Source organism: Microcaecilia unicolor, chromosome 12, assembly GCF_901765095.1.
Source record: "Microcaecilia unicolor chromosome 12, aMicUni1.1, whole genome shotgun sequence".
NCBI lineage: Eukaryota > Metazoa > Chordata > Amphibia > Gymnophiona > Siphonopidae > Microcaecilia > Microcaecilia unicolor.
In genome coordinates, this window is record NC_044042.1 from 9,492,293 (window position 1) to 9,614,115 (window position 121,823).

The 121,823-nt window shown below is 47.2% G+C and overlaps 2 protein-coding genes and 2 pseudogenes across 2 annotated transcripts; all 4 read left to right on the plus strand.

The window, feature by feature from the left end:
- The first annotated feature begins 1,747 nt into the window (after positions 1 to 1,747).
- Positions 1,748 to 36,024, plus strand: LOC115481513 (corticosteroid 11-beta-dehydrogenase isozyme 1-like). The gene is made up of 6 exons (XM_030220708.1): positions 1,748 to 1,936; positions 16,315 to 16,445; positions 26,215 to 26,326; positions 27,112 to 27,297; positions 29,163 to 29,306; positions 35,167 to 36,024. Exons 1-6 carry the CDS (start codon positions 1,846 to 1,848, stop codon positions 35,400 to 35,402), a joined length of 900 nt encoding a protein of 299 aa, XP_030076568.1. The 5' UTR covers positions 1,748 to 1,845; the 3' UTR covers positions 35,403 to 36,024.
- Positions 36,025 to 42,275: 6,251 nt separating this feature from the next.
- LOC115482070 (corticosteroid 11-beta-dehydrogenase isozyme 1-like) lies at positions 42,276 to 70,799 on the plus strand. The gene is made up of 6 exons (XM_030221633.1): positions 42,276 to 42,476; positions 44,043 to 44,173; positions 53,260 to 53,371; positions 54,024 to 54,209; positions 58,970 to 59,113; positions 70,576 to 70,799. Exons 1-6 carry the CDS (start codon positions 42,386 to 42,388, stop codon positions 70,797 to 70,799), a joined length of 888 nt encoding a protein of 295 aa, XP_030077493.1. The 5' UTR covers positions 42,276 to 42,385.
- Positions 70,800 to 79,499: 8,700 nt separating this feature from the next.
- Positions 79,500 to 103,434, plus strand: LOC115481515 (annotated as a pseudogene).
- Positions 103,435 to 109,765: 6,331 nt separating this feature from the next.
- LOC115482072 overlaps positions 109,766 to 121,823 on the plus strand; it is a 38,815-nt pseudogene continuing 26,757 nt past the window's right edge.

Sequence of the window (121,823 nt, forward strand, 5' to 3'; positions counted from 1 at the left end):
AAATTGAGTGCCTCGGTGTGGGACCTAGAGTAACTGATTGGGTAAAAAATTGGTTGAATGGTAGGAGACAGAGGGTGGTGGTAAATGGAGCTTGCTCTGAAGAAAAGGAGGTCGTCAGTGGAGTACCGCAGGGATCGGTCCTAGGGCCGGCTCTTTTTAATGTCTCTGTGAGCGATATTGCGGAAGGGCTGTCTGGTAAGGTTTGTCTCTTTGCGGATGACACTAAACTCTGCAACAGGGTGGAAACCCTAGAGGGTGTGAATGACATGAGGAAGGACTTAGCGAAGCTAGAGGAATGGACCGATATTTGGCAACTAAGGTTTAATCCAAAAAAATGCAGGGTCATGCATTTGGGTCGCAAAAATCCGAGGGAACAGTACAGTATAGGGGGGTAAAGTGCTTCAGTGTGCAAAGGAAGAGCGGGACGGGGCTGATTGTGTCTGATGACCTTAAAGCTTTCAAACAGGTAGAAAAAGCGATGGCCAAAGCCAGAAGGATGCTTGGGTGCATAAAGAGAGGCATGGTCAGCAGGAAAAAGGAGGTGATAGTGCCGTTGTATAAGTCTCTGGTGAGGCCTCATTTGGAGTACTGCGTGCAGTTCTGGAGACCGCACCTACGGAAAGATATAAACAGGATGGAGTCGGTCCAGAGAGCAGCTATGAAATTAGTAAGCAGTCTTGAATGCAAAAATTATAGGGACAGGCTTATGAACCTCAACATGTATACCCTGGAAGAGAGGAGGGAGAGAGGAGACATGATAGAAACGTTTAACTATCTCAAGGGCATTTATGTACAGGAAGAGAGCCTTTTTCAAATGAAGGAGAGCTCTGGAATGAGGGGGCATATGACAAAGTTAAGAGGGAATAGGCTTAGGAGTAACCTAAGGAAGTATTATTTCACAGAAAGGGTGGTGGAGGCGTGGAATGGCCTCCCGGTGGAGGTGGTGGTCGAGGACTGTTCCAGAATTTAAAAAGGCATGGGATAAGCATGTGGGATCGCTTAGGAACAGGAAGAATTAGGGGTTACAGAGGATGGGCAGACTGGATGGGTCATTTCGCCTTTATCTGCCGTCATGTTTCTATGTTTCTATTATTAATCAAATCCAAATAAATAGTCATTCTGAGTATCTGAATATTTCAATGTGTTGCCTATTAAGGGGATTACTTTGTAATGATATAGCATTACCCTTATGAAGTCCAGTTGATCATCTGAAACAATCCTATAAAAATGCATGTGATTGTAGAGTTTAATAACCAAAACCTTGGAGGGAGGAACAAGAGGAAACTGATACACTCTAAGGATCTGAAAATTAATTTGGGGAGTCATAAGGCCAAAAGTTTGTCAGTTCTGTCCCACTGGTCCTGACTTTTCACTTCCGCATATGAACTGAGGAGCTAAAGAGGCTGCTGCCCTCTAGTGGCCCATTTTATACTCACTGAAATGCAAATGTTTCACGTCTTTAGACCGTCTGCAGTAAGAAATGAAACAGATTTTTCCCATATATCTTCTTGTGTTGCAGGAAACATACTGGGGTGGGGATGACTCAAGAAATTTTGGGAGTCAGCCCTGTGAACATTTCGGCCTATGCAAGATGGGAACGTTCAAAAAAACTTTTTTACTGGCTTTAGTGTTCACATGCAGGCCAGACTATAATTTTTGTATCCTATCTTTGAGCTCACTGCCACACTAGTCTCAAAGGTTAATTTTGTTCAAATAAGAGCACGTGACACTTTCACTCACAACACAAGCTGCCAAGTTGTGGGCAGGCATGTCATTGGAACGTCTTGCTTCTGACCTGCAGCTTTCGGATCAAATCTCCTGCAGTTTCTTCCTCCCTTTGACACTATGGCCCTGTTATCCCGAAAACTGCTCATTCCCCTGCTGGGACTTGTTCTGGCCGTTTATTTCTACTCAGGTGGTGATGAGTTCAAACCAGGTATGTTTTCCAAATGGCCACCTGAAAGGCAAAGAGTCTCGAAGGGGGTCGGCTGCAGAGTTGGGCCCTAAACAGAGGGGGCAGTCTTGAGTTCCTAGGAAACAGCTTCGCTTTGTGCCCCTGACCCAGATTAAAGCAGACACATTTTAATTTCAGTTTTCTTGGGGTGGATGTAGACATAGGTTAGCAAGGAAATATCTACCTTTGTTTATTTATTTACTAGGATTTATTCACCACCATTTTGAAGAAATTCACTCAAGGCAGTGTGTGTACCGCAACATAGGCAACAGACAATTACAGCAGTAAAAATATTCAGATAACAATACACATTATGGCATAGAATGCTACTTAAGGACAAAGAGGAAGCAATTGAAACAACAGCTAAGGACAGTAATGTCAGGAAGTATTTTTTCACAGAGAGGGTGGTGGATATGTGGAATGTCCTCCCGTGGGAGATGGTGGAGATGAACACGGTAATGGAATTCAAACATGAGTGGGATAAACACAAAGGAATCCTGTTTTGGAGGAATGGATCCGCGGAATCTTAGCTGAGAGTAGGTGGCGACGCTAGTAATTGGGAAACAAAACTGGTGATGGGCAGACTTCTACGGTCTATGCCCTGATCATGACTGAATAGATAGGGATGGGCTGGAGTGTAAATTTTAGCTTCAGAACTTAGTACAAGAAGAGTGCTGGGCAGACTTCTATGGTCTGTGCCCTGAGAATGGCAAGGACAAATCAAACTCAGCTATATATATATAAAGTATCACATGCCATATAAAATGAGTTTACCTTGTTGGGCAGACTGGATGGACCGTACAGGTCTTTATCTGCCGCCATTTACTATGCTACTATATGTTACTACTAGACTTTGAGCCCGTAAAAACGGGCTATTATAGGAAGGGGGGGTTGAAAGGCCCGCCCCCACCGCCGAGTTCGCCGCTGCCCCTCCCCCTCCGAGTTCGCGCCCCCCCACCGAGCTGTCACCACCCACCTTCCACCCGGCCGGGCCCTTGCTCTGCTATTGAAACAGCGAGGGTCCGGGAACGCAGCACTGAGCTCTGCTGAGCTGCCGACGTCGGCCTTCGTTCTTCTTCTCTGCCTGTCCCGCCCTCGTGTGACGTAACGTCGTCGAGGGCGGGACAGAGGCAGAGAAGAAGAAGGAAGGGCGATGTCGGCAGCTCAGCAGAGCTCAGTGCTGCGTTCCCGGACCCTCGCTGTTTCAATAGTGGAGCGAGGGCCCGACCGGGTAAAAGGTGGGTGGCGGCGGCGACTCGGGTGGGGGGAGCGTTAGACGGCGGTGTCCCTCCCTCAGCAATGCGCAGTACAGACGCTCTGTGTTCCGCCCCCCGTCATCACGTATTGACGTGGGGGCGGGGCAGAGGTCTCTACTGCGCATTTGCGAGTGAGTACGGTCACTCGCCGTTTATATGTTTGATGTTACTCTTTGGGGTTCTACATGGAATGTTGCTACTAATTGGGATTCTGGAATCTTGTAACTCTTTAGGATTCCAGAATCTTCAGAACTTTTAGTACAAGAAGAGCGCTGGGCAGACTTCTACGGTTTGTGCCCTGAGAATGGCAAGGACAAATCAAACTCGGGTATAAAGTATCACATACCATGTAAAATGAGTTTATCTTGTTGGGCAGACTGGATGGACCGTACAGGTCTTTAGCTGCCGTCATTTACTATTCTACTATGTTACTATGAGATGACCAAGCAGGGCCGTGCCTAGGGTCTCCGGCGCCCCCCCCCCCCCCCGAAAACGATCGCTACACTACCCGCCCTCTTCTCCCCAGATCCTTTTATTTGTTTAAATTTACCTCTCCAGAGCGTGGCAGCGTAGCGTTAGTGAGGAGGCGGCGCTCCCCCGCCCCGACGTGTCTTCTTCCCTTCACTCAGTGTCCCGCCTTCTTTTTGTTGGATTATTTGTAGTAAATAATTAGCAGATTTTAGTACACACAGCTTCAGCTTTAGAAATGTTAATTTCTTTCTTCATCTCTCTCTCATTCACCCCAGAATAATTCGCTGCTGAGTCACTTTAAAGTTGAAGTAACAAAACATCTGTTTACTCACAGTTTGTAGTTAGATTATAATCAGACAGGCTTATATATACATATTACTATACATTTGTATTATCAGCTCCTTCCATGTGCTTAGATGGTAATGGATGCTCACACCACCATAGATCCTCTCAGGTTAGGAGAGATCATGAGCTCCATGTGCTCCATGTGCTGCATCTGCTGCATCTAACCCCCACAGGAAGTTGCATAGCTGTGTGACCTCTCTAAGTAATTCACATCAGAGGTCACAGAGTAATCACAGAGAAATAATAGGTGACAGGCAATGCATGTAAAATACAATTACATTCCAACAAACCCCTTCTCATGCATAACTGTCATGCAATTATTTATTCATACAAAGTCCAAGCTTTATACGCAGATTCACAAAATGTTCTCTGGGTAACGGTTTGGTCATGATGTCAGCTGTCATCTCACTGGTGTGACAATAGTGTAGACTGATGACCCCTTCTTTCGCCAACTCTCGCACGTTGTGGTATTTCGTTGCGATGTGCTTGGTGCGTGACTGAACCTTGTCATTCTGTGACAGTCGGATGCAGCTCTGATTATCTTCCATTATCTGGATTGGTCTCTTTTCAGCTATTCCGAAATCCAGCAAAAGTTTTTCAATCCACATCAGTTCTCTGCACGCTTCCGATACGGCCACATATTCAGCTTCTGTAGAAGACAAACTCACAATACTTTGTTTATGACTGGCCCATGAAATTTGTACATTTCCATACATAAACACATATCCACTTGTGGATTTATAATCAGAATGATCCCCTGCCCAATCTGAATCACAGTAACATATTAGTTTTGGATTACTATTGGCTGAAATCTTTAATTTACAATCAATGGTACCTTTTAAATACCTTACCATCCTTTTAACTGCAGTCCAATCTGATTTGGTAGGTGAGCTGACCCTTCTGCTCAAAATTCCTACTGCATTTGCTATATCAGCCCTGTATGTGGTAGCTAGATATAAAAGCTTACCTATGGCTGATCTATATTGGATGTTATCTGGTAAAGGTTCTCTTACTGTTTCATCCTTCAGAAAATCAGTGATCATGGGAGTGCTTACAACTTGGGCATCTTGCATACCTAAACTTTCAATAAGCTCATTTATTTTCTGCTTCTGGCTTAGAAGATAAGAACCATCATTTTGTTTCTCAATTTCTATACCAAGATAGTATGACACATTACCAAGTTCTTTTATCTCAACATTGAGGTTTAAACACTTTACAATGTCCTTGTACTCTTGCTCACTTTTGCTTGCAATGAGCAGATCATCAACAAAAGCTAAAATGTATGCATATTGTCCATTTCTGCACCTAGTGTACAAGCATTTATCTGCTTCACCTTGCTTAAATCCTAAATTTGTCAATATTTCATGCAATTTTTCATTCCAACATTTTGCACTTTGCTTTAATCCATAAAGACCTTTGTTTAATTTACACACTAGCTGTCTTTGTTTTGTATTTATGAAACCTGTTGGCTGTTCCATGTACAAGTCTTCAGTTATATCTCCGTGAAGGAAAGGGTATGATACATACCTGTAGCAGTTGTTCTCCGAGGACAGCAGGCTGATTGTTCTCACGACTGGGTTGACGTCCGCGGCAGCCCCCACCAACCGGAAAAAGCTTCGCGGGACGGTCGGCACGCAGGGCACGCCCACCGCGCATGCGCGGCCGTCTTCCCGCCCGTGCGCGACCGCTCCCGCCAGTTGAATGACAAGCAATAAAGTATAAACACAACTCCAAAGGGGAGGAGGGAGGGTAGGTGAGAACAATCAGCCTGCTGTCCTCGGAGAACAACTGCTACAGGTATGTATCATACCCTTTCTCCGAGGACAAGCAGGCTGCTTGTTCTCACGACTGGGGTATCCCTAGCTCTCAGGCTCACTCAAAACAAGAACCCAGGTCAATGGAACCTCGCAACGGCGAGGAAACAACAGAAATTGACCTACGAAGAACAACTAACTGAGAGTGCAGCCTGACCAGAATAAATTCGGGTCCTGGAGGGTGGAGTTGGATTACACCCCAAACAGATTCTGCAGCACCGACTGCCCGAACCGACTATCGCGTCGGGTATCCTGCTGGAGGCAGTAATGAGATGTGAATGTGTGGACAGATGACCACGTCGCAGCCTTGCAGATCTCTTCAATAGTGGCTGACTTCAAGTGGGCCACCGACGCTGCCATGGCTCTGACACTATGAGCCGTGACATGACCCTCAAGAGTCAGCCCAGCCTGGGCGTAAGTGAAGGAAATGCAATCTGCTAGCCAATTAGAGATGGTGCGTTTCCCGACAGCGACCCCTAGCCTGTTAGGGTCGAAAGAAATAAACAATTGGGCGGACTGTCTGTTGGGCTGTGTCCGCTCCAAGTAGAAGGCCAATGCTCTCTTGCAGTCCAATGTGTGCAACTGACGTTCAGCAGGGCGGGTATGCGGCCTGGGGAAGAATGTTGGCAAGACAATTGACTGGTTAAGATGGAACTCCGACACCACCTTCGGCAGGAACTTTGGGTGAGTGCGGAGCACTACTCTGTTGTGATGAAATTTAGTATATGGAGCATGAGCTACTAGGGCTTGAAGCTCACTGACCCTACGAGCTGAAGTAACTGCCACCAAGAAAATGACCTTCCAGGTCAAGTACTTCAGATGGCAGGTATTCAGTGGCTCAAAAGGAGGTTTCATCAGCTGGGTGAGGACGACGTTGAGATCCCATGACACAGTAGGAGGCTTGATAGGGGGCTTTGACAAAAGCAAGCCTCTCATGAATCGAACGACTAAAGGCTCTCCAGAGATGGCTTTACCTTCCACACGATAATGGTAAGCACTAATCGCACTAAGGTGATTCCTTACTGAGTTGGTCTTGAGGCCAGACTCTGATAAGTGCAGAAGGTATTCAAGCAGGTTCTGTGCAGGGCAAGAACGAGGTTCTAGGGCCATGCTCTCACACCACACGACAAACCTCCTCCACTTGAAAAAGTAACTCTTTTTAGTGGAATCCTTCCTAGAGGCAAGCAAGACCCGGGAGACACCCTCAGACAGACCCAACGCAGTGAAGTCTACGCCCTCAACATCCAGGCCGTGAGAGCCAGAGACTGAAGGTTGGGGTGCAGCAACGCTCCGTCGTTCTGCGAAATGAGAGTCGGAAAACACTCCAATCTCCACGGTTCTTCGGAGGACAACTCCAGAAGAAGAGGGAACCAGATCTGACGGGGCCAAAAGGGCGCTATCAGAATCATGGTGCCGCGGTCTTGCTTGAGCTTCAGTAAGGTCTTCCCCACCAAAGGTATGGGAGGATAAGCATACAGGAGGCCGGTCCCCCAATGGAGGAGAAAGGCATCCGACGCTAGCCTGCCGTGTGCCTGAAGTCTGGAACAGAACAGAGGCAGCTTGTGGTTGGTCTGAGAGGCGAAAAGGTCCACCGAGGGGGTGCCCCACGCTCGGAAGATCTTGCGTACCACTCTGGCATGGAGCGACCACTCGTGCGGTTGCATGACTCTGCTCAGTCTGTCGGCCAGACTGTTGTTTACGCCTGCCAGGTATGTGGCTTGGAGGAGCATGCCGAACCGACACGCCCAACGCCACATCCCGACGGCCTCCTGGCACAGGGGGCGAGATCCGGTGCCCCCCTGCTTGTTGACGTAATACATTGCAACCTGATTGTCTGTCCGAATTTGGATAATTTGACAGGACAGCCGATCTCTGAAAGCCTTCAGTGCGTTCCAGATCGCTCGGAGCTCCAGGAGGTTGATCTGCAGATCCTTTTCCTGGAGGGACCACAGACCCTGAGTGTGGAGCCCATCGACATGGGCTCCCCACCCCAGGCGAGATGCATCCGTCGTCAGCACTTTCGTGGGCTGCGGAATTTGGAATGGACGTCCCAGGGTCAAATTGGTCCGGATGGTCCACCAGAGCAGTGAAGTGCGACAACTGGTGGAGAGGCGGATGACATCTTCTAGATTCCCGGTGGCTTGGAACCACTGGGAAGCTAGGGTCCATTGAGCAGATCTCATGTGAAGACGAGCCATGGGAGTCACATGAACTGTGGAGGCCATATGACCCAGAAGTCTCAACATCTGCCGAGCTGTGATCTGCTGAGACGCTCTGGTCTGCGAAGCCAGGGCCAAGAGATTGGTGGCCCTCGCTTCGGGAAGGTAGGCCTGAGCTGTCTGGGAATTCAGCAGCGCTCCTATGAATTCCAGAGATTGAGTTGGCTGGAGATGGGACTTTGGGTAATTTATCACAAACCCCAGCAGCTCCAGAAGTTGAATAGTGCACTGCATGGACCGGAGGGCTCCTGCCTCCGAGGTGTTCTTGACCAGCCAATCGTCGAGATATGGGAACACGTGCACTCCCAGCTTGCGTAGGTAGGCCGCTACCACCACGAGGCACTTTGTAAACACTCGTGGGGCAGAGGCGAGCCCAAAGGGCAGCACACAATACTGAAAGTGCCGTGCGCCCAGGCGGAATCTGAGATACTGTCTGTGAGCTGGCAGTATCGGGATGTGAGTGTATGCGTCCTTTAAATCCAGGGAACATAGCCAATCGTTTTTCTGAATCATTGGCAGAAGGGTGCCCAAGGAAAGCATCCTGAACTTTTCTTTGACCAGGAATTTGTTCAGGCCTCTCAGGTCTAGGATGGGACGCATCCCCCCTGTTTTCTTTTCCACAAGGAAGTACCTGGAATAGAATCCCTGCCCTTCCTGCCCGGGTGGTACGGGCTCGACCGCATTGGCGCTGAGAAGGGCGGAGAGTTCCTCTGCAAGTACCTGCTTGTGATGGGAGCTGAAAGACTGAGCTCCTGGAGGACAATTTGGAGGCAGGGAGGCCAAATTCAGGGCGTATCCGCACCGCACTATTTGGAGAACCCACTGGTCGGAGGTTATGAGAGGCCACCTTTGGCGAAAAAATTTTAACCTCCCTCCGACCGGCAGATCGTCCGGTACGGACACTTGTAGGGCGGCTATGTTCCCGTGGATCCAGTCAAAAGCCCGTCCCCGGCTTTTGCTGTGGAGGCGCAGGGGGCTGCTTAGGCGCACGCTGTTGACGAGAACGAGCGCGCTGGGGCTGTCCCTGTGCCTGACGAGGCCTTCGGGCCGGCTGGTTGTACCTACGCTTTGCAAAAGAATAGGGTGCAGCCTGCCGTGCCCGGGAAAAACGCCCACCCGTGGGGGCGGGTGCTGAAGGCGCCCGGTGGGAGAGCTTGTCGAGAGCGGTTTCCCGCTGATGCAGTTGGTCCACCATCTGCTCGACCTTCTCACCGAAAATGTTATCCCCCCGGCAAGGGACGTCAGCCAGTCTCTGCTGGGTGCGGTTGTCCAGGTCAGAGGCACGCAGCCATGAGAGCCTGCGCATCACTATACCTTGGGCCGCAGCACGAGATGCCACGTCACAGGTGTCAAAAATCCCCCTGGACAGGAACTTTCTGCACGCCTTCAGCTGCCTGACCACCTCCTGATAAGGCCTGGACTGCTCCGGCGGGAGCTTATCGACCAGGTCCGCCAGCTGTTGCACATTGGTCCGCATGTGGATGCTCATATAGAGCAGGTAAGATTGGATGCGGGTCACGAGCATGGAGGACTGGTAGGCCTTCCTCCCAAATGAGTCCAGAGTGCGAGACTCCCGCCCCGGGGGCGCCGAGGCGGTATCCCTCGAACTCCGTGCCCTCTTGAGAGCAGAATCCACGACCGCTGAGTCATGGGGCAACTGGGGCCGCATGAGCTCTGGGTCAGAGTGGATCCTGTACTGGGACTCTGCTTTCTTGGGAATGGTGGGATTAGTTAATGGTCGCACCCAGTTCCGGAGCAGCGTCTCCTTCAGGACATTGTGCAGCGGTACCGTGGAGGACTCTCTAGGTGGTGATGGATAGTCGAGGACCTCGAGCATCTCGGCCCTCGGCTCTTCCACAGAGACCACGGGAAAGGGAATGCTTATAGACATATCCCGCACAAAGGAGGCAAAGGAGAGACTCTCAGGAGGTGAGAGCTTCCTCTCCGGTGACGGCGTGGGGTCCGAGGGAAGGCCCCTAGACTCCTCTGAGGAGAAATATCTCGGGTCCTCCTCTTCCCCCCACGAGTCCTCATCCTCGGTATCGGACATTAGCTCATGTAGCTGAGTCCGGTACCGGGCCCGGCTCGACGTCGAGGCACCGAGGCCTCGGTGTCGTCGAGCGGTGGACTCCCGCGCCGGCGGGGACGGAGCTCCCTCCATCGACGTCGACGGGGACTCCACCTGCGTGGCTGTCGAGACCGGCACCGCAAGCGGCGGCGGGTGTCGACTGCCCCGGCGCCGGGCTAGAGCTCGCCGGCGCCACAGTCATCGGCGCCGAGGGCGCAAGCACCCCCGGCGCCGGCACAGCCTGGCGCATCAGCCCTTCCAGGAGCCCCGGAAGGATGGCTCTGAGGCACTCGTCCAGGCCCGCTGCCGAGAAAGGCGGTGGGGCCGGTAAGGGTGTCGGTGCCAGAAGCTGCTGGGGGCCAGGAGACGGCACCGAGGTGCCGGAACCCCGACGCGTCGGTACCTCCACCACCGACGGAGATCTCTCCTCTCTGTGATGACGCTTCGGCGTCGACTCCTCTTCAGGCACCGAGGGCTCCCGGTGACGGCGCTTCTTGTCCTTCTTCCGGTGCACGTCACCGGTGCCGGAGGGCATGGAGGAGGAGGAGGTCGATCCCCCTCGGTCTCGAGGTACCGGGTCCGACAGGGTTCGGTCCCGTGGCTCACGAGTTGAGGGAGTGACCGGGGCCGACTGCCCACGCGGTCTCTCTACCCCACTCTCGCCGGCGGACCGGCGGGCCGACGGGACCTGTTCTCCTGGGGTCGCTGCCATCGGTGCCGATGTCTCGGGCATCGATACCGGTACCGAAGAACCGGCCTTCGATACCGATGCCGTCGAGGTCGACGTCGAGGGGCCGGCGCAAGTTCCAAAAAGACGGTCCCGCAGAACTTGCCTCGCAACCTGAGTCCGTTTCCGGAGACCGAGACACAAAGCACACGACTTGAGATTGTGCTCCGGCCCGAGGCACTGGAGGCACCAAGCGTGGGTGTCGGTCTGCGAGATCGGCCGGCCGCAGCGACCACACTTTTTAAATCCACTCGGGACCTTCGAGGACATCGACGGAAAAATCGCGTCGGCGAAGTCAAAGTCGGCAATGGTGGCTAAAATCACACCACGAAAATTGAAACCGACCGAGCGGCCACTAGGCCGCAACGAGGCGTCCCCGCTAGAAAGCGAGGGAAAAAGGAGGAGCGCGTGCTCCACACGCGCAAAATTCTTTTTTTTTTTTTTTTTTTGGATAACAAAACGAAACGAAAGAAGAAGAGGCCGAAAAGGCCAAGAGCGACGACCCGCGTAAACGCGGTCGAAAATTCCGGCGGCTGAAACGAGAGAGTTGCAAAAACACGACTCTCTCAGTCGCGGAAAAAAAGTAACTGGCGGGAGCGGTCGCGCACGGGCGGGAAGACGGCCGCGCATGCGCGGTGGGCGTGCCCTGCGTGCCGACCGTCCCGCGAAGCTTTTTCCGGTTGGTGGGGGCTGCCGCGGACGTCAACCCAGTCGTGAGAACAAGCAGCCTGCTTGTCCTCGGAGAACGCTGTTTTCACATCAATGTGGTTGACTTGCATGCCTTTTGAGACTGCAATGCTCAGAAGTGTTCTGATTGTCGTGTGTTTCACTACAGGTGCAAACACTTCATCAAAATCTTCTCCATATTTTTGAAGATATCCCTTTGCCACTAATCTGGCTTTATACCTTTCCACTTTTCCTTGTGCATTCCTTTTTAACTTGAATACCCATTTGCATCCTATAGCTTTCTTGCCAGGAGGTAATTTTGTAAGAATCCAAGTATTATTTTTATCCAATGCATCAATTTCTTCCTGTGCAGCTTTATGCCATTCAGCAGCTTCTTCTGCTGGCATTTTCTCAATCTCATCCCATGTTAAGGGCTCTTGAGCTTCTGCTGACTTTGTTAGGTAAGACAGTCTTAGGGGTGGAACACCTTTGTTTTCCCTGGATGAGCGTCTGACAACAGGTTGGTCTGACCTTTCCGCATCCTCAAAATCTGAGAGTCCTTCTCCAATTGATTCCCCTTCTCCAACTGTACTGTCTTCTTCAATGATCCTTTCTGTGTCTGCTTCCTCTGCCTGTTCCTCGTTAGATACAGGTGAGTTGCTTTCAGACATCTGCCTTGGTATGGCATTTATATACACTGGCATGTCTATTATGGTTCTAGTTTCATATTCTGGATGATAAGGCTCATCTGGGATAATCCAGCCTTTATCAACCCTTTTGTTTTCATCAAATATGTAACATGTCTTATGCCAACAATGCCAGTTTTCAGATTCAAAATTCTATATCCTTTGTGTCCTGGAGTATAGCCAACTAAAATGCCCCTTTCTGTTGTGGAATCCAGCTTATGCCTTCTTTGTTTTGGTACATGAGCATATGCTGTACTTCCAAATGTTCTTATGTGTGACAGGTTTGGCTTCCTACCATGCCATGTCTCATGTGGTGTGCGCTCAGCGCCTTTAGTTTGCATTCTGTTTTGTAGGTACACTGCTGTGAGAATGGCTTCCCCCCATAGTCTTTTAGGGAGATTGCTATCTGACAGCATACATCTGGTCATTTCCACAAGTGACCTAAATTTTCTCTCTGCAACAGAATTTTGCTCTGGTGTATAAGCTACTGTTGTGATATGTTGAATGCCTTCTTGTTCTAGAAATGTGCGCATGCTTTGTGAAGTGAACTCACCACCATTGTCGGTCTGAAGAACCTTTGGTTTTCTTTCAAATTTATTGCTCACCATGGCTACGTATTTCTTCAGCATGTCTGTGACTTGACTTTTCTCTTTCAGCAAATAGGCCACACAATATCTAGAGAAATCATCCAAGAATATTAGCACAAATCTGTTATTTCCCAATGATGGGATATTAAACGGTCCACATAAGTCACTGTGTATTAAGTCCAGCACTTTATTACTCCTATTTCCTGTGTATGCAGGAAATGAGGGTCTTACACCTTTTGAGTAACACAGTCTATGCATTTCTCCATTTTACCAGCATCTGCACTTATCTGAATGCCAGTGGCCAGTTGCTTACTGTAAAGATCCTGGATCACCTTAGAATCACGATGTCCCAGGCGGCGGTGCCAGATTTCCAGACTACATTTACCATCATTCTTCCTTACTTGCGCCATATGTGAGGCTTCACCTGAAATGTTCAGCTTATAAACATCATTATGCATAAAAGCTTCAGCATACACTTCATCATTTTTAGAGATTGTGCACTTACTGTTTTCAAAATGAATCACAAATCCCTTCTTATCTAATGTAGATACACTAAGCATATTGCAAACTGCTTGGGGAATATACAAGACATCACTTACAGGAATTTCTTTAACTTCATTAGACACTTTGCATTTTAAGAATCCAATACCTTTTGCTTGGATCTTAGCAGTCCCTGCGTTTGCAGTTTTAAGAATACCTTCCTCTGGACACATTTCCTGAAAGAAATTCTTACAATTGGTTAAATGGCATGTGCTCCCCGAATCCAAAATCCAAGTACTTTCATTTGAATTATTATTTACCATAGTCAAAGATTTTTCTGCCATTAGAAAGCCCTTGTGTTTATCTTTGTCCTTCATACATTTCCTGGTTTGAAAATTCTTTAGTTCCATTGGCTTAGGTGAGCTAGAGGGAGTGTTTTGTGTTTCCTTACACCATTTAGATACATGTCCCTCCTTTCCACATGAGTAGCAAATCAGCTTGCCCTTGGGTGGAGTTTTCCCATAGCTCCGCCTTCCTCTGTTCTTTGCCAAGAAATTTGTTTCATTTCTCTCTGACTTGCTTTGAGAACACATCTCCTCAGAATCATTTATTATGCATTCCTGCCTTAGTTTTGATGTTGCCTGTTCAAAAGATTGCCCTTCAATTGCCTCATTTACAGACCTAAAAACATCAAACTTCTTTGATAGTGAGGTAAAAAGAAATGCTCTTTTCAATGCATCACACATGGGAATTCCAGAAAGTTCTAGCTTTTGAAATGAAGACATAAGATGCATAATGTGATCATTACATTCACTTTTATCCCTTAATTTGGTTTCATTCAACTCTGCTAACCAAATTGGTTGCTGCTTTGCATATGTAGTTGCATACATAGTTCTCAGTTTATATAAAATGTCCTTTGGTGTATCTTTTCCCTCCACTAATATGGCTTGTTTCTCTGAGAGAGCTTCCAAAAGCATGCACTTCACATAATAGTTTGCATTGTCCCATTCAGCCATATTTTCAGCTGTTCTGTCTTGGTCTAAGCATATATTTAATCCTTTTGCTCGAAGGAGACATATGAATCTTAGTTCCCACTGCTGATAATTAAATTCAGTTAATCTAGGCACCTTGAGAGAATAGAACAATGGTGAATTTCTTCCCTCAGCCATTTTCTTAGCCTTCTGTCTGCTGTGTGGGGAGAGAGAGAGACAGACTGAATCTTTCCTTTAAAACTTAAGAGAAAAATGTGGCCTTTTTTTCTGCCTGGTAATATTTCTCTTCTTTTTCAATTCCTGGCCCTGGGCCCATAACCCTTTTGTTGGATTATTTGTAGTAAATAATTAGCAGATTTTAGTACACACAGCTTCAGCTTTAGAAATGTTAATTTCTTTCTTCATCTCTCTCTCATTCACCTCTGAATAATTCACTGCTGAGTCACTTTAAAGTTGAAGTAACAAAACATCTGTTTACTCACAGTTTGTAGTTAGATTATAATCAGACAGGCTTATATTTACATATTACTATACATTTGTCTTATCAGCTCCTTCCATGTGCTTAGATGGTAATGGATGCTCACACCACCATAGATCCTCTCAGGTTAGGAGAGATCATGAGCTCCATGTGCTCCATGTGCTGCATCTGCTGCATCTGCTGTGTCTGACCCCCACAGGAAGTTGCATAGCTGTGACCTCTCTAAGTAATTCACATCAGAGGTCACAGAGTAATCACAGAGAAATAATAGGTGACAGGCAATGCATGTAAAATACAATTACATTCCAACACTTTTGACGTCATTTCTGACGTCAGAAGAAGGTGGAACTGAGCGAAGGGAAGAGACTGACACGTCGGGGCGGGGGAGCGCCGCCTCCTCACTAACGCTACGCTGCCACGCGCCACAGAGGTAAATTTAAACAAAAAAATAAAGGACAAGGATCTGGGGAGAAGAGGGCGAGGTAAGCATGGTGCGGCGGGCGCCCCCCAGAGGATGGCGCCCTCCTGCCATGCTTACCTCGCTTACTGTGTCGGCACGGCCCTGTGACCAAGGACCAGTCAGTCAAGGAGGAATGTTACTAGTACACTTGAGGTGCACTACTATTTAAGGGAAACAGCCTTATTTTTCTTTGTTCCCTAAGATTGGTATATTGTGGGCTCCTGAGACAGTCATTGTCGCTGAAACACGGTCTGTATCGAGCCCCCACTATGGTTATGCTCTTTCCTCGTATGTTTTTATGTAAATTTGTTTCTTAAAGTTTTTAATCGACTTCTTTGGTCACACCTTGCCCTTGGTCGTCTCTACTGTCCGTTTGCTATAGAATGCTACTAACACAATGTCAATATAATACACATTAAAACGTGTTAATAGGAGAGAAGACAGTGTAACAGAAAATAAGGGAAATAACTTAAAATTGCACATAGCGTCAGAAAAGGTGCAGGAAATGATGTCAGCTAGGGTAAGAAAGGATAAACAAGTCCTGCTACAGTATGTACAAGCTGGCGTTAGTCCTTGTGTGTCTGACTAACTGGTCTATTAAAGGTTTGGGAGTAGAGCCCGGCTTTCATCTATCTTCGCAGACATATCGGAAATGGAAAATTCCTAGCCAGAGTATTTTCATTTCTAAAATAATCAGTATTCATGTAAGTTAATCATAAACTGAAGTTGGAAATAAGTTTCACAGTATGAAATTTTTAACCATTATAAAAAAAGTACCAAAATGGCTGTTTATCCCATGACATCTTAACTCTTCCTCTCCCTCTCTAATTTCCCCCAACTGTATTTACCATACATGTACCTCACCCTGTATTTGTTCATACTGGAATCGGCTAACACCGATTACGGTACTATGTAAGCCACATTGAGCCTGCAAAAAGGTGGGAAAATGTGTGATACAAACAAATAATAATAATAATGACATTCCACAGAACGTGTTAGGGTAAAGCCTAGACCAACCTGTTGGCCAGGGATGTCAGCTTTATGATTCAGATGGGCAATGTTGTGCCTGGCACCGTGAAACTCAGCTGTGCCTTTATCTTTTGTTCTTCAGAGCTGCTGAAAGGGAAGCGGACCATTGTCACTGGTGCCAGTACTGGAATTGGTGAGCAGATGGCATATCACCTGGCACAGATGGGTTCCCATGTTCTGATAACAGCACGGACAGAAGAGAAGCTTAAGAAGGTGTGTGGGAAGTTGGGGAGCAATCTTTTCCCCAGTTCCCAAAGGAGCCCTTTTTGTGGTCTTTTGGTTGAATTCTATGTGTGAATCAATACACAGTCCAGTGGCCGACTGACCATTCGGGCAACCGGGCAGTGCCTGAGGGCCCAGAGGCTCTAGGGAGCCCAGAAGCTCTACCTGGTTGGCCACTGCCACACACTACAGCCCCCATGGGGCCCCGGTGTTCTAATGGCCGCTGCTCTCCCTGATAGCACCATTGCGTTTACAAAATGGCTGCCAAGACTCCTGTGGTAGTCTCGTGAGTGGCGAGATTAAGGTGGCAAGTCTCAGTAGCCATTTTGTAAACACGGCACCATGCCGGGCAGTGTAGAGGCAGCGGGTGGGCAGGAAAGACAGGATTTATTTCCTGCCCCCGAAGAAGCCATAGCTGCTAGACCACCAGGGCCCTTCAAGGTGGGGGTGACAGCAGCAACACGGTGGGTGCGAGGCAGCATGGCGGGGGGGGGGGGGGGGGGGGAGGCAGCATCGTACTGGGAGACCCAGAGTAGTCTCAGTGCCTGGGGGCTCAGAGTACTCTCAGTTCACCCCTGACACAGTCATAATCAAGGGGGTGATATTTAAATTAATGTCTATATTCAGTGCCACTCCATGTGTAAACAAATTAAATTCTAATCCTAGTAAGAACCATTTTGGATGCACAATCATCACATTTTTTCAAACATGTATAGAAGATGAAGATGGACCTTCAGAAACAGTTGAAAAGTCAAACATACGCCATTTCTGAAGGTCCATCTTCATCTTTTATACATGTATGAAAAAAATGTGATGATTGTGCATTCAAAATGGTTCTTACTGGGATTAGAGTTTATTTCCATTACATATTCCCTGCAATGCTACAAATAGAGCCCTATTGATTAGAGTCCGAAGGCAGGTTTTAGAAAAGACGTAAAAAATGGAACTCAGACATCCAGGTTGGGACATGTCAATTTTCGTCAGTAATTTAGAAACGGATCTGTTGACAGGGAGTCTTTTCTAAGTTACATGCAGGAATGGCCACCCATGTGCTGGCTACACAGAGCAACAGCACTCATGTTGTCAACATCGAAAAGATCAACGGGGTGAACATGGGTCTGCCATTTTAGAAACATACATGTCTATGTTTCCCCAAGCTGTAACAGAGCCCAATATCCTTTGCCAGTACTGCTTCAAGGTAGGGGGGGGGAGGGGAGACAAAAAACACTAGTGGATTAAGGGGAGGCGACCTCCCTAATCCTTTCAGTAGAGCTCTGTGCAACATGAGCACCTTTGAAAACCTAGAAATCCTAGGGAGTGCATGTAAATCCCAACATTGAGGATTTACATGCACAATGGGACAGAACAAAGGTCCATCAGTTTCCAACAGTAGCCAATCCAGGTTACAAGAACCTGGCAGAAACCCAAAGAGTAGCAAGATTCTAGAATTCTAAAGAATAAGAAGATTCCATGCAGAATTTCAAAGTGTAGCAACATTCCATGTAGAACCCCAAAGAGTAGCAAGATTCCATTCAGAATCCCAAGTACATAAGTATTGCCACACTGGGACAGACCAAAGGTCCATCAAGTCCAGCATCCTGTTTCCAACAGTAGCCAATCCAGGTTACAAGAACCTGGCAAGATCCCAGAAAAGCTCAATACATTTTATGCTGCTTATCCCAGAAATAAGCAGTGGATTTACCCCAAGTCAATTGAATAATGGTCTATGGACTTTTTTTTAGGAAGCCATCCAAACCTGTTTTAACCGCCTTTACCATATTATCTGGCAACGAATTCCAGAGCTTAATTATACATTGAGTGAAGAAAGATTTTCTCCAATTCATTTTAAGTTTACTACTTTGTAGCTTCATCGCATGCCCCCTAGTCCTAGTATTTTTGGAAAGAGTAAACAGATGCTTCACATCTACCCATTCCACTCCTCTCATTATTTTATAGACCTGTATCATATCTCTCCTCAGCCGTCTTTTCTCCAAGCTGAAGAGCCCTAGCCGCTTTAGCCTTTCCTCATGGGGAAGTCGTCCCATCCCCTTTATCATTTTCGTCGCCCTTCTATGTACCTTTTCAAATTCCACTATCCAGCTTATTTTCGAAAGAGAAGGACGCCCATCTTTCGACACAAATCGGGAGATGGGCATCCTTCTCCCGCGGGCGCCCAAATCGGTATAATCGAAAGCCAATTTTGGGCGCCCCCAACTGCAGTCCATCGCGGGGATGAACAAAGTTCACGGGGGCGTGTCAGAGGCGTAGCAAAGGCGCGACTGGGGCGTGTTTATCGGCCGAGGAGAGATGGGCGTCCTCGGCTGATAATGGAAAAAAGAAGGGCGTCCCTGGTGAGAATTTGGTCCGCTTTATTTGGTCCCTTTTTTTTTTAGGTCCAAATCACAAAAAAAAAGTGCCCAAACTGACCAGATGACCACCGGAGGGAATTGGGGATGACCTCCCCTGACTCCCCCAGTGGTCACTAACCCCTCCCACCCTAAAAAAAATAATTTTAAAAACTTTTTTTGCCAGCCTCTATGCCACCCTCAAATGTCATACTCCGGTCCATCGCAGCAGTATGCAGGTCCCTGGAGTAGTTTTAGTGGGTGCAGTACACCTCAGGCAGGCGGACCCAGGCCCATCCCCCCCCCCACCTGTTACACTTGTGGAAAATGGGAGCCCTTCAAAACCCACTAGAAACCCACTGTACCCACATGTGGGTGCCCCCTTCACCCCTTAGGGCTATGGTAGTGGTGTATAGTTGTTGGGAACGGGTTTTTTTGGGGGGGTTGGGTGGCTGAGCACCAAAGGTAAGGGAGCTATGTATCTGGGAGCAATTTGTGAAGTCCACTGCAGTGCCCCCTAGGGTGCCCAGTTGGTGTCCTGGCATGTGCACTACGAATCCTGGCCCCTCCCACGACCAAATGCCTTGGAGTTGTTTGTATTTGAGATGAGCACCCTCGGTTTCCATTATTGGCAAAAACCGAGGGTGCCCATCTCTACAGCCGGCGATCTCAGAATTTGGGCGCCCCCAACCGTATTATCGAAATGAAAGATGGATGCCCATCTCGTTTCAAAAATACGGTCAGCCCTGCCCCTTCGCAGCGCTGTCCTCGGAGATGGGCGCCCTTAGAGATGGGCGTCCCCGATCGAAAATGCCCCTCTATATCTTTTTTCAGATGCAGTGACCAGAATTGAACACAATATTCGAGGTGCGGTTGCATTCCCTTTCTGAAATGGAGAATGCACATATATTCTAGTCCCACCCACAACATGTCCAGATCACACCCCCTTACAATATGCACATATTCACAATTTGGCTGTGTATATCTTGGCTGTCATTATATTTATCTCTATTAAAAGGCTCATAAATAATACTGCTCATTCATAACAGTTTACATATAGCACAACCATAAAAATTTTAACACAAAACAACAAAATTAAATGTATACACTATAAAAACCAACTGCATAATTTCAGGATAAAAATACCAATAATCCACTAATCTACTACACTGTATATCTTCATCTTTCTCTTTCTGAAATTGGGATTTAAATGTGTGTGTAATATATACATCTAAATGCTGCTTTATCTTATCCAAATCATGAATAAGGTCTTTCTAAAATAACCATCAGACTCAGGTCACTTAGCTGACTCTGCTGTATGGATAATTTTGACATTTCACCAGTTCTCTGCTGTATGGATATTATTCCAGATGTGAACCCTTGAGCCCAGGCCGAGGCCTAGTATAGGACTTTGAACAAGGCCTAGGGTAGACCAAACAGGCCCTACGCACCACCCCAGCCACCAAGCCCCGCACACTCACAACAGCCAACAGGCACCACCAGAAAGTGGGAGATAGAGCATTCAGGCGGGCCTCATGGCTGATCGGAAACCCACTCACGCAGGGACTAAGCAAGCGGACCTCACGGCCGACCGGGAACCAAGTCACACTCTGGGAAGGGAAAAAGAACAACAAGGGTTCCACATGGAACTAGGCCACAAGCAGCGCACACAGTGCAGAGTAGAGTCACAAAGGAAAGGGTATGCAAGGCTGTGTCACAGGCGAACAAGAATACAGGAAGCCCTAGAAAGAAACACTCTAGGTTTATATAACACAACACTCAAGGAAAAAGGAAACCAACTATAGGAATACGCTCTAGGCTGAACCATTCAGCACACAAGGGAACTAGGCTGTACCTACAGCAAACAACGATACAAGGAGCCCCCACAAGGGAACACAGTAGGCTGATTATACAGGGAGAACTACCTAAAGAATATGTACACCAAGCTGGCCCCACAACCCCCAAGGGAAAAAGGGAACTGCTAAAGGGGAAAAAACAGGGCAGAGCTACTCAGCAGACAAAGATAAAGGGGAGAGGAAGCAAACAGAGGAAGCTGCCTTGACACACACCGACCAGAAAAGGAACGCTGCTCCCCTTACACAGGATACAGCTACAGCAAACAAAGAGAACTAAAACAAACAAACAAGAGCAAAATACAAGGACAGGGGGAGGCAGAACCACAGGGAGCAGAGCAGAAGCTCAGCACAACAAAGGGAACACCGAGGAAGAGACAGTTAAACAAACAAACTGAAATGACTCAAGGCACAAGCTTACCCCAGGCAGCCCTACATTAGAGCAGGTGAAAGCAAACCAGTTGTGCGGAGTGAGGCAATCAGGCTCATGCTGGGAATACCCAGCACACACAAACACAAAATAAGCAAGCACGAGGAGAAAGGCTAAACTCCAATGTGAACACAAGCGCCCAAGCGCAGGCTGGCTTCAGCAAAGCAATCAGAGCAATCAACGCCAAAGCAATGATTGCAGGGGAAAGGCAGGCTTAAATGGATTAGGCTTCTGACGTCTGCTGGCTCAGCCCCTGACAAGCCAATCAGGAGTGATTCCCAAACATTCCCATGCCTATACAGCAGAATTATAACAATGGATAATTTTGACATTTCACCTATCCTCTGCCTCTTCACTGGCGGTGAAGTTAAATTCAAGACATAGTGCTGAAATGTAGACACCAGAATGGTGTGCTCTAAGCATGAATTCTATAATGGAAGTGCCACATGGAACTGCTGTAAAAAAAATACTAGCGTAATCTGGGTTTTTCTGCCTAACTTTAGGTGTGAGCGTTTATGCCAGCCAAGGGCCGGTCTAAATGCTGGCATCTAAGTACTGGGCAGTTATGCACACAAATGACAGTATTCTATAACACTGCGCATAATTGCTTGACATGCCTCTGAACTGCCTATGCCCCTCCCAGGTCCACACACACACTTTGGCGTTGCATGCCATAGAAATGAGGTGCAATGTTATATTAAAGGGATGTGGTAATGTGAACGAGGCTGGGCCTTGAGCCATACAGTGCCACACAGCGGTTGCAGGTGAAAGGAAATACAGGCCCCAATATTCAGACTGTGAGAGATAGCCAGGCTCTCCCGCGATCCGTGTTGAATCCAGATATTCAATGCCAGGTGACCAGCATTGAATATCTGGAGGGGGTGGGGGTTGGGGTGTGTTTTGGCTGGTTTGAAGATAACTGGTTATCTTTAAATCGGCCACAGATATACCAAGGTTTGACGCGGTCAAATATGGCCACCAAATCCTGTTTAAAAATTGGTGGATAGCCAGTTATATCGCGTGATATAAACCTGTTATCCGCCAGCTGCTAACCGCAGATATTCAGCGGAGAATAGCCAGATATCACCTGCTGAATATCGGCAGATGGCCAGTGAAGTGCTTTTTAACTGGTCGGCATCCGTTTTGAGTGGTTAAGTAGCGTTAAATATCAGGCGGACAGTTTATCATAAGTATGAGGTAGGGGTCCTGATCTATTCATAGGTAGGGAGAAGAAAATAAAAACAAAAATATTGTTTAAATGTAAAGGGAAAGGGACTTGATATCCTGCCTTTCAACTACATTCTAAGCAGTTTACATAGTATATACAGTTACTTATTTGTACCTGGGGCAATAGAGGTTTGTGCAGCGCTGCGTACGCCTTGTAGCGCTATAGAAATGCTAAATAGTAGTAGTAGTAGGTTTAAGTGAGTTGCCCAGATTCACAAGGAGCTGTAGTGGGAATTGAACGCAGTTCCCCAGGATCAAACCACTAACCACTAGGCTCCTCCTCCACTAGCAACATTCCATATAGAATCTCCAATAGTAGCAACATTCCATGTAGAATCTCAGATAGTAACATTTCATGTAGAATCTGAAATAGTAACAACAGAATCTCAAATAGTAGCAACATTCCACGTAGAATCTCAGATAGTAACATTTCATGTAGAATCTGAAATAGTAACAACAGAATCTCAAATAGTAGCAACATTCCATGTAGAATCTCAAATAGTAACATTTCATGTAGAATCTGAAATAGTAGCAACAGAATCTCCAATAGTAGCAACATTTCATGTAGAATCTCAGATAGGGAAGGGAAATGGGACTTGATATACTGCCTTTCTGTGGTTTTTGCAAATACATTCAAAGCGGTTTACATAGTAGATAAGATACTAATTTGTACCTGGAGAGCCCTGCAGAGTACGGCAAAGATCAGCCGAGAGGAGCGCGTCTGTGTGGGCCGCGCACGCCTGAGTCAGAAGACAGCACTAAAGCTGGCGGGGGTTAGGGTGGAAGGGGTCCGGTGGTGGTGGCAGGTGGGTGTTACGTCTGTGGCCGTGACCACCCTCAGACTTACCCTGTTTCTGGGAGTCAGTGGCTGTGCTGGCTTCTGCTTGTCTCTGTGTCTGTCTCTGTCTTAGTTTCTCTCTGGCTCTGTGTGCTGATTGCCCTACTGAACCTCACCTGTGTGGGCTATGCCTTTTCCAAGATGGCTGCCGCCAACTCCTCTATGCCAGTATCCAAGATGGCTCTCGCTGGGCTGACTTTTCTGTGTGTTAAGCCTCTGTTTGGATGCAAGGTGATTGCTGCAGCTGTGCCTCTGGTGTGGAAGGGCTTTATTAATCACTTAGAGACTACAGCCCTGGCCTTTGCATTTCATTTAGGGCCCTGGTATATAGAGTGCTCTGTACACTGTTTCAGTGTTTGCTCTGTGTGAGTTTCTATGTTTGACTAGATAGCTTAGGCACCGTGTGGCTTGTTAGCCTGTGTATAGCTTTGCTAGTGCTCTGTGTTTGTTTAGACTAGCCAGCTTAGGCACCATGTGGCTTGTTAGCCTGTGTATAGCTTTGCTAGTGCTCTGTGTTTGTTAGACTAGCCAGCTTAGGCACCGTGTGGCTTGTTAGCCTGTGTATAGCTTTGCTAGTGCTCTGTGTTTGTTTAGACTAGCCAGCTTAGGCACCGTGTGGCTTGTTAGCCTGTGTATAGCTTTGCTAGTGCTCTGTGTTTGTTTCCAGTGCATGACTTGTTAGCTTGGGCACAGCTTTGTTGTTAGCTGGTGTATAGCTTTCAAGTCTCCTGAGTGTGCTCTGTGTATGTTTCTTGTGTATGACTGGTTTGCCTGGGTATAGCGTTTCTATTAGCCTAGGTACAGTTTACTAGTCATTGTGTTTAAACCTGCCGACTGCCAGAACCCGGACAGTCCCTGCCTGTCGGCCTTGCCTGCGCCTAGGTGCCAGGGGGCACTCCTGGATCTTCATTCCTGCTGTTCCTGCTTGCAAGTTCCAGTTCCGGGTTTTCCTGTAAGTCCTACCGGCTGCCAGAACCTGAGGGCTCAACCCTCGGGGAAAGGTGGTCAAGCGTAGGTGAAGCCTAGGTCCAGTGTGCTCCAGTCCAGCGGGTTTCACTCCTGTATGTTCCAGTCCTGTGGGGCCCTCCAGTGTGTTCCAGTCCAGCAGGCTCCACTCCAGTGCGCACCTGTCTGGTGCGTTCCAGTTCCGTGTATTCCGGTGTAGAACTCCAGTCCGGGGTTCCGGTCCAGTTTTGTCTCATCTCTACCTTGGAGGTGATCTTGCCTGCCACTGCCGCTCCACGGTAGTGGCCTATGGGCTCACAAACCCAGTGCTCCCAGGGAAGAAGTATGCCAAGGTCCTCGAGCACACGACAGTGGGACTGCGCCGCCGGGCCCCCTTGGAGGCCCGGGCCCCGGGAATTTTGTCCCCCCTGTCCCCCCCCCCCTCTCGGCGGCCCTGGGTGGGACTTTGTGTTTTAAGGTGGCTCTGACACGGTTAGGGGATGCTATGAAGGAAGAAGGGATCTACAGACTCTCTCACAAGGGGCATAAGTCAATTACATGTGTAACTACAAATTATTGTCAGTTAGTGCTTGTTAACCCATTAGAGCCCAATGTTCCCATAATAAGCCATATGGGAACAAATTGATGGGAACATTGGGCACTAATGGGTTAAGGCTCATTATTGAAACTTATCTTCAAATAAGTGCCAATTTAGAAACTAATTAGCAAATTAGGTTATGAGTGTAACTGACCCTATTCTAAAACCATGTGCACCATCTCACGCCTAACTTTGGGTGCCATGCATAGAATTTGGGGGTATAAGGATGGCATTGAAACAGTGAGATCCATAGTTAGCTTCACATTATCCATATAAAGAGCAAATCTATAATCTGGGTCCCCACATTTTCTTATATAAATGTTTAGAATATTAGCATGAATGCATGTAATGCTACCAGATCACCTACAGTAGGTGCTATTCTGCAAATACCTGCTTCATTTAAATAGTATGTTTGCAGTGAGCCACCATGGGGCAGAGCACGGGTGGGACATAGATATGTCTCCCACTTACTCAGATACATGGGCATAGCTAGTCACCCTATTTTGGTTGGATTTGAGCTCTAAGTGGGTGGGCACAAAAGCCTTACCCCCCCCCCCCCCAATCTGGCATCTCTCATTCCACTCCACCCCAGATGACCAATCATCTCTCAATTCCACCCCTCCCCCCCCCCCGGCCACATTCCTCCTACCCTACCATTTCAAACCTTTAGTTCTTCACTGGCAGTGAGCAGTGACTCATACCCGCTGCTCGTGCCAGTCCAGAGCCTTCCCTCTGATCTGTCCTGCCTATGCAAAAACAGAAAGCTGCATCAGAGGGTGGACTTTGGGCTGTGTGAGTAGTCGATATGCGTCAATGTTTCCTGACAGCGAAGCGCTGAAAGGTTGAAAAGGTACGGAAGGAGGAAGGGGTGGAGTTGGAAGTCACTGGAATACCTGCGGGGGAAGGGAGAGAGAAACTCCAGGAGTCTTCAGCTGGCAGAGCTTGGAGATCCCTGCCAGACACATCAGAGACCTGTCACGGTTGGGTGAGCCTGTGCCCATCCAGGCCCACCCATGGCTACGTCACTGCTTAGATAACTCACATTTTGGCACACTACGGCTGCTGTAACTGGGGATACCTAAATATTAGGGGCATCAATATCGGAGTACAGTAGAATTCTAAAATGGAACTTGGGTGCCCAGGTTACATTATAGGTTATGCTGCTATGGCCCACCCCATCCAGTTACAGCATTGCCCCCATAGTGTCTGAAAATTGATGAATATCAGAGTTGCATGTTTACAGTTGGCTGGTAAATGTATTACTGAAAATTGACTCCAATAATTCTGCTAGGTCAGACTCATCCATCCCTGGTTGCTCCCCGTTTTGTGTTGTGTTCTAGTCAGATCTATGAGGAATCCACACACCCTCTCTCTCATGTCGTTGATCCAAGATCACTCATAAATTACTTTCTATGCTTGCATCAACGCTGGTGGATTTTTTGCAACATAAACACAAACAAATGTCAAATGAAGCGAAACTCACTCTTTCCTGGGTAAATGCTAAACTCGATTTTTCTTCTTCAGGTCGTGGCAAAGTGTTTAGAGCTGGGAGCTCCCTCCGCTCACTATATCGCTGGAAGCATGGATGACATGGTCTTTGCTGAGAGCGTGGTAAAGAAGGCTGAAAATCTATTTGGTACACTGTGTTTACGGTTATAAAATATACTATCATACCAGCAATTTATTTATATTAATTTGATAATTTGATCTAACACCAAAACTTGATGTATTTAGTCAGTAAAACTACCTAACATAAAATCCATTCCACAACCACTGATATTGTGATGCCACTGAGCTAACCTCATCAGTGGCATCACAATGCCTCATTCTACCAATACCTAAGAACATCAGTGATGTCACAATGCCTCATTCCACCAATGCCTAAGAACTAACCTCATCAGTGATGTCACAATACCTCATTCCTCCAATGCCTAACCTCATCAGTGGCATCACAATGCCTCATTCTACCAATACCTAAGAACATCAGTGATGTCACAATGCCTCATTCCACCAATACCTAAGAACATCAGTGATGTCACAATGCCTCATTCCACCAATGCTTGAGCCAGCCTCATGATGTCACAATGGCTTGATTGTCCTATACTTTTTATTATATATGGTTTTAAAGACTAGAGAATTTTGGTCAGTCTAATTGTAATCAGCCCCTTCTTCCAGAATGTACCATTTTCTCGGTAACTTGTTCCAATGCTTACCGACTCTCCCACTGTCTGACTCAAGTCTCCCCTGCTGCACTTGAACCCCTCCATTTTTGTCCTATGCTGCCCATCAGAGATGTGGAATACTGATCATTCTCCTGTTATTATCCCCCTCCCCCACTACCACCACCACCCTTCTTTAGCTGTTTGCTTACTCCCCTGACTTACCCGAAATAACTCTGCTTCCTACGTACTGTGCACACAGGTGGTCTGGACATGCTGATCCTCAACCACATTGGAGATTCTTACTACAATTTCTTTAATGGAGACATTAAATCTGTGCGGAAGCTTATGGAGATTAATTTTCTCAGCTATGTGACCATGACGGTAGCGGCTTTGCCCATGTTGAAAGACACCAACGGGAGCATCGTTGTGGTCTCCTCAATTGCAGGCGAGTATATGCGGGCTTTCCACTTCCACCCTGGGAAAATTAATTCCTCCAGTCCCTTCCCAGCCTCCTTCTGGGACTAGGAAGGAAGACCTCACTGCAACAGCCTACATGTGGAGAAGAACGCCATCAGTGTACACAGCCATAGGGAAACTAAATAAGCAGCAAAAATGCAGAAGCAAGACCAGAAATTAATTACTGCCGATTTCTGCTATTGCTGGTGGAGAGGGGTTACTGTAAGGTTGTAAGAAGTAGGGGGTTGGGTTCCACTTGAAATTATTATAATTATTCTTAACTGTCAGCAGGGACCAAAGTCCAAGGAGATTTGCATCTTGGTCCCAAACAAGTAATTGGAAAAGCCTCTCAGTCAGTACAAAACAACACCCTTACAATCAGAGACATAGCCAGACCTCAAATTTTTTTTTTTTTTTTGGGGGGGGTGGTCCTGAGCCCAAAGTGTGGAGGAGGGGACACACATTTTTCTCCGCCTCCCCACCACTCTCTACCCCCGCTGTAACGCCACATATCTGGGCTGGCGGGGATCCCCAAGGGGGCCAGCAGAAGCCTTCCTGCCCTGCTTCCTCCCCATGAAGAGTATTGACTGGGACTATATTATGAGAGAAAGAGACTTTACTAGCGCTGGATGAAAGCCTGTGAAGTAACAGGTGTGCACATGTTAAATCATAGCAATAAAGTCTTTCCTTTTGCTTGCAAACCCTGTGTGTGTTTGACTGTGTTTGTGATGAATCCAAGCCACACCCTCGCTCACGTTACCTCAGCAGGCTACCTTCAAGATGGGTTATTTATTTATGGCATTTGTACCAGAAGCGTAGCCAGGTTGTGACGCTAGGGGGAGCGGAGAGGCGCACGTGTGTACTGAGTAGGCGCATGCATGCACAGCATAAATGCCCCACCTATCCCCCCTTCAGTCCATTCAAAACTCTGCTGCACGTCTTATCTTCCGCCTGAACCGGTACACTCATATCACCCCTCTCCTCAAGTCACTTCACTGGCTTCTGATCAGGTACCGCATACAGTTCAAGCTTCTCCTTCTAACCTACAAATGCACTCGATCTGCAGCCCCTCTCTACCCTCATCTCCCCTTACGCTCCTACCCATAACCTCCGTTCTCAAGACAAATCCCTCAGCACAACACATAAATACACAAGCACATACAGGAACACAGACATACAGAATGTCATGAAGAAAAGACCAGAGAAGACATAACATAGGCAACCGTGACACCCTGCCCAGTCCCTTGGGACTCTGAACCAGAGGCGTAGCCAGGTTTTGATCTCAGGGAGAGCAGACTTTTATAAAATAGGAGCCGGTTGGCAGTGGCGTTCCTTGCCTGGATGGCACCCGGGGCGGAGCGCCGATGCCCCCCCCCCCGGGTGCAGCACCCCCCCACTAAATTACACCTTCCCCCCCTCTGGTGAAATGACCCCCCTCCCCCCGGGTGCACACTGCTGGGGGGGGGCCGCGGCGCGCGACTGGTCCGAGTTCGCTAAACTTCTTTGCTCGTTCGCTGCAGCTCCCTCTACCCCAGAACAGGAAGTAACCTGCACCCGGGGGGGGGGGGGGGGGGTGTCACGGTTGCCTATGTTATGTGTTCTCTGGTCTTTTCTTCATGACATTCTGTATGTCTGTGTTCCTGTATGTGCTTGTGTGTATTTATGTGTTGTGCTGTGCATAGATATTGACTGCACATAAGTTTATACATATCTGTGTGTGGATACATGACAAATAGTGGAAACCAGGAACTCTCGGGCACCTGGAAGAAGACATCAAAAGGAATACTGAGGTATTAAACTATCAGTTTTCAGTTTCAAATATTTAACAAGTAATTGCCTGTATTTTTGCTATAGGGAAAATTGGAGTTCCATTTGTCGTTCCCTACTCTGCAACCAAGTTTGCCCTGGATGGATTTTTCAGTTCCTTAAGGCAGGAATTTATCCTGAAGGATGTCAATGTTTCCATCACACTCTGCATTATCAGCTTTATCAATACAGGTAAGATGAGCAGATGTGACCCTCCCTCTCCACCCCAGAGACACGAGCCCCAGCTTAGCACCATGGAAGCCACTCATGCAAACACTTGATCCATTCTGAATCTAGTAAGGTGGGAGAGGAAAACTCAAGAATATGAGAAATGCCGTGTTAGCTCAGACTAAGGACCCATTGGAGTGGAGGAGTGGAGGAGTGGCCTAGTGGTTAGGGTGGTGGACTTTGGTCCCGGGGAACTGAGTTCGATTCCCACTTCAGCCACAGGCAGCTCCTTGTGACTCTGGGCAAGTCATTTAACCCTCCCTCCATTGCCCCATGTAAGCCGCATTGAGCCTGCCATGAGTGGGAAAGTGCGGGGTACAAATGTAACAAAAATAAAATAGATACTATTGGAGATTCTACATGGAATGTTGCTACTATTGGAGATTCTACATGGAATGTTGCTATTCCACTAGCAACATTCCATGTAGAAGGCTGCGCAGGCTTCTGTTTCTGTTTCGCAGAAGCCTGCGCGGCCACATTGGTGATCTGCAAGGGCCGACTTCTACATGGAATATTGCTAGTGGAATAGCAACATTCCATGTAGAATCTCAAATAGTAGCAACAGTGGAGGAGTGGCCTAGTGGTTAGGGTGCTGGACTTTGGTCCTGAGGAACTGAGTTCGATTCCCACTTCAGGCACAGGCAGCTCCTTGTGACTCTGGGCAAGTCACTTAACCCTCCATTGCCCCATGTAAGCCGCATTGAGCCTGCCATGAGTGGGAAAGCGCAGGGTACAAATGTAACAAAAAAACAAATTGAGCCAATCCAGGTTGCTTAGAACATGCACTGAACTAATCCTAAAGGGGGAGAACCATTGCTGTTCACTCCCAGCTCCTACCAGCAAGACTAGGAGTGGTTCAGAAGAAGTGGCAAATGGCACGAGGTTTGTACCAAAAGGTGAATGAGAACAGACATGAAGATCTGAATGGAGCAGGGGTGAGCACATAGGCGGTTGGTGGCCCAACTGTTTGGGGAGGCTAAAAGGGGCGGGGGTCAGGGATGGGGCTTACATCCATAATTATCTGACAACACAGAAAAAAATAAGTAAAATAGTCACAAGTACTATCTTTTATTAAATTTAGATATTAGATATGTATCATATGTCAAAGAATAAAGTGGCTGCTCAAACTGTATTAACTAATAATGGGAAAACTTTCAAACAAAGTACAAACACTTAACCATATGCTGGACAATTAAAAGGACAGTCATTTGAGCTTTTTAGCTCCGGATTTTGGAATATGAAGCAGAGCAGAAAGTGATTATGAAATGTATTTAACAACAGCTGGGACACGGAGTATGCATGTGTGTGAGCGATTGGAATTGGTTTGGGGAGATCTTTAGGAGTACTGAGGGTACTTTGGGGTTGTATGTTTTGTATTGTTTATGTTCATATATTAAAGAAATTGAAAATTTAAGTAAAGTTGTATTGATTGAACAACAGGGAGTACGTTAGGGTTTGGTTGCTCAAACTATCTGACAGCTTGATGGCTGAACAGTATAGTTGGAAGGAAAGTGCATTTCTATAGAATAGGCAGTCAGAACTTTTGGATGACACAAAAGCACCAGTGCTAAGGTCCAATTTCCAGAGTGCAGAGATACCAAGGGTGTCCCATCCCAAATGTGAAAAGTACCACCCCAATTAGTGAGATTCAAGGGTTAGCAAGTGAAAGTTGAGCTACTACTGAGAATGCTATGAGCTAAATTAAGTCCAAATTCTAATATTAGGCATATTGAAAAGTAATGCAAAACCTTAAAGTCACTCAGGACCTATAAAGCAAATTGACTGTAACATAAGAATAGCCACACTGAGTCAGACCAACAGATTTAAATTTCAGAAAATGACACATTCCACTCACTAAATTAAAAAATGAATAACAAAAAAGTATAATAAGGTGATACCTTTTTACTTAACTAATTTAATACATTTTTTGAAGTTTACTAACCTGAGGAAGGAGGTTTAGACCTCTGAAAGCAAGTCAAAAATGTATTTAGTCCAATAAAAAGCTGTCATGGCTACTTCATTCTACATTAAAAATAATTTTACCTTTGCTATCTGGCATCTAATTTTTCTAATTGTGCAGGCCGCAGTCTCTGGTTACTGCCTTTCTGTCTTTTTAACTCTTTCCATATCTCCTGTTCATTTATCATTTTTTCTCTCTTCGCATGTCTTCTTCACATCTTCTTTTACATCCATCTCCGACACTGATTTTTCTTTTCTGCTTTCTTCCATTTTTCTGCCTCTCTGACCACTCAGACTTATCCATGCTTCATTTTCCCTGTTTTCCATCTTTTTCCCTCACCCAGGGGGTGGGTGGGTGTGTCTCTCAACTCCCCCTCAGCCATATCGGATCTGTTTCTCTCTCTCCCACCCCACCATCCAGGATCTTGTGTGTGTCTCTCTCTCCCTGCCTGCCATAATCTCCTCTCTGTTTCTCTCCCTCCATCTAACTTTCTTCCCCCTCCCTGCCATGCAGCATCTCTTCCCAGGGCCGCCGAGAGGGGGGGACAGGGGGGAACAAAAGTCCCCGGGCTCGGGCCTCCGGAGGGGGCCCGGCGCCACAGCAGTCACGCCCACCCGCCGTCGCTCTCAAACTAACTAACCTTAAACGCCTCCTTCCTTTCCTTTCACTGCCTTCGCGGCAAGCAGCAGCAGGGCAGGCCACTCCTTCCTTCCGTGTCCCGCCCTCGCCTGACGTAACATCCACGAGGGCGGAGCACGGAAGGAAGGAGAGGTCTGCCCTGCTGCTGCTTGCCGCGAAGGTGGTGAAAGGAAAGGAAGGAGGCATTTAAGGTTAGTTCAGGGCCCGGTAGCGGGTGGAGGGGGGGCCCGGCGGCGACGATGACCTCGGGTGGGGTGGGTGGGGGGCCCGGGGGCGGCCTTGTCCCGGGCCCGGCTCTGGCTCTCGGCGGCCCTGTCTCTTCCCCTGCCCCAGGCACCCAGGATCTCCTCTCTCTCTCCCACCTCAACCTACCTCACATACCATACAGATCTCTTCTCTGTCTCTCTCTCTCCCCATACAATGCACCTCTGTCTCTCTCCCACCTTCCAGCATTGCTCCTCCCTCTCTCTCTTCACTCTACACCTCAGCTTCTCTTCTTCCACTGCCTGTTTTTCTTTTCACTATCCAGCTTTGCTCCTGTCTCTTCCCCCCCCCACCCAATATCCAGCTTTTTGCTCCTCTTGTTTCTTCTCTCCCCCTAATATCCAGCTTTGCCCATCTGCCTCTTCTCCCACAAAACATCTCGCCAAAACATGTCTGCCCCCCACCCCCCCAAATATCCAACATTGTGCCTCTGCCTCTTCTCTCCCCCATCATCCTCTCTGTTTCCTCCCATTTCCTGCCTGGAGCATTATCTTCTCTCTCTTTTTTCTTCCCCCTAGCCGCAAAAAGAAAAAAGAAGCTGGAACTTCCCTTCCACGCTGTCTTGCTGCCAAACCTGCTGCCTCTCTGATTCAGTGGCCATCGGTAAACAAACACTGTGCACGGAGCCATTGAGCTCTGCACGGCAGTGCTGACAGCTCTTCCAGTTCCCACCCTGTATGATGCAACATCCTTTCGGGCAGGAAGCAGCAATCTGTCAGCGACGTGCAGAGCTCTATGGCCCCGCACACAGTCTGTTTATTGATGGCCACTGAATCGGGGAGCAGAGAGTCTCAGGCAGAAAGGCAGCGGGGAGGGGAAGCTCCCGTTAATACCTTATGCTGCCGCCAGATTGGGAAGCGCTCCAAAAGAGGTTGCATTTGGGCTGGGGAGGCTTAGCCTCCCCAAGCCTCTTGTATGGAGCGCCTATGGGTGAGCAACCCGCAGCCTGCCATTGAATTTTATGCTAGTCACAATATGAAGCGGAATGGAGATATACTTCACAAGCAGCGTTCTATATATCACCAATAATGAACAATCCAAGCTTGTATATAAATAATTCTAAACATTTTTTTCAAAGATTTAAAGAACCTCAGCATGGAATAAGCAGCATAAAATGTATTGATCTTTTTTGGGATCTTGCCAGGTATTTGTGACCTGGGAGGGGAGATCAAAATCACGCCAAGGGTCAGGAGCTAACTAGAAACCCTTAGCAGATCCCGGCTGAATATACGCTGGGACCTGCGTAAGTTTTGACAGCTTCCATATCAAGAATTAGTCTCTGATTTTCAATGCCGGTGCCTGGACATGGCCTGGCCTTGATTATCTGGAGCTAATTCGGCCGAGAGACCCAGCAGGGCCTGGGGCAAGACCGAACCACTGCACCCCCAACCCCACTTGGGCCACTCGTGACATTTTCAATGCTGACGAAAACGGTCTCTACTGACGAGCGATTCCTGATGGAACACTTGCATTCAAACAAGCCGAAACTACAGGAGGTAAAACGTCGAAGGACCGACTGACGATCCCCCTTTGCTGCAATATGGATGGGAGTGAGAAGTTGGAACCACTCGTCATTGGAAAGAGCAAACAGCCCCGTTGCTTCAAGAAAGTTAAGCGACTTCCTGTGTCATACGAGGCTAACGCAAATTCATGCGATGACTGGGGAAATTTGGAAGCAGTGGCTAAAGAAGTTAGACACTAGAATGCGGGCACAAAAGCGTCAGATTTTGCTACTTTGTGATAATTGTGCTGCACACAGTGATGATGTCAGGCTGTCTAACGTCACCGAGGACATGTCTCCAGTTACTGCCCGGAAGGGAAAGGATAGTTGGTGATTCAATCATTAGACATATAGATAGCTGGGTGGCTGGTAGACGGGAAGATCGCCTGGTGACTTGTCCGCCTGGTGCGAAGGTGGCGGACCTCACGCGTCACCTAGACGGGATTTTAGTGCTGGGGAGGAGCCGGCTGTCTTGATACATGCAAGACGCAGAAAACAGGTGTGAGGATGTTATAATGCCGTTGTATCGCTCCATGTCCCAGCATGGCGATGCTTATGTACTTTCTGCCACCAAACACTACCTCTCTGATCCAACCTATGGATCAGGGCATAATAGCCAATTTCAAACAACATTATCGGGCTCTTGTGCTACGTCATCTGATGAGCGTTATGGATGACCAGACTGGCATGGATAAACGTGCTGTTGAACTGGCTCGTAATCTATCACTGCTGGATTCTCTATATATGCAGAAAGGAGCCTGGAATCATGTCACAGGCAACCACTGTGAACTGCTACAAGCGAGCAAGCTTTGTTAAGGATGTGGAGAGGGACGAAACAGATGCAGCTGTTGCAAACACGTCAGATGAACAGGCTATTAACATCCCAGCCGGTGTTACTGAAGAAGAGTTTCATCACTACATAGCTGTTGATTACGATCTACAAACAGCTAACGACAGCACTGATGTCCAGATATGCGCCTACACGCAGGCAACGGCTGATGATGAAACAGATGATGAAATGAGCAGCGAGGCACATGCTGACGAAATTCAACAACCTCCTCCTGTCCTGGTCTATCTGGAGGCCACTGGATGTCAGTGCTATGACAGTTTTTACCGTCTGGCAGACGTAGTCTATGGAACTCACAGACACAAGAGTGTACAGAGGACTATGTCTGATTACTTCAAGTAAGCCTAACGTCAGTTAACGGAGACTGTATAATGTCAGTTAACGGAGACTGTATACTGTATGTATAATAAACAGTACTGTACATATGTTTATCAGATGTCAAGCTTCTTTGGGTCACAACGGTTTAAGTGCACGCTCCGGTTAACTGCATGTATTTCTTTGGTCCCAGACCCTTGCACTTAAGCGGATTGCACTGTACCTGTATATAATATTTAAACTACTTTGATTGCATCCACAGAAAATCAGTACATCAAATTTCCTTTCCTTTTCACAGAAAAGGCTTTGAAAGCTGTTGGCGACGTGCTCAGCTATCCAGCGGCACCCAAGGAGGAGTGTGCTCTAGAGATCATCAAAGGAGGGGTCCTCCGCCAGTGGGAGATGTACTACAAGTATGAGCACACTAGAATCCCGCTCTTGTTTCGCGACTGGGCTCCACAGCTCCTGTCCTCCTTCATGAGAAGTGGTCTAAATGTGGAAAACCTCAAAGGATCAAATCATAGCTTGTATTAATAAATGAAATTAAGATAAGAAATTCACTAATATGGGAATCCCAGATACAGGGATATATTATGCAGATACTATGGGGTATGTTTACTAAGGTGCGTTAGCGTTTCTAATGCGCCTTTCAACTTAAACACTAACGCAACTATACATTTCTATGGGGACGTTAGCGTTTAAGATGCGTAAACCGTTTACGTGCGTTAAAACCACTAACACGCCCATAGCAAACACAGGAGTATGTTAGGCACTTATTTTGTACCCGGGGCAATGGAGGGTTAAGTGACTCGCCCAGAGTCACAAGGAGATGCATTGGGAATTGAACTGGGTTCCCCTGGTTCTCAAGCCACTGCACTAACCATTAGGCTTCTGTAGACCAAACATATGGGCTTCAACAGTTGCCCAACCACCAGAAATCTAACAGAAGCTGACTTGTAGAACAAATTAAAAATCTAAACCATGCCGTTCTTACATCTATGATGTCTTGAACTCTCAGTTTGCAAATGTCACCCATGCTCTCTCCGGAAAAAATCATAGTCAACACCACAGCTTCAAATCCTTAGTCAGTAAGTCCTGCACCAGGGTGGAAGATAGAATTTAGCTAAGGAGTAGTGAAGGGGGGGGGGGGGGGGGGAGGGGATGCCAATCAAAAGACAAAGGATCTGGAGTCTTGAACTTTACTCCACATACCTTGCAAATGATGCCTGAGATGGGGTAGTGCAGGGAGGAGGGACATGAAGTGTAGCAGTTACCTCTGTGGCATCTGAATCTTGCAGTTTCCAATCAGTCTTTGAGGCCAACCTGCCCCCTGAGGACGTGCAGTGTTAGCAGCTACAGGGCAGAGGCCCCTGCAAAAATACAACGCTGAACAGGGCCGTGCCTAGGGTCTCCCAGATGACCACCGGAGAGATCGGGGATGACCTTCCCTTACTCCCCCAGTAGTTACTAACCCCCTCCCACCCTCAAAAAAAACTTTAAAAATATTTTTGCCAGCCTCTATGCCCCCCCCCCCCCCCCCGTGTGGCACAAGATGCAAAGGAAATAGGAGCTGAAAGATGGAGTGCATCTTTGTGGGATTGCTGAACAAATAGAGGGTTTACAACCACTTAGCTTTTCGTGCTTTCATGTTCACGAAATTAGTAATTAAATCTTTGACATCTAACTGGGCTCATATATCATTCTCAATAGCAATCATGGCAAGGCTTACAAGCCTTTCTTGCAAAATACTTGATCGCAAATAATCCTATATAATAATTCTCACCTCCAACAGGATGTGCCTGGGACCGTGCCTCCCTCGGAGGTGGTCTGCTAGGCAGGCACGCACTGATGTCAGTGACGTCAGTGACAGCTGATACCAAGGCAAGGGGAGGAGTACTCCTCCCCCTGTGTTACAGCCCACTGCACCCCCCTTCCACGACCCAGTCGACCTCCCTTCTCGGCGAAAACCGTCTCCCGCCGACGTCCAGTACCTGTGCTGACGGGGGACCCCAACCCCCGTCAGCCGAAGTCCTGTGCTGGCCTTCACGCTGTTGCTTCTTCAATGATCTTCGGTTCAAGTTCCTCTGCGTGAGTCTGATGTCAGATGCACGCAGAGCAACTTGGACACAAAATCATTGAAGAAGCAACGCCTCGAAGGCCAGCACAGGACTTCAGCTGACGGGGGTTAGGGTCCCCCGTCAGCACAGGTACTGGACGGCGGCGGGGGATGGTTGTTGCCGAGAAGGAGGGGGGGTCGACTGGGTCGCGGAAAGAGTGGGGGTGAAAACGGAGGGACGGCAGAGTCTGGAACAGCGAGGGAGGGAGGGTGGGGGATGGCCTTGCTAGTGCCCGTTTCCTTCCCTTTTGAAACGGGCATTTTTTACTAGTTTTTTTTAATGATTTTTAACCGTGAAAATGATCGCTCACCACTTGCCACATTGACAGGAATTGTCAGCAATATTCTTAGAAACAAATTGCTAACATTGCAAAATAAGATAGCAGATGTAAATTCTCAAAGTGGACATATTCCAAACACTAAACTGAAAATAAAATGATTTTTCTTTACCTTTGTTGTCTGGTGACTTTCTTTTTCTGATCATTGATAAGTCTCTGACTCTAAAGTTTAGCAATTTCATTAAAGCAAAATATATTTTCACATTTCACAGACTCTTCCCTATCCAAGGAGAATCTTTTATATAAAAACAAACACCAAAAAAAAAAAACAATCAGATTTTCACTTACCAGCTCTTCTACACTACCCTTCCTCTGAAACTACTGTTGGAACCATCAGCCAATGAAATGGCTTTTAGCTGTAGCTATCGGGTTACCTGATAATTATGCAAACCTCATTGCAGTCATGCCCTCCTCTCGGTGTACAAGCTCAGAGAAAAAAAAACAAAACTTTGAATCACTTACAGATTTTAACAATTACACTATTTAGTTTTTATTTCTCCCTAGTCTCACTTGCACACCTCCCTCCAAACCTGGCTGTTCTCTTTAATTTGAATGTTGTTCAAGCTCACCCTGAATGAGGAGTTTGTCCCACCCCAAAGACATAAATAGCACTGGTTGTATTCTTTCAAACAGCTTCAGCAGAGCCTGCCTGCCTCAGTGAGCACTGTGGTCGAAGAGGGGAGGGCAGGGGAGAGAGGAGAATCACAGCTTCAGGTAAAACATTTTGCAAGTGAGCTGACCTCAGGAAACGGTAGGCGCCCTCCAGAGGTTGGCGCCCCCCTGCGGTGCTTACCTCGCTTACCGTGTTAGCACGGCCCTGAGTCCTGGAGGCCAAGCTTCCCCCTGAGGACGTGCAGTATTAGCAGCTACAGGGCAGAAGCCCCTGCAAAAATACAACGCTGAACATTAAACACTAAGGGTTTGATACTATATATTGCACCAGAAAAATAAGCATCGAAAAAAACACTATTATATAAGCCATGCTTAAAGTTAGGCATGGTTTATAAAATAGCACTTACATCACTTACATCAGGGAGTCGTGCCTAACTTTAGGAATGGCCGTTTTCACCAACTGAAACGTGGTGTACACGTACGCGCTTACTTTAGATGCGTAAATCCCCTTATTCTATAACAATGCACATGAATGCTAGCAACGCCCCATCCCTTCCCAGGGAGGAGGGCCATGAAGTGTAGCAGTTACCTCTGTGGCATCTGAATCTTGCAGTTTCCAATCAGTCTTTGAGGCCAAGCTGCCCCCTGAGGACATGCAGTGTTAGCAGCTACAGGGCAGAGGCCCCTGCAAAAATACAACGCTGAACATTAAACACTATCAGGCTCATTTTTGAAAGAGAAGGATGCCCATCTTTCGACACAAATCAGAAGATGGGCGTCCTTCTCACAGGGTCGTCCAAATCGAAAGCTGATTTTGGACGTCCTCAACTGCTTTCCGTCGCAGGGACGACCAAATTTCATGGGGGCGTGTCGGAGGCATAGCAAAGGCGGGACTTGGGAGTGCCTAACACATGGACGTCCTCGACCCATAATGGAAAAAAAAGGACGTCTCTGATGAGCACTTGGACAACTTCACCTGGTCCTGTTTTTCTTACGACCAAGGCACAAAAGGGTGCCCGAACTGACCAGATGACCACCGGAGAGATCGGGGATGACCTTCCCTTACTCCCCCAGTAGTTACTAACCCCCTCCCACCCCCAAAAAAAACTTAAAAAATATTTTTGCCAGCCTCTATGCCAGTCTCAAATGTCATACTCAGGTCCATCACAGCAGTATGCAGGTCCCTGGAGCAGTTTTAGTGGGTGCAGTGCACTTCAGGCAGGCGGACCCAGTCCTATCCCCCTCCCTACCTGTTACACTTGTGGTGGTAAAATGTGAGCTCTCCAAAACCCACCACAAACCCACTGTACCCACATCTAGGTGCCCCCCCTTCACCCGTAAGGGCTATGGTAGTGGTGTACAGTTGTGGGTAGTGGGCTTTGGGAGCTATGTACCTGACAGCAATTTATGAAGTCCACTGCAATTCCCCCTAGGGTGCCCGGTTGGTGTCCTGGCATGTCAGGGGGCCAGTGCAGCATGAATGCTGACTCCTCCCACGATCAAAGGGCTTGCATTTGGTCGTTTCTGAGATGGGCGTCCTTGGTTTCCATTATCGCCGAAAATCAGAAACGACCAAGTCTAAGGACGGCCATCTCTAAGGGTGACCTAAATTTCAAGATTTGGGGGTCCCCGACCGTATTATTGAAACGAAAGATGAACGTCCATCTTGTTTCGATAATACGGGTTTCCCCACCCCTCCATCGGGACGTCTTGCGAGGATGTCCTCAGCAAAACCTGGGCGTCCCTTTCGATTATGCCCCTCCACGGGTTAGATTCTATATATTGCACCAAAAAAATCAGCACCCCGAAAAAAGCACTATTCTATAAGCTGCGCTTAAAGTTAGGCATGGTTTATAAAATAGCACTTACATCAGGGAGTCGCACCTAACTTTAGGTGTGGCCGTTTTCACCAACTGAAACGTGGTGTACACGTACGTGCTTACTTTAGATGCGTAAATCCCCTTATTCTATAACAATGCACACGAATGCTAGCAACGCAGAGTCAGGTAGCGCAGTTGCAGATGAGCTACCTGCAACTGAATTTAAGTGCCGTGCCGTGCAGTGCGCATCTGCTCTTTGCAGTAAATGCAGGGCTCCTGAATTTACTGCAAAGGTTTTGCAGTTACCATATGGTTTTTTTTTTTATGTTAAACATGCTGTAACTATAAAACCTACTACTTTTTAGTAAAAGAGCCCGTGTGGGTTCGTAAGCAGGCAAGACTACAAGCACATAGGAAGTTAATTTTTGTATCAAGTCTTCCAGCTCACTGGTCTCAAAGGTTCATCTGCTCAAAGTAAGGGCGCTAGACATTGCCCCCCCCCCCCCCCCCCACACTCACAACACAAGCTTCCAGGCTCTGGATAGGCATTTCCCAGGATCGTCTTGCTTCTGGCCTTTCTTCCTCCCTTGGGCACAATGGCCCCGAAAGCTGCTCATTCCTCTGCTGGGCCTCGTTCTGGCCTTTTATTTCTACTCAGGTGGTGATGAGTTCAAAGCAGGTATGTTTTCCAAACGGCGTCTCAGAGATAAAAGAGTCTCACAGGGTCTGAGCTGCAGAGTTGGGCTGTAAACAGAGGGGGCAGTCTTGAGTTCCTAGGAAACAGCTTCACTTTGGGGCCATTTTACTAAGCCGCGGTAGGCTCTACGCGCGTGCAGCGCACACCAAAATGAGACTACCGCCAGGCCAGCGCACCCTCCTGGTAGTAATTTCAGATTCGCCCATAACGCCTGGATGAATTATTTTTTCCTCCTCATTCCACCAATACCTAAGAACCAACCTCATCAATGACAGTGATGTCATAATGCCTCTTTCCATCAATGCTTGAGCCAGCCTCATCAGTGATGTCACAATGGCTTGATTGTCCTATACTTGACTCACTTTTATTATATATAACAGTAATGGTTGAACTTCAGGAAATCACTAAAAACCAACCTCTTCAAAAAGGCTTACCCAAACGACCCCACGTAACCCTCTTCACCTACCAACACAGCATGACTATGATTGAACAGGACAACACGGGATCTTCATCAATTCTGACCCTCCACTTATACCTCATATGATCACTATACAACTTTGTATTTGTTATCCACCGACTGGGCAAACGCCTTTGACGGTACTATGTAAGCCACATTGAGCCTGCAAATAGATGGGAAAATGTGGGGTACAAATGCAATAAATAAATACATAAATTTGGGGAGTCATAACATAGTAACATAGTAGATGGCAGCAGAAAAAGACCTACACGGTCCATCCAGTCTGCCCAACAAGATAACTCATATGTGCTACCTTTTGTGTATACCCTACTTTGATTTGTACCTGTGCTCCTCAGGGCACAGACCCTATAAGTCTGCCGAGCACTATCACTGCCTCCCAACCAACAGCCCCGCCTCCCAACCACCGGCTCTGGCACAAACCGTATAAGTCTGCCCAGCACTATCCCCGCCTCCCAACCACCAGCCCCGCCTCCCACCACTGGCTCTGGCACAGACCGTATAAGTCTGCCCAGCACTATCCCCACCTCCCAACCACCAGCCCCGCCTCCCACCACCGGCTCTGGCACAAACCGTATAAGTCTGCCCAGCACTATCCCCGCCTCCCAACCTCCAGCCCCGCCTCCCACCACTGGCTCTGGCACAGACCGTATAAGTCTGCCCAGCATAATCCCTGCCTCCCAACCACCAGTCCAGCTTCCCACCACCGGCTCTGGCACAGACCGTATAAGTCTGCCCAGCACTATTCCCACATCCCAACCACCAGCCCCGCCTCCCGATCTTGACTATGCTCCTGAGGATCCATTCTTTCTGAACAGGATTCCATTATGCTTATCCCACGCATGTTTGAATTCCGTTACCGTTTTCATTTCCACCACCTCCCGCGGGAGGGCATTCCAAGCATCCACTACTCTCTCCGTGAAAAAATACTTCCTAACATAAAGCCAAAGATTTGTCAGATCTGTTGCACTGGTCCTGACTTTTCACTTCCGCATATGAACCGAGGAGCTAAAGAGGCTGCTGCCCACTAGTGGCCCATTTTATACTCTCTGAAATGCAAATGTTTCAAGTCCGTAAACCGTCTGAAGTAAGAAATGAAACAGATCTTTCCCGTGTATCTTCTTGTGTTGCAGAAAACATACTGGGTGGGGATGACTCAGGAAAATTTGGGAGTCAGCCCTGTGAACATTTCGGCCTATGCAAGATGGGAACGTTCAAAAAACTTTTTCTAGTGACTTTAGTATTCATATGCAGGCCAGACTATAATTTTTGTATCCTATCTTTGAGCTCACTGCCCCAACTAGTCTCAAAGGTTAATTTCGTTCAAATAACAGCATGTGACACTTTCACTCACAACACAAGCTGCCAAGTTGTTGGCACGCACTTCCTTGGAACGTCTTGCTTCTGGCCTGCAGCTTTCGGATCAAATCTCCTGCAGTTTCTTCCTCCCTTTGACACTATGGCCCTGTTATCCCGAAAGCTGCTCATTCCCCTGCTGGGACTTGTTCTGGCCGTTTATTTCTACTCAGGCGGTGATGAGTTCAAACCAGGTATGTTTTCCAAATGACCATCCGAGAGGTAAAGAGTCTTCAAGTGGCTCAGCTGCAGAGTTGGGCCCTAAACAGAGGGAGCAGTCTTGAGTTCCTAGGAAACAGCTTCGCTTTGTGCCCCTGACCCAGATTAAAGCAGACACATTTTAATTTCAGTTTTCTTGGGGTGGATGTAGACATAGGTTAGCAAGGAAATATCTACCTTTGTTTATTTATTTACTAGGATTTATTCACCACCATTTTGAAGAAATTCACTCAAGGCAGTGTACCGCAACATAGGCAACAGACAATTACAGCAGTAAAAATATTCAGATAACAATACACATTATGGCATAGAATGCTACTTAAGGACAAAGAGGGGCTTGATCTCATTTCTCCCTCTTCTTTATCAGAACTGCAGTGAAGGGCTGGTTCCTCATTCCAGCTTCTCCTTGTGCAGATTCAGCAGCTGTGTAGGCTCTGTTAGGTGAACCCCACTCCCTATCTCTCCAAGCATAGTGTCTGCTGTGGTAGCCAGAGACCTTTTCCTCTTAGTAGATGTATATTATTTAGGGAGGCGAACGCCAATACTCTCCCCTTTGCAGTAAATGTGCAGTGGCCAGGGAAACTGTTAGCAGGGTTTAAAAAAAGGTTTGAATAGCTTCCTAAAAGGAAAGTCCATAAGTCATTATTAAAATGGACTTGGGGAAAATCCACTGCTTATTTCTAGGATAAGCAGCTTAAAATGTCTTGTACTGTTTTGAGATCTTGCCAGGTACTTGCAACCTGGAATGGCCACTGTTGGAAACAGGACGTTGGGCTTGATGGACCTTCGGTCTGTCCCAGTATGGCAACACTTATGTAGTAATGTACTTTTGCTTTTCCTTAAGATTGGTATATTGTGCACTCCTGAGACAGGCATTGTCGCTGAAACACGGTCTGTATTGAGCCCCCACTATGGTTATGCCCTTTCCTCGTATGGTTTTATGTAAATTTGTTTCTTAAAGTTTTTAAGAGACTTCTTAGGTCACACCTTGCCCTTGGTCGTCTCCACTGTCCGTTTGCTATAGAGTGCTACTTACTTACAATGTCAATATAATACACATTAAAACGTGTTAATAGGAGACAAGACAGAGTAACAGGAGTTAGAAAATAAAAGAACTAACTTAAAATTGCACATAGCGTCAGAAAAGGTGCAGGAAATGATGTCAGCTAGGGTAGGAAAGGATAAGCAAGTCCTGCTACAGTATGTACAAGCTGGCGTTAGTCCTTGTGTCTTCCATTAAAGGCTTAACCCGGCTTTCATCTATCTTCGCAGACATATCAGAAATGGAAAATTCCTAGCCAGAGTATTTTTTTCATTTCTGAAAATCAGTATTCATGGAAGTTAATCATAAACTGAAGTTGGAAATAAGTTTCACACTATGAAATTTTTAACCATTATAAAAAAGTACTGAAATGACAGAACGTGTTAGGGTAAAGCCTAGACCAACCTGTTGGCCAGGGATGTCAGCTTTATGATTGAGATGAGCAATGTTGTGACTGGCACCGTGAAACTCAGCTGTGCCTTTATCTTTTGTTCTTCAGAGCTGCTGAAAGGGAAGCGGACCATTGTCACTGGTGCCAGTACTGGAATTGGTGAGCAGATGGCATATCACCTGGCAAAGATGGGTTCCCATGTTCTGATAACAGCACGGACAGAAGAGAAGCTTAAGAAGGTGTGTGGGAAGTTGGGGAGCAATCTTTTCCCCAGTTCCCAAAGGAGCCCTTTTTGTGGTCTTTTGGTTAAATTCTATATGTGAATCAATACACAGTCATAATCAAGGGGGCGATATTTAGTCGTGCCAGTCACCATATTACTTTAAACACTGACCTCCTGCATTTAAATTAATTGTATATATTCAGTGCCACTCCGTGTGTGAACAAAATAAACTCTAATCCCAGCAAGAACTCGTTTGTAGGCACAATCATCACATTTTTTCATACATGTATAAAAGATGAGGATGGACCTTCAGAAATGGAGTATGTTTGACTTTTCGTTCTTGCTGGGATTCGAGTTTATTTTGTTTGCATATTCCCCTCAACGCTATAAACAGAGCCCTATTAATTCGACTCCACATGTGAAGGCAGATTTTAGGAAAAACGTAGAAACTGGAACTGAGACATCCAGGTTGGGACATGTCAATTTTCGTCAGTAATTTAGAAACGGATCTGTTGACAGGGAGTCTTTTCTAAGTTACATGCAGGAATGGCCACGTATGTGCTGGCTACATGGAGCAAACAGCACTCATGCTCTCAACATCGAAAAGATCAACAGGGTAAACATGGGTCTGCCATTTTAGAAACATACATGTCTATGTTTCCCCAAGCTGTCACAGAGCCCAATATCCTTTGCCAGTACTTCTTCAAGGTGGGGGGGGGGAGGGGGAGACAAAAACACACTAGTGGATTAAGGTGATGCGACCCCCCCTAATCCCTTCAGTAGATTAAGGTGATGCGACCTCCCTAATCCCTTCAGTAGAGCTCTGTGCAACATGAGCACCTTTGTAAACCTAGAAATCCTAGAAAGTGCATGTAAATCCCAACATTGAGGATTTACATGCACAATGGGACAGAACAAAGGTCCATCAAGCCCAGCATCCTGTTTCCAACAGTAGCCAATCTAGGTTACAAGCACCTGGCAGAAACCCAAAGGGTAGCAATATTTCATGTAGAACCCCAAAGAGTAGCAAGATTCTAGAATTCTAAAGAATAAGAAGATTCCATGCAGAATTTCAAAGTGTAGCAACATTCCATGTAGAACCCCAAAGAGTAGCAAGATTCCATTCAGAATCCCAAGTACATAAGTATTGCCACACTGGGACAGACCAAAGGTCCATCAAGTCCAGCATCCTGTTTCCAACAGTAGCCAATCCAGGTTACAAGAACCTGGCAAGCTCCCAGAAAAGCTCAATACATTTTATGCTGCTTATCCCAGAAATAAGCAGTGGATTTACCCCAAGTCAACTGAATAATGGTCTAAGGACTTTTCTTTTAGGAAGCCATCCAAACCTGTTTTAAATCCCTTCTAAGCTAACCGCCTTTACCAATTATCTGGCAACGAATTCCAGAGCTTAATTATACGTTGAGTGAAGAAAGATTTTCTCCAATTCACTTACTACTTTGTAGCTTCATCACATGCCCCCTAGTCCTAGTATTTTTGGAGTAAACAGATGTTTCACGTCTACCCATTCCACTCCTCTCATTATTTTATAGACCTGTATCATATCTCTCCTCAGTCGTCTTTTCTCCAAGCTGAAGAGCCCTACCTGCTTTAGCCTTTCCTCATGGGGAAGTCATCCCTTCCCCTTTAACATTTTCGTCGCCCTTCTCTGTACCTTTTCTAATTCCACTATAGCTTTTTTCAGATGCAGTGACCAGAATTGAACACAATATTCGAGGTGCGGTCGCATTCCCTTTCTGAAATGGAGAAAGCACATATATTTTAGCCCCACCCACAACATGTCCAGATCACACCCCCTTACAATATGCACATATTCACAATTTGGCTGTGTATATCTTGGCTGTCATTATATTTATCTCTATTAAAAGGCTCATAAATAATACTGCTCATTCATAACAGTTTACATATAGCACAACCATAAAAATTTTAACACAAAACAACAAAATTAAATGTATACACTATAAAAACCAACTGCATAATTTCAGGATAAAAATACCAATAATCCACTAATCTACTACACTGTATATCTTCATCTTTCTCTTTCTGAAATTGGGATTTAAATGTGTGTGTAATATATACATCTAAATGCTGCTTTATCTTATCCAAATCATGAATAAGGTCTTTCTAAAATAACCATCAGAGTCAGGTCACCTAGCTGACTCTGCTGTATGGATAATTTTGACGTTTCACCCGTTCTCTGTTGTATGGATGTTATTCCAGACGTGAGCCCTTGAGGCCAGGCCGAGGCCTAGTATAGGATTTTGGCCAAGGTGTAGGGTAGACCGAACAGGCCCTACGCACCATCCCAGCCAACAGGCACCACCAGAAAGTGGGAAATAGAGCATTGAGGCAGGCCTCACGGCCAATCAGGAACCCACTCACGCAGAGACCAAGCAAGCGGGCCTCACGACCGACCGGGAACCAAGTCACACTCTGGGAAGGGAGAAAGAACGAATTCCAGAGTTTAATTATGCGTTGGGTGAAGAAAAATTTCTCCGATTTGTTGTTTTTTTTTTTAATTTAAATATATTTATTGACAACATCAATGGTAAACAACTCAACATGCTCTATTTACCCAACATACAAGCAATAAGATAACATGCTGAAACCATATTTGTTTTAAATTTACTATGAAACTACAGTGTAGAAAATTTAAAACAAATCAGAGAAAAGCTTTCTTCACCCAACACATAATTAAACCCTGGAATTTGTTGCCGTCCGGTGAAGCCGGTTAGCTTGGCAGAGTTTAAAAAGGGGTTAGATGGTTTCCTAAAGGACAAGTCCATAAACCACTACTAAAGGACATGGGAAAAATCCACAATTCCAGGAATAACATGTATAGAATGTTTGTACGTTTGGGAAGCTCGCCAGGTGCCCTTGGCCTGGATTGGCCGTTGTCGTGGACAGGATGCTGGGCTCAATGGACCCTTGGTCTTTTCCCAGTGTGGCATTACTTATGTACTTATGTCCTCTACTTGGCTCACTTTTATTACATAGAGCAGTGATTTAACCTATTGTGATGTCATAGTGGCTCATTCCACCAATAAGAGCCAACCTCATTAGTGATGTCACAATGGTTTGATTGTATAGAATGTTTGTACGTTTGGGAAGCTCGCCAGGTGCCCTTGGCCTGGATTGGCCGCTGTCGTGGACAGGATGCTGGGCTCAATGGACCCTTGGTCTTTTCCCAGTGTGGCATTACTTATGTACTTATGTCCTCTACTTGGCTCACTTTTATTACATAGAGCAGTGATTTAACCTATTGTGATGTCATAGTGGCTCATTCCACCAATAAGAGCCAACCTCATTAGTGATGTCACAATGGCTAGATTGTATAGAATGTTTGTACGTTTGGGAAGCTTGCCAGGTGCCCTTGGCCTGGATTGGCCGTTGTCGTGGACAGGATGCTGGGCTCAATGGACCCTTGGTCTTTTCCCAGTGTGGCATTACTTATGTACTTATGTAGATAGTAACAACATTCCATGTACAATGTCAAATAGTAGCAACAATCCATGTAGAATCTCAGATAGTAACATTCCATGTAGAATCTGAAATAGTAGCAACAGAATCTAAATAGTAGCAACATTCCATGTAGAATCTCAAATAGGGAAAGGGAAATGGGACTTGACATACCGCCTTTCTGTGGTTTTTGCAACTACATTCAAAGCGGTTTACATAGTATATAAGATACTAATTTGTACCTGGAGCAATGGAGGGTTAAGTGACTTGCCAGAATCACAAAGAGCTGCAGTGGGAATTGAACCCAGTTCCCCAGGACCACTAGGCTACTCCTCCACTCCACTAAAACACACAAAAGTTCGTAAATGTAGTAATGTTTCTCAGCACAGCAGCACACTTTACTTGTCCCTGGCCTCCTTCTCCAGAGTTGCCAATGTAGAATCAAACAGTTACTTGAGTCAATGTCCAAAGTTTCAAGGGTCCAAGTTGAACTTGGCCTACCTGACTATAGCAGTTACAGTTCACACATAGGTGGTGGAGGCAAATGCACTTGGGTGTCACTGCTTCCCTTTGGGCTTCCTTAACCAAGCTATGGCCTCAGCTTATTTACTTCCTGGACTATGCCCTGCTGGCTCCGCCCCTCCCGTGTCACTTCCCTCCTGGGTGGGACTTTGGGTTTTAAGGTGGCTCTGACATTGTTAGGGGATGCTATGAAGGGATCTATAGACTCTATGACAAGGGGCACAAATCAATTACATGTGTAACTACAAATTATTGTCATATGGGAACAAATTGATGAGAACATTGGGCACTAATGGGTTAAGGCTCATTATTGAAACTTATCTTCAAATAAGTGCCAATTTAGAAACTAATTAGCAAATTAGGTTATGAGTGTAACTGACCCTATTCTAAAACCATGTGCACCATCTCACGCCTAACTTTGGGTGCCATGCATAGAATTTGGGCGTATAAGGATGGCATTGAAACAGTGAGATCTATAGTTAGCTTGACATTATCCATATAAACAGCAAATCTATAACTTAGGCCCCCACATTTTCTTATATAAATGTTTAGAATATTAGCATGAATGCATGTAATGCTACCAGATCACCTACAGTAGGTGCTATTCTGCAAATACCTGCTTCATTTAAATAGTATGTTTGCAGTGAGAGCCTTGTAGGTAGTCATAAATAACCCAACAGACTCATTTATGCCCAGGTTCTAATTACAGAACTATGCCAAAGCAAAATATTTCTGAACTCTGTCGAGGGAAAAATAGAACCTGGCTTGGCACCTAGCCAATGCTTCCGAGAGAGAAACAAAAGCAAAGCCCATGCTGAAATATATATTAGATTTATTATAGATAAAGAAGATATACAAGTATAGAATAACTCTGTAGCAAGGCTTAGCAAAATGCAAATATATATATATATATAGAACTTGCTGATAATAAAACAGAACTAGACAGGGCCGGTCTTAGCAAGTGCGGGGCCCTGTGCAGACCAATTTGGTGGGGCCCCATCCTAGCCCCGCCCCCACCCTAGCTCCACCCCATTGATAAGATTATTCCACATTTTTTTTATTTATGAAATTTCAAATAAAGACAAATGAAGCTAAACTTGTACAAAAATTATTCAGTTCAAGTCCACTACAATTAGTAGTTCCAATTCTCATAACAAAGGAGAAAATAAGGAAAAATATTAAGAAAAGATCCAGCACAGTGCTACAGTGTACAAGATATGCCAGGAATGCTTTATCTGCCTATGGCTGGAGAGAGGTTGAGTGACTCGAAGCGGTCCCAGTCCGGGTCGTAGCGGAGGCACGAGGCAGAGTTGAGGCACGCTGAGCGGGGCCCCCTTAGGCGCGGGGCCCTATGCGGCTGCCTTGGTCGCCTCTGCCTAAGACCGGCCCTGGAACTAGATTGCTACTGAATACAGACTATACATAACGATTCTTATTAGAATAATAGGTAACCTGATTGGTGACTGAACTACAATTCTTATGCCAAATACAATCGTTAGCAGCTTATCTCCTGACCACGAGTGTGATGTAACCAATCTGATTTCTGATAACAACCAATCACTAATCCCAGCTCTATAGAAGTAAATCACTGTATCTCACCATGTGGTCTCTGAGACAGGCTCTCGATGGTAACATAGAGGGGCATAATCGAACGTCGCCGGCGAAATAGATCGCCGGCAATCTATTTTGGCAGCGGCGCTACAGCTGGCCGGAACCGTATTATCAAAAAAGATAGCCGGCCATCTTTTTTTTCGACCAAATGCCTTGGATGTCGCCGGGTTAGAGATGGCCGGCATTTTTTTCCATTATCGCTGAAAAACAAAACCAGCTATCTCAACCCCGGCGAACTCTGGCATTTGGTTGTGGGAGGAGTCAGCATTTGTAGTGCACTGGTCCCCCTCACATGCCAGGACACCAACTGGGCACCCTTGGGTGCTGAGCCCCCCAACCCCCCCAAACCCACTACCTACACATGTACAACAATACCCTAGCTCTTAGGGGTGAAGGGGGCAACTACATGTGGGTACAGTGGGTTTTGGAGGGCTCCCATTACAAGCACAAGTGTTACAGGTAGGGGGGGTGGGCATGGGTGCGTCTGCCTTAAGTGCACTGCGGTACCCACTAAAAGTGCTCCAGGGACCTGCACACACGCAGGCCTCTAGGACTTGTTGCTGCTGTATAACCTTGGCACACCAGTTGACACCTGAGGACTAATCTCTTTGAAAAAGTCCTTTATTTGAATAAGCACGTTTACTCACAGTTAACTGCAGATCAGAGGTTGTGCCCCACTGGCAAAGAGTCTCCCTGGTACTGAGATTAGCAGTAGGTCAGAGCTGGCAGAATGGTGTACAGTGCCCTCTTTCAGCAACATTCAAGGTAATAACTAAGTTCTCTAACGTGGGTAACACATGAAAGGGATCTAAAACTGGCTTACAAAAATGGCCACTACCTCATGGACTACCGGAAACAAAACAGGGCACACTCTGACCCAGTTAGCAGGGGGAAAAGCACCATGGGAGTACAGCCCACTACCCTACACCCACCACAATGTATTGCTGATGTGACTCTGCAGTGCACCTAACAGAAAAAGTGTCACACTCACCCGAGAGCCACATCACAACCAGGGAAAGGCTGTCGGAGAATACAACACATTCTGCTGTCATGGAGGTGGGTACGGCATTTGAGGCTGGCATAGAGGCTGGCAAAAACTGTTTTTATTTTTATTTTTTTAGTGTGGGAGGGGGTTGGTGACCACTGGGAGAGTACAGGGAGGTCATCCCCGATTCCTTCTGGTGGTCATCTGGTCAGTTGGGGCACCTTTTTGAGGCTTGGTCGTGAAACTAAAAGGACCAAGTAAACCCGGCGAAATACTGCTTAATGCTGCTTTTTTTTTCCATTATCGGCGAAAGCCGGCTATCTGGTAGCCACGCTCATGCCTGCCCATGTCCCGCCTTCGCTAAGCTACCGACACACCCCCTTGATCTTTCGCCGGCGAAGCAACGGGAAAGCGGCGATGCTGTCAAAAATGCCGCTTTCGATTATACTGATTTCGCCGCTTTTAAGAAATCGCCGGCCATCTCCCGATTTATGTCGGGAAATGGCCGGCAATCACTTTCGAAAATAAGCTGGACAGTTACATAGTAGATGACAGCAGAAAAAGACCTGCACGGTCCATCCAGTCTGCCCAACAAGATAAACTCATATGTGCTACTTTTTGTGTATACCTTTCCTTGATTTGTATCTGCCATTTTCAGGGCACAGACCGTAGAAGTCTTGCCCAGCACTAGCCCCACCTCCCAACCACCAGCCCCGCCACCCAATCTCGGCTAAGCTTCTGAGGATCCATTCCTTCTGAACAGGATTCCTCTATGTTTATCCCATGCAGAATTCTTCTTAGACTCTAGCTGTCTCCCCAGCGAGTCTCAATCTTAGATGCAGTGCAGGGTCTCTCTGCAGATAACAGGTGTCCGTCACTCCGTGCCTTATTTCAGAGCTGGTATAGCTGAGCCAACCGGTATTTCCACCAGACATGCAGTTCACAAGGTTAGAACCTTGCTGGGTTTCTCAGGTCTCTCCTGCCTTGTTGTCCGTCCAAACTCTCCGATCGTCTCCCCCTGACTTACTTTCCTCCGTTCCCGCTTTCTCCTCTCTCCCGGTCAGATGACCGCAGGGAACCAATCCTGATCCCATCCAGCTCTTTCCCTGGGCAAGAAAAGACCTTTTTTTTGTGTGACCCTGAAATGAATACTTTCTGGTCTGCTTGCTAGGCTATCTGGAGCAGTGGGTCCCACTCCCTGTTCAGCTTCTCAGGGGTGATTGTAACACAGAATGTCCTTGGATGCAGTTTGCCTGTCAGTGATTTTCCACCAGCTGAAGAGCTGGATCTTGCTGACACAGAGATGTTCAGGTCAGAGGTTATATACTCCATCTTGAAGTATTAGGATAGTACTATATAGGCCAAGACCAGCAAAGGTGAGATCTCAGGGAAATACCCCTACAGCCTCCATGGGGCAGAGCATGGGGGGGGGGACATAGATATGTCTCCCACTTACTCAGATACATGGGCATAGCTAGTCACCCTATTTGGGTTGGGTTTGAGCTGTAAGAGGGTGGGCACAAAAGCCTTATGCCCCCCCCCCCAACCTGGCATCTCTCATTCCACTCCACCCCAGATGACCAATAATCTCTCAGTGACACGCCTCCTCCCCCCCCCCCCCCCCGCCACACTCCTCCCACCGCACCTTTCCAAACCTTTAGTTCTTCACTGGCAGTGAGCAGTGACTCATACCCGCTGCTCATGCCAGTCCAGAGCCTTCCCTCTGACCTGGTCCTGCCTATGCAAAAACAGAAAGCTGCATCAGAGGGTGGACTTTAGGCTGTGTGAGTAGTCGATATGAGTTAATGTTTCCTGACAGCGAAGCACTGAAAGGTTGAAAAGGTACGGAAGGAGGAAGGGGTGGAGTCGGAAGACACTGGAATACCTACGGGGGAAGGGAGAGAGAGATTCTGGGAGTCTTCAGCTGGCAGGGCTTGGAGACCCTGCCAGACACACCAGAGACGTGCCACAGTTGGGTGAGCCTGTGCCCATCCGGGCCCACCCATGGCTACATCACTGATCTAATAACTCACATTTAGGCACACTACAGCTGCTGTAACTGGGGATGCCTAAATATTAGGGGCATCAATATCGGAGTACAGTAGAATTCTAAAATGGAACTTGGGTGCCCAGGTTACATTATAGGTTATGCTGCTATGGCCCACCCCATCCAGTTACAGCATTGCCCCCATAGTGTCTGAAAACTGATGAATATCAGAGTTGCATGTTTACAGTTGGCTGGTAAATGTATTACTGAAAATTGACTCTAATAATTCTGTTAGGTCAGACTCATCCATTCCTGGTTTCTCCCCGTTTTGTGTTGTGTTCTAGTCAGATCTATGAGGAATCCACACACCCTCTCTCTCATGTCGTTGATCCAAGATCACTCATAAATAACTGTCTATGCTTGCATCAACGCTGGTGGATTCTTTGCAACATAAATACAAATGAAGCAAAACTCTCTCTTTCCTGGGTAAATGCTAAACTCGATTTTTCTTCTTCAGGTCGTGGCAAAGTGTTTAGAGCTGGGAGCTCCCTCCGCTCACTATATCGCTGGAAGCATGGATGACATGGTCTTTGCTGAGAGCGTAGTAAAGAAGGCTGAAAATCTATTTGGTACACTGTGTTTACGGTTATAAAATATACTATCATACCAGCAATTTATTTATATTAATTTGATAATTTGATCTAACACCAAAACTTGAAGTGTTTAGGCTAAAAAATGAATTATAATGAAATGTATTCCTCATATAATACATCAGTAAAACTACCTAATATAAAATCCATTCCACAACCACTGATATTGTGATGTCACAATGCCTCATTCCACCAATGCCTAAGAACTAACGTCCTAAGTGATGTCACAATACCATTCCACCAGTACCTAAGAATCAGCCTCATCAGTGATGTCACAATGTCTTGATTGTCCTATGCTTGACTCACTTTTATTATATATAGCAGTAATGGTTTTAATGACTAGAGACTTTGGTCAGTCTAATTGTAATCACCTCTTTCTTTCCAGAATGTACCATTTTCTCGGTAACTTGTTCCACTGCTTACCGACTCTCCCACTGTCTGACTCAAGTCTCCCCTGCTGCACTTAAACCCCTCTATTTTTGTCCTATGCTGCCCATCAGAGATGTGGAAAACTGATCATTCTCCTGTTATTATCCCCCTCCCCCACTACCACCACCACCCTTCTTTAGCTGTTTGCTTACTCCCCTGACTTACCCGAAATAACTCTGCTTCCTACGTACTGTGCACACAGGTGGTCTGGACATGCTGATCCTCAACCACATTGGAGATTTTTACTTCAATTTCTTTAATGGAGACATTAAATATGTGCGGAAGCTTATGGAGATTAATTTTCTCAGCTATGTGACCATGACGGTAGCGGCTTTGCCCATGTTGAAAGACACCAACGGGAGCATCGTTGTGGTCTCCTCAGTTTCAGGTGAGTATCTCAGGCTTTCCATTTCCACCCTGGGAAAATTAATTCCTCCAGTCCCTTCCCAGCCTCCTTCTGGGACTAGGAAGGAAGACCTCACTGCAACAGCCTACATGTGGAGAAGAACGCCATCAGTGTACACAGCCATAGGGAAACTAAATAAGCAGCAAAAATGCAGAAGCAAGACCAGAAATTAATTACTGCCGATTTCTGCTATTGCTGGTGGAGAGGGGTTACTGTAAGGTTGTAAGAAGTAGGGGGTTGGGTTCCACTTGAAATTATTATAATTATTCTTAACTGTCAGCAGGGACTACAGTCCAAGGAGATTTGCATCTTGGTCCCAAACAAGTAATTGGAAAAGCCTCTCAGTCAGTACAAAACAACACCCTTACAATCAGAGACATAGCCAGACCTCAAATTTTTTTTTTTTTTTTTTTGGGGGGGGGGGGGGGGGTGGTCCTGAGCCCAAAGTGTGGAGGAGGGGACACACATTTTTCTCCGCCTCCCCACCACTCTCTACCCCAGCTGTAACGCCACATATCTGGGCTGGCGGGGATCCCCAAGGGGGCCAGCAGAAGCCTTCCTGCCCTGCTTCCTCCCCATGAAGAGTATTGACTGGGACTATATTATGAGAGAAAGAGACTTTACTAGCGCTGGATGAAAGCCTGTGAAGTAACAGGTGTGCACTTGCTAAATCATAGCAATAAAGTCTTTCCTTTTGCTTGCAAACCCTGTGTGTGTTTGACTGTTTGTGATGGATCCAAGCCACACCCTCGCTCACGCTACCTCAGCAGGCTACCTTCAAGATGGGTTATTTATTTATGGCATTTGTACCAGAAGCATAGCCAGGTTGTAACGCTATGGGGAGCGGAGAAGCGCATGCGTGTACTGCGTGGGCGCATGGATGCACAGCGTAAATGCGACGGACTGACTGAAAAATAGGTGCCCGAAGTCCGTTTGGGGGAGCAGTCGCTCTTCTGGCACCCCACCTAGCTATGCCGCTGATTTTTATCACAAACAATTTTGGGTTCAATGTGGCTTACATCAAACTTTATACTATAATAGAATGGAAGAAAATTCAAATAACAGATATAAGTACATAAGTATTGCTATACTAGATCAGACCAAAGGTCTATCAAGCCCAACAACCTGTTTCCAACAGTGGACAATTCAGATCACAAATACCTGGCTAGATCCCCCAAAAAAGTACAAAACATTTTATGCTGCTTATCCCAGAAATATTTTCCCCAAGTCCAATTTAATAATGGTCTATTGACTTTTCCTTTAGGCAGCCGTTCAAACCTTTTTAAAACTCTGCTAAGCTAATCACCTTTACCACATTTTCTGGCAACGAATTCCAAAGTTGAATTATTTATTTATTGCATTTGTATCCCACATTTTCCCACCTCTTTGCAGGCTCAATGTGGCTTACAATACTTCATGAATGGTGGAATTACATTAGAAGATAGACATTTTGTGTTACAGAGGATCTTGGGTAACATGATAATGGCTTACAATATATCATGAATGGTGAAAAAGCATTAGAAATTAGACTATTAATGTTACAGAAGAATCTTGGGTAACATGGTAATGATAAAACATGATAGTAATATAGCAAGTAGAAATTGTAGAGCAGTTCTGAATATATGTGGAGGAGTGGTATGTGTTCACATTTGTTGATCTTTGTGGTATACTTTGTTAAAGAGATGGGTCTTCAGTAGTTTGCGGAAGTTGGCTAGTTCGTAGATCGTTTTTAAGTTGTGCGGTAGTGCGTTCCATAACTTTGTACTCAAGTAGGTAAAGTTTGACTCGTGCGTTATTTTGTATTTTAGACCTTTGCAATTGGGGAAGTGCAGATTGATGAATGTGCGAGATGATCTTTTAGCATTCCTGGGTGGTAAGTCTATCAAGTCTGACATGTAGGCTGGTGCGTCTCTGTGAATAATTTTGTGAACTAGAGTGCATATTTTTCTCGTAGGGGTTTAGCACTTTCATATTTTGTTTTGCCGAATATGAGTCTAGCTGCCGTGTTCTGGGCTGTCTGTAGTTTCTTGATTATTTGCTCTTTAAAGCCGGCGTAAAGTGCGTTGCAATAGTCTAGATGACTGAGCACTATTGATTGTACCAGGCTGCAGAAGGCATTCCTTGGGAAGAAAGGTCTTACTCTCTTTAGCTTCCACATTGAATGGAACATCTTCTTGGTTGTGTTTTTCGCGTGGCTTTCAAGTGTTAGGTGTTGATCTATGGTAACTCCAAGAATTTTTAGGGTGTCCGAGATTGGAAGGTTCAGATTTGGTGTGTTAATGGTTGTGAATTTGTTCATGTTATATTGAGAGGTGAGTATTAGGCATTGGGTTTTTTCTGCATTAAGTTTCAGCTGAAATATATCTGCCCATGAATGCATGATATGGAGACTTTGGTTGATGTCTTTGGAAATTTCCTTTAAATCTTGTTTAAATGGGATGTAGACCGTTACGTCATTTGCGTATATGTATGGGTTGAGGTTTTGGTTTGATAATAGTTTGGCCAATGGTATCATCATTACGTTGAATAGAGTCGGCGAGAGGGCGGATCCCTGTGGGACTTCGCATTCAGGTGTCCACGTGGCTGAGGTAGTCGAGTTAGATGTCACTTGGTATGATCATGTGGTTAGGAATTCCAGAGTTCAATTACACGTTGTACAATTACACGTTGTTTCTCCGATTTGTTTTAAATTTACTACTTTGTAGCTTCATCGCATGCCCCCTAGTCCTAGTATTTTGGGAAGTGTAAACAGACGCTAATATGAAGTCAGCCTAATAACGAAGAAACACCTAATCAGAACACATTCGATTCTTCAAATAACATAGATATGGTGCAATAAAACAACTTTCTATGTAGCTGAGGGGCCAAGCTGCGTAATGCAGAGTCAACTGGGATAAATAGATCGGTTGGGAAAACTGATGGCAAGATGCAAGGGGCTGGTCTAATTTACAGGGGGTACAGCAAGCTAATCAGATGTGGAGTGAGTGGATAGTCAATCAGCACATGAATTAAAGGCTTGGGAGAAGAGCCAGGCTTTCTTCCCCCTGCTTCCGGAAGTAGAGGTAGTCGAGTTAGACACAGTTTGTGCTGACGGCTACGGGTAGAATGTATTTTAAATTCCGCAGTTGTTAGTTTCATAGAAATTCTACCAACACAAGAAGCAAAGAGCAACAAACCACAGCTTCAAAGTGAAAGTAATATAAGGCGGAGGGCCGAAGTGCACGGAGCCGCCCATAACACGGCGCCGTACACACAATCCCCCCACACCCCGGCTGAGATGGACAGCTGTGATAGGCAGGGAGCCCTGGCAGCTGGGAGGGAGCTCTTGCCCCTCCCTGGAAGGGCTCCCTGCTGCGAAGGAGAGGCAGGAGTTGTGGGCTTTAAAGGTTACTGGGTGCATCCTCTTTTCCCGAGGACACAGGTTAAACCAGTGTCCCCTCCTACCCAACCCATTCCTTTATTTATTGTGTATGTTAATTACGCATGTCGCAACTTGGAGGGTGGGAATACCCAAGCCCCAGTGATTGCAGGAGTGCTAATTAATCAAGTTTACGCTTTCCAAAAATACTAGGACTAGGGGGAATGCGATGAAGCTACAAAGTAGTAAATTTAAAACGAATCGGAGAAAATGTTTCTTCACTCAACGTGTAATTCAACTCTGGAATTCGTTGCCAGAAAATGTGCTAAAGGCGGTTAGCTTAGCAGAGTTTAAAAAAGGTTTGGATGGCTTCCTAAAGGAAAAGTCCATAGACCATTATTAAATTGGATGGGGAAAATCCACTATTTCTGGGATAAGCAGCATAAAATGTATTGAACTGTTTTGGGATCTTGCCAGGTATTTGTGACCTGGATTGGCCGCTGTTGGAAACAGGATGCTGGGCTTGATGGACCTTTGGTCTTTCCCAGTGTGGCAACAGTTATGTACTTATGTGCTTGGGATTCTGAATGGAATCTTGCTACTCTTTGGGGTTCCACATGGAATGTTGCTACACTTTAAAATTCTGCATGGAATCTTGTTTTTCGTTAGAATTCTAGAATCTTGCTATTCTCTGGTGTTCTACGTGGAATGTTGCTACTATTGGGTACTTGTGACCTGGATTGGCCACTGTTGGAAACAGGATGCTGGGCTTGATGGACCGTTGGTCTGTCCCAGTATGGCAATACTTATGTACTTATATAAGTTGCAGTTTGGTGCAGATGGGTTCGCTGCACCAGGGTTGGATGCACCTTGCTGGGCGGTGGGTGTGTCCTGGGTACTGCATGTAGCGCATGGGTCAGTCTTGCTTATGGTGGCAGAATAGGTCCTTTCACAGTGGCTTTTAAGAGCTTACAGTTGGGCTCGGGTATCCTGTTTGATTGTATCAAATACAGTCATATTTTTTAATAACGCTGCGGCGAAGTTGTTCCACTTGATTACAATTTGGTCATTTATTAATTTGGGTTCAGAGTCCCAAGGCGCTGGGTAGGGTGTCACGGTTGACTATGTTATGTGTTCTCTGTTTCTTCATGATATGCTGTATGTCTGTGTTCCTCTATGTGCTTGCGTATTTGTGTGTTGTGCTGTGCATAGATATTGACTGCACATAAGTTTATACATATCTGTGTGTGGATACATGACAAATAGTGGAAACCAGGAACCCTAGGGCACCTGGAAGAAGAAATCAGAAGGAATACTGAGGTATTAAACTATCAGTTTTCAGTTTCAAATATTTAACAAGTAATTGCCTGTATTTTTGCTATAGGGAAAATTGGAGTTCCATTTGTCGTTCCCTACTCTGCAACCAAGTTTGCCCTGGATGGATTTTTCAGCTCCTTAAGGCAGGAATTTATCCTGAAGAGTGTCAATGTTTCCATCACACTCTGCATTATCAGCTATATCAATACAGGTAAGATGAGCAGATGTGACCCTCCCTCTCCACCCCAGCTTAGCACCATGGAAGCCACTCATGCAAACACGTGATCCATTCTGAATCTAGTAAGGTGGGAGAGGAAAACTCAAGAATATGAAAAATGCCGTGTTAGCTCAGACTAAGGGCCCATTGGAGTGGAGGAGTGGCCTAGTGGTTAGGGTGGTGGACTTTGGTCCCGGGGAACTGAGTTCGATTCCCACTTCAGCCACAGGCAGCTCCTTGTGACTCTGGGCAAGTCACTTAACCCTCCATTGCCCCATGTAAGCCGCATTGAGCCTGCCATGAGTGGGAAAGTGCGGGGTACAAATGTAACAAAAGTAAAATAGATACTATTGGAGATTCCACATGGAATGTTGCTACTATTGGAGATTCTACATGGAATGTTGCTATTCCACTAGCAACATTCCATGTAGAAGGCTGCGCAGGCTTCTGTTTCTGTGAGTCTGACGTCCTGCACGTACGTGCAGGACGTCAGACTCACAGAAGCAGAAGCCTGTGCGGCCACATTGGTGATCTGCAAGGGCCGACTTCTACATGGAATATTGCTAGTGGGATAGCAACATTCCATGTAGAATCTCAAATAGTAGCAACAGTGGAGGAGTGGCCTAGTGGTTAGGGTGGTGGACTCTGGTCCTGGGGAACTGAGTTCGATTCCCACTTCAGGCACAGGCAGCTCCTTGTGACTCTGGGCAAGTCACTTAACCCCCCATTGCCCCATGTAAGCCGCATTGAGCCTGCCATGAGTGGGAAAGCGCAGGGTACAAATGTAACAAAAAAACAAATTGAGCCAATCCAGGTTGCTTAGAACATGCACTGAACTAATCCTAAGGGGGAGAACCATTTTTGTTCACTCCCAGCTCCTACCAGTAAGACTAGGAGTGGTTCAGAAGTGGCAAATGGCACGAGGTTTGTACCAAAAGATGAATGAGAAGAGACTTGAAGATCTGAATGGTGCAGGGGTGAGCAACCCCCAGCCTGCCACTGAATTTTATGCTAGTCACAATATGAAGCGGAATGGAGATCTACTTCACAAGCAGCGTTCTATATATCACCAATAATGAACAATCCAAGCTTGTATATAAATAATTCTAAACATTTTTTCAAAGATTTAAAGAACCTCAGCATGGAATAAGCAGCATAAAATGTATTGATCTTTTTTGGGATCTTGCCAGGTATTTGTGACCTGGGAGGGGAGATCAAAATCACGCCAAGGGTCAGGAGCTAACTAGAAACCCTTAGCAGATCCCGACTGAATATACGCTGGGACCTGCATAAGCTTTGACAGCTTCCATATCAAGAATTAGTCTCTGGTTTTCAATTCTGGTGCCTGGACATGGCCTGGCCTTGATTATCGGTAACATAGTAACATAGTAGATGACGGCAGAAAAAGACCTGCACGGTCCATCCAGTCTGCCCAACAAGATAATTCATATGTGCTACTTTTTGTGCATACCCTACTTTGATTTGTACCTGTGTTCTTCAGGGCACAGACCGTATAAGTCTGCCCAGCACTATCCCCGCCTCCCAACCACCAGCCCCGCCTCCCTTCACTGGCTCTGGCACAGACCGTATAAGTCTGCCCAGCACTATCCCCGCCTCCCACCATCGGCTCTGGCACAGACCGTATAAGTCTGCCCAGCACTATCCCCACCTCCCAACCACCAGTCCTGCTTCCCACCATCGGCTCTGGCACAGACCATATAAATCTGCCCAGCACTATCCCCACCTCCCAACCACCAGCCCCGCCTCCCGATCTTGACTAAGCTCCTGAGGATCCATTCTTTCGGCACAGGATTCCTTTATGCTTATCCCACGCATGTTTGAATTCCGTTACCGTTTTCATTTCCACCACCTCCCGCAGGAGGGCATTCCAAGTGTCAGTTGTTGTCAGACATAGGACAGGAAGGAGGTGCTGTCAGAGGCTCTGAGGAAAGGGAGCCAGGCCTGGTCCCTTCCCCAGCTAGGCGGAGGGGTCCTGGGGAGAGAGGCCCAGGAAACTCCCAGGCTATGGGGCCTACAAGGCCGAAGGATCTGAAGGCCCGGCGGAGTAGCTCTCAGCCAGCCCCTCCTCCAGCACGAAGGGAGCGTAGTCCCCTGGACCGTAAAGCTTCCAGGGCCAGGGAGGATTGTGGATCTGGCGCCTCCTCCATGACCCAGCGGCGTCCAGGTAAGGAGCCTGAAGATCATGGGGGAGGAAGGAGGAAGGTTGAGGCCCTAAAGGTGCAGACCCAGAAGGAGCAAGGACAAGAAGGAATGGAGGTGGGGCAGGAGGCCCAGTTGGGATTTGAGGCAGCCAGCAGTGAAGAAGAGTGGTCAGAAGAAGGGGAGGAGGCCGGTGAGTGGGAGAAGATGGACCCAGGACAGTGTGCCAGAGAAACGGTGGAGCGGGTGAGGCACATCAAGTCTCTGGAGAAGGAAATAGAGGAGCTGGGGAAACGGTTGAAAATGACTAAAGCCATGAGTAGGCTTGCCCCAGCAGAGCATGGTCAAAAGTATAAGACGGAAGAAAAGCGCTTAACAAAGTTGCTGAAACAGAAGGAAAAAAGAATTGCTTGTTTTAAAACAGGCTCTGCAAATCCCTTGAGGGAGGTTTATGAGAATCAAGAGAGGATGCAGGCTGGTACATCTAAAACTATGAGCCAGGAGGTTTTCTCCCCAGCACAGGAATCTACCAGTTTAAACTCAGGAACATTGTTTCACAAAAGGCAGTTGGTAACAGAGATTGTACAAAGTGCAAACAGTCAAAGTACATTGCAAACTATGAAAGCCCTGATGAGCCCAAGGGAAGAGGGAGTACTCAGGTTGGATACGGTTCCAGGAGAAGGGGGAGGGGTGGATTGTTTGGCCTCAGGTATTCCGGTAGAACAGAAAGGAAAAGACACAAAGTTACAACACTGTCATATTATTGAAACGGATGGAGACAGGCTTTTCACCCAGGACAATTGTTCAGTACCCACTAGTGGGGAAGAAGAACAGGGTGTGGAAAAAAAGTATTGAACTTACCTGTATGGAGAGATTGCAAGAGAAGCAAAAGCCAGCAGGCTTCCAACTGCAGGAGCACTCCAAAGGTGCTCTGATTGAGGCAGCAGTGTCTGGTAATCAACTATCATCAGCTGTGCAGCTTGGCTCAGAGCAGGTCTGCCCGCGAGGTCAGGACGGACAGGAGGAAGAATCAGGAGAGGTCTCTGTTCAATCTGCAGTCAAGGTTGCAGGGGACCTGCTAGGGTATGGTTCCCAGGACATGGAGAATCAGCAGGAGAAAGAGGAGCGGGAACAGGAGTTGCATGGAATGGAGCAGGACATTGGACCAATTGCTCAGTCCAGAGTAGGCTCTGAAAGTGCACTAACTGCTAAAGCTCCTGATGTCCCAGTTGAAGGTCTGGGTTTGAACTGGTTGAGGGGGGGCTGTGTGCGAGGGGAGGGTGGGGGGGCGGGGGAGGGTCTTGGTCAGAGAGGGGTATGCTTTCTTGTCGGCAGGTGGGGGAGGGGGATGTGGGGAGCCGGGATTCGGAGGAAGGGAAGAAGGGTATGGGAGAAGTGAGGGGGGGGGGGGGGAGGGGCAGGGTGCTCTTTCCTTTGCGGCGGTGGTGAGGGGTGAGGGGGGAGGGGAGATGGGGGGGCGGCCAGTGCCTGTGGAGGGATCAAGGGGGAAAGGGGGGGAAGGGAGAGGGGCGGGGCAAATCCCCAAACGAAGGAATGTTGTGCAGATTAGATGGGTGGGGGAGGGGGCTATGCCTTCTCGGGAGATGGTTTTGAGGATGGTCATGGGTCTGGGTTTGTGCCGGAGGACTTCTATGCCTGTATTCACCCAGTTAATTTGCCTGAGTACGATGTAGTTTTCTAACGCAGAGGGGTATGGAAATCTTTTGGGAAAGGTATGAGGAGGTGAAAGGAAGGGGAGATTGGAGCAATTATGTGGTTATTCCTATTAGTAGACCTGACTTGGTGCAAGTCACTGTATTGGTACGAAACGAGTCCATTTCAGGGGCAGACCTGGCCTACTGGTTACAGAGGCATGCGGATTTGAGAACCCCGTTATCCAAACTCCCGGATCCAAGTAGGGTGTGGGCAGGGGGGTGGGGGGCTTGGGTTAAGCTAAGACAGGAAGGGCAAGTGGTCAAGCACATTCCTTCTGCGGCTTTTATTGGCCGGGACAGGATTCTCTGTTTTTACAAGGGACAGCCACGGCAGTGTTTCCGTTGCGGATCCTTTCGCCATTATAGTATGTCTTGCCCAGTACAACAGTGTGTAAAGTGCGGGAGTAAGGAGCACTATACAGAAAATTGTTCCTCTATCCGTTGCAATTTGTGCGGGGGTCTGGGGCATGCCTTTAGAGACTGCCCGAGGGCCGCGTCATAATAGGAGGGATGAGGGCAGGGGGAATATGATTCGGGGAGGGGGGCAGGATCTAGGTCGGGGTTCTGGGGGTCTGGGGGTTGGGAGGGCTTGGGAGGAAGGGGGAGGAGAGGAGGTTTGGGGGTACAGGGGAGGGGTGGTTTGCAGGGGGAAGAGGAGGGTTTACGGTTAGAGGAGGGCGGGGGTCTAGAGAATAGAGGGGGACAGGAGGGGGAGGGAAAGGGAGAGTGGGTTCAAGTGTCAAAATTAAAGAAACGGAAGGTTTCAAAGGGTAAGGGTTTGACATTACAGGGGTCGCCTGGGGTGGGGCAGGGGGTAATCGATTTCAGATTTTGGAAGAAGAGGATGGGGGGGCAGAGATACAGGGGGAGGGGGATGATGGGGAGAAGGGACCTCAGGAAGAGGGAGGAGGGGAGAGGAGTCGGGGGAAAGGATAAGGGGGAAAGGAGTCAAGGTAGGAAGGGAAGGGGTACCCATGACGAGGAGGGGGGGGATGGAAGTGGAAGATGCTGGGGTTGGGGAGGGAGGAGGGGGTTCCGGTAGGGAAGGGTGGGGGGGGGTAAGAGGAGGATGGGCAGGGGGGTGGTTAGCCAGGAGCAGGCTCAAGGGGACGGTAGTGTAGAGGTAGGAAAGGAGGGGGAGGGGGTGCAGAGGGGAGAGGTTCAAGAGGGGAAGGTTGCAGGGAGGGATTCCGTAGGGTTTAAAAAGAAGAAAGGGAGGAAGAAAGGGATGAGGGAGGGGGGAGGGGAAGGTGGGGATCAGGATACAAGGATAAGGGACTGGGCGGCAGAGATAGGGGATAATGGAGAGGAGGATTACATTCTGGGTAGCAGGTTGCCACAGAGAGTAGATAGTATGCAAAGGAAGGAGGAGAGTGAGGAGTTGCATGAGTCCTAATGGGGGGTATGGCAGGGCTTCTTCTGACGTTCGCCACCCTAAATGTGGCGAGTGTGGCTTCCCAGAGAGCTCAGTGTTTGGCCTATGAGTGCTTTTCTCAGGTTAAGGCCGATTGTTTTCTGATTCAGGAAACGCGTTTGCAGAACCTGGAGCAGCTGAGAAGGGCGCGCAGGGATTGGAGATGGGGACCCTCGGTGTGGGGGCTGGCAGGGGAAAGATATGGGGGAGTGGGGATTTTATTTAAGTCACATAAGGTGGAAATTCAGCGTGTGATGGAACTCGGGGTGGGGAGGTGTTTAGTGGTAGACGTATTATGGCAGGGTATGGCGTTGCGTATTATTAATCTTTATGGGCCACAGACTAGGAAGGAGCACAGTTTGTTATTAGGGAAGATCAGGCCTTACTTGTTTACTGCACGCCAGGTAATTTGGGGGGAGATTTCAATTTAATTCTTAGGAAACAGGATAGTGGGGGTACTAAGGTACAGGTGACATATGATGGGGTGCGCTTGCTCGGGATCATGAAAGAGGGGGGGTTGATAGATGTTCACATAGAACATTTCCCAGATGAGGATGGATTCACGTTTAGCAGGGGGAGATGTAGGAGCCGTATTGATCGGTTTTTGGTTCGAAGAGGGGTATGCCAGCGGGGGCCTCGCCTGCTGGACGTGGATTTTTCCGACCATAAACTGCTTCTTGTGGAAGTAGGGGGGTCGGCGGCTCATAGGATAGGTAGGGGGTTGTGGAGGATGAATTTAAGATGGGTCCAGGATGAGGAGGCTCAAAAGAAATATTTGAATTTTTTAGAAGACCAGTTATCCTTACGGGGGATCTTTCCCTCCGGAGGAGAATGGTGGGAGGTGGTGAAAAAACGGACGCGTTTCCTTTTCATGGGACAGGCACGGAGGAGGGGAAGGGAAAGGACACGTTTGGGGATGGCCTTGAAGCAAAGGAAGGATTATTTGATTTCCAAGGGAGGGAGGAAAGAGGATATCCAAGAATTACAGTGTCTGTTAGAGAAGACTCAATACAATCGGTATTCCTCTTTAGTTTATGAGAGGGACTTTGGTAAATTGATTAGCCCAGATCCCTTCGTTTGTTGTAGGGAAAGAAGAGAGCATAGGGTGGTGGAGGGTTTTAGGGATACTAGGGGGGTGATGCAGGATTCCAAAGAGGGAATATTGAAGGTGTGGAGGAGCACTTCGGGGGTTTTTTTGCGGATCAGCACTGGGGGGGGGGGAGGAGGGATCAGTATGTGGAAGGGACTCCGGGGGGTGGGGAATTGGGGGTCTCATCTCCAGGCCCTTTCGTGCCCCTGGACACTGCAGGAGGTTGAGGAGGCTATAGGGGCCCTGAGAAAGAGGACATCTCCGGGGCCGGACGGGCTGCCGGCAGAATTCTATCATACGTTTCGCAGGCGCCTGGCTCCGATTCTATTGGATCTCTGGGAAGAGGCACGTCAGAGGGGGTCTCTTCCAAAATCCTTGTTGGAGTCTGCATTGATTTTGTTAAGTAAGGGCAAAGATCCGCAGCTGTTAACTAACTGGAGGCCTATTGCGCTACTAAACTGTGATCGTAAGATCTTTGCGCAGATGCTCTTCAAGCGTATGCGGCAATTCTCGGGGGACTTGTTGGCAGCCTCACAGGCTTGTGGGGTGCCGGGTAGAGGGGGTTCTGGAGGCTGCGGCATGGGTGAGGGAAGGTTAGAGCGGAGTCGGGAGGAGGGGTCAGGGTGGCTGATGGTGGCGCTTGACCAAGAGAAAGCCTTTGACAGGGTCCAATGGGAATTTCTCTGGCGGGTTTTAGAGTATTACGGGTTCCCTAGGGATTGGGTGGCACAATTACGATTGTTATATTCTCATGCACATGCATTTCCATTGATCAATGGGTGGAAAGGGGGGGAATTTGAGCTGACGGCAGGGGTTCGGCAAGGGTGCCCTTTAAGCCCTTTGATGTATGCATTTTCTATAGACCCTTTTATTAGGCGTCTGGAGCAGGGTGGGGTGGGAGGATTGAGGGGGGTGGAGGTAAGCACGGGAGAACAGTTGCGGGTGGTGGCATACGCAGACGATATTACTGTGTGGGTGGCGAACAAAGCAGAAGGGGATAAACTTTTGGAGTTCATCCACGATTTCGCAGGGGCTACAGGGTCACGGGTGAATATCCACAAATGCAACAGTTTGTGGTTGGGGCCAGGAGGGGAGCAGTTTGAATTAGGAGGGGGTTTCCCGGGGTGGTGGATAGAATGAGGGTTTTGGGGATTTACTTTGAGATAGGAGATTATGCTAAATTCAACTGGGACAGTTGTCTTCAGGAAGCAAAGGGGCGGGTGGACAGGTGGAAGAGGTGGAAAATGTCCATGGAAGATCGGGTGAAACTCATCAAGACCCATTTGGTGCCCCTCTTTTTGTTCATCAGCTACATTTGTTTGGTACCTGAAAAGTGCTATGCCTCGTTGTATAGCATTTTCTTCCAGCTGCTGTGGGGCAATCGGTTGAATCCAGTTAAACGAAACACCACATATCTATCTAGGAAGGAGGGGGGGGGTAGGGATGATCAATCCGGTTTTGTTTTTTAGTTCTTTGTTTGTGCACTTTAATCTAGGAGAGCGGTGGGTCAGGCTCCTCAGGGTGGGCGAGTAGTGTGCTGGGGTGGTGGGAGAGGGTTTGGGTGGGGTTGGAGGAGAGGGGAGAGGGTAGGGGTATTGCAGAAAGGGACTCCGGAAAGGGTAGGGTACTATAAAACGTTAGTAAAATTAGTACGGGTCTGGGGGATTCTAGTGGGGGAGATTAGGGATGGGAAGAGAGGAATCTGGGTGGAGAGAGTGCGCTCCCAGATGTTCTCTTCCCCTCTGGTACTTAGGGATGCTCCTAGGGAAGTGCTGAGGCAGGGGCTACGGAATATCAATTCGGAGAGGATTCCGGCTAAATATCGGACATTGCCTGGCTGTCCCTACACGGCAAATTATATGTCAGAGAGAATCTGAGAGATAGGAAGATCCAGGACAGGAACTGTCCAAGGGGGGAATGTGTGGGGAAGTTAGAAACCATGGACCACTTTTTGAAGGACTGTCCCTTTCCCGGGGGTGGGTGACAGGGTTTCTGCTCTCCTCCAGATCCCCACGTTCCGTTCCTATACGTATGCGGACTGGGTGTATGGATATCGATTCAAGAGAGGTCAGCTGGATCCGGGGACAGGGTTCTTGATTTCGCTCATTCTCCGGTTCTGTCTTTGGATGGCTCGTTGCCGGGTATCCTTGCACCAAGAAGATAGATCCATTGAACAGGTCAGTTGGGATGTGGTGCGGGCGGTACAGCAAGTGGCGCAATGGGAAGAGTGTAGAGGGATTCACCGATGGTGTCCTTGTGTGAAGCATGTGAGGTTAAAGGCCTTAGTGATTATAGTTACTGTGATGTTGTGTTGGTTTTAATTGTAGGGGGGGAATAAGGGGGGGAAAAGGGAGGGGGAGGGGTGTATAATACGTATAGGGGAAGAAGGGATTGTTTTGGTGATAGAAGGGTTTGTGTTAGGCATGTGAATAGTGGTATTTATATGATTTCCTGTATTTTGTTATTCGTTGCTGTAAATAAAGAAATCTCCAAGCATCCACTACTCCTCTCCGTGAAAAAATACTTCCTGACATTTTTCTTGAGTCTGTGCCCCCCCCCCCTTCAATCTCATTTCATGTCCTCATCGTTCTACCACCTTCCCATCTCCAAAAAAGGTTCGTTTGCAGATTAATACCTTTCAAATATTTGAACGTCTGCCTGTAACAGTCAATGTTTATCTGTCACAGGCTGATATAGAGTTATTTATAATACAGAGGTTTTGATCACAGGCAGCATAGAAACAGAGAACATGGCTGTAGATAAATGTATTTATTTGTTGCATTTGTATCCCGCATTTTCCCACCTATTTGCAGGCTCCAGTGGCGTTCCTAGGGGCGCTGACACCCAGGCGGATCGCCGATGCGCCCCCCCCCCCGTGCAGCATGACCCCCCCCTCCCGGCAAAAGGACACCCTCCCACCCCAGCGAAAAAAAAACCCTCCCCCCCGGGTGCACGCCGTTGGGATGGGTGCGCGCGCCGGTCAGCGTCATTCTTTCCATGCTCCCTCTGCCCCGGAACAGGAAGTAACCGCCCCCCCCCTTGGTACGCCACTGGCAGGCTCAATGTGGCTTACATCGTACCGGAGGTTTGTTTGCAGTCTCCAGTGTTTTCAAATACAGATTGATGTTGAGATGAGATAAAGTCCATGTGGGGCAGCCACATAAGGTCTTTGAACAGTGGGAGAGTTGTGTTTTGTGCATTTTGAATTCTAGTGTTGTTGTGTTGCAGAGATCAGGCATTTGTTGGGTTGGTAGGGTATGCCTTTTTAAAAAGATTTTAGTGTTCTCCGGAAGTGTAGATGGTCGTACGAGGTTTTCATGGCTTTTGGTAATGCGTTCCACAATTGGGTGCTTATGTAGAAAAAAAGTTGATACGTAGCTTGATTTGTATTTGAGTCCTTTGCAGCTTGGGTAGTGCAGGTTTAGGTACATTCGTGATGATTCAGATGTGTTTCTTGTAGGTAGGTTGATCAAGTCTGTCATGTATCCCGGGGCTTCATCGTAGATAATCTTGGGAACCATAGTGCAGATCTCGAAAGCAATGCGTTCTTTAATTGGCAGCCAACGTAGTTTTCGCGGAGGGGGTTTTGCGCTATCGTATTGGGTTTTCTGAAGATAAGTCTGGCTGCCGTATTCTGAGCGGTCTGGAGTCTCTAAGGTTGTTCTTAAGAAGACCATGAGGGCCATCTAGGCTGCCCAGCTCACTTCCTTTTGCAGTGCTGTAGACCACATTTCATCGTGGACTTATAAGAAAGGATCCTTTCTGCTTATCTTGAATTCTGTTCTTGTCTTTGTATTGGTCAACTGTACTGGACCAGTCCATGTGCTCAGCATGCTTTCAATGAAGAGTGTGATCTAATATTCCTTCTGAGTCCACCCCATTTCCATCTCACATCATGATCACCCCCGAGAATTCCTTTCTTCTTAAGACTTTGATGGTGTTGTCACACTGTTCAATGACGGACTTCTTTTGAATCATGTACTAATTTCTATGAAAAAGCTTATTCAATTATATAGATAGATTTTTGTAACCTCCCAGTCAGGGGTGGCCCAATGCAATCGGTCGCCTGAGGCAAGGATGAGATGGCGCCCCCTCCCAGAGTCCATATCTTTCCACATTCTTTTACTAACTCCCTCTCCGGTTGTCTCTTCAAGGAACTTGTAGTGCTAAAAACAGCTCGAAAGCATATAGAGTGGAGCTGCTCAAGTTGGTTGTCTCGCAACGGAGAATTCTTATAAAGGACGTTCTCAGTACAATTAACCTATAGATGTTCTACATATTAATGAAAAACAACCTATGTAGAACTAGAGAAAGACACTTTATATATGGTGAGAAAACTCCTGACGCGGGCCTTACCGGCCGAAACACAGCTGTGTCGAGTCCTGTTCTCTTTTATTCTGCATTAATTTTATGGTCAATAAATATTTGTAGTTTTCATATTTGAAGTGTCGTCCTATTTTTTATTTTTATATTGATCTGCAAGGCTTCGTTCTGTTCTGTGAGTCTGACGTCCTGCACGTACAACGTGCAGGACGTCAGAAACAGAACGTAGAAGCCCTGCGCAGGAAGCAGGAGGACCTCGCCTGGCGGGGATTGGGGTCCCTCGCCAGCAAAGGTAGGCGGCGGCGGGGGAGGGTCGGCAGCGGGAGGGGGGCTCGAGAGGGTCAGCAGCAGGGGGTCCAGGGCCAAATCTATGGGGGCCCAGGCCTCCCAGAGCTACGCCACTGGTCAGTGCTATGACAGTTTTTACCGTCTGGCAGACATAGTCTATGGAACTCACAGACACAAGAGTGTACAGAGGACTATGACTGATTACTTCAAGTAAGCCTAACGTCAGTTAACGGAGACTGTATACTGTACGTATAATAAACAGTACTGTACATATGTTTATCAGATGTCAAGCTTCTTTGGGTCACAACGGTTTAAGTGCACGCTCCGGTTAACTGCATGTATTTCTTTGGTCCCAGACCCTTGCACTTAAGCGGATTGCACCGTGCCTGTATATAGTATATAAACTACTTTGATTGCATCCACAGAAAATCAGTACATCAAATTTCCTCTCCTTTCCCTTTCACAGAATCGGCTTTGAAAGCTATTGGCCACGTGGTCCGCAATCCACCATCACCCAAGGAGGAGTGTGCTCTAGAGATCATCAAAGGAGGGGTCCTTCGCCAGTGGGAGATGTACTACAAGTATGAGCACATTAGAATCCCGCTCTTGTTTCGCGACTGGGCTCCGCAGCTCCTGTACTCCTTCATGACAAGCGGTTTAATTGTGGAAAACGTCAGAGGATTCAAATGATAGCTTGTATTAATAATGAACTTAAGATAAGAATTCACTAATATGGGAATCCCAGATACAGGGATATATTATGCAGATACTATGGGGTTGTTTACTAAGGTGCGTTATCGTTTCTAAACGCGCCTTTATTTATTTATCACATTTGTATCCCACCTTTCCCACTGATAGCAGGCTCAAAGTGGCTTACCAAAAATATTGTAGTAAGTTACAATGCAAGAAGTCCAATTTTTCAAATTTAGCAGAATAAAAAATAACAGTTAAACAGCGATGGGTACTGAAGTAGGATACGAATAACAATTAATCAGTAGTGAATATGAAAGATAAGATGTAATTCGAGTCTATTGGATCTTATAATAGTAAGGGATAATTCTGATTATGTTGAACCTGGGGAGTAAGCCTTCTTGAACAATACTGTTTTCAATGATTTCCTAAAGTTTAGGTAGTTCTGGGTAGTTTTGTTAATTTGGGTAAGGCGTTCCCAGTTGAGTGCCAATGTAGGTGAAGTTTGAGGCGTAAATTGATTTATACTTTAAGCCATTGCAGTCTGGGTGATGAAAGTTCAGATAAGATCGCGATGAACTGGTTCTGTAAATCAACCAATTCAAGCATGTATTCCGGTACCTCACCGTAGATTATTCTGTGGATTAATGTAACATATTATAAACTTTAAACTTAAGGTGCGTTAAACACTAACACAACTATACATTTCTATGGGCACGTTAGTGTTTAAGATGCGTAAACCGTTTACGTGCGTTAAAAACACTAACACGCCCATAGCAAACACAGGAGTATGTTAGGCACTTATTTTGTACCCGGGGCAATGGAGGGTTAAGTGACTCGCCCAGAGTCACAAGGAGATGCATTGGGAATTGAACTGGGTTCCCCTGGTTCTCAAGCCCTGCACTAACCATTAGGCTTCTGTAGACCAAACATATGGGCTTCAACAGTTGCCCAACCACCAGAAATCTAACAGAAGCTGACTTGTAGAACAATTAAAAATCTAAACCAGCCGTTCTTACATCTATGATGTCTTGAACTCTCAGTTTGCAAATGTCCACCCATGCTCTCTCCGGAAAAAATCATAGTCAACACCACAGCTTCAAATCCTTAGTCAGTAAGTCCCTGCACCAGGGTGGAAGATAGAATTTAGCTAAGGAGTAGTGAAGGGGGGGGGGGGGGGGGGGGGAGGGGATGCCAATCAAAAGACAAAGGATCTGGAGTCTTGAACTTTACTCCACATACCTTGCAAATGATGCCTGAGATGGGGTAGTGCAGGGAGGAGGGACATGAAGTGTAGCAGTTACCTCTGTGGCATCTGAATCTTGCAGTTTCCAATCAGTCTTTGAGGCCAAGCTGCCCCCTGAGGACATGCAGTGTTAGCCAGCTACAGGGCAGAGGCCCCTGCAAAAATACAACGTTGAACATTAAACACTATCAGGCTCATTTTTGAAAGAGGACGCCCATCTTTTGACACAAATCGGAAGATGGGCGTCCTTCTCACAGGGTCGTCCAAATCGGTATAATCGAAAGCTGATTTTGGACGGTCCCAACTGCTTTCCGTCACAGGGACAGCCAAAAGTCAAGGGGGAAGGTTGGAGGCGTAGCAAAGGCGGGACTTGGGCGTGCCTAAGACATGGACATCCTCGACCCCATAATGGAAAATAAAAGGGTGTCTCTGACGACCACTTGGACGACTTTACCTGGCTCTGTTTTCTTACGACTAAGGCACAAAAAGGTGCCCAAACTGACCAGATGACCACCGGAGAGAATCGGGGATGACTTCCCCTTACTCCCCCCCAGTAGTCACTAACCCCTCCACACCTAAAAAAAAAAAAATCTTCAAAATATTTTGTGCCAGCCTCAAATGTCATACTCAGGTCCATCACACCAGTATGCAGGTCCCTAGAACAGTTTTAGTGGGTACAGTGCACTTCAGGCAGGCGGACCCAGGCCCATCCCCCTCCCTACCTGTTACACTTGTGGTGGTAAGTGTGAGCCCTCCAAAACCCACCACACCCACATCTAGGTGCCCCCCTTCACCCGTTAGGGCTATGGTAGTGGTGTACAGTTGTGGGTAGTGGGCTTTGGGAGCTCAGCACACAAGGCACAAGGCAGCTATGTACCTGAGAGCAATTTATGAAGTCCACTGCAGTTCCCCCTAGGGTGCCTGGTTGGTGTCCTGGTATGTCAAGGGGACAGTGCAGTATGAATGCTGGCTCCTCCCACAATCAAAGTGCTTGCATTTGGTCGTTTCTGAGATGGGCGTCCTTGGTTTCCATTATTGCCGAAAATCAGAAACGACGAAGTCTAAGGACGACCATCTCTAAGGGTGACCTAAATTTCAAGATTTGGCATCACCAACTGTATTATTGAAACGAAAGATGGACGTCAATCTTGTTTCGATAATACGGGTTTCCCCACCCCTCCATCGGGACGCTTTGTCCTAAGCAAAACTTGGGCGTCCCTTTAGATTATGCCCCTCCATGGGTTAGATTCTTATATTGCACCAAAAAAAATCAGCACCCCGAAAAAAGCCCTATTCTATAAGCTGCGCTTAAAGTTAGGCATGGTTTATAAAATAGCACTTACATCAGGGAGTCGCGCCTAACTTTAGATGTGGCCATTTTCACCAACAGAAACGTGGTGTACACGTACGTGCTTACTTTAGGTGCGTAAATCCCCTTATTCTATAACAATGCACATGAATGCTAGCAACGCCCCAACCCTTCCGCACATAACCCTCCCATTTCTGGGCCCCCTTTTCCAGATCGCATGTAAAATTTAGGTACAGATCCTGCCCCTAAATTTACATGTGTAAAGTCCAATTAAATTTAATTAGTGCCAATAATTGCTTGTTAAAAGCCAGTTATTGGCACTAATTGGCTGAGCCCCCCAAATCCCCCCCCCCCCCATAACCCACTACCACAGCTGTACACCACTATCATAGCCCTTATAGGTGAGGGAGCCACCTGGACATGGGTACAGTGGTTTCTCGTGGGTTTTGGAGGGCTCAAATTTACCACCACAAGTGTAACAGGTAGGGGGGGATGGGCCTGGGTCTACCTGCCTGAAGTGCACTGTACCCACTAAACTGCTCCAGGGACCTGCATACTGCTGTGATGGACCTGAGTATGACATTGAGGCTGGCAACAAATATTTTTAAAGATGTTTTTTGAGGGTGGGAGGGGGTTAGTGACCACTGGGGGAGTAAGGGGAGGTCATCCCCGATTCTTTCCGGTGGTCATCTGTTTTTCTTACAACCAGTGCCTTGGTTGTAAGAAAAACAGGACCAGGTAAAGTCGTCCAAGTACTAGTCAGGGACACCCTTTTTTTCCATTATGGGTCAAGGACATCCATGTGTTAGGCACGCCCAAGTCCCGCCTTCGCTATGCCTCTGACACACCCCCACGCGAACTTTGGTCATCCCCACAACGGAAAGCAGTTGGGGGCGCCCAAAATCGGCTATCGATCATACCGATTTGGGCAACCCTGTGAGAAGGACGTCCATCTTCCGATTTGTGTCGCAAGATGGGTGTCCTCTTTCGAAAATGAGCCTGCTAGTGGCCAAATATAATTGAATATCTGGTGCCATGTTGTCCTCGAGTCAGATGTTGACATTTTGGTTTTGTCGGTGTTTTCGGCATCGTCATGGGATGGTATAATCCTCCTTTTTCCTTTTTGAATATATCTGAGGGGATTATGGTTACCCTTTTTCAGAAACCTAATTAGTACCAACGTTCTGTGCCACCAATCCCAGGGCCAGCAGTGGCTTCCCCCATGTCCATCTCAATAAACAGACTATGGACCTTTCTTCCAGGAACCTGTCCAAAACCTTTTTTAAACCCAGATACCACATCCAACAAGTTCAGAGCTTACTATTCTTTGAGTGAAAAAATATTTCTTCCTATTTGTTTTAAAAGCATTTCCATGTAATTTAATTGAATGTCCCCTGATCTTTGTACTTTTTGAACGAGTGAAAAATCGATTCACTTCTACACCACTCAGGATTTTATAGACCTCAATCATATCCCCCCTCAGCTGTCTCTTTTCCAAGCTGAAGAGCCCTAACCTCTTTAGCCTTTCCTCAAATGGCAGGTGTGTCATCCCTTTTATCATTTTGGTCGCTCTTGGAACCTTTTCCAATTCTGCTACATTTTTTGAGATATTGCAACCAGAACTGAATATAAGACTCAAGGTCAGGTGGCACCATGGAGCAATACAGAGGCATTATAGTATTCTTGGTATTATTTTGCATCCCTTTCCTAATAATTTTATAGAATTATTTACGGTGAGGCACCTGGACACATGACAGACCTTATTGACCTGCCAACCAGAAACACCAGAAAATCTGCACGATCATACCTAAACCTCCACTACCCAAACAACAAAGGACTCAAATACAAATCCACTTAGGCATCCAGCTTTTCCTACTTAAGCGCACAACTATGGAACGCACTGCCAAAAATAGTAAAAACTATGCCAGATCACCTTAAATTCCGGAAAGCACTAAAAACAGACCTGTTCAAAAGAGCATACCCCACCGACCCAACATAAAAATACAGGCCCCCTGCGACACGATGTAACCAAAGAACGTAATGGACATTACCTGACTCCTCCTCCCCTCCCTCCCTCCCTAAATTTCTCCCAATTGTACCTACCATACATGTACCTTATCTACCACAATATCACCTTGTATTCATTCACATCATGTATTTGTTCAGACCGGAATCGGCTAACGCCATTAACGGTAATATGTAAGCCACATTGAGCCTGCAAAAAGGTGGGAAAATGTGGGATACAAATGCAATAAATAAATAAATAAAAATTGTGTGCGCAAATTGGACCCAGGCCCAAATTGGGGCATGCAATCTTTGTCGGCTTTCACAGAATTAGGGGTATGGGGTATTTCTCTAACTGTGCATGCAGGTCCCTACTTTCCTTTACAGAACACTTGCATACAGGGGCGGACTGACCATTCAAGCAATCCGGGCAGTGCCTGAGGGCCCAGAGGCTCTGCCCAGGGCCAGCGGCCACCGCACATTACAGCCCTCCCCGGTCTAGTGTCCTCTCTTTCCTGCACCGCTGCTGCTACTCTGCTCACAGCACCATCGTATTTTAAAAACAGCTGCCGAGACTCCACAAGACTACCACGGTAAGTTTCAGCAGCCATTTTGAAAACCACAGCGGCGCCGGGCACAGTGGAGATAGCAGGTAAGTAAGAGTGGGGTTCTTCCTGCCCCCGAAGAAGCCCACTAGACTACCAAAGCCCTTCAAGGTAGGACTGGGGAGGGCCCCACTTTGCATCAGGGGTCTGTAGTGTGCAGGAGGGGGGCAGTGGTACAGCGGTGGGGCGGCAGACGTGACCTTTACTGTCCAGGGGCCCCGATCACTGTCAGTCCACCCCTGCTTGCATAACCAATGAAATATGTCCTATAATTTAGGTAGGAGAACTTATGCCCCGCCTAGAACTGGTACAGGGCTCACATCTAATTCACAACTGATACTAATCAGTCACAGCACTACATCTGCACCCTGTTCTGCACTTAACTATGAGCCCCGCTTGCAAGCGTAATAGCAATGCGCAGAACACCTTCCGGCTCCACCCCTCCCATTTCACTTCCTCCCTGGCAGAACTAATAGTTTTAAGGTGGCTCAGGCTATCTGAGGGCCCACCCCTCCGGTCTCACTTCCTCCCTGGGAGGGACTAATGGTTTAAGGTGGCTCAGGCTATCTGAGTGGCCTGTTCTTAAGGGTGCGGGACAGTGTTCTGTATAACCCCTCAATAGCTGTTTGTATTAAGTTTAATACTGAAAGGTTTGGCAGGCAGGCAGTTCGGTTAAGGGGACACCTGATTTCAGTGCCCTGATGTTCACTTGATTTCCTACTGTCTGGACCTACCCCCCACCCCAACAGGCACACTATGAATCCACAAGGCAATCTGCTTTTTTTGTCTTTTTAGCTCCTAAATTATGGAACGACTTACCCCTCACATATCAGATCAGAACTTTCATTTCCGAAATGTAAATCCCAACTCAAAGCCTTTTACTTTCAGCAGGCTTTTGGATTTGAGCCGGCCCAGGCTGCTGCCCCCCCCCCCCCCCCGGATTACTGCACATACCCCCTCCCACTCATCCCGAAGTACCTTGGCTGGCCCCGCCAGCTGCAGGCAGTGTAGCTCCTTCCTCTGCTTGCCCCTGTGTGGCTGCTTTCCTCAGGTCGCACATGCTCCGTCTCAAAACTGAGCATGCGTGGCCTGAGGGCCCAGCAGCTGCTAGGCAGGCAATGCAAGGGGTGCCCAGCGCTAGAGAGTTTCTCTCTCCTGCTGCTGTTGGGATGCGATCACCCGGGTCCCATCAGGAGCAGGCGAGAGAGAGAGAGAGAGAGCAACCCCGGCATCGGGCCCAGGGAACCCTTGCCCCCCCCCCCCCCCCCCCCGGCGGCCCTGCCCAGCAATACCTGACAGAGGTAGTTGGGAAATATCCAGGGGGTGTGCTGGTAAATTTTTAACAACAGACTCTTTCTCCAGACATAGCCAGCTCTGCAGTTGGAAGGGCCAGGGGGGGAGCAACACATCTCTCTCCTCCTCCCTCCCTTTCTGAAGGCACGCTAGGCATACCTTTGCTGGCAGCCATAAATGGACTGCCACCACTCCCAACCTCTTCCTCTGAGCAGCATCCTGGAACTTCTCACATATGCTCCAGAAATTCCAGCCTGCTGCTCAGAGCTGGAAACAAGGAGCTGGAGCAGCAGTAGTCTACTTACTTGGCTGGCAGGGCTCAGCATCCCCACCAGCAAAGTAAAAGAGAAATCAGCAGGGGGCCCAAGCCCACATTTGGAAGCCAGATGTTAAAGTAGCCATGGAGGGCCCTACTTTAACAACCGGCTCCCAAAATTCTTAAAAACTTAACCGGCTCTTGTGAGCCCGTGAGAGCCTGCTCCAGCACTCCACTGGAAATATCTACAAGAAAAAGCTGTGAAACCAACCATGACCATCTAAACTTCAAGAAATCACTAAAAACCAACCTCTTCAAAACGTCTACCCCACCGAGCCACCATAAATCCCCACACCCAGCAACAACAGCATAACCAATGATAGTACTGGAAAATATACAATCCTCATTCCCTTCGACCCTAATGTTCCCTGATACACACCTACCTCTTTCGACCACAATATAACCTTGTATTTGTTATCAACAGACTTGCCATTACGGTACTATGTAAGCCACATTGAGCCTGCAAATAGGTGGGAAAATGTGGGGTACAAATGTAACAAATAAATAAATAAAAAATAAATTCCAAAGAAATAGCCATTCTGAGTATCTGATTATTTTAATGTGTTGCCTATTGAGGAGATTAGTTTGTAATGATATAGCATTACCCTTATGAAGTCCAGTAGTTGACTTCTTGAAACAAGGAGTGGCCTAGTGGTTAGGGTGGTGGACTTTGGTCCTGAGGAACTGAGTTCGATTCCCACTTCAGGCACAGGCAGCTCCTTGTGACTCTGGGCAAGTCACATAAACCTCCATTGCCCCATGCAAGCCGCATTGAGCCTGCCATGAGTGGGAAAGCGCAGGGTACAAATGTAACAAAAATAAAATAGATACTATTAGAGATTCTACATGGAATGTTGCTACTATTGGAGATTCTACATGGAATGTTGCTATTCCACTAGCAACATTCCATGTAGAAGGCTGCGCAGGCTTCTGTTTCTGTGAGGTCTGACGTCCTGCACGTGCAGGACGTCAGACTCGCAGAAGCCTGCGTGGCCACATTGGTGATCTGCAAGGGCCGACTTCTACATGGAATGTTGCTAGTGGAATAGCAACATTCCATGTAGAATCTCAAATAGTAGCAACAGTGGAGGAGTGGCCTAGTGGTTAGGGTGGTGGACTTTGGTCCTGGGGAACTGAGTTTGATTCCCACTTCAGGCACGAGGCAGCTCTTTGTGACTCTGGGCAAGTCACTTAACCCTCCATTGCCCCATGTAAGCCGCATTGAGCCTTCCATGAGTGAGAAGCGCAGGGTACAAATGTAACAAAAATAAAAAATGCATCTGATTGTAGAGTTTAATAACAAAATCTTGGAGGGAGGAACAAGAGGAAAGGCCCAAAAGTTTGTCAGTTCTGTTGCCTGGTCCTGACTTTCACTTCCACATATAAACTGAGGAGCTAAAGAGGCTGCTGCCCTCTAGTGGCCCATTTTATACTTCTGAAATGCAAATGTTCAAGTCCGTAAACCGTTTGAAGTAAGAAATGAAACAGATCTTTCCCGTGTATCTTTGTGTTTCAGAAAACATACTGGGGTGGGGTTGACTCAGGAAAATTTGGGAGTCAGCCCTGTGAACGTTCAAACATTTTTTTCTAGTGACTTTACTGTTCATATGCAGGCCAGACTACTATAATTTTCGTATCCTATCTTTGATCTCACTGCCACACCAGTCCAGAACCTGCCAAGTTACCCATTCCAGGAGGGAGACTTTTGGCCAGTCCTGATTTTAAACTTACATCCCAAAGCAGTGTGGAATTTGTAGTCCATAATTCTGTCCATTGAAATCAGTGCTGCAGGTCCCATAAAGCACCATGATGAGGTTGGCAGAAATCCAGGACTGGACAAGAAGTCTCCCTCCTGGAATGGTAACTTGGCAGCTCTGCTAGTCTCAAAGGTTAATTTCGTTCAAATAACAGCATGTGACACTTTCACTCACAACACAAGCTGCCAAGTTGTGGGCACGCACTTCCTTGGAACGTCTTGCTTCTGGCCTGCAGCTTTCGGATCAAATCTCCTGCAGTTTCTTCCTCCCTTTGACACTATGGCCCTGTTATCCCGAAAGCTGCTCATTCCCCTGCTGGGACTTGTTCTGGCCGTTATTTCTACTCAGGCGGTGATGAGTTCAAACCAGGTATGTTTTCCAAATGACCATCCGAGAGGTAAAGAGTCTTCAAGTGGCTCAGCTGCAGAGTTGGGCCCTAAACAGAGGGAGCAGTCTTGAGTTCCTAGGAAACAGCTTCGCTTTGTGCCCCTGACCCAGATTAAAGCAGACACATTTTAATTTCAGTTTTCTTGGGGTGGATGTAGACATAGGTTAGCAGGAAATATCTACCTTTGTTTATTTATTTACTAGGATTTATTCACCACCATTTTGAAGAAATTCACTCAAGGCAGTGTACCGCAACTAGGCCAACAGACAATTACAGCAGTAAAAATATTCAGATACAATACACATTATGGCATAGAATGCTACTTAAGGACAAAGAGGGGCTTGATCTCATTTCTCCCTCTTCTTTATCAGAACTGCAGTGAAGGGCTGGTTCCTCATTCCAGCTTCTCCTTGTGCAGATTCAGCAGCTGTGTAGGCTCTGTTAGGTGAACCCCACTCCCTATCTCTCCAAGCATAGTGTCTGTGGTAGCCAGAGACCTTTTCCTCTAGTAGATGTATATTATTTAGGGAGGCGAACGCCAATACTCTCCCCTTGGCAGTAAATGTGCAGTGGCCAGGGAAGCAGTTAGCGGGGTTTTTAAAAAGGTTTGGATAGCTTCCTAAAAGGAAAGTCCACAAGCCATTATAAAATGGACTTGGGAAAATCCACTGCTTATTTCTAGGATAAGCAGCTTAAAATGTTTTGTACTGTTTTGAGATCTTGCCAGGTACTTGTACCTGGATTGGCCACTGTTGGAAACAGGACGTTGGGCTTGATGGACCTTCGGTCTGTCCCAGTATGGCAACATTTATGTGGCTATTACTTTTGTTTTTCCCTAAGATTGGTATATTGTGGACTCCTGAGACAGTCATTGTCGCTGAAACACGGTCTGTATTGAGCCCCCACCATGGTTATGCCCTTTCCTCGTATGGTTTTATGTAAATTTGTTTCTTAAATTTTTAAGAGACTTCTTAGGTCACACCTTGCCCTTGGTCGTCTCCACTATCCGTTTGCTATAGAATGCTACTAACACAATGTCAATATAATACACACTAAAACGTGTTAATAGGAGACATGACAGTGTAACAGAAAATAAGGGAAACCCACTTAAAATTGCACATGGAGTCAGAAAAGGTGCAGGAAATGATGTTGGCTAGGAGAGGATAAGCAAGTCCTGCTACAGTATGTACAAGCTGGCATTAGTCCTTGTGTCTTCATTAAAGGCTTGGGGAGTGGAGCCCGGCTTTCATCTATCTTCGCAGACATATCAGAAATGGAAAATTCCTAGCCAGAGTATTTTTTTCATTTCTGAAAATCAGTATTCATGTAAGTTAATCATAAACTGAAGTTGGAAATAAGTAACACAGTATGACATTTTTAACCATTATAAAAAGTACTGAAATGACAGGAACGTGTTAGGGTAAAGCCTAGACCAACCTGTTGGCCAGGGATGTCAGCTTTATAATTTAGATGGCAATGTTGTGCTGGCACCCTGAAACTCAGCTGTGCCTTTATCTTTTGTTCTTCAGAGCTGCTGAAAGGGAAGCGGACCATTGTCACTGGTGCCAGTACTGGAATTGGTGAGCAGATGGCATATCACCTGGCACAGATGGGTTTCCCATGTTCTGATAACCGCACGGACAGAAGGAAGCTTAAGAAGGTGTGTGGGAAAGTTGGGGAGCAATCTTTTCCCCAGTTTCCCAAAGGAGCCCTTTTTGGTGGTCTTCTGGTTGAATTCTATGTGTGAATCAATACACAGTCATAATCAAGGGGGCGATATTTAGTCATGCCAGTCACCATATTACCTTAAACACTGACCTCCTGCATTTAAATAATTGTTATATTCAGTGCCACTCCGTGTGTGAACAAAATAAACTCTAATCCCAGCAAGAACTCGTTTGTAGGCACAATCATCACAATTTTTCATACATGTATAAAAGATGAGGATGGACCTTCAGAAATGGAGTATGTTTGACTTTTCGTTCTTGCTGGGATTCAGTTTATTTTGTTTGCATATTCCCACAACGCTATAAACAGAGCCCTATTAATTCGACTCCACATGTGAAGGCAGATTTTAGGAAAAACGTAGAAACTGGAACTGAGACATCCAGGTTGGGACATGTCAATTTTCGTCAGTAATTCAGAAACGGATCTGTTGACAGGGAGTTTTTCTAACTTACATGCAGGAATGGCCACCCATGTGCTGGCTACACGGAGCAACAGCACTCATGTTGTCAACATCAAAAAGATCAACGGGGTAAACATGGGTCTGCCATTTTAGAAACATACATGTCTATGTTTCCCCAAGCTGTCACAGAGCCCAATATCCTTTGCCAGTACTGCTTCAAGGTGGGGGGGGGGGGGGGGGGGGGAGGGGGAGACAAAAAACACTAGTGGATTAAGGGGACGCGACCTCCCTAATCCCTTCAGTAGAGCTCTGTGCAACACGAGCACCTTTGTAAACCTAGAAATCCTAGGGACTGCATGTAAATCCCAACATTGATCTTGCAGGACATATATGCATTATAAGTATTGCCACACTGGGACAGAACAAAGGTCCATCAAGCCCAGCATCCTCTTTCCAACAGTGGCCAATCCAGGTCACAAGTACTGGCAGAAACCCAAACAATAGCAACATTCCATGTAGAACCCCGAAGTGTAGCAAGATTCTAGAATTCTAAAGAATAACAAGATTCCATGCAGAATTTCAAAGTGTATAGCAACATTCCATTTAGAAACCCTGTTACTACTACTACTATTTAGCATTTCTATAGCGGTACAAGGCATACGCAGCGCTGCACAAACATAGAAGAAAGACAGTCCCTGCTCAAAGAGCTTACAATCTAATAGACAAAAAATAAATAAAGTAAGCAAATCAAATCAATTAATGTGAACGGGAAGGAAGAGAGGAGGGTAGGTGGAGGCGAGTGGTTACAAGTGGTTACGAGTCAAAAGCAATGTTAAAGAGGTGGGCTTTCAGTCTAGATTTAAAGGTGGCCAAGGATGGGGCAAGACGTAGGGGCTCAGGAAGTTTATTCCAGGCGTAGGGTGCAGCGAGACAGAAGGCGCGAAGTCTGGAGTTGGCAGTAGTGGAGAAGGGAACAGATAAGAAGGATTTATCCATGGAGCGGAGTGCACGGGAAGGGGGTAGGGAAGGACGAGTGTGGAGAGATACTGGGGAGCAGCAGATGAATACATTTATAGGTTAGTAGAAGAAGTTTGAACAGGATGCGAAAACGGAGAGGGAGCCAGTGAAGGGTCTTGAGGAGAGGGGTAGTATGAGTAAAGCGACCCTGGCGGAAGATGAGACGGGCAGCAGAGTTTTGAACCGACTGGAGAGGTGACTAAGTGGGAGGCCAGCAAGAAGCAGATTGCAGTAGTCTAAACGAGAGGTGACAAGGGTGTGGATGAGGGTTTTGGTAGAGCGCTCGGAAAAAAGGGGCGGATTTTACGGATGTTGTAAAGAAAGAGTTGGCAGCTGCTAACTGCGGATATTCAGCGGAGAATAGCCGGTTATCCTCTGCTGACTATCGGCAGATAGCCAGTTAAGTGCTTTGTAACCAGTCAGCATCCGTTTTGAGCAGTTAAGTGGCGCTAAATATCAGGTGGACAGCTTATTATAACTATGAGGTAGGAGTCCTGTTCCATTCACAGGTAGGGAGAAGAAAATAAACAAAAAAATTGTTGTTTAAATGTAAAACACAAAAAAGTTCTTAAATGTAGCAAGATGCTCCTGCAGGGCCCTGGTGTACAACACTTTACTTCTCTCTGGCCTGCTTCTCCAGAGTTACCAATGTGTTACTTGAGTCAAAGTCCAAAGTTTCAAGGTTCCAAGTTGAACTTGGCCTACCTGACTATAGCAGTTACAGTTCACACATAGGTGGTGGAGGCAAATGCACTTGGGTGTCACTGCTTCCCTTTGGGCTTCCTTAACCGAGCTATGGCCTCAGCTTATTTACTTCCTGGACTATGCCCTGCTGGCTCCGCCCCTCTCATGTCACTTCCCCGCCCCTGGGTGGGACTATGGGTTTTAAGGCGGCTCTGACACTGTTAGGGGATGCTATGAAGGGATCTATAGACTCTATGACAAGGGGCATACGTCAATTACATGTGTAACTTCAAATTATTGTCAATTATTTATTTTTATTTATTTATTTTTATTACATTTGTAGCCCGCGCTTTCCCACTTATGGCAGGCTCAATGCGGCTTACATATTATATACAGGTACTTATTTGTACCTGGGGCAATGGAGGGTTAAGTGACTTGCCCAGACTCACAGAAACAGAAGCCTGCGCAGCCTTCTACATGGAATGTTGCTAGTGGAAAAGCAACATTCCATGTAGAATCTCCAATAGTATCTATTTTATTTTTGTTACATTTGTACCCTGCACTTTCCCACTCATGGCAGGCTCAATGCGGCTTACATGGGGCAATGGAGGGTTAAGTGACTTGCCCAGAGTCACAAGGAGCTGCCTGTGCCTGCAGTGGGAATCGAACCCAGTTCCCCATGGACCAAAGTCCACCACTCTAACCACTAGGGCACTCCTCCACTAACAATTAGTGCTTGTTAACCCATTAGTGCCCAACGTTCCCATAATAAATCATATGAGAACAAATTGATGGGAACGTTGGGCACTAATGGGTTAAGCTCATTATTGAAACTTATCTTCAAATAAGTGCCAATTTAGAAACTAATTAGCAAATTAGGTTACGAGTGTAACTGACCCTATTCTAAACCCATGTGCACCATCTCACGCCTAACTTTGAGTGCCAAGCATAGAATTGGGTGGTATAAGGATAGCATTGAAGCAGTGAGATGTATTGTTAGCTTGACCCCATCCATATAAAGAGTAAATATGTAACCTAGGTCCCCACATTTTCTTATATAAATGTTTAGAATATTAGCATGGACGCATGTAACGCTACCAGGTAATCTACGGTAGGTGCTATTCTGCAAATACCCACTTCATTTACATAGTGTATTTCCAGTGAGAGCCTACATAGGACAGAGCATGGGGGGACATCACCTAGTGGTTAGTGCAGTGGACTTTGATTCTGGGGAACTGGGTTCAATTCCCATTGCAGCTCCTTGTGACTCTGGACAAGTCACTTAACCCTCTATTACCCCAAGTACAAATAAGTACCTGTATATACTTTGTAAACAACTTTGAATGTAGTTGCAAAAAAACACAGAAAGGCAGTACTGTATATCAATTCCCTTTCCCTCCCAATTACTCAGCTACATGGGCATAGCCAGTCACCCTATTTTGGTAGGGTTTGAGCCCTAAGTGCGTGGCCACAAAAGCCTCGCCCCCCCCCCCCCCCACCCGGCATTTCCCATTGCACTGCACCCCAGACCATCATATTTCAATTCCCCCCCCATCCTCCCTCCGTACCTTTTCAACCCTTTAGAGCTTCACCAGCAGTGAGCAGTGATTCAAAGCTGCTACTCATGCCGTCCCTCTGACCTGGTCTTGAAAAACAGGAAGTTGCATCAGAGGGAGGGCTTTGGGCTGTGTGAGTAGTGGATATGAGTCGTTGTTTCCTGACAATGAAGCACTGAAAGGTTGAAAAGGTACAGAAGGAGGAGGGGGTGGAGTTAGAAGACACCGGAACACTTGCAGGGAAGGGAGAGATTCTAGGTGTCTTCAGCTGGCGAGACCCCTGCCAGCCACATCAGAAATGTGCCACAGTTTGGTGGGGCTGAGCTCAGTGGTTCAGCCTGTGCCCATCCAGGCCCACCCATGGCTACGTCACTGCTTAGATAACTCACATTTAGGCACACTACGGCTGCTGTAACTGGGGATGCCTAAATATTAGGGGCATCAATATCGGAGTACAGTAGAATTCTATAATGGAACTTGGGTGCCCAGGTTACATTATAGGTTATGCTGCTATGGCCCACCCCATCCAGTTACAGCATTGCCCCCATAGTGTCTGAAAACTGATGAATACCGGAGTTACATGTTTACAGGTGGTTGGTAAATGTGTTACTGAAAATTGACTCTAATAATTCTGTTAGGTCAGACTCATCCATTCCTGGTTTCTCCCCGTTTTGTGTTGTGTTCTAGTCAGATCTATGAGGAATCCACACACCTCTCTCCAGTCGTTGATCCAAGATCACTCATAAATTACTTTCTATGCTTGCATCAACGCTGGTGGATTTTTTGCAACATAAACACAAATGTCAAATGAAGCGAAACTCACTCTTTCCTGGGTAAATGCTAAACTCGATTTTTCTTCTTCAGGTCGTGGCAAAGTGTTTAGAGCTGGGAGCTCCCTCCGCTCACTATATCGCTGGAAGCATGGATGACATGGTCTTTGCTGAGAGCGTGGTAAAGAAGGCTGAAAATCTACTTGGTACCCTGTATTTACGGTTATAAAATATACTCATACCAGCAATTTATTTATATTAATTTGATAATTTGATCTAACACCAAAACTTGAAGTGTTTAGTCAGTAAAATTACCTAACATAAAATCCATTCCACAACCACTGATATTGTGATGTCACAATGCCTCATTCCACCAATGCCTAACCTCATCAGTGATGTCACAATACCTCATTCCACCAATGCCTAGGAGCTAACCTCATCAGTGACATCACAATGCCTCATTCTACCAATACCTAAGAACATCAGTGATGTCACAATGCCTCATTCCACCAATGCCTAAGAACCAACCTCATCAATGACAGTGATGTCATAATGCCTCTTTCCATCAATGCTTGAGCCAGCCTCATCAGTGATGTCACAATGGCTTGATTGTTCTATACTTGACTCACTTTTATTATATATAGCAGTAATGGTTTTAATGACTAGACTTTTGGTCAGTCTAATTGTAGTCACCTCTTTCTTTCCAGAATGTACCATTTTCTCGGTAACTTGTTCCAATGCGTACCGACTCTCACACTGTCTGATTCAAGTCTCCCCTGCTGCACTTAAACCCCTCCATTTTTGTCCTATGCTGCCCATCAGAGATGTGAAAAACTGATCTTTCTCCATTTCCCTACTTGCAAGGGCGTGAAATACAAGACGCTACACGCGTCAACCTTTTCTCACACGAGCACGCAGCTTTGGAACACACTGCCGCGCAACTTAAGAGCGATCCACGAACAAGCATCCTTCCGCAGATTACTGAAGACCCATCTATTTGAGACAATTTACGGAAAGAACCAAAACACATAGAGTCCACACTCACTGTTCATCAATGCATCATACATCTACTTATGATCTCTCATCCCCCATAAATCCACATTACTCATACATTTACTCACAGAAATATGTACACCATGTGCCTTTGTGTCTTAACACTGCCCTTAAGCTTCCCATTGTCTCCTCCCAATGTCTCAATGTTGATGTCCCATTGTGATATTCCTAATGATAATTTGATTATCTCGCATAACTTGTACAATGTAACCCATAACCAAGTTGTAACAAATGTATTTTCATTATTCATATCTTATTGTAAGCCACACTGAGCCCGCAAAGAGGTGGGAAAATGTGGGATACAAATGCAAACAATAAATAAATATTATCCCCCCTCCCCCACTACCACCACCACCCTTCTTTAGCTGTTTGCTTACTCCTGACTTACCGAAATAACTCTGCTTCCTCCGTACTGTGCACACAGGTGGTCTGGACATGCTGATCCTCAACCACATTGGAAATTACTACATCAATTTCTTTAATGGAGACATTAAATATGTGCGGAAGCTTATGGAGATTAATTTTCTCAGCTATGTGACCATGACGGTAGCGGCTTTGCCCATGTTGAAAGACACCAACGGGAGCATCGTTGTGGTCTCCTCAATTGCAGGTGAGTATATGCGGGCTTTCCACTTCCACCCTGGGAAAATTAATTCCTCCTCTCCCTTCCCAGCCTCCTTCTGGGACTAGGAAGGAAGACCTCACTGCACAGCCTTTATGTAGAGAAGAATGCCATGGGTATAATTTGACTTTTTCATTTGGGGGGACAAAGGATGGGGTGGGGCATATTAGAATATTAATTTGCATATATATATATATGCAAATGAATATGCTAATACGAAGGAAGGAAGGGAGAAACAGCTGGCTTTTTTTGGGAATAACCATAATGTATGTATGAGATCTCATACATATACATTATTGTTATTCCCAAAAAGGTCAGCTCTTTCTCCCTTCCTTCCTTCCTTCTTTCCTCCTACCCAGCACTCCCTCTTCCTCTCCAGTAGTATTTCCCCACCCCCTTTCCCATACCATACCATACCATACCATACCATGCCAGTGTACCTTAGAAATGCACAAGCTCTATATGTAGATCCTTCAAGAGGTAGTGGGTCATGATTTAGGCTCTAAAACCCTTTCTGATGTTTTGGTGCCACCTCAGTAAAGCCAACACACAATCTCTCCACTGCAAAACACTATACACAAAATTGTGCAAAAACACACTCATAGCCTTACCAAACCATAACAGCACTAATTCCAAGGACAGAATGAGCACAACCTTATGTGTGGAAAGGCACCACTGTAATTACACAGGGCTCTAAAACACCAGTACACTACCAAGTGAAAAAAACAAAAAGGGCTGCAAATACTACACGCTAGCAGAATACTGCACCTTGATCACACATGAAAAACACATGACAACAGATATGACATGGAACTAGAAATAAAAAAATATGAAGGCAAAATACTGAACTGGAAAGTTACCTCAAGAAGTTAGACTCGGCATGCAACAATATATAAAAATTGAAACTTACATGCAAAATATCACAGATGCACATTTACAATAGCTGACATATTCCAATTAATAAATTCTGAATAAAATACTTTTTTCTACCTTTGTTGTCTGATCATTTAGTTTTTCTATTCGTTTTGGTCCCAGTGTCTTCTGTTTTATGCAGTGTCATTTTTCCATTTGATTTTTTTCTCTCTCACCATGTCCACCATCCTCCTGTGTCCTTATGCGTCCTGTCTACCATCTGTAGCCCTGTCCCTATCCTTCCTCGAGTTTCAGTACCTGCCCTCAAAGTGTTCCAATCCCCCTTAAATTCAGCAGTTTCCCCCTCCATCCATCCAGCATTTCTCCTCACTCCTCTCCCCTCCTCCATTGTCCATTTCTCCTCTCTCACTTCCCCTCCATCCGTGTGCATCTCCTTTGTCTTTCCTTCCCTCCATCCTTGTCCAACATTTCTCCTCTCTTCCCTGCCATCCACTCCATCCATGTCCAACATTTCTCCTCTCTTCCCTCCCCTCCATCCATGTGCATCTCCTTCCTGACTTTCCTCCCCTCCATCCATCCATGTCCAGCAACTCCCCTGCCCTCTCCTCCATCCATCATATACAACAAATTTCCTCTCTCCCCTGCCCCCTCCATCCATCCATGTCCAGCAATTCTCCTCTCTCCCCTGTCCTCCCCCCATGTCCAGCGATTTCTCTTCTCTCCCCTGCCCTCCCCTCCATCCATGTGCATCTCCTTCCTCTTCCCTCCCCTCCATCCATGTCCAGCAACTCTCCTCTCTCCCCTGACCCCTCCAGCCATGTCAAGCAATTATCCTCTCTCCCCTGCCCTCCTCTCCATGTCCAGTGATTTCTCGTCTCTCCCCCGCCCCTCCCTGTCCAGCGATTCTCCTCTGCCCTCCCCCTATGTCCAACAATTCTGCTTTGACCTCCACCCTCCCCCCATCCATGTCCAGTGACTTCCCCAGCTCCCCCTTTTCAGTCCCTGAGTTCTAGTTCCCTCCTCTCCATCAATGTTCAGCAACTCTCTATTCTCCCCTGCCCTATCCATCCAGTAAGTATCCTCTCCCCCGCCCCCTCCATTCCATCTGTCCAGCAATTCTCCTCACTCCTCTGCCTTCCCCTCCATGTCCAGCAATTTCTGTCCCCTTCCCTTCCAGCGATTCTCCTCTGCCCCTTCCCTCCCCTCCATGTCCAGTGATGTTGCCTCTCTCCCCGACAGCCCTCCTCTGCCTCTCCGTTCCTTCCTGCCCCCCCCCCTCGTGCGTTTAAACCTTTTATTTTCAGCAGCGATGACAGTGAAGCGCAGAACAGCAAGCAGGCTCGCCTCCAGCCTTTCCCTTCCCTCACAGATAGTGTCCTGCCTTCCTTGGTGACTTATTTCCTGTTTCCGCAAGGGCGGGACACTGACTGTGAGGGAAGGGAAAGGCTGGAGGTGAGTCTGCTTGCTGTTCTGCTCTTCACTGTCATCGCTGCTGAAAATAAAAGGTTTAAACGCCCGAGGGGGGGGGCAGGAAGGAACGGAGAAGAGGGTTGTCGGGGAGAGGAGGGTGGGAAGTAGGGACTGAGAGCGCGTTGTGCCGGTCCTTTGTTTGGGGGGGGGCAATGCCCCCCTCTCCCCCCCCCCAAACTATGCCCATGAAGAACGCCATCAGTGTACATAGCCATAGGGAAACTAAATAAGCAACAAAAAAAGCGGATGCAAGACAAGAAATGAATTAGTTCCAATTTCTGCTACTGGTAGTGAAAAGGGGTTACTGTAAGGACGTAAGAAGTAGGGGGTTGGGTTCCACTTGAAATTATTATAATTATTCTTAACTGTCAGCAGGGACTAGCGCTGGATGAAAGCCTGTGAAGTAACAGGTGTGCACATGCTAAATCATAGCAATAAAGTCTTTCCTTTTGCTTGCAAACCCTGTGTGTGTTTGACTGTGTTTGTGATGAATCCAAGCCACAGCCTCACTCACGTTACCTCAGCAGGCTACCTTCAAGATGGGTTATTTATTTATGGCATTTGTACCAGAAGCATAGCCAGGTTGTGACGCTAGGGGGAGCGGAGAGGCGCACGTGTGTACTGCGTAGGCGCATGCATGCACAGCGTAAATGTGACGGACTGGAAAATTGGCACCGTCCGAAGTCCCTTTGGGGGAGCAGTCGCTCTTCTGGCACCCCACCTAGCTATGCCGCTGATTTGTACCCCAAACAATTTTGGGTTCAATGTGGCTTACATCAAACTTTATACTATAATAGAAAGAATTAAAGAAAATTCAAATAACAGATACGATATGAAGTCAGCCTGATAACAAAGAAACACCTCATCAGCACACGTTCGATTCTTCAAATAACATAGATAGGTTGTTCCTACAATACAGGGGGAAGGGGACAGTGAACTCCCAAGAAAGCAAGCATTGGAACACTGTTAGATGTAGAGATCCTCTTGCTTGAGCACTGGGAGGCAGCAAAAAGTTAACAAGATTTATTTAGGTCTAGATTGCTGCTCTGGTGAGGAAAGCCTTGTATGGCAGCTCCAACTGCCCTTTGTTCATGACACTGGAGAAAAGTAAAATCCAGATTTGAATTCTCTTGAGTAAGATTAGGGGGGTCTTCTTTCACATATCCTCTTTAACATAGCAAACAATCAGTACGTATTGTGATAAATAAGAGGCTGTCCTAGCCAGGGCAGGCCACTAGATGGCGCTGTTCCCCTAAAAATGTCCAGGATGTCCGGTAGGCCACTAGAGGGCACTAGGAGAATAGGTGGAAGTCGCTAGGACCGGGGAGAGCCCTGGGAGGTCCACAGGTGTAGGAGGTTATGGGCTGGGTCCTGTGTAGCTAATTAACCACTTTTTACCCCCCTGAGTTGTAAAAGGAAAAGAAGAGAGCTGTTGGCTGAAGAAAGAGAATCCTCCTGGAAAGAACTGGCTAAACCCTATGGACTTGTGGTGGACTGTGTGCTCAAGGAAGAAAAACAGGCTGGGGTAAGAAGTCCCTAAAGCATTAGTATTGGACTGTGTAGCCTCAGTACTTAGAGGAACTGTGTGTTCAAAGAAAGGACTGGGTGTCCAAGGAAGGAAGGACTGGGTGTCCAAAGAAGAAGTAGGACTGTGTGTCCAAAGGAGGAGGGCTGTGTGTCCCAGTACTGAGAAGCAGGCTGCAAAGCCTGGGGTTAGAAGTCCCCAAAGTATTGAAGTTAGTACTGAGCCCAGGTATCTGTGTGGGGAGCTCTTTGGACACCCAGTCCTACTTCTTCTTTGGACACACAGTCCTCCCTTCTTTAGACTCACGGTCTTTTCTTTGAACACACAGTTCCTCTAAGTACTGAGGCTACACAGTCCAACACTAATGCTTTAGGGACTTCTTACCCCAGCCTGTTTTCCTTCTTTGAGCACACAGTCCACCACAAGTCCATAGGGTTTAGCCAGTTCTTTCCAGGGGGATTCTCTTTCTTCAGCTACCAGCTCTCTCTTCTTCCTTTCACATCTCAGGTGGGGTATAAAGTGGTTAATTAGCTACACAGGACCCAGCCCATAACCTCCTACACCTGTGGACCTCCCAGGGCTCTCCCCGGTCCTAGCGACCTCCACCTATTCTCCTAGTGCCCTCTAGTGGCCTACCCCGGACATCCTGGGCATTTTTAGGGGAACAGCGCCATCTAGAGACCTGCCCCGGCTAGGACAGCCTCTTATTTATCACATTATGCAAACTGTTATTGCTGTCTTACAGCACCACTGTTCAGTAGAGGTGAGCATGCAGTAAAATGCAAATTTGCAGCTTAGGGAATATGCATACCTCAGGAGCTTAGTCCAGATCGGGTGGCAGAGCCGGTGGTGGGAGGCGGGGCTGGTGGTTGGGAGGCGGAGATAGTGCTGGGCAGACTTATACGGTCTGTGCCAGAGCCGGTGGTTGGGAGGCGGGGTGGTGGTTGGGAGGCGGAGATAGTGCTGGGCAGACTTATACGGTCTGTGCCAGAGCCGGTGGTGGGAGGCGGGGGATAGTGCTGGGCAGACTTATACGGTCTATGCCAGAGCCGGTGGTTGGGAGGCGGGGATAGTGCTGGGCAGACTTATACGGTCTGTGCCAGAGCCGGTGGTGGGGCGGGACTGGAGGTTGGGAGGGGGGCTATTGCTAGGCAGACTATACGGTCTGTGCCCTGAAGAGCACAGGTACAAATCAAAGTAGGGTATACACAAAAGTAGCACATATGAGTTTCTTGTGGGCAGACTGGATGGACCGTGCAGGTCTTTTTTCTGCCGTCATCTACTATGTTACTACTATGTTACTATGGAATACAATGAATAACTTACTACGTAGCCAAGGGAACAAGCTGGGTAATGCAGAGTCAACTGGGATAATAGATGGGTTGGCAAAACTGATGGCAAGATGTAAGGGGCTGGTCTAATTTACAGGGGGTACAGCAAGCTAATCAGGTGTGGAGTGAGTGGATAGTCATCAGCACATGAATTAAAGGCTTGGGAGAAGAGCCAGGCTTTCTTCCCCCTGCTTCCTGAAGCAAAGGCAGTCGAGTTAGACGCAGTTTGTACTGAAGGTAACGGGTAGAATGTATTTTCAATTCTGCAATTGTTAGTTTCACAGAAGTTTCTACCCACACAGAAGCAAGAGCAACGAAGCGCACGCAGCTTCAGCGTGAAGTATGTGCTCCTGGTCTTTTCTTCATGATATTAACGAAGCGCACGCAGCTTCAGCGTGAAATTAGTGCTCCCTGCCTTTCTTCTTCATGATATTAACGAAGCGCACGCAGCTTCAGCGTGAAAGTATGTGCTCCCTGCTCTTTTCTTCATGATATTAACGAAGCGCACGCAGCTTCAGCGTGAAAGTATGTGCTCCCTGCTCTTTTCTTCATGATATTAACGAAGCGCACGCAGCTTCAGCGTGAAAGTATGTGCTCCCTGCTCTTTTCTTCATGATATTAACGAAGCGCACGCAGCTTCAGCGTGAAAGTATGTGCTCCCTGCTCTTTTCTTCATGATATTAACGAAGCGCACGCAGCTTCAGCGTGAAAGTATGTGCTCCCTGCTCTTTTCTTCATGATATTAACGAAGCGCACGCAGCTTCAGCGTGAAAGTATGTGCTCCCTGCTCTTTTCTTCATGATATTAACGAAGCGCACGCAGCTTCAGCGTGAAAGTATGTGCTCCCTGCTCTTTTCTTCATGATATTAACGAAGCGCACGCAGCTTCAGCGTGAAAGTATGTGCTCCCTGCTCTTTTCTTCATGATATTAACGAAGCGCACGCAGCTTCAGCGTGAAAGTATGTGCTCCCTGCTCTTTTCTTCATGATATTAACGAAGCGCACGCAGCTTCAGCGTGAAAGTATGTGCTCCCTGCTCTTTTCTTCATGATATTAACGAAGCGCACGCAGCTTCAGCGTGAAAGTATGTGCTCCCTGCTCTTTTCTTCATGATTAACGAAGCGCACGCAGCTTCAGCGTGAAAGTATGTGCTCCCTGCTTTTTCTTCATGATTAACGAAGCGCAGCAGCTTCAGCGTGAAAGTATGTGCTCCCTGCTCTTTTCTTCATGATATTAACGAAGCGCACGCAGCTTCAGCGTGAAAGTATGTGCTCCCTGCTCTTTTCTTCATGATATTAACGAAGCGCACGCAGCTTCAGCGTGAAAGTATGTGCTCCCTGCTCTTTTCTTCATGATATTAACGAAGCGCACGCAGCTTCAGCGTGAAAGTATGTGCTCCCTGCTCTTTTCTTCATGATATTAACGAAGCGCACGCAGCTTCAGCGTGAAAGTATGTGCTCCCTGCTCTTTTCTTCATGATATTAACGAAGCGCACGCAGCTTCAGCGTGAAAGTATGTGCTCCCTGCTCTTTTCTTCATGATATTAACGAAGCGCACGCAGCTTCAGCGTGAAAGTATGTGCTCCCTGCTCTTTTCTTCATGATATTAACGAAGCGCACGCAGCTTCAGCGTGAAAGTATGTGCTCCCTGCTCTTTTCTTCATGATATTAACGAAGCGCACGCAGCTTCAGCGTGAAAGTATGTGCTCCCTGCTCTTTTCTTCATGATATTAACGAAGCGCACGCAGCTTCAGCGTGAAAGTATGTGCTCCCTGCTCTTTTTCATGATATTAACGAAGCGCACGCAGCTTCAGCGTGAAAGTATGTGCTCCCTGCTCTTTTCTTCATGATATTAACGAAGCGCACGCAGCTTCAGCGTGAAAGTATGTGCTCCCTGCTCTTTTCTTCATGATATTAACGAAGCGCACGCAGCTTCAGCGTGAAAGTATGTGCTCCCTGCTCTTTTCTTCATGATATTAACGAAGCGCACGCAGCTTCAGCGTGAAAGTATGTGCTCCCTGCTCTTTTCTTCATGATATTAACGAAGCGCACGCAGCTTCAGCGTGAAAGTATGTGCTCCCTGCTCTTTTCTTCATGATATTAACGAAGCGCACGCAGCTTCAGCGTGAAAGTATGTGCTCCCTGCTCTTTTCTTCATGATATTAACGAAGCGCACGCAGCTTCAGCGTGAAAGTATGTGCTCCCTGCTCTTTCTTCATGATATTAACGAAGCGCACGCAGCTTCAGCGTGAAAGTATGTGCTCCCTGCTCTTTTCTTCATGATATTAACGAAGCGCACGCAGCTTCAGCGTGAAAGTATGTGCTCCCTGCTCTTTTCTTCATGATATTAACGAAGCGCACGCAGCTTCAGCGTGAAAGTATGTGCTCCCTGCTCTTTTCTTCATGATATTAACGAAGCGCACGCAGCTTCAGCGTGAAAGTATGTGCTCCCTGCTCTTTTCTTCATGATATTAACGAAGCGCACGCAGCTTCAGCGTGAAAGTATGTGCTCCCTGGTCTTTTCTTCATGATATTAACGAAGCGCACGCAGCTTCAGCGTGAAAGTATGTGCTCCCTGGTCTTTTCTTCATGATAACGAAGCGCACGCAGCTTCAGCGTGAAAGTATGTGCTCCCTGCTCTTTTCTTCAGGATATTAGCGAAGCGCACGCAGCTCAGCGTGAAAGTATGTGCTCCCTGCTCTTTTCTTCATGATATTAACGAAGCGCACGCAGCTTCAGCGTGAAAGTATGTGCTCCCTGCTCTTTTCTTCATGATATTACGAAGCGCACGCAGCTTCAGCGTGAAAGTATGTGCTCCCTGCTCTTTTCTTCATGATATTAACGAAGCGCCACGCAGCTTCAGCGTGAAGTATGTGCTCCCTGCTCTTTTCTTCATGATATTAACGAAGCGCACGCAGCTTCAGCGTGAAAGTATGTGCTCCCTGCTCTTTTCTTCATGATATAACGAAGCGCACGCAGCTTCAGCGTGAAAGTATGTGCTCCCTGCTCTTTTCTTCATGATATTACGAAGCGCACGCAGCTTCAGCGTGAAAGTATGTGCTCCCTGCTCTTTTCTTCATCGATATTAGAACGCAGCGCCCGCAGCTATCAGCGTGAAAGTATGTGACTCCCTGGTCTTTTTCTTTCATGATATTCACGAAGCGCACAGCAGCTTCAGCGTGAAGTATGTGCTCCCTAGGTCTGTTTCTCATGATCTAACGACAGCGCAGCCTGCAGCTTCAGCGTGCAAAGTATTTGCTCCCTGTCGTTTCTTCATGATACCTTAACGAAGCGCACCGCAGCTTCATGCGTGAAAGTATGTGCTCCTGGTCTTTTTCTTCAGAATTATTTTGTGTCTCTCTGTTCCTCTATGTGTTTGTGTATTCGTGTGTGTGCCGTTCATAGGTATGTACTGCACATAAGTTTGTCTTGTCTGCATGAAATTTACAGGCATATCTGTGTGTGCATATCTGTGTGTGCATATCTGTGTGTGCATACATGATAAAGAGTGGAAAACGGGAACCGTAGTGCACCTTTCTATGAGCTGCAAGAAGATATCAGAAGGAATACTGAGGTATTAATCTATCAGTTTTCAGTTTCAAATATTTAAAAACTAATTGCAGGTATTTTTTCTACAGGGAAAAGGAAAATGGATCTCCACTTGCAGTTCCCTACTCTGCAACCAAGTTTGCCCTGGATGGATTTTTCAGCTCCTTAAGGCAGGAATTTATCCTGAAGAGTGTCAATGTTTCCATCACACTTTGCATTATCAGCTTTATCAATACAGGTAAGATGAGCAGATGTGACCCTCCCTCTCCACCCCAGCTTAGCACCATGGAAGCCACTCATGCAAACACTTGATCCATTCTGAATCTAGTAAGGTGCGAGAGGAAAAGTCAAGAATATGAGAAATGCCGTGTTAGCTCAGACTAAGGGCCCATTGGAGTGGAGGAGTGGCCTAGTGGTTAGGGTGGTGGACTTTGGTCCCGGGGAACTGAGTTCGATTCCCACTTCAGGCACAGGCAGCTCCTTGTGACTCTGGGCAACTCACTTAACCGTCCATTGCCCCATGTAAGCCGCATTGAGCCTGCCATGAGTGGGAAAGCGCAGAGTACAAATGTAACAAAATAAAATAGATACTATTGGAGATTCTACATGGAATGTTGCTACTATTGGAGATTCTACATGGAATGTTGCTATTCCACTAGCAACATTCCATGTAGAAGGCTGCGCAGGCTTCTGTTTCTGTGAGTCTCACAGAAGCAGAAGCCTGCGTGGCCACATTGCTAATCTGCAAGGGCCGACTTCTACATGGAATATTGCTAGTGGGATAGCAACATTCCATGTAGAATCTCAAATAGTAGCAACAGTGGAGGAGTGGCCTAGTGGTTAGGGTGGCGGACTTTGGTCCTGGGGAACTGAGGAATGGAGTTTGATTCCCACTTCAGGCACAGGCAGCTCCTTGTGACTCTGGGCAAGTCACTTAACCCTCCATTGCCCCATGTAAGCCGCATTGAGCCTGCCATGAGTGGGAAAGCGCAGGGTACAAATGTAACAAAAATAAAATAGATACTATTGGAGATTCTACATGGAATGTTGCTATTCCACTAGCAACATTCCATGTAGAAGGCTGCGGTACGTGCAGGACGTCAGACTCACAGAAGCAGAAGCCTGCGCGGCCACATTGGTGATCTGCAAGGGCCGACTTCTACATGGAATGTTGCTAGTGGAATAGCAACATTCCATGTAGAATCTCAAATAGTAGCAACAGTGGAGGAGTGGCCTAGTGGTTAGGGTGGCGGACTTTGGTCCTGGGGAACTGAGGAATGGAGTTCGATTCCCACTTCAGGCACAGGCAGCTCCTTGTGACTCTGGGCAAGTCACTTAACCCTCCATTGCCCCATGTAAGCCGCATTGAGCCTGCCATGAGTGGGAAAGCGCGGGGTACAAATGTAACAAAAAAAAATTGAGCCAATCCAGGTTGCTTAGAACATGCACTGAACTAATCCTAAGGAGGAGAACCATTGCTGTTCACTCCCAGCTCCTACCAGTAAGACTAGGAGTGGTTCAGAAGGGGAGGGGAGGGGAGGGGGAGAATGTGTATAAAGGATGCCCACCCCTGATCTAGAGGAAAAGGGAACAGGAGAGATATGATAAAGAAGTGGTTGGTGACTCAGATGTTTGGAGAGGCTAAAGAGGAGAGGGGCAAGTTTAACTCCTTGGGGTGTGGGAACAACTACCTAGTGTCATATGTGCTGATACACAGAAGCAAATGCAGACACTAGAGGGCGTTAGCGCCAGACTAATGCGTTTGCCAGTGCACAATGCTCAGAGGCATCTACCAGGAGAAAGAAGGAACTCACCCCAGATCAATGCAAATAGCATACTAATGTATTCAAAAGGAGGTCGCTTCCTATTTCCCTGATGCATAAAGAATAGTGCGCTTGGCAAGGGCACCTTTACGCTGTAAACCCTACGCCAGCTCAGAGCTGGCGTAAGGGCGTCTAACAGCCCATTACTACAGGTGGATCTGGAGCTGGAATGGATCCTACCCTCCCAAGCACAGCCGGGAAAAGCAACAACTGAAACTCACCGAACAGCCTGAGAAACTGAGGTAACTGGAAGAGACAGGATAAATTCTACAAAACAGGAACAGGTTCTTTACATCCAGAGGCTACTGCCACAATGCACTGCAGACTGCACTGAGCGACAGGTAAAGGCATGGGGGGGAGGGGCCACCAGTGCCTGGGAAGAGCTCCGCCTGCTGGGTTCTGTGCCTGGGTCAGGTCGCTCTCCCTCACATCTTCCTGACCGTGGGTTGTAGCACGGGACGCTAGGAAACTGGCACTTCTTCCTTCCCTCCTCCCCCCCCCCTCCTTTATCATTCTGGGTATAGTAACATAGTAGATGACGGCAGAGAAATACCCGTACGGTCCATCCAGTCTGCCCAACAAGATAAACTCGTATGCGCTACTTTATGTGTATACCTGACTTTGATTTGTATCTGCCATTTTCGGGGCACAGACCGTAGAAGTCTGCCCAGCACTAGCCCCGCCTCCCAACCACTAGCCCCGCCTCCCAACCACCGGCTCTGCCACCCAATCTCTGCTAAGCTTCTGAGGATCCATTCCTTCTGAACAGAATTCCTTGATGTTTATCCCAAGCGTTTTGAATTCCGTTACCGTTTTCATTTCCACCACCTCCCGTGGGAGGGCATTCCAAGTATCCACCACTCTCTCCGTGAAAAAATACTTCCTGACATTTTTCTTGAGTTTGCCCCCTTCAACCTCATTTCAAACAAAGGCAAATGTATTCCGAGGGTTGTAGCACGGGACGCTAGGAAACTGGCACTTCTTCCTTCCCTCCCCCCCCCCTCCTTTATCATTCTGGGTATAGTAACATAGTAGATGACGGCAGAGAAAGACCCGTACGGTCCATCCAGTCTGCCCAACAAGATAAACTCGTATGCGCTACTTTATGTGTATACCTGACTTTGATTTGTATCTGCCATTTTCGGGGCACAGACCGTAGAAGTCTGCCCAGCACTAGCCCCGCCTCCCAACCACTAGCCCCGCCTCCCAACCACCGGCTCTGCCACCCAATCTCTGCTAAGCTTCTGAGGATCCATTCCTTCTGAACAGAATTCCTTGATGTTTATCCCAAGCGTTTTTGAATTCCGTTACCGTTTTCATTTCCACCACCTCCCGTGGGAGGGCATTCCAAGTATCCACCACTCTCTCCGTGAAAAAATACTTCCTGACATTTTTCTTGAGTTTGCCCCCCTTCAACCTCATTTCAAACAAAGGCAAATGTATTCCGAGGGTTGTAGCACGGGACGATAGGAAACTCCTCTAACATTCTGGGTATGCGCCAGGCACCATCCTCCCTCTAACTTCTAAACAATTCCCTAATGCTCAACGCTATGAACTTGCCTATATTTGCATCTCATTAGCCTTCAGCATTAAAGGAGTTGTTATGACGAGCTGATCTGGTGGTATTTTCCAGTGCTGCTCCAAACAGCGCCAGAATTTTGATCATCGAGGTGATAGAAACATAGTAAATGACGGCAGATACAAATCTGAATGGTCCGTTCAGTCTGCCCAACAGTCACACTCATTATCAAGTCCTGATTAAAACAACGATGAATGTGTGGGCAGTAAAAGGACAGTGAGGGCGCTTTCAACACAGCAGGGAAGAACCCTTTCACTATGACCCTCTGCTTCAGCCGTTTGCCCCCTCCTGTACTTCTGTTCCCGACTATATTCAGGGTGCATATTACCATCGAGGGAATCATGGGTCAAAAAAAGCTAAATAATGTGAACCAACACTTATCTCCCAGTTAGCCCTAGTCCCCCCTGCCCCCCCCCCCCAAGTTCAGCATTTTCCTGTTGGCCATGTGAACAGTGGTAGGGAGGATAGGAATGGAGGGGGTTCATGCTAATCTGGGGGTGGGGTGGGAGGGAGAGGTATCAGAGGGGGGTTGGGAGTGGAGATCAAAATCATGCCAAGGGTCAGGAGCTAACTAGAAACCCTTAGCAGATCCCGGCTGAATATAGGCTGAGACCTGCATAAGCTTTGACGGCTTCCATAGCAAGAATTAGTCTCTGGTTTTCAATGCTGGTGCCTGGACATGGCCTGGCCTTGATTATCTGGGGCCAATTCTGCCTGTAACAGTCAATATTATCTGTCACAGGCAGAATATTGAGTGGACTATTTATAATAACAGAGATTTTGATCAGAGGCAGCATAGAAACAGAGAACATGGCTGTAGATAAAGACCATGAGGCCCATCTAGGCTGCCCAGCTCACTTCCTTTTGCAGTGCTGTAGACCACATTTCATCGTGGACTTTACAAGAAAGGATCCTTTCTGCTTATCTTGAATTCTGTTCTTGTCTTTGTATTGGTCAACTGTACTGGGACCAGTCCATGTGCTCAGCATGCTTTCAATGAAGAAGTGTGATCTAATATGCCTTCTGAGTCCACCCCCTTTCCATCTTACATCATGATCACCCCGAGAATTCCTTTCTTCCTAAGACTGATGGTGTTGTCACACTGTTCAATGACGGACTTCTTTTGAATCATGTACTAATTACTTTGAAAAAGCTTATCAAATTATTTAGATATATTTTTGTAACCTCCCAGTTAGGGGTGGCCCAAAGCAATCGGTCGCCTGAGGCAAGGATGAGATGGCGCCCCCTCCCGGGCCGAGTCCAACATCTTTCCACATTCTTTTACTAACTCCTCTCCCCTTCCTCCCTCAACCGTCTCCCCTTCTGTTGTTTTCAAGTTGGCAGTGGCAGGGTCCTCTGTACTGTGGCCCACCCCCGAGGAAACAGGAAGTTACATCAGAGGGGTGGCCCACAGTACAGAGGAAACGCCAGTGCCTGCGACAGGGTAGCGTAGGTGGATCGCTACCACTTCCAACTTTTGAAAACCAAAAAAAGGTAGGCAGGCTGTGGAGGGAAGGAATGGGGGAAAGATAACGCACCGTAAAGAGTGCTGCCTGAGGCCGCCGCCTGAGGTGGTCTAATGGTAGGGCCGCCATTGCTCCCAGTCTATCTTTTGCTCAGATCAGGAACATGTCTGGAAATTATGGGGCCATATTTCACAATTAGGGCTTCTGGGTCCTTCCTGACAGACAGGGAAAAAAAATCCTTCAATCTCAGTCTTTGACTTCTTCACTAGTTGATGCAAAACATCCACAAAGCACACAGGTTAGCAAGGTGGCACATCAGATAGTAGTAAGAACTGTGTGGGCAACCATGACCCTTTATTCTTGGGTTCCAAAGATATTGGAGGAGTAACCTAATGGCTAGTGCAGTGGCCTGAGAATGTGGGGGAACCACATTCAATTCCCACTGCAGCTCTCTGTGTCTCTGGGCAAATCACTTAACCCTCCATTGCCCCAGGTACAAATAAGTACCTCTATATACTATGTAAACCACTTCGAATGTAGGTTGCAAAAACCACAGAAAGGCGGCGGTCGTGTAAATCCCATTTCCCGTTCCCTTATGACATCACAATATCAGAAGTGAGCCAAGTATTGGGCAATCAAGCCATTGTGACATCACTGATGAGGTTGGCTCTTATTGGTGGAAGGAGTGGAGGAGTAGCCCAGTGGTTAGTGCAGTGGACTCTGATCCTGGGGAACTGGGTTTGATTCCCACTGCAGCTCCTTGTGACTGAATATATGTAAACCGCTTTGAAGGTAGTTGCAAAATACCACAGAAAGGCAGTAGATCAAGTCCCATTAACAAGATTCCATGCATAATGTCAAAGAGTAACAACATTCCATGTAGAACCCCAAAGAGTAAGTGGTGGAGGAGTAGCCTAGTGGTTAGTGCAGTGGACTCTGATCCTGGGGAACTGGGTTTGATTCCCACTGCAGCTCCTTGGGACTCTGGGCAAGTCACTTAACCCTCCATTGCCCCAGGTACAAATAAGTACCTCTATATACTATGTAAACCACTTCGAATGTAGGTTGCAAAAACCACAGAAAGGCAGCGTGTCAAGTCCCATTTCCCGTTCCCCCTTTCCCTTATGACATCACAATATCAGAAGTGAGCCAAGTATGGGGCAATCAAGCCATTGTGACATCACTGATGAGGTTGGCTCTTATTGGTGGAATGAGTGGAGGAGTAGCCTAGTGGTTAGTGCAGTGGACTTTAAGCCATTGTGACATCACTGAGGAGATTGGCTCTTATTGGTGGAATGAGTGGAGGAGTGGCCTAGTGGTTAGTGCAGTGGACTTTGATCCTGGGGAACTGAGTTCAATTCCCACTGCAGCTCCTTGTGACTCTGGGCAAGTCACTTAACCCTCCATTGCCCCAGGTACAAATAAGTACCTGTATATACTTTGTAAACCACTTTGAATGTAGTTGCAAAAACCTCAGAAAGGCAGTATATCAAGTCCCATTTCCCTTCCCCTTTCCCTTATGACATCACAATATCAGAAGTGAGCCAAGTATTGGGCAATCAAGCCATTGTGACATCACTGATGAGGTTGGCTCTTATTGGTGGAAGGAGTGGAGGAGTAGCCCAGTGGTTAGTGCAGTGGACTCTGATCCTGGGGAACTGGGTTTGATTCCCACTGCAGCTCCTTGGGACTCTGGGCAAATCACTTAACCCTCCAGTGCCCCAGGTACAAAATAAGCACCTGTATATATAGTATATAAACTACTTTGATTGCATCCACGGAAAATCAGTACATCAAATTTCCTTTCCTTTTTCACAGAATCGGCTTTGAAAGTTGTTGGCGACTTGGTCCGCTATCCAGCATCACCCAAGGAGGAGTGTGCTCTAGAGATCATCAAAGGAGGGGTCCTCCGCCAGTGGGAGATGTACTACAAGTATGAGCACACTAGAATCCCGCTCTTGTTTCGCGACTGGGCTCCACAGCTCCTGTCCTCCTTCATGAGAAGTGGTCTAAATGTGGAAAACCTCAAAGGATCAAATCATAGCTTGTATTAATAAATTAACCTAAGATAAAGAAATTCACTAATATGGGAATGCCAGATACAGGGGTTAATCAAATTTGCTTTAACAATTGTGCAGATAGAAGAAATGACAAAGAAGTCCTTTGATTAATGAGTTTCTAACCTAGGCAAGGAGTCTTGGGGCAGAGATCCAGAGGAGGAGCCAGACGGGCCAGTAGAACAAATCAATTAAGGGAGGTGGGGGGGGGGGGGGGTATGAAAGACAATGAGATAGAGAATAATGAAAGGTAGAAGATGTGGTTAGGAGCAGGGAAAAGTCCATTGATCGTTATTAAATTTGGGAGTTTTTGCCAGGTTCTTGGGGCCTGGATTGGCCGCTGTCGGAGACGGAGTGCTGGGCTTGATGGACCTTTGGTCTTTTCCCAGGGTGGCGGTGCTTATGTGCTGGGGTAGAATGAGACAGACTAAGAAGCAGAAAGGGAGAAACACTAAGCAGCCAATTTACTAAACAGTGTAAAGGTTTGGCACCTCACACACAGTAACAGCCAAAGCTACAATGCATTAACAGCAAAACCTCCGTCAACTACTGAGGTAATCCCAAGCACTTTGGGAAACCCAGCCAGAGCAGGCCAAAGGGTATCTGAAGACCTAAGAGAACCATCAGTCATGCACATCTTCCCCACCCAGGGCACCCCAAGACAATCTGCTGTCTGAGGCAAGGGTTTATATTTTTATTTTAGTTACATTTGTACCCCGCGCTTTCCCACTCATGGCAGACTCAATGCAGCTTACATGGGGCAGTGGAGGGTTAAGTGACTTGCCCAGAGTCACAAGGAGCTGCCTGTGCCTGAAGTGGGAATCGAACTCAGTTCCTCAGTCTACCACCTAACCACTAGGCCACTCCTCCACTCACCGCCCCCCCTCAATGCTTCCAAAGCTTGGTCTCCTCAGAGCAGGGAGGGTCCCTTAACTCACAGCCCTGATCAAGTGGATGCCAATAAGAAAAAAAATGCAACTTGTATTTCCAGCCTCTATAATAAAGAAAACTTTGCAATCACTGGTTATACTCAGAAAAGTGTGTAGGGGGCAGTATTGAGCCAGCAGTTTTTAAATGCTGGTCACTGAGGGCAAGATGCACTAAACTTTAACGACCCTTTTACAACCCTTTAACGAACAAGTTTTAAACCGTGACATGCATTAAAGGCCTTTTTCCGACAACGGTAGCAGCTAACGAAAACGGAATGCAGATGAGCAAATTGTGTAGAAACCTTATTGAAATGAGATGCATCAAAGTTTACCGCTTCCCTAACGCTGGAAAACCACCGGAAAGCTAACGAGAGGTCTGTACCCCTCGTTAGGGCTGCCCGGCTTCCAAACTGTAATGTAAAAAAAAAAAAAAAATCGGGACGGAAGGGGCAAAAACACTCGTCAGGAGCGTCCTTTATGAGCGTCCTTGCCCCCCCCCCACCCGAGGTCGCCGCTGCTCCCCGCTCCCCCTGCATTAAAATCACAAAACTTTGGGCAGCCCCGGCCCCCTCCCTCCCTTTCTCCTCCTTTAAAACGTCGGCTCCCGCCATCCTCCGCCCCCGTGCCCCCCCCCCGCCCGAGGTCGCCGCTTTCCCCTGCAGCATAAAAATCCAAACTTTAGCAGCCCCGGCCCCCCTCCCTTCCTCTCTCTCCCACAGCTCCGCCTCCCACCATCCTCCGCCCCGTGGCCCACCACCCTGAGGTCGCCGCTGCCGCCGCTCCCTCCCTCCCTCCACCGGGCCCCCCTCCGCCTTACCGGGCCCGCGCAGCGCCTCTCACCTCTGTGTGAAGGCGCTGCACGGGCAAGAAGAACATCTGATCATCGCCGAGTCTTCAGGACGTCTCTCCTTTCCTGACCTGGGCCCGCCCGTCTGACCGGGGGGGGGGGAAGCGGCGGCGACGACCTCAGGGGGGCGGGGCACAGGGATGGAGGATAGCGGGAGGCGGAGCTGTGGGAGAAAGAGAGAGAGGAAGGAAGGGGGGCCGGGGCTGCTAAAGTTTTGATTTTTTATTTAATGCAGGGGGAAGCGGGGAGCAGCGGGGACTCGGGGGGGGGGGGGAGGGGGCAAGGCTGTCCATACAGGACGCTCCTGACGAGCGCCTTTGCCCCCTCCCGTTCCTTGTTTTTATCCTTTTATTTTCATGCAACGTGTTTGTGTTTTGGTTTTTTTGTTGTTGTTGTTGCTTTGACGATTGTGGCATGCGCAGAGCAGCCAGCATAACGCTTGGCTGCTCTGCGCATGCTTTAGGGGCCGATTACCGATGTGGATTACACCAGTTTAATGATTCTTTAATGCATTCTACTTTACATATCGCACCGAACATGTGTGACTTTGTTTTTTTAGTGCATTCTTTGTTTTTTTTTTAATTCGTTAAGGACTTTTACGTTTTAGATTCTTTTACGTTTGGTTGATGCATCTGGCCCTGAGAGTTTTACTCAAATATTCAGCTCTGGGCCACACCTGCAGAACAGAACTGAATATCTGGGTATTTGGCGGTCACCAGCATTTATCCAGGTACCTGTTATAACTTTTCATGATGGAACTTTTAGCAGATGGAATATTGCTATTCACCGGATAAATCCCAGACTTCACCTTCAGCTAACCTTGGCACTGCCTTGATAGTGCATTATCCAAGTAAGTGCCACTGAAATCAGGGTATGACCAGATCAGTGGGACTTATCCATGTTGGGGCTGCTCCTACCTAGAGGGTCTGCTGAGTACTGACTTAAAATTATGCAGCCTAAGTCTATCAAACATTAACCTCTGACCCTGCACACTAGACCATTATGGTGTTAATGGTAAACACGTCTTCTGCACCCACAGAAGCCTTCCTCACCCCAGGGCTGCTGAGAGGCTGGGCCCGGGGCAAGGCCGCCCCCAGGGCCCCGTCCCCCCAAGGTCGCCCCCCACCCCCTCCACCCCCTGAGGTCGCCATCGCTGCCGTTCACACCCCTCCATCCGCCATCGGGCCGGGCCCCCTGCATTGAAATCGCAGCCTCTCACCTCCGTAAAAGCAGCGCTGCAGGGCAGCAGATCGCCTCCCTTCGGCCCTCCTTCCCTCCTTGTGTCCCGCCCTCGCGGGAGTTACGTCAGATCCGGAGTAGTGGGCCCAAAGATTGGCAACAGCAGGAAACCCACCCAAACTGGAAGTGAGGCCACACACCAAACGACTAGTACCAGATACAGGAGTCTCAAATAGGTTAGGCTGGACTGGAACCAAATGCTGGAGTGGACTTGGCTTGGCTTGACCTGGAACCAAATGCTGGAGCAGACTTGGCCTGGCTGAACTGGCACCAAAAGTTGGAGCGGAGCGGACTTGGCTTGGCTGGACAGGAGCTGGGTTCAGGATTTACAAGTAAGCTTGGCTGGAGGTCAGGATTCTCCCACAAGACTTGGGTTACCATATTTTGTCCTCTCAAAAAGAGGACGTATGTCCCGCCCCTGCCCCACCCACATCCCGCCCCTTTTGCATCCTCACCCCGCCCCCTGTCTCATATTCCCCTCCCCCCCGTCACCTCCCCTCCCCTTACTATCTACTGCCCTGGTGGTCTAGTGACCTCTTCGGGGCAGGAAAGAGCCCCCTCTTTCCTGCCCGGAGCTCTGTCTTTGCCCTGCATCCTGTTGCTGTGACGGTCTCAGGATTCAAAATGGCCGCCGATAGTTGAAGTCTCGCGAGGCCGCGTCAACTCTCGGTGGTCATTTTGAATCCCGAGACCGTCACAGCAACAGGATGCAGGGCAAGGACAGAGCTCCAGGCAGGAAAGAGGGGGCTCTTTCCTGCCCCGAAGAGGTCACTAGACCACCAGGGCAGTAGATAGTAATTAAGGGAACAGGAGGCTAAACTAAAACACACAGGACAAATGCAAACAAGGCACTGAAGCTGAGACACAAGATACAAAGCTGACAAACACAGACAGACAACTGAACAAAGCCTAAAAAGCACAGGTAGAAGAGAGTAGAACTTGCAGAGCTAGAACTGCAACAAACACAGACGAAAACACATCTGAAGACCTCATTGTTTCAAAGGCAAAGCCTGAAAGCTCCCAGGCAGGGTTACCAGGTGGAAAATTTTTTTCTCACCCAATCCAGCCCAAACCCCGCCCCTGACACCCCCACCCCCGCGTCATCACCCCTGCCCCCGCGTCATCAACCCCGCCCCCGCCGTCACCGGCCCCGCCTCCCCCGTCACCGGCCCCGCCTCCCCGTCATCGGCCCTGCCTCCCACGTCATCGGCCCCGCCTCCCACGTCATCGGCCCCGCCCAAAACATCACTAACCCCGCCCAAAAATGTCACTAACCCCGCCCCCCGCGGCCGAAAAAAAGGCAAAAAGCCGCCCAAAAAACGCCCTGAAGCCCAAAAAGCAGCCCAAAAAACCGCAACCCGCCGCGGGCAAAAATTTCCCGCGGCGGGTCGCGGAAAACCGCCCACCTGGCAACACTGCTCCCAGGTGCTTAATAAAGGCAATTACAGATGAGGTCACAGGTGAGGCATGGCAGCAGAAACCTCAGGGCAAGTCTGGAGTGCTGAAGCATCAGGACCGGAATGGAACCTGGAAGATGTCTGAGAACCAGGGGAAAAAACAGTCCACGGGGACTACAGAACCCGGCCACCAGGGGGCAAGATGTGCAGGCATGGAATACAGTCACAATTGTGACAGATTTCTCTTTCCTCTTAACTCAGTTCCCAGGATCTCCTGTCTAGTTGCCATTTCGGTTCTTCCCTACTGTTGTCTATATCCGTCTCTAACACTGATCTTTCAGCTTTCTTCCAGTTTGTCTGCTTTTCTTTCCACTGGCAAGCCGATATTCAAAAGGCCTTATCCGGTTAGCAGGTCCAGGTGAGCCCAATATTTGGCCGCACTACCCAGGGTTATCTGTGGTGATGTCCAGGCAGGAGGAGAAAGAAGTATTTACCATCTGATAATTTCATCACTGCCTAGCAATCAAGAAGATTGTAAGTGCTTTACCAAAGAATTAAATCTTGCTCACAGTTAACATCTGCTTAAGTGAACTGTGTAAAGCCAAGTCAAGACCTCACCAAACCGGTGTGTGATGTGAGTAACACGGAGATTAAGGAAAGTTTTGAGTTTCAAGTTTATTGAAAAGCTTGGTTTACTCTTTCCAAAAATACTAGGACTAGGGGGCACGCAATGAAGCTACAAAGTAGTAAATTTAAAACGGATCGGAGAAAATATGTTTCTCTCAAACATGTAATTCAACTCTGGAATTCGTTGCCAGAGAATGTAGTAAAAGCGCTTAGCTTGGCGGGGTTTTAAAAAGGTTTGGATGGCTTCCTAAAGGAAAAATCCATAGCCCATTATTAAAATGGACTTGGGGAAAACCCACCGCTTACTTCTAGGATAAACAGCATAAAATGTACTGTTTTGGGATCTTGCTAGATACTTGTAGCCTGGATTGGTCACTGTTGGAAACAGGATGCTGGGCTTGATGGACCTTAGGTCTGTCTCAGTATGGCAATACTTATATTCTTATGTACTGGATTACGCAGAACACTTGGGAGGGTAATCGCGTCCTGACAGGAGCAGGAGAGAGAAAATTCCGGTGCCGGGCCCCCCTTGCATTGCCTGCCTAGCAGCTGCTGGGCCCTCAGGCTGCGCATGCTCAGTTTTGAGACCGAGCATGTGCGACCTGAGGAAAGCAGCCGCAGGGGCAGGCAATGCTGGGCAGAGGAAGGAGCCACGCTGCCTGTAGCTGGCAGGGCCAGCCAACGGTAGCAATGACGATTTTTTGGGGGGAAGCGGCCCAGCTCAGTCTCTCGGCGGCCTGACTTTGCCAGAGATCAAGTGTGAGGACACAGAAGTTAAGTTACCAGATTCTCAGCTCTGCATGGAAAGTGGCCTGTAGTAAAAAGAGAATATTTGCCTAATCTATAAGGTCAGTTCTAGTGGCAAAAAGGACTCAGAAAAATGGAGCCACCCAATTGGCCACCCCCCCGGCTACTGGCTACAGCATCTGTGGGACTCCTTTGCAGAGCATGAGCAGTGCAGGTGCTGTACAGAGCCTGAGAGAAAGAGAAAGGAACAGAGGCTGAGGAACAAGCTTATGTCAATTTCCTGTTTCATATCTAGCAAGAAGCAGCAGAGCCGAAGAAACCGTTGAAGAGTACAGGCACTTTCACGCAGGGCAGCTGCACGTCACAACCCGGTTTTAAGGCCCTTTCTTGTAAAAACTTGGACTGCACCAAGCATGGGGCCCCTCACAGCTCTGGAATAAAGCCCCAAGTGGCTTCTAATGCACTTCTCCAGTAACAACCTTCACTTCTGCCGGTATGTGGCCTTGTCATTGGGATGACTCGGGGTCAAGGTTATTATGTTGGTTGGGAGGAAGGGATTGAGGGCAGAAGTTTGGTTAAATGTTGCCCGTGCTCTGGTTTATGGGAAACAGAAGGTCTTAGTACACTGTCACTTCAAGCGAGGCCTTTTTGACTTCTGCTATATCATGCCGCCTGCAGAGGAGAGATAAAGGCAGGGCCAGTCATTGTGGGGTGGGGGGGTGGGGGGGCTGTATTGTGGGTTATGAAAAGAGTACCACAGAGGCGCTTGTCTTCAGAAGTGCAGAATTTCACCAGCCTTCACTTTCTTGTCCTCTGGCTTTTCACCTGTTTTTCATTTTAAAGAGCTGTGTTTGGTGCTTCAAGGGAAGATGCAAGGCCTAAGGTAAATTTCATGGAGGTTGTGGGAACAAACCGACAGAGTTTTAGCTGCTGTGAACATGAATGGAGGGAGTCAGAAAGAGTGGGCTCGACTGGGGGGCCAGTCCAGGATGTGTGAATGCAGTGGCTGGAAGGACAGACCTGCAGTCTGTCTTAGAGTTGATGCGAATACCTTGAAACTAGTCGTAAGAAGATGTGTGGGTAGTGAATCGGAGTTGAAATGCAGCTTGTTCAGAACTTTGGCACCTGCCCTGACAGATTTGCAAAAAAAACTGATCATTTGTTTACTTGCGTTCCACATCTCTACTTAACATTTGCCACTGTGCCAGCTTGCACTTAAGGCTGCATTTGAGATCTGCACTTCTCCAAGTGAAAGGCCTGAGCTAAATACTAAATAAATTATTAAGTGAAAAAGAGACGGTGCCTCTACTTAAGGGAGCAGCATCAGGACCAGAAGCCTGAACGGCTGACGTTTATGGCCATGGCGCAGCAGCAAAATTATGAAAATTCGAGCAACAGAATTAGCCTATCCTGTCAAACCAGTTCCCAAAAAAGCTGCCACTGACGCTCCCAACTGTGTATCTTCCAGATCTGGAGCACAAGTATTTTAAGAGCTGGCCTTATAGCACCGAGGGTCCAGAACTGGGATACCCCAATCTGTCATGGAGCTCTAGGCCCGAGCATGTCACAGGGGAGCTGTACACATGGTCAGGGAGAAAGACAGTAACACAGTAAATGATGGCAGATAAAAGACCTTTACGGTGGGAGGGAGCCAGAGCCCGAGGTTGGGGGCACATTTTAAGTGCCGTCCCGCTGCCGCCCGGGGGTCCTCAACCCCCGCCAGCCGAAGCATTCCTTCAGCACCGTCTCCGGCGCAGCCACGTTCCTGCGCTGCTCATCTTGCTGCTCCTGTCCTGTGCAGGCTGACGCTCCTCAGTTTCATGTAAAGGAGTGTCAGTGTGGACAGGACAGGAGGAGCAAGAAGAGCAGGGCAGGAACAAGGCTGCGCTGAGGACGGCGCTGAAGGCGGCTTCGGCTGGCGGGGGTTGGGGACCCCCGCCAGCCAAACCAGGGGCCTGGATATATTTACAGGGGCCCAGGCCCCCTTGGCCCCCCCATAGCAACACCCCTGCTGCACTGTCTACCCACTCTGCCCAACGAGGTGGCCCAGAGCTTCACCCGCCACTCTATGCAAGTTATAGTCATTCATCAATTAACACTGGTTGGCAATTTGCCATCATGCCAACCACATGATGCCGTCTTGGTACAATATGGGGCTCATTTTCAAAACAAACAAAAAATGTCCAAAAAAACGTCATTAAGGATGGACGTTTTTCTCTCAAAAATGTCCACGTTGCGATTTCCAACACTCCGAATGTAGAGGTTTTTCTCCACAGTTCATCCAAATTTGGTGTGTTGGGTGGGACACGGGCAGCCCCCAAAAGATTGATGTTTTTCTGCAATAATGGAACAAAACAAAAATGTCTAGGGCCAAAATTAAGACCGTTTTGGCTAGACCTGTTTCAATCATGAATAAGCGACCAAATGTTGCCCTAAATTTATTTATTACATTTGTACCCCGCACTTTCCCACACAAGGCAGGCTCAATGCGGCTTACATAGTAACAATATAAAGAATTACAAAGTCATAAGCAGAATAAACAGTTTATCGTAAGCCTATCCTGATAGGGAAGCCGTCCCATCCCCTGTATCATCTTTGTCTCCCTTCTCTGCACCTTTTCCAATTCCACTATATGTCTTTTTTGAGGTGCAGCGACCAGAATTGAACACAATACTCGAGGTGCGGTCGCACCATGGAGCGATACAACGGCAGAATAATATCCTTATTTTTGTTTTCCATCCCTTTCCTAATGACACCCAACGTTCTATTCGCTTTCCTAGCCGCAGCAGCACATTGAGCAGAAGTTTTCAACGTATCAACAACGACGACACCTAGATCCCTTTCTCGGTCCGTGACTCCCAACGCTGAACCTTGCATGATGTAGTTATAGTTTGGGATCCTCTTTCCCACATGCATCACTTTGCACTTGTTCACATTAAACGTCATCTGCCATTTAGACACCCCCCCCCCCCCAAAAAAAAAAAAACCAGACCTTTTTCAGGTTTGAAAATGACTATGTTCGCCACTCGATTTTGGGATGTTTTTAGCAAAACATCCAAAATCGGACTTAAGACGCCCCTCCAAATGTTATAACCAAAAATATTGCGAACAGTATTTAACTTGCTAATTTTGCTCATTTCAATATTAAGATGTCTTCCCCGTCCGCTTGAAGAGAAGAGAGGGCCGTGGATGCTTTGGTGATGGCCCTTACCAGAGTGGTGCTGAGATGCAGCTCAGAAGAGGCGCTTTCTACTTTTCAGTCTGATGAAGGTGCTTTGTGACATCTGTTGAGTGACACCAGGAGTGGTAGTGAAGGAAGGGCTTATGAGGAAAGACTCAAAGATGCATAAAGAAAAATATATTTTTTTTTAAATAAGGAAAACCACTGCCAACACAACTAAATTAATGTATCATAATTTATTAACACAGAAGATATAATAGAGGGATCACATTACAGCATCTCTTGTTCAGGGATTCTGAACTATCCCATGTGCCCACCTTGTCCCCTTGAACTATGAAAACACAAAATTTCATTCAGATCCTGCTCAAAAGCTCCCCAGGCTGCAGATGAGTGTATTGCAGCCTGCTTCTCTAGCAATGCTTCTCTCTGTCAATCAAACTATGGAGTTTCTGATTTGCTGAAGTATCTGTCCTTCACAAGAATTTTGTGGCTTTTCGAATTGGGTTGGTGGTACTGCAGGAAGTAAGGAAACTAAGGAGTCCTTTTACAAAGAGGCGGAATGGGCTTAGCACCCCCCAGTGCACGTCATATTCGGCGCTACAAAAATATTTTTATTTTTGTAGCGCCAGTGTGTACCCGGTGGTAATCAGGCAAAATTTTGTAGCTGATAGGAGAAAAGGTGGTCACCTCAGATGACCTGTCTCAGGTAACAACTGTATCAGGAATGTTGGGAGGAGTAATCTCTAGGGGGCTTACGTCCCTACCCGTAACCTCCGCTCTCAAGACAAATCCCTCCTTTCAGTACCCTTCTCCACCACCGCCAACTCTAGGCTCCGCCCTTTCTGCCTCGCCTCACCCCATGCTTGGAATAAACTTCCTGAGCCCATACGCCAGGCCCCCCTCCCTGCCCATCTTCAAATCCTTGCTCAAAGCCCACCTCTTCAATGTCGCTTTCGGCACCTAATCACAACACCTCTACTCAGGAAATCTAGACTACCCCAACTTGACATTTCGTCCTTTAGATTGTAAGCTCTTCTGAGCAGGGAACGTCCTTAGTTATTAATTTGTACAGCGTGCGTAACCCTAGTAGCGCTCTAGAAATGTTAAGTAGTAGTAGTAGTAGTAATGTTGGGAGGAGGGGGCTGGGGGAAGACCTGCCTCTGAAGGCAACCTTAAAAAGAGAATCATTCAGAATTTGGATGCCACCGGCATACAATGCCCAGTCCAGGCAACACTGAAAGGCACTGCTCTAGGCAGTAGACATCCGATTTCACAAGGTCTTACCCAACTGACAGCTCAGAGGTGTCACGTGACCATTCTCACAGCATCAGATGAAGAAGAGGCGTAGGGAAGTCCTGTATGAACATTTCAAGTTGTATTTTTCTTTGACATTTTTATTTAACGCATGATGAACATATTTGTCAGACAGCCAAGAAACTCTGCTGGGTACAGATTGCAGTTAAGACATGTACGATGAAGGAAGAGGGAAGAAAGGATTGTTTTCAAAGTTGATCCAGGAATCGTAAGGAAACAAAAGAGAAACTCAGGTGACCTTCAAACAACATACCCATCCTCCGAGCAAAGTCGTGCAACCAGTTGAGTTTGTTCTAACTTTACCAAAACAAAAGGAGGAAACTAACGAGATAACAAACAGGGTCAAACCAATGAGGTGAATTTCAGCCCATCAGCTGGTGTGGAAATGCCATTTCTGGTGAGGATGGTGGTGGTCACCTTAGCATGCAGGGTTGTAGGGGTAGGAGTTGACGTAAAGGGCCCACATATCAGGACTGTCTATCCTGTACTTGCATGTTTGAACGTAAGTTTTCTGTAATCCAATCCGTACTGCTAACAGCAATAAAAGTGGAATATAAATCTTGAAGTTACAGTAAAGTAGGCGATACCGCTGGAGCAATGGCCAGCTGTCAAAAATGGGGGCACAGCAGGTAGTGCAGAATTAATTAGCTAGAGATGCCCCCAAGGAGAGGTGGGGAACGTTCTATGAGGCTGCACTGCACATTACGTTAAGGTTCATGGTTCTCCAGAAATAAGGTCATCAAAAATTGTAGGAAATTCCTTTTTGTGGATTAACTTAATCAATTTGTGGTGAGCTTTCGAGAGCTGTGTTGATCAGGTCATGCTTCTGAAACGTCTTGCCATGAGACAGTACCAAAGGGTTTTTAACAAGATGCAGTTGGCAGTTGTTGATAACCATAGGAGCCAACTTTTCATAATTATTGGGGGGGGGGGGGGGTTGCTAAGCTCGATGGAAATAACCTTTCCTTGGACACATACAAGGAATTTTCTCAATATTAGGGGTGCTCAAGCACCCACAGAGTCAGCTCCTGTACTGATAACAAGGAGTGTGTGTGAGTCGGTTAGGATTATTATTAGCTCCTGAGCACCTGGAACTCGTGGGCTGGGTCTGGATTTGTAGATGTGACCCTCCCCTCACCCCGAAAAGTGCCTCTGCTTTAGGGTGGTAGGGGGAGGATTTTCAGGGAGGTCACTAAGACCACAAAAGTTGGGATTGCCAGCTTGGTAGGCGGACTTGGGCAGGGCCAGTTCAAAAAGAGTGGTATTGAGAAGAACGTGGTCTTTGGTTGCCCACCCCCGCTGAGATTCAAGTACAGAGGGGGAAGTCTCAAACTTAAGGGGGAGGACTTCTGTGGCATACCATGGATGAAGCCCATGCCACAGAGCAGAGGGTGCCTGCTGGGAGTTCCCGACGTGGGAACAAGAAGAAGTTCCCAATGGGGAAAAGACACCCTGGGTAGGACAAGTGTGAGCGAGGGAGCCTCACTTCTAATAGGACATTCATTTGGTGTTTGGAGGAATCCCTGGGGGGGGACAGAAGTATAAGAGGAAACTGTGTTGGAGAAGATTAATGACTGTTTGCATTTCTTTTGGCGATTTGGAGATTATATCTGAAGCGGATCTGGAATTATTATATGCCCTGACTGTGTTGTGGTTTTGATGTGTTTTCTGAGTTGTTGTTAAAGTAAATCCGGTTGAAATTTAATCCCGACGACTGCTGGTTACTTTTTGAATGAGAATGGACTTAAGAGAACCCAGTGAAAGATTACTCTTCAGCCTACCCCCCGCCTGCGCCCAGCTCATTTGAGATACAAATCTGTTTTATGAGCCCTGGTCCTGGGTACCTGTTCCAGGGAGCTTAGCCAGCGGCCCAGAAGGAGGGGCAAGCCAGGGTTACAATAGGATATGCAGAAACTGCAGTCCTAGTAAAACAAAGATGCAGGGCCCTCGTGCAATAGGGGTAAACCACTTGGGAGTCAGTTGTGAATTTGTTCCTCATCTCTCCTTCCTCTGTTTACAGATCCTTAGCTGAGATAGGAGTCAGCATCTCCATAGGGACTGACTGTAAGTACCTTCGCTGCCTTGCCTGGTATTCTTTGGGAGCAGAAGGACGTCTAGAGGTTTTACTCTTGAAGAGATACAAGTTTACCATATCTGAGGCTCACAAACCTATGGCTTTCTTAATCTATGTGAGAATGTAGAAATAATGGGGAAAGGGCCGGGGGACTGCTTATATTAAGTACCCGCTTCACCTGTCTACCTCCTGTGTTTGACGAAACAAAGAAGTTCGGTAAACTCAAGGAGAATATCAAGAAGCCTTTAATGTAAACTTAAAGACTTCTTGACGTCCTCCTATTTGACTGACTATACATTTGTCCTTTAGATTGTAAGCTCCTTTGAGCAGGGACCGTCCCTCTATGTTAAATTGTACAGCGCTGCGTAACCCTAGTAGCGCTTTAGAAATGTCAAGTAGTGTAGTAGTAGTCCTCCTTGAGTTTACCTCATTGTTTGTCGCTCTCGTTTACGTGAGGTTTTCCTCCTCCTTTTCTTGTTACCTCCTACGTTCAGCAAGATTGATTCTCCAGACAGGTTTACCAAAAAAGAAACACACCTCATATTAGCCTTATTCTTTGAGATTAATTAGTGTTTTCTTCTTGAAAACCTGCACAATGTGTGTCTATAGGGAGTTTGTGGTTCTTAGACCCTCCCCCATTGGGAGATGTCATGAGAGCCACCAATCAGTTCACTCAAAGGCCACTACTTTTCTCTCCTCTGTCCTGGGAAGGTGCTCGAGGTCTAAGGTAGGAGACCCCATGCTTTCACAATTAGAGAGTTTTGTGGGAGTCCTCACTTAGAATGTGCACAAATTTGGAAACTCCTGGAGAAGTAGCTTCATGCCTGATCAGGGGATTTCGGGGAGTTATTGGTGGATTTTCCCTGCAAGGAACACATCTTCTGAGCTGCAGCATGTTTCGATTTCACAGGAGAGCCCCACTTTGTTTGTCAAGAGGTGTGCATGTTCTCTATATCTGGCATGCCCTGAGGATTAAACCTGCGGTGAGAGAAAAGGGTCTTATTTCTCATGGAGTGTCTCCTAAGAGAGTAGTAAAGGCAGAAACCCCAAGGGGGGGGGAGGGGTAGTACAGTGACTGCTGGATTGAATGAACACATTGCCTTCCTTCCTCCCTCCCTCCCCCTTCATTTTGCCACCTCAAGCAGGAAACATAGGGTAGGGCAGGGCCGCTGAGAGGGGGGGGCGGGGGGTGGGAATTCATTGGGCCCTGGCCTCCAAGAGGGGCCCGGCGCAGGGCTCTCTTTTCTCCTGCTCCTGATGGACCTGGGTGATCACGTCCCAACAGGAGCAGGAGAGAGAAAACTCCAGCACTGGGCCCCCCCCCCCCTTGGAGGCTGGGGAGGACCCGGAGGAGCAGACACTGCAGGTCTTCCTCCAGGCGCTGCTCTTCACTCTGCCCGTTGCTTGCTAAGCGGCTACTTTTCCTCTCAGGCACGCATGCTCGGTTTTGAAACCAAGATGTCCTGAGAGAAAAAGGCAGGGGCAGGCAATCGGCAGAGTGAAGAGCAGCGCTGGAGGAAGACCCTCTTCTGCTGGTGGGGCCTCGGGATCCCCGACAGCCAAGGCATTTCAACTGCAGTTGCGGCGGCGATTCGGGGGGGGGGGGCAGCAGCAGCGACGATCGTGGTGGTGGGGTGGCAGCGGACGATGATTGTGAGGGGGTGGCAGCGACGACAATCGTGGGGGGGGGGGGGGGGGTGGCGGTCCTGCCCAGGTCCCGGAGGCGGTAGCTCTGTCCCGGGCCCAGTTCAGTCTCGGCGGCCCTGGGGTAGGGTTAGGGGATGGGATTTGATACAACACCTTTCTGTGGTTACAATCAAAGCAGTTTACATATTATATACAAGTACTTATTGTACCTGTGGCAATGGAGGGTTAAGTGACTTGCCCAGAGTCACAAGGAACTGCAGAGGGAATTACATAGTAACATAGTAGATGACAGCAGAAAAAGACCTGCACGGTCCATCCAGTCTGCCCAACAAGACAACTCATGTGTGCTACTTTTGTGTATACCCTACTTTGATTTGTACCTGTGCTCTTCAGGGCACAGACCGTATAAGTCTGCCCAGCGCTATCCCTGCTCCCAACCTCCAGTCCCGCCTACCACTACCGGCTCTGCTATCCAATCTCGGTTAAGCTTCTGGGGATCCCTTCCTTCTGAACAAGATTCCTTTAGTTTATCCCACGCATGTTTGAATTCCGTTACCGTTTTCCTCTCCACCACCTCCCGCGGGAGGGCATTCCAAGCATCCACCACTCTCTCCGTGAAGAAATACTTCCTGACATTTTTCTTGAGTCTGCCCCCCTTCAATCTCATTTCATGTCCTCTCGTTCTACCGCCTTCTCCTGGTTCTCAGGCCACTGCACTAACCATTAAGCTACTCCTCAGTATAAAGTATGTTCTCATGGCATGTGTATTTCTGCAGGGGGGTGGGGGGTTGTTAGGTTAGGAGCATTGCACACTGCTTAGTCAACTGTCTCCAGAAACATGAACCCAATCAGGAACTATGGCTGGGCCGGCATGGGGGGAGGATGCAAGTGCAAGCAAGGCAACCCCTCTAGACCCCCATGGCTATAGAGGACGGTGCCTGCCAATAGGCTTTGGTGCCCCTTCTCAAATCCTTCCTTGGACCCTGGCATCTCTAGCATAACACTGTACTGCATGTGTCACCCCTTTAGTGGCGTTGACAGGCAAGTGCTTCTGGTCTCACACTCAAATGGGACCCTTTCTTCTGCTTCAGATGAAAAAAATGAAACTGGAACACTATGGTCCCCACATAGTAAATGACGGCAGATGAAGCCCTGTACAGTCCATCCAATCTGCCCAACAAGATAAACCCATTTTAGATGGTATGGGATATTTATACCCAAGTTTGATTTGTCCCTGTCTTTCTCAGGGCACAGACCGTAGAAGTCTGCCCAGCACTTTCTTGTACTAAAGGTCCTGAAGCTAACATCGAAGCCCCTTAAAATTTACACTCAAGCCCATCCCTATCTATTCAGTCACGATCAGGGCGTAGACCGTAGAAGTCTGCCGAGCACTCTTCTTGTACTAAAAGTTCTGAAGATTCTGGAATCCTAAAGAGTTACAAGATTCCCATGGTCCATCCAATCTGCCCAACAAGATAAACTCATTTACATGGTATGTGATACTTATATGTATACCTGCGTTTCATTTGTCCGTGCCTCTCTCAGGGCACAGACCGTAGAAGTCTACCAGCACTGTTCTTGTACTAAGTTCTGAAGCTAACATCGAAGCCCCTTAAAATTTACACTCCAGCCCATCCCTATCTATTCAGTCACGACCAAGGCATAGACTGTAGAAGTCTGCCCAGCTCCCGTTTTGTTTCCCAATTACCGGCGTCGCCACCCAAACTCCGCTAAGACTCCATGGAACCATTCCTTCTAAACCGGCTTCCTTTGTGTTAACCCACGCACGTTTGCATTCCATTACCGTTTTCATCTCCACCACCTCCCGCGGGAGGGCAGATATCCACCACCCTCTCTGTGAAAAAATACTTCCTGTCATTAGTCCTGAGTCTGCCCCCCTTCAACCTCAATTCATGTCCTCTAGTTCTACCGCCTTCCCGTCTCCGAAAAAGGTTCATTTGCGGATTAATACCTTTCAAATATTTGAATGTCTGTATCATGTCACCCTATATCTCAACGGCACTTACAGGCACTTCCCCCTCTACTAGAGGCCCAATACCGATCACCTGCTTTTGGACCAGAACCTCTGCAGCACCTGTTCTGTGGTTAGAAACTGGCCCTTGGGGAATTGGAACATAAAATGATTTGAGCAGGGGCACCAGGAGTCACATCCCAGGACCTCCCTGACAAACAAGATTTGGCTGGGTGAAATGACTCTTTTTATCATTCAAATAATGTTATGTTTCTCTTTTATGTTAATAGGAAACAGATTCCTAACTTCGCCCATTCAGAGGTTTATCCAACAAGGATAAACTATGATCAATAAAGGTGCCAGATCGCCACAACATCACCGACATCTTTCAGAAAGTTACGACGACAAACGGGACCGAAGGCTAGTGACCCACGAGATCCTGAGAAGCCGTGTCAACGTTACCTCGTGTCGCCATGTGGGCAAATCTGTGAACAAAGACCACACGAGCCAAGCCGGGAGCCCCCGCCAAAAGGAATTTTTCAAGAGAAGAAATCTAAGTACAGATGATGAAGGAAGGAAAATCAGATTTCTCGGCAGGACCCTGAATCCCCCCAGCCATGAAGACATTCTCAGAGACACGGCAGAACGGAGATTTCATGGACCTACAGTAGTTAAAAAGGTAACAAACCATACCGTGGATTCTGCTTAACTTGTCCATTTAGTTCTAATGACAACTCTTTCCAAAACTATTGCGATCTCTGTGATAAGACACAAATCATCCTTTTTTTTTCCTGTAGGTAAACTGAGCACTTTTCTAATACAAAATTTTTTTCCCACAAAATAAAAATTAACAAATGAAAAAGAAAAATTGACGATGGTATATATAAACCAGAGTAGTAGGTATATAAGAATAAAGACTCATAGATATCTTGAATTTGTGTTGAATTAGTAAGAGATATATTTATATTTTGTGTATTCCCTATTTCTCTATATATATTGGGGTTAACTTTTCAGGCCTTTTTTTCCCCCTTTCATTATTCTCAGCTATCCTGGGATTCCAGCAAGCCCCTCTTCTGTTACCCACACGCCTTGCGTACACTGAATAATATTTCCCGGAGTTTTAACGTTCATTCCTCTGGTACATCAAACATGGAGCTCGTCGCCAAAGGAGGTCTGAAAAGAGACAGAGGTAAGGTCTGTTCTCAGGGCTTCATGTTCCACTGCAAAACATCTTGAATGTCTTAAGATGTCGGCAAAGGCCTCTCTGGTACTATGTAAGCCACATTGAGCCTACAAATAGGTGGGAAAATGTGGGATACAAATGTAACAAACAAACAAGTAAGACTGGAGAACCATGGAGCAGGCCTTGGGACTACGAGCTGGGCAACTGAGATCTCAGTAAAAAAAAAAAAAAAATTCAGATAACCTGAGGTTGGAGCTAATAAGTTCCCTGAACTGTTTAATAAAGTTTATAGATTCTGACTTTGTTTTTTTTTAAGATCCTGCCCATCTCAAGCATCTGTTGCTTGACTAAAATCAGTGGCGTAGCCAAGGGTGGGCCCAGGCCCACCCACTTTAGGTTCAGGCCCACCAAGTAGCAGCACACCTATAATGTGGCTGGCAGGGACCCCAAGCCCCACCAGCCCAAAACTCCCAACAACTGTTTGCTGCCGGTGAAAATCTGCTATTTAAAAGGTATACGGGGGAGAGGGGATGTTTGAAAGACTATATGGCATGCAGGCGAGAGAGAGGAGAAACCAAATCACTTGTAGGACAAGGCGGAGTTCTGCCTACCTACCTTGGGTCCAGGCCCACCCAAACTTGGGTGTCTGGCTACGCCCCTGCTAAAAATAAATAAGTAATGATGTTAAGTATTAGTTTTTCTGTGAGGGAATTAGTTCAAATAGGGTCTAAGGGAAATGCCAGGTAATATTGTGGAATAATATTGATTGCTTAGTAGTTTTATTTTTTATTTTTACAAGATCTCTTAGGGGTCCTTTTAATAAGATGTGGTAAAAGGGGGCCTGCGCTAACTCAGCCCGTTTTTTTTGATGCACGCTGAAGACCCCTTTTACCACAGCGGGTAAAAGGCTGTCCATTTTGGGGAAAATAAAATGGCTGTGCGGTAAGTGAACCGCTTACCGCACGGCCGCTTCGGTGGAGAGCCTTTACCGCCATACATTGAGATGGCAGTAGGGGCTCCCACGCTAACCACTTAAATTCTGACGCTACAAAGATTTTGTAGCGCTAGAAATGGCAAGTGCTAGGGGTGGGAACTACCATCAGGCGTTTGAGGTAGCCCGGCAGTAGTTCCGGATTGGCTTCGTAAAAGGGCCCCTCTATGTCCCTGTTGATCTGGGCTTAAATTCGTTGCCAGAGAATGTGGTAAAAGGAGTTAGCTTAGCAGGGTTTAAAAAAAAAGATTTGGATAATTTCCTAAAGAAAAGGCCATAAGCTTGGGAAAATCCACTGCTTATTTCTAGGATAAGCAGCATAAAATGTTTTACTCTTTTGGGATCTTGTGAGAGGTACTTGTGACCTGGATTGGCCACAGCTGGAAACAGGATACTGGGCTTGATGGACCTTTCGTCTGTCCCAGTATGGCAATGCTCCTGTTCTTGTTTCCTGTTT

What these genes read in the sequence shown, in the direction of transcription:
- LOC115481513 (XM_030220708.1), top strand. Translation starts at nt 1,846, where the DNA reads ATGGCCCTGTTATCCCGAAAACTGCTCATTCCCCTGCTGGGACTTGTT. An exon ending in CAGAAGAGAAGCTTAAGAAG is followed by an intron (nt 16,446 to 26,214) that starts GTGTGTGGGAAG and finishes TTTCTTCTTCAG; the next exon opens with GTCGTGGCAAAGTGTTTAGA. An exon ending in TGTGGTCTCCTCAATTGCAG is followed by an intron (nt 27,298 to 29,162) that starts GCGAGTATATGC and finishes TTTTTGCTATAG; the next exon opens with GGAAAATTGGAGTTCCATTT.
- LOC115482070 (XM_030221633.1), top strand. Translation starts at nt 42,386, where the DNA reads ATGGCCCTGTTATCCCGAAAGCTGCTCATTCCCCTGCTGGGACTTGTT. An exon ending in CGGTGATGAGTTCAAACCAG is followed by an intron (nt 42,477 to 44,042) that starts GTATGTTTTCCA and finishes TTTGTTCTTCAG; the next exon opens with AGCTGCTGAAAGGGAAGCGG. An exon ending in TATCAGCTATATCAATACAG is followed by an intron (nt 59,114 to 70,575) that starts GTAAGATGAGCA and finishes TCCCTTTCACAG; the next exon opens with AATCGGCTTTGAAAGCTATT.